Here is a 144,179-nt window from a genome sequence, read left to right on the forward strand (position 1 = left end):
TTAGGGCCTCGTCTCACCAAGTGTCAGAGCAGAAAGCAACGCCAAAAGGCGAACAGCACAAAGACAACGATTATCAGAGCACTTGTAGCTCGGGGTGAGCAGCTACAACAATAATTAAGTTGAAGCGTAGAGTGGTGGGTTACTCTACGCGATTGTGAACGTGCTTACGGGAGCAACTTCCAACATCAAACCATTCCCGAGGAACAACTTTGCTTTTGAACCAACGTCACCACCAACCACTCCACACATGCATCCCATCTTCAATAACACTGAACCCTGACCCCACGCTTCTGTTATCCTCCTCTCCCCAAAGACACTGGAGCTGGTTCTAATATCATTTTAAGCTCGGTTATCAATTCCCCAGCCATAAAAAGTGTCCCTGTGGAGTTACAGTCCCTCACGTCAACCACCCGCTGTTAATTCTGTCAGTGTTGAACAATTTAAAATAATAATGATAATCGTTCACAGCCCTTTGTCAATCATCGCGGTCAAGTACGTTCCAATTTAACCCGTGATCCGTGTGGCGTGGAGAGGGCCTCATCCAGCAGTGGTTTGACAAAAAAAGAGACTGTACATGTGCGTGCCAATCTCGTGCCAGATGAAGGCCTCATCAGGCCGCGTCGGTCGTGAGGATTGATTGACCATAACTTTACCACGCTGGTCAATGCGGGTTGGTTAATGTGGGGAAAACAGACAGCTTGTTAAGATATCACTCGCCACCGGTGTTAGCCATGGCCGAGAAGTGAACTCCGGGTTCAGAGCGCATCGCGCTAACCACTCTAACCCCTGACATCATATAAATGTAGGGCATATATATGTAAATTGATTAACTTTACAAAAATCAAGGGCATTTGGGGGGGGGGGGTCAAAAGTTTGCCGCGTTCATTTACAGCAAGCACCGTGGGCGTTTAAGGATTGTTATGAATAAAATCCATCTTCACGAGATCATTGCATCGACACCACTGGTTAATCAGATTCCTCTTTTTTTTAATTTGCGGGATCAATGCTTCCAATTGGCGTCTCCCATTTCACCTTCCTGTGGGTGTTACGTAAGCAGTTGGGGGAGTGGCGACGCAGTGGCTCACTCCCGGCGCTCTTAACCGGGCGACCGGAGTTGAATACCCAGGCCATGGCTAACATCAGTGGCGAGTGATATCTGAACCGGCCCTGATCGACCCCCTTCGTGAACCCACACACTGAGCAGTCTGGTGACGTGGGGGGGGGCAAACAATCCTCGTGACTGGCACGGTGTGGAGGGCGCCTTCAACCAGCAGCGGATTGAAAATGTAACGTGAATTTTATTATCGTCATTACTTTATACATGTTCAACCAATGTGTGTGTGTTTTTTTTTAATATATGAACTAATAAACTGTTTCGACAAATGCAGCCTATATTTATGAAACAAAAGGCCGAGGGATTATATTGCTGAAGGTGCACCACGTATACACGTGGAAATATCACCAATATATTTTTTTATATGTTCCAGTTTTATCGGAACTCCACAGCGTAAAGTGCATAGTTTACAACTCCTAAAACTCAGTCAGTGCCCCTGTCCATCATCTCTATGCAATGAAGAAGGGACATTGCCCAAAAAAGAGCAGTGTGCCATCAAAGAAATATGCGTGATAGTCCCATGAGTATCTAAAATGTTGTATCAGTTGAACACATTTTTTATTTAGGAACCAAAAAAAGACGATATCTGGGTGACCCTTGTATAAATAAACGCACCTACACAATGTAAAATATATACCCTATATTCTAACATTATTTTGCTTAGGCTTCATATATATAGTATTTAAATAAATTACTCATGCGTGTTTGAAGAGCATTGTGGGCACTAACATAAATAAATAAATACACACGCAACCCTCCACATAAATATATTTGTTCAGCTAGGATCCTTTACAGACCTATACGATCCATCAGCATTGTCTGAAAACCCCAAATGCTGAAGGGCTAAGAGAAGATGTAATTGATGTGGGGGCAGATGAACGGGATTCTATTTTGATTTAAAGCTCTCGTGACTGCAGGGATTCATTTTCTTGGTTCTTTCGGTAAAGTCACGTAGAAGGGAAACATTAAAATAATAAAAATATAAAACAATAAAATTCTCACGACGTTTCGACTGCAACACAAGCAATCATCATCAGGTGTGAAAACCACAGCAAGAAAATTTGAAAGAGTGGCGGGTTTTTATTTAACGTTAGCACCACGGAGAGCGATTTGGCAGTTATTCAGATGGACGAGTCCATCTATGTTCGAAAAAGAGGGGGGAGACGAAAATAATGGATGCGGTCTGAATGCCAATCATTGGAAGGATTTGATCAATCATTTCGGGTCTTAATTGATTGTTCACGCTTACGGTGGCTTTCAGACAGCATCCATTATTTTCGTCTCCCCCCTCCTCTTTTCCGAACATAGATGGACTCGTCCATCTGAATAACTGCCAAATCGCTCTCCGTGGTGCTAACGTTAAAAAAAACCCGCCACTTTTTTCAAATTTTCTTGCTGTGGTTTTCACACTTGATGATGATTGCTTGTGTTGCAGTCGAAACGTCGTGAGAATTTTATTGTTTTATATTTGTATAATTTTATTGTTTGCCTTCTACGTGACTTTACAGAAAGAACCAAGAATATGGGGTTATATTTATTTAATGCATGGCTCTGGAGGGCTCTAATGAACAACTGCTCAGGTTCAGACACCGACTTCATAAAATGTGATACGTGTGTAAATGTTTGTGTGTGCGTGGGGAGCGGTAGTGTAACAGTTAGTGCGCTGCGCTACGAACTCAACGACCCGAGTTCGATTCCCGCTCACGGCCAACATCGGTGACGATTATCTGAACCGGTCCTAGTCCTCCCCTAGGTCTACTCAGCCTCAAATGAGTACCTGGTGCAGTGCGTAATAAACATCGCCATTAGGAAGACAAAGGCGGCCGGGCGTGGTGCTGATCACCCACCCCCTCGTGTGCCGTTCTGGCCTTCATAGGTGCTAGCAAACAGCACTTGTCCCAACAGTCGGTTAAGCCTATACGGGGGATCTTTGTTTTTTTTCATACACATCTCGGGCCAGCCCAGCAGCATTTGTGTAGCAAAACCTGATCAATGAGACCGAGGATGTCGACATCGATCCATAGTTTTGTTGCAAACGTTGCTGCAAATATTGTGGTGGAAATGAGATAGACCGATGAACTAAAAAAAAGTCTTTATTTGTATGTGAAGATAAAGAACGGAGTTCTGATTATATATGTTAAATATTTACAAATAGGCTGGAGCAGTAGTATCGTGGTTAACGTATTGCACTACAAACCCAGCTACCCGAGTTTGACCATTACGAACATCAGTAGAATATCCGATTTGGTCCTGGGCCTCCCCTAGGTCGACTCAGCATTTAAAATCCACTGTGCCGTGTAAACATCAACACTGGGGAGACGAGGGGGCGGCCGGGCGTGTGTGGTACTGACCACACAATGCAACTCCCCTCGTGGACCGTGCCGAGTTTCATAGGCGCTCGCTAAGAGCACTTTGACCCCATACAGTCCGTTATATGTATAATGGGGCTCGTCAATAGCACCTTTTTGTAAATTAATGGCAAATAATCCTTTTGAGTAGACGAAGAAAAAAACACACAAGCCTTGTTCCTAACATTTGAGGGTAGGCTACACAAGTAAAGCTGCAATGCACTAAATGATCCTGAACATAATGGACCATTCACTGTCTATCGCTGAATCGTCAATGAACGAGTGACACGCCACGCGATCATGAGACAAATAGCCGCAGTTAAAATAAGAATATGAAACTTGAAAACAGCATTCTTTCCTTTGATAGAAACCGCGTTCTCTGCATGCGACTTACGGTCTGTGGGAATGTCAAAAATGGTTTTCAGTGGCATGTATGCATGTATGTATATCTGTGCGCTGGAAAACAGACTGCCCATTGGCGCTGCAATATAGCGAATGCAAAAACACGTACACAATATATAACATCGTACATGCGTGAAATAATGCACGTGCACCAGGGTGCATATACGCGTACAAAGATGAGCCTATATATCCACCCATTAAGGATTAAGGACGCATGAGGAGTTGGTGTGACCAGTGGCATAGCTGGCAATGCTGATGTTTACGCATCGCACCAGGTACACATTTAAGGCTGAGTCGACCTCGAAGAAGCTCAGGACCAGTTCAGATTATCACTTGTAACTGCTGTGAGAGGGCGGTGGCCAGAAATCGAACTGGGATCGCCGGGTTCGAAGTGCAGTGCGCTCATCACTACACCACCGCTCCCCAATATATATACACACTCACATGCATCCTAGCACGCACGCACCACATATATAAAGATCTAATAGATATTGGCGATCGTGACTGCCTGATTTATGTATTTATTTATATATTCTATTAACATTAAAGGGATAGAAATCTGAAACGTGACACTCATCAATAAATAGAAACATCCGAAAATCTAACATATCGAACGCGGAGACCAAAATAATCACGTCCGAAAGTAGATTGTGTGGATTTACGCGCGAGATAGCATCATGTTAAAGTTCTATATTGTGTTATGTCTTGTTTTAAACGCTTAAAGGAGATGCACTGCCTTTCGTGAGCTATTCGCCTCCCATGAAGTGCGACGCTCAAGCCGATAGAAAGCGCGCAAAGCTCGCTGCGAATAGGCATGGTCAGTCATTCAGTTTGGTGCTGTGTTACCTGGTATTAATAATAAAACAAAAATCACAGCCCTTTGTCAATCCGCTGCTGGATGGGGGCCTCCCCACGCCGTGCGGGTAGCGGTGATTATTTGATCACACTAGACCACGCTTGCGAGTGGGGGTTTGGTGAAGGAGGTACGCATAGACGTGGAGGCGCAGAAGTACAACGATGAAATCTGCTGCACTGCCCTTTGCTGCCCGCAAACGTGGCCTCGCATCAGCGTGGGTTTCTCCCGTCGTAACGCTCTTTAGGCTCAACCGCACTGAAAGCTTCCGAGATCGGACGAGATCGAGCGCATTTCGGATGATATGGCCGTGGTCGAACGCATTTATTGGACAAAATATAAATCACGTGTTGTGTGCATCTCTATCCCGGTTGCAAGTCAGACACTATATCGAAAGAACGGTTAAAGTTGTATACGTTCTACCAAACTTTCCCCCAAATAGCTTTCACTGGAGTAGAGCACAATTTATGGAGAGAAAAAAAATCACGCATACGCATGGCTTCAACATTTATTTGAATTCGTGTTAATTATCGGCATCGAACTGCCTGAATTAGCACGTGGAGGGAGGGAGAGAGAGAGAGATGCGTCAGAAAATAACGCAGAGAAACCAGCGGTCCAACCGGAGATCACATCGGAGCGCGGCACAACGGGGCAACCCCAAAACGGCGAGCAGTGGAGCAGCGCAGCGCTTTTGTAGTTCATCGTGGAGAGCAGAGGGGGCGCGTGTGGCCGTGGCAGGAGGCTGGGAGCCGTCGGGAGGGACGGGGGGTGGGAGGGAGGCGCGGTCTCAGACTGTGAGCTGCCGCGTCCAACCAAACAACCCAAACACCTACCTTCCTTGTGTGCGCACGCGTGCGTGCGTGCGTGTGTCTCTCTCCTCCCTCTACATTCTCACCTACCGCCTTCCTCCCTCCCAAACATCCCTTCTATCACCCCCCCCCCCGTCCTCCCCACCAACTCTTACCCCACCATCCCCTCCACCCCCACCTCTCCATCCTCATGTCCTCAAAACCGGCGAAAAAGGAACCGGGTCTACGACAACTGTCAAAGAGTGGCACTTTTACTCGTGAGAGTGTTGGCTCGTCAGCCCGCGCGTTAGCAGCGCGCGCATCGCGCACGCCGCTTGCCCGCGCCCCTCCTCCTCGGACACCGCGACGACGGCTGGCAAGGGCTGGAGGAGGCTCGACCCCGCTCCATGGCCCCGTGGCCACGGGCTGCTGCTGCTGCTGCAGGCATCGCCGCCGAGACCCCGAGATCGAAGAAGGGGTGCCGCGATCGGTGCGGTAACGCGGGCCCCTCGCGTCTCTGCGTTCCTGCCGCGGATTCAACCAAACTCCAGCCTCGACGCATGCGTGCATCGTCTCGCGTCTACTTCGTCGTCTTCTGCGACTCATCCGTGTAACCAACGCGCTCCGTCGTCTCATCCCGCTCCTCGTGTTCCGTCTCTCTCTCTCTGTCTCTTAAGTCGCTGCAACGCGATCAACTTTGAAACCAACAAACAAAAACGAATGCGCAGTGCCGCTGCTGCTTTGCCGAGGACGCGTGCTGTGACTGACGCCTTCGGTTCTGCTCAAGCGCCGGGAGGTCTCGGAGCTCCCGCTGCGTGCCAGCCCGCACGAGGTGAGTCGCCCCCGTTCGCGCGCAGCGGGATGAATGGGTCGTGATTTTTGTTTCATTGCGGTGGAAGAGAGAACGCGCAAGCGGCCCGTGAGTTATGAGGGTGAGCTTGAGCACGCGCTGGCGCTTGCTTGGAATACGCAAACCAAACAGACGCTCAGGGCCCCCAAACAGCTCAAGGGCCTCCGGATTAGTTCAAAAGTAAGATTGAACCAAATAACAGCTGAAATTAAAACCACAATAAACATAAAAGCGGCGAGTGAATACCTCTCGTCCCAACTCCCATCATTGTCTCTTACCATTATCTCTCAATTGACTACAACTCTGTCTCGCCCGTATCTCCCTACGCTTCTATACCTTTTGCCTCCGTTTATCTCATCTCACTCCATCTCTATCTCTTGTTCGGATATGTCATCTCAGTCGGAGGTTAGAGGGCAGAGGGGTAAACGTTTGAGTCGTCCTAACTCCCTCTCTCCCACAGTAAGCCAGCAACCACCAGCACCGCTGTCTGTTTCGCCCACTCTTCTGGGCAGCCGCGTGTGCGCTAGTCGGTGTGCTGACCACGCGTCCTACAGCGACAACCTCCAAGTGTAATTGAACAGCAGCCTATGCTCGTGAGGTGGTGCAGTTTGCGCTATTTTTATAAATGCGGATGTCAAAGCGTCCTCTGCGCTTCAGTTCAAGTCGCCGTCTCACGCTGCATGCAAACAGGCTAATGGTGAACCAAACGGCGTTTTAAAAAAAAAAAGTTTCACTCTTGTATTGGGGCAATTGCACAAATTATGTCGCGATATTCCTGCTGCGTTGCCAGTGATGCGCAAACAACAACCAACTCGACGCGTTTTGTCAATAACATCCGTGGCCTTGAAAGGATAACATGCACTGGGCGACGTTTCGGGCAGTGGCACTTCTGCATAGCAGATGGAGAAGGAAGGGCCCGTGGTGCGAAACGGCACCTGTTATCGAGTTTAGATATATAGTTTATATAACAGGCGACGTTGCTTCATTGACGAATGCGTTGGGTATTTTATTACTGTTAATTGTCTTGGTGTGGACATATTGAGAAAGTCCAAATGTGATGGTATCAATGCCACCACCACCATCGTCACGATTTCTTTACAAAATTTTACTTTTAGTGCACTTTGATCGAACGTGGTTGTTATTATTATTTACAGGAGTTTGTTTCAATGACTATACACATCAGCTCATATCATGACATGTGATTGGGATGTTTAATTCACTTGATCGAGCGATGGTTTTCATTTTTGACAGTTTCTTCCTGTCAATAAGTGGCATACTTACACCTCACCACTTGGCCAAGGTCACACAATTACACGTCATATTACTTTATAAAGAATAACGCACAATCGCTGTATATTTACTCCCGTGAATGTTAAGTGAATGTGTAAATTGATAAACCAAGACCGATTAAAGTTTGCTAACAGTGTCGACGGAACCCAAATGATTGCACAAACCAGTGCAACCTCCAACCACTATCTCAATGCAGGACCCTCCTCCTGAATAACAGTTTTAGAGACTCATGGATGGCTTTTCCTGGGTAGGGCTTTCCTTTTTTTTATTTATCGTGGGACCATAAGTTTGGCTGCAAGAGCGCCCATACTCGCTAAGGATGGGGGTGGTTTAATTTTATCCGTATGTGTTTTGGTGATTTGTTCCTGTACTTTGCACTACTATCATATTTTTCGTACTGTTTTTGGTTGTAACGTTCTGACCCCGTGGCCCCACTGGACATCTTTGAAAAAGAGCTTTATAGCTCATCGGATTTCTCCAGTATAAGTAAATATTCTGAAGTGATGAACGGGCGACCGACTCAGCAACTGACGCTTGTCGAAAATCTCATTGTGGTCGATCTGTAATAATCATTGTCAAAAAAAATCACTCCGAGCCTAACCCACGGTCGCACACCACAGTTCATTGGAGTCTGTGTGTGGCAGGATTGCGACAGCGTTTTTTTATTTACCGTTTTAGAGCTAAGGGTGAATTTCCACCTATATGTGAACCCTGTCTGTCTGTAACGGGGGGGAGGGGGGGGGCAGACGGGGTCGGGGGGATGATAGCTCTAGTAACGATCATTCGCTATCAAACAAATTATAGTATAAACTTGTGTCGCAAGTTTCACCACGGTGAAAACTGGGCAAATTAATCAGTGTTACCCAAAAGCTTGGAGATACAAACCAGAGCAAATCATTACGAACTATTAGTATGGCAAACATATTTCCCCGTATCAGCTACCTCTCTGCTTCCGTACTGCTCTTGAAGAACAGCACATCCCGGAGAAGCACGCATTTTTGTCAAGCGCTGCAGAATCAATGCGTGTGCATGACAATTCTTCTTCCTTGTGTCACCTCTCCGTTGTGTTGACGTGCAGGCGCAGACAAAGGTGAACTGCCCTGGATAAAGAGCGGCTTGCAGGCTCTGCGATGCTGGGCTGGTGCTCATGGACCAGGCGAGCGACGTTGGTCGCAGTGATCATGCTGGTCGTGTGGGTTGGGACGATGGGAGGTGCAGCACGAGGTAGGCATATCGCCATCGCCATCATCATCATAATTTTTACAGGAATCTATAAAATTGAGTACCGCTTGGCAAGTTTGTACCGCAGAGTGAGCGGTCAATCGTGGGTGTACAACGGATGCCCCTGTCATTGGAATGTGGAATTTATCCTGCAGTGTTTGTGCGACACTTACGCTTTGAAGGGGTGCAGGGGAAAGCTTCAGGGAAATGTTAGATGACTTGTAATCCACTAGACCTAATGATAGGTCAATTATTAGCTAATATGAATGGTCAACTATTAGCTAATGCGACCTTTAACTCCAAATATATTTGAGCACAGTGGATCTCGTCTTGCACTCTACATGCACACTCTGTTGAGTGTATACCGAGAACGGAAAACAAAAACTGAATTTGGAAGTTTTATTGTGTTAACTAAATTACATATTTCTTTATATTTTGACTTTTTCATGTTTTTAAATTCCTAATTCAGTTGCTATAAGACGTGTTGTCGGGTTGTACCGCGTGTCGCTCCGGATGTCCGACGTTTCAATCCACGTGCTGGGAGCTTTTTCAGCCACTGACTTTTACATTCTACTGGGCTAGGGAGAGGACATTTCCACGTGGAACCCTGGTAGCAAACAATGACAACAAAAAAAACACAACGAATATGGCTCTTTGTGCGTGAACGTTTATGCACAGTCGTCAAATTGCAGGCCCTTTAAGAATAACGGGGTCATCCCACAAAACGAATGCGGCTGGAAAAGTAAAGCGCACTGACAATGCTGTCATCACAGTAATAGCTTTTTTCCTCTGCAAGTACTTAAAACTTACATCATTTCCGTATGAATCCTCAAGAAAAATACTGGCATTCATAACAGTTACGTAAAAAAATAAACATGCAAAAACAATTATTCGGTTAGCGTAAGTATGCACCAGTGTCTGCGTGCATTAAATGAAATGCTCCATCACAAATTGAACATTGTCAGTATATCACAATACAGCTCAGACCTAGAAAGGGTGTGAATGCGACCGCATCTCAAAACGCACTGCGCTCCTGGTGGAAAAAAAAAAACGTGAGCATCTGGAACGTTTGAAGGAGAAGTGGCGGTGGGATTCAAAGATTATTTTGCTTCCTTCTTTTTTCGTAAACAAGCGGGCCAGAACGCTACAGGTCTGGGAGGGAGCTGAGACGATTTAGCAGCAGAGGTAGGGGATGAAGACAGCATAGGGGAGAGACGGTGGCAGACAGAGGAGACGTGAATATGGAATGAGTGTCTCAGTGCTCACAAGCGACCCGAGTGCAACGCTACGTATTCCACGTGATTCGCTCCAAAACAACATTGTGCACCGCAGTGCGTTTAACGATACCCAGTGGATATGCAATTGCCTCAAAAGAAAAATAAATCAACTTACAAGTCTTAATTGCCCGTCCGGTAAACAAACGGCTTCAATGCTAGAGACGAGACTGTTGCTACATTCCCCCCCCCCCCCCCATAGAGTGGTCGTGTTTAATAAGGTGAATGAGCGCTCACTGCCACTTGTGTGTGGTTTTTCGACGTCTAAAAATGACCAACGCGAATACACAACGCGCACGGGAAAACCCTGCTTAGCAGAAACATAGCGCGGATGAATAGCGCGCTCTCAATATGAGTCGTGGTGAGCAGCCGGCAGGGAACACAGCCAAACCTAATCGAAGCCCGTGGATTATCTCGATTGAAGCAAGTTCGCCTCGCTCTCAAGCGAGTGTTTTCAGGTCGCACCGCGTGTTGTTCCGCACGATGTCCAACGTTTCGCTCCACGTTCCGGGAGCTACTTCCGGAGCAACATGCGCCATCAACAGAAAACACGCCAGAGGGCTAACACAGCGCAACTGCGACAACCTCTGGAGCAAAAAACAAAATGTTATTTTACGTCCTTGAAATATAGGACAGGATATATTTTGGAATAAGTTAGAACATTTACATTGACAAAACGACCCCCATATGTCTACCAAATGGTTGGCTTTCTCTTGAGCAGGAAGAAAACAAAAGTACATAATGTCGTAATTGAAACCGGCTGCCCGTAAACACGGTTATTTAAATTGCAGAGAGCCTCCTCACTCCGTGTGACGACCACATTCACGTTGGGTACGCCTGGATCGTTACAAGCCCCTTGAGTTACACGTGCTTCCCAGCTCTCGCCATTCTTAAACAGGCGACGTCTTTCAGCCAGCACCGGGCAGTTATGAGCTCTTGATATGCGCCGTTAATGTATGGCGATGTGTGCAGTGGTCGCCCATTCAATGGTTCTATTTTGTTTCCTTAAAAGTGGAACCGTCCACCAGGGGCGGCTTTCATGCGTGGCGAGTTCAAGAGGGGTTTTTTTTTTTTCAAAGCTGGGCCTCCGCATTGGGTTATGGTTGAGTCGGCGGTCAGTCGACGATTTTGACCGTCGTAATTAAATACGCCGCGTGGCTTGTACAATCCCAGCGGGGGGGGGGGGGGGGGGAGAGAAGAGCGTTGATTGTGGTCTGTCTTGAGCTATATGGAGAAAAAAACTGCGCGGTCTAAGGTGGTTTACAACACGCCGGCGAGATTTTTTCTCTCCAAAGTTGCTGTGTTCCAAGTTGATGTTTCTTCCCAGTTGATGTTTTCCAAGTTGATGTTTTTTTCGAAGTTTACGTTTTCCAAAGCACGCTGTGCTGGGCACGACGAGTGTCGTTTAGCGAACTTTTGACCAGAAATTGTAAATATGTTTTTGTTAGCGTGCAATATTAATAGCATATAATGGGATTCAGAGTTGTAATGAGGTTACAGAGTCCATTCTTTTTTTTGCCTGTTTTTTTTTACTGTCTCGTCTGTAACGTTTCCCACTTGATCCATCTTGTCAGTAAAGTTCTGTTCATTCCATGCGCTTGAATTTAACATTCGCAAACCTTTTGGGTGCATAATTACATGATGAATAATCAAGTCTCACATGAGTAATTCAATGTTTGTATCGTTATTAACATATATAAAAAAAACAGTGCCTCTTGATTTTGCCTAATGGAAGGGGTTGAGTGCTGGTGGAAGTTGAGATTTCAGAGGGGGTGGGGCAGGTGGTAGGGGGGTTTGGGGGAAGGATTTGGGGGTTGGGGGTATAGAGGTGGGTGTGCAGGGGGCTGAGTAGGGTCAGGAGGCTGGGAGGAGGAGAGGGGAGTGTGCGGTAAGAGGGAGAGAATGAGGAGCTGGGGAAGTGGAGAGGTTGGGAATGGGCTGTGGAAGTGGGGCGCCGCCCAAACCTGTTTGCCATTGCACACACAGGAGACTGCCACATTGCTCCTTGCCATTAGCCAAAGTGGTTGGCTGGCACCCAGGTGAATTCCACGTGAAAATTCATGGGAAAAAAAACCCAAAAAGCTCCCATTTGCACACTGACTTCATCTCATATTTTACCAATTCTATTGGAACCGGTGCAAAATGTAATGACTTTTAAAAAAAAAACATTATAGTGCGATGGAAATGCCACTGTTTTCTATTATTGTTCTAAAATGTTTCATTTACGCTTCATATCGCCACTTCTGATCACTGATTTTTTTTTTGCACGTGTAATAAGCCGCGTTGCTCACACGCTTTGATGGAAATTGCTGCTTGGAAACCTAAAGATATATATGTATCAGTGAATTTAACTTCCGATTTGGTCACCTTTCTATTAAGAATAAATGTGAGGTGGGGGGGGGAAATAATCGGTGTTTACAATTGTACTCTCTCATCATTCCCTGTGCCTCGGAAGAGAGGAGACGAGAAGGTTCAAAAAGTCACGTCGTTTATTTTAAGTCAAGTGTCAAAGTGAGCGTATATCAGCAAGTAATAAAGTAACGAAACAGCCCAGGAGCAGCAGTCCCGAGTGTTATGAGGTGAAGGCTGTAATAAAGTGGGTTTTTACACACATGTACCATGGAGTGTACCGAGATTGCCAAAGACGATAGCCGACAATTATAACGACATGGAGAGCAGAGGGAGCAATTACGGTACTTGGGGAGACATTCATATTCAATAGCGGTAGGGGGTGGGGTGGAAATAGTTGGTTATTTATTTATTTGCTTTATTTAATACGATTTTTTTTACATATGCCCTACTTATGCTCCTTAGCAAGGATGTCCGGCAGTGTAGCATTTCACTGATTTTAAATGCTCGGTTTTACATGGTAGGGGTATATTGTGTGTCACTCAGGTAATGAGGCCACGGGAAAAAAAAAATGTAATATCTTACACATATATCTAATAAAGACATATTTATTAGATACACTTTGAAATACATTTCAAGTGAAGTGCTTAACACTTGTACTTGTGCACATATTTAGACCATAATGCCACCTCTTCACGTCATATTATTGTAAATGTGCACTTAAATACGTCAACTTTGAAGCTACGGTGCGTCGTAAGTGACCGTGAAAGAAAAACTTACGATTTATGCAGTAAAAAAAAACACTAAACGATCCAGAACATTGTTTATTATTCATAGTTTCCAACCTCTCTTGTTTTGTTTTATGTTTAAATATATATTTTTAAAAACGTGCATTTAAATGTATAGACGTATCATTAGACGTATCATTTTTGCACGCGAGTCTCGCTCGGTTAGCTCCGAATACAGAACCTGATGGTTATTCTGCTCAACCTCGTGCATTTTGACTTTAAATGACTCGCAAGTCTTCTGGCAAGTAAAACATGCTGATGAATATTTTTCGAGGTTTGGATTTTTTTTTGCCTCGCTATGTTTACCAAGCGCACATAATGTGGGGCAGTTGGAATTCAGTTTCTGGCATTCATCAATTAATTGGACTTTGCGTTGCCGCTCGCGTCAACGCGGGGGCGAGGGAAATTGTGCTTCGGCTCTCGACTTTCCTTCCAAATACAATAGCGGGCGTGCGTTTTCACGCCCTCCGGCTCCCCCGCCGCCGCTTCTGCAGAGGTTTTTATTTGGGCCACACAGTAGATTGGAGCAGGGTGTGGAAAAGCGCTGACGGTGTTCAACCTTCTCGCGACAAAGTGGGCATTACTCACGGGAAAAGAAAATTCACGGGCAAAAAGCCCTCGTTCAGACTATTCACGAGAACGACGATAAACCAATTCGTCACGCAATTAGAACAATCGCTATTGTTTGACCGCAGTGGCGTATGCGCTGAGGTCATCCACGTAAGGGAACCGCTGTCACCTTACCCCCGATGTACTCAGCACCTTCGGACGGTGTATGATAGATGTATGATAGATGCTGGTATATTTTGCTCTGCATTTTCACGATGCAGGTTAAAATGAACATATGCACATTATTGAGCAATGGTCTTAAGGTCTGTCTCTTAAATAACGCGACTTGAACCAGCGCTTTGTCGTTCCACCAGTCCAGATTTGACTCGCGCGCTCACTTTAGTCGTGGCCCGAAATCAAACTCAGGTGGGCGTTGTTGAATTTGCAGTGCGCCCGCTCATTGTGCCGCACCCGCATGAAGGTGGAAAGATGACGTAACCCGTAACGAAAACATTTCGGATTTGTATATAATTGCTTAGACGACGCAACTGCATCTCAAACAACTGAACAAAACAGTGAGACGTGCACATGGCTGCAGAAAAGGAGAACATATCGGTGGGTCCCCCCCGCCACCCACACAAAGAAAACCAGCCAATCATAGGGCAGGGGGAAAAGAGGACAAACTTGAGCCTGGACTTGAACGGGGGGGTGGCAGGGAGTCAAGACCTCGGATGGCCCATGGAAGGAAGTGTCAGATTATAGAGGAAGCACAGGAGAAGGAGCAACACCCCCCCCCCCCATCCACTAACCCAGTGAGGGCCCATTGAGACCAATCGTTTGGTTTTCAAAGGAGGCCTAAGGAGGTAACGCTCGCGTCAGCATGGGGATGACGAACAAACGAGTTACTTGTCTTTTGTTTGTTTATCTGCAAAGAAGACCCTGGTACATGTTTTGTATCTCGCGTGCTACAGCCCGAATCATCTAAATCCTGCGACACTGATCTCGGAGATGACACAGCAAAAAAAAAAGAATAAGTGGACAGTCATTTCCCTCGACGTGCAATTTTATTCGGGTCTCTAAAAATATAAATGTTTAAACCTTCCAAAACTGGCTTCGAGTTAATGTAGTGCAGTTCCGGTTGCGTGGCAGCTAACCTATCTACTTGTAAAATCTAACCATAAGTTCATTCTGAGCATTGGTGATAACTGATAAGACACTCCCTGTATAATTCCGGAGTAAACAGAAGTTTTTATTGCATAACATCCTTTCCCGTTGTAGCCCAGGACCTCTGTGGTTTGCAAAATGCTACGTATCTGATGTAACGGAGGAGGTGACCCTCATAATAGGCCCTGTTTTATTACTGATGAGTATCCTTTTAACAGCTTTCAATGAAACGACAAGGCCATGTGCTCTCCCTATCGCCACTTCCTATCAGGACCGTGCCGCATTCTGGCAACAAGGCTGCCTCTCTTGAGTGCATTTTTTGATTTGTGCAGCTCCAATGTTTCGTACACAAGGCATGTCCTGGAGAGGCTCAACTGCTTTGACTTTTGGTTTGAGGTTATTACCATCACGCAAGGCTCTTTAAGTGTAGAGTACTCACACGCTAACGTGTTCTGTGCAAGCCCTTGAATTAACATAATCACGGAGTACTTAGCGTGAGCAGAGCTATATCATTATTTAAATTGCACCACTCCAGCATATTTTCGAAATTGTGCCTACTTAGGAGGCAGTTATGTTGGCCGTATTTTTCTGCAGCCTCACACGGGCAGCAAGTCAGCCAGTCAGCTGATCAGCCAGCGAGCTGGCCAGTTGGCCATCATGTTAGCCTGCCAGCCAGTAAGCCAGCAAGCTTGCCAGTCAGCCAGCAAGCCACCAGCCAGACTGTCAGCGTGCCAACCAGACAGCCAAGGAGCCAGCAAAGCCAGTCTTCCAGTCAGCCAGTCAGCTGGTCAGCCGGCCAACCAGTGAGCCAGTGAGCCAGCCAACCAACCAGCTGGCCAGTCAGCCAGCTGGCCATCCAAACAGTCAGCCAGCCAAAGAAGTATTCCTGCAGGCGGCAATGCTGCAGAACCATCTACAAAGCCCAGCGTCCATCATTACAGGACAGAGGGGGCCACTGTGTCGGCGCCGTGGCTGATGACAGCAAGGGTACACTGGCTGGCCACACTTAAAAGCGAGACGGTGGGGGACACGGGCCGGGCGACGTAGAGGAGGAGGTGGAGGAAGAGGAGAGCACGGGGTTGATGTGGGTGCGCTGTTCCCTGGTACGGGCGCGCTGCGATGGGTATCTCGCACGACGCGGCGCTGCTTTGATCCCGCACCGGGGATGGCGTGACGGTCTCGTGGCAGCAAAGGAAAATAAAATATAGATTCTCCCGTGCTTCTGCGCAGGGGTTTCCACGGTTGTGCAGCTGTACAGCTGTCTGGTGTTCTTTTTGGGTTGTACCGCATGTCGCTCGGCGCAATGCCCGCCGTCGATTCGTGAAGCGAGGGTGCCAGGATCGATTCAGATATCACTTGATGTCTACGGCTGGACATCAAACTGAGGTCACTGTTTACGAGTGACATGTGTTTGACGTTTCCGCCACGCGAGCCGGGAGATGAGTTTCGTGCCGAGAAAATGTGGAGGAGTCAACAGTCGAAACACTCATGCCACACACAGCACGTGGAACAACACCAATAGACATCAGAGGGCTCTACGGCACAACCGTGAAAACCTATGCGGCAGCATTTCATTCACGTTAACCTTCGTGACATTTCGCTCCATGTGCTGGAACTTCATTCAGTTTCCGAAGACGCTCCCAGCACGCGGAGCGAATTTTCCCACCCACCAAGACGACACGCGGTAGCAACCCAAACACACATCAGAGTGCTTCTGCGACGTTTTTGCTCGAGGGGTATACGGCAGCGCGCGATGATGCCTCCCCGAACTGCATCGCCTCCGATTAGCACCGCACCTCCAAATTAGCACGGTTGGCTACGTACGGTGCCAAAGAAGTTCAACGTACACACGGACTTACTTACACATAGCCGTACACTCTGCCCCATTGCATAAGATTACTCACTGTACTTTGCCCCATCAATACACACGACACGGGTTAGGAATGACTGCACCGTGACACGAAGGCCACACACTGTACGCGATCAAGCCAGTGCATCACGAACAAAAAAAAGAGTGGAAAGTGCGCTGCGAAAATAAGGGCTCCTCGTTTGGATCGAGAACAAACCCCCCCAAAAAATCACCACTTTTGACACGTGTCGTGGTACCGAGACGTGCCAGACGCATTTTTTTTGTGTTCGATGTTCTCTCCCATGAAAAAGAATTCCAGTGCCAGAGAAATATGAGCATGTCTATTGCTACAGCTTGTTCTTTGCTAACACAATACAGTCCTCCGAAGAGTCATTGATGCATGAGAAAAAAAGAGTCATGGTAATAAATACGGAAAAAAGGATTATCCTGTCGGTTCCGGCAAATATTGTTTTTCAATTATATTTGTAAACCTTTTAAGGTGCCGTGTAACGACGTTACAATGAGGCAGCGTGCTCAATATCCCCCTAGGTGTGAATTCATCTGCAGCGCATTAACGATGGATTAAGGCCTGTTGATTTTGCAGCGGGCAACCAAATAGGAAAGAAGACGAAAAAAACCACAACAGGGCTCCATAATTCCGCCGCTTGTTGTTGCAGCTGACGGGAATTAGCTTACGGGCGGCTGAGAGCGGCGTCTTTCACGCTGGGATTCGTTGAAACCGTCGGGAGACAGAGAGAGGAGAGAGAGGAGAGAGAGAGAAAAGGATTCCGCCCGTTTACCAAAGAATTACCGGGCCGCGCCAATAGCCGCTGGAGGTGTCCGCCGATAATTTGACATCATTGTTCGATAAAGCCTCGCTACGGAGAACCCTGAATCCCCACGGTGCATGCGCATAGGTGCGGCCTCAACGTGGACCTTAAACGCTTGCAAACAATGAGTGAGTCGGGCCGAACTAAAAATGCAACTTGTTCCAACAACGCGAACCGTGCGTGTTGTGTGTGTGTGAGAGAGCTGTTGACGGCGCACGGGCGATATGACCGGTCGGGACTGGCGTCAATGGAAACATTCGTGTGCAGCGGGGGGGATGTGGAACACAAAGCTGCCACGCTCATCGGTAGCATGACATCATCATCATCATAGCTGCTCCCATCTGTGATCACCTGCCGTCTTTTTTTTTACATCCGCTGACTGCCTGCGTGGTTTACTCCTATTGTGTGCAGCCCTAACGTATCTTGCACTCACAGTGAATAGAAACCTGGCATGAATATACTGTGAACACTTGAGTGACAGAGATGGGTCGAGTGGTGTTAGCGCAGCCGTCAGCTCGCTGCACCAAGAACCCAGTAACCCGAGTTTGATTGCTGGCCACAGTTCGCATCGCCAGCGAGTGGTATCTGAACCAGTCCTGTCTTCTCCAATTCACCCAGCTCAATATGTTGAACTTCTGCCGCGCCGTACGTAGCCAACCATGCTAATCCCAAGTGCGACAGTAGCGTGGTTGTCAAGTATCGTCAAGCAACGACACAAGGGGAGACCTTTATCTTGCAGGAGAATTTGGCAAAGTTCTGCAAATATATTTTGAAAAAAATTATTAAGGAGATCAGTTGCACTAAAAAGCATGCTTTCAAGTGAGTGCAAATGTGCACTTATGGGGCAATCTTGCGCGTATATACAAAATGTTTTGCTGCATACCGTGTAACGGTGCAGACGATCGCCAGACGTTCTGATGGCTTCTCCAAGTGGCACTCCTGCGATGTCGATTTGACACAAGCTGGTGAACTGACGCAAATACTCTGCAGCCGCTTGGCTGGTTCATGTCATCACATCGGCCCTGGGTGACACTTAAGTACCAGCAATCAGCGCAAACTTGTTGACACCACAGTACTTTGGGTGTACTTTAACACGTGACCACTAAGGCAAAACAAATGGTAAAAAAAATCCCAATACTTAATCGTCTTTGAAGCTGCAATTTTCCGGACGGACATCTTTTTAATTTTATTTTGTACCGCCGCTGTGTAAGAGCAGTCTGGTTTAAACTGCGATACCCTTATGAGGCGTCCCTTCTTCAGCAGGACCCATTGTTGAGTGAAAATCGGAGGCTTGTCTCATTTACTACCTCGGTGAACACAACACAAAGCAGGCTTGGGTCTTGCCCATTCATGCTTCAATAATTAAAGGATTTTTTGGTTTTGGTTTGCACCTTACAGGTCTGACAGCGTGCGCAACTCAATGGCTTTATGACATATGTACACGTGTATGCGTGCTTGATGATTAGCCCTGTTTACGAAACAGGTACAAGAATAATAATAACTCACTCTTTTGAGATGTCCTCTGTCCGGTAATGCATTTGAGTCAGCAATTTCTCTAAGTACACTTCTATAATGTCTTTATTGGAATTTACGTTGGTAGAATACTCATTGGAGATGATTTTGAATGTTGTTTGCATTTCTTCATTTTATGCATTTGCGACAACAACAACAACAACAAAAAAACGCAGTTGAGAAAAACATTATGTTTAAAGAGAATCACACACGTCTGCGAGATAGGCTTTCATTCACGCCGTTTGTGTGGCCTCGTCCCTCTGCAAACCGAAATACGATTATAAACACACTTTATAGGTGTATTTCACTTGGTGGTAACCCCCCAGGTTTACCAGGCATTCCAGAACCTAGAAGTGGAAACGGGGTAATTTGCCTCGAGATAACAAGGTCCTTTGTTTAATCACACACGCGTAATTAAGAAAATAAAAACAAATCGCTTATTTATGCAGTTAGTTCATTGTGTGCCTGGTAACACAATACGGTCTTGGAGGATATGAGTAACCCTGTTTGGGTATATAACCTTACACATATTTTCTGTCAAATAAAAATGTTCAAAACATTGAAATTTTCAACTGCCTTTCATAAGCATAGCCACGCAGTTGCACGTGTTCGCTTGGACACGTGTTTCTGGATTAAGCTATCATTTACTATCACTATTAATGACGCCTAATCGCCTTATAAACTAGAAGGGGGGGGGGAGGTGTAACGATTCGCTCCCTCGCAATCACAAGGTGGACTTTGCTGAAATAAATTCCTTAAATTCAATTACGACTTTTAAGGTTAAAACAATATAGATGTATTGTAATTGTTGTTGTTGGGGGTGAAGCAATAGCACAGTGGTGTTAGCGCACTGCCGAAGCAGTCCTGGGTTCCCCCAACTTGTGATGTAACAACAACTCACCCAGCAGTCGACTAACAATAGACTGTAAATTATTATATTTAATCTCTATCAAGACCACACGGAAAAAAAATGAATCTGCAGACGCATTTAGGTGTGCCTGCGTAAATAACGAGCGAGTTGCGGTAAAGGTGCAGACCCGCAGTTTCTTGGTCATGCCACTGTTCGTGAAAGGGCCTCTGAGAGTCGGGAGGTCTCGAGCAGCCGTCCCCAACCTTTTTTGGCACCAGGGACCGGTTTCGTGGAAGATAATTTTTTTCACGGACCGGGGGGGGGGGGGCGGTTCATCATTGGGTCTTTCTCCCTTTTTCAAAGAAGCTCTCCAGCGATATTTGTTTTTTTACTCATTGTGGCTACTAGGGGGTTAGAGCTTGTGGGCTTACCAAACACTGTGACTGAGACAAGTTGCGCAGTGCGGGAAAAGGCGCGGACGGAAGTGGTGAATAATAAAATAATTGGCGGGCCACGCGCGGACTCACCGCCCTCACCTCCTGCTGCTGTGCGGCCCGGTTCCCGGGGGTTGGGGACCCCTGCTCTAGAGGATATGTTGGCCTTCTCTTCCAAGCTGGCCATACGTCTTAGAAGACTCAGGGGCACCGACACTTTACCCCACCGCACGCGACTTACCAAGCGACTAACTGTGGTGCACCCGTTTATACTGCTGGATGGAACAGCGGGTGATGGGAATTTCCGAAACTTACCCCCAATATTTTCAACAAAAACAACAACAACAAAAGAAATATGATTATCATTATTATTATATCCCACAAAAAGCAGCTACGCTAGTCTCTCATCGCGGCGGTGCGCGAGTTCGGGAGGGTGGAGTCGCGCCCCGTGTGAAACGGACGCACCGCGCGCTGACCCACAGAGGCCCTAATTAGACGGCGGAGGAAGGCCGGGCTAATGGGGAGGAAATGGGATGGGAGACAGCGCCGCATTAGGCGCACGGTAACGAGGAGCCCGTCGGGCATGCGGTGACCACCGATGCAACACGCACGTGCTCGTGAGCACGCACTCCCAGCGGCCACCACCCCCACCTTGCCTCCCTCGCCCCCTTTGCAGAGACACCACGGGATTTGTTTGTGCTGCTGCTGCTGTTGTTGCTTCCTCGTGGAGTTGCTCAGTGGTGCGCCGAGCTCAGAGTTGAGGGAGCACACCGACACACCGTTTGTCACGCTGGGGAAAGAGACGGGACGACGGACAACGACGCTGAACGTGTCAACCTTTTCGGTACTTGACGATGGTGGTTTGAAGTCCCCTACTCTGTGCTGCCCCTCGCAAGACTTAAGTTACCCCCCACATGTTACATGTGTGTGTGTGTGTTTTCTCTCTCTATATATCACTCTAAAGTATTGCCAATTCTGAACTGAAAACAAGAAAGGAATAGCATGCGAGCTTAGAGATGGCTAAACCCCTCCAAGATTTTAAAATGGTGAAAAAGTTTGGTCACGGTCTTCTTGACTTCGGTCAAAGGTTATACATACCACATCATCAATACCATACGTTCCTCATTCTTTCCGGTCAGAATGAGCCGTCACTCGATGCCGTGCAGCAGAATGACTCAAGTAGTGCGACACACAGACTGACACGTAGATGGACTAATCAAGTTTCTCATAATCGAGGTGTGAGCTTGATCAATGTGGTATTTACTAATGAGACACTTTATATCTAATTTAAAAAATATATATTTATTTATATGTGCATCTAAACATATATCATAAAAGAACAAAAATTCAAATACGTTAGGCACGTACGAGAGTGCCTTGATTAAATTCTAAGAAGAGAATATTTTAGTATCAGCAATTATTTATACCTATCATAATCATATAATGCCTTTGAGAGTTTAAACGTCTGAATAAAACCATTAAATGTGGCTTCATGCAGGCGACTCAACACAACACGCAATGAAACTCACAGCATTCATCTTTCACGCTGCCTTATAATCGAGAAATATAGAACAGGCTGACGTTTCGAGCAATGCCCCTTTTTCAGTGCCGGGAGGGGCTGGACAGAGAAATTAACTGACTTGTAGTTGCAGATTGCACTTTCACGCTGGCAAAAACTGGAACATTAAGAGCATTGAAATATGAACAGTTTTTAATCGACGCGTGAAGCGTTTCCAAAAGTCAATATATAGTTGCAATAGCCCGAAAAAAATCCGCATAAACTGGTTTAATATTTTAAACCAGTTTAATATTTTAAACCAGTTTATGCGTATTTCACTTTGTGCTTGTCGATCACTCCGAACGGCTTCCATGAACAAAAATTGTCACAATAAATATACGTGCTTGAGATATAGGCTTAAAAAAATGGACGGGGAATGTTCGTGGGATTATTTTCCTCGCGCAACTGTCGTGAAGTACGGCGCGAGCTCAAATGGAATGAGTTTGCTCGGTACATTGCGGTGTAATGGTCCCTCATTGATGCCATACGATACACAACAATTACGTGGGTTCTTGTTTTCAGCATTACGGTATTTGTCTCATGACTGAGCCGGCTTGGACGTTGTCCTCGGTGATGTACTTCTGCGAGGAAACTTCGATTCCTCCCCCCACCCACCCCTCCAATCCCTCCGTTGGAGCAGCAACATGAACAGCAAAACGAGAGAGGCAGGAAACTGGTCGTTTTTCAGAGTCACAACCGAACGAGTCTGGATAAAGTTCAATTTGTGTTTACGGTCAAAACCACCGAGCGCCCCAGCAGCTTCAACCCCCCCCCCCCCCCTCCAAGTCTGAAATGTCTTGTGGAGGTTTGTGGAATTTTTACCATTCTTTAACTGAGATCTCACAATTATGCAATCGCTTCGAGGCCTGGGGGGAAAGCTGCAGTTTGTGGGGGGGTTTTTTTGTTCCACTTCCAGTCTCCTTGCAGTTATTATTCTGGATAATACAGGCAGAGCTCTTCAGAACACAATTGTGATGAGAGTATGCGGTTTACATTTCATGTAATGCCGCTTGGGGAAGTTTTTTGTGTGTGTTGTTGTGGGGAGCTGTCGTGTGGCGTTAAGCACGCTACACTACGAACCCGGCGGCCCAAGTTCGACTCCCACTGACGGCCAACACCAGTGACTGGGCCATCCCCTAGGTCGACTCAGCCCCAAACAAGTATCTGGTACAGTGTGTAAATATTGCCATTCGGGATACAAAGTCGTGGTGCATGCCACCCACCGCATCGTGTGCCGCGCCGGTCTTCATTGGTGCTCGCTAACAGCACTTGCCCCAGCAGTCTATTAAGGTTATACAGGGGATCTTTGTATTTGTCTTTGTTTGTGAGTGTTGTGGGGTAGTGGTTAGCGCATTGTACTCCGAACCCAGCGTCTTCAGTTTGATTTCCCGCTGTGGCTAACGTCAGTGGTGATTATCTGAACTGGTCCTGGGCCTCCACTAGGTCAGCTCAGCCTGTAAATGTGTACCTGGTGTGGTGTGTAAACATCAGCGCTGGGGAGACAAAGGAAGCCAGGCATGGTGCGTGCTGGACATACCATCCCCTGATTCTTGCAATACATGCATTAAATCATATCTGATGATCGATCATCGTATACTGTACACAATCTAGATTTGAAGTGTTTGTGGCTGCAGAGATCCATACTCTTTGGTTCTTTCGGTAAAGTCACGTAGGTATATCTTATACCTACGTGACTGTACACTTATACACACAGTATTCAGTTCATTTGTCCCCTGCAATGTAACAAATATAGTTATTGAATTTAAGTTTGCCCCGGAATTATGAACGTATTTGAATCTTAACGGTGACGAGTCCTTACAGGCCATACAAACCCGGCTTTAACAGGTGATCAGTAACAGCACTTGCCCCAACAGCCTGTAAGGCTGTACAGGTGATCTTTGTCTTCGTTCATGTATGGGTATACACATCTGTGAGTGTATAGATTAGTGTTTGCCAACTGATACATATTACAATTTAAAATTCAAAACCTATTTAGATTAACCTTTTATCATTCCTGAGTTACATGTGAATTATCTTAAATGAATGCAAAAATAATCTATTCAATACATGCAATTGATCTCATCACTTTATCTCATCAATTTCTCACGTCACTTTATCTCTCATCACGTCGTCTCTCATCACTTTATTTAATAACGTTATCTCTCTCTCTCGATGCAGTTGTGTAGAGTTCCAGATGCGATTCGCGGATAGCCAAAATCACAGATAGCAAGTTTGTGAATAGCGAGGGAATGCTGTATATTGTACTGGATGTGTAGGGGTTTAAGATTCTGCGGGTGTGGTTGCACAGTGGTAAGAGCAGCTCGCTATGAATCTGGCAACCTGAGTTCAGTTTCTGGCTATGGCTAATATCAGTGGTGAGTAGTACCTGACCAAGCCATACAGACCAGTGTGGAAAAATGTGATAAAATAACTTCCATGACCAATGCAGCGTGGGTAGACCTTCATCCAGCAGTGGATTGACAAAGGGCTGCAATTAATTATAATAATATTAGTTCTTATATAATTTTATTTTACATGGTATGGTCATTTTGAAACTTTACAATACAGTAATGGTATGAAATTTTGATTTGAAGCAGGGATTCATATTCTTGGTTCTTTCGGTAAAGTCACGTAGAAGGGAAACAATAAAATAATAAAAATATAAAACAATTAAATTCTCACGACGTTTCGACTGCAACACAAGCAATCATCATCAGGTGTGAAAACCACAGCAAGAAAATTTGAAAAAAAATAGCGGTTTTTTTTAACGTTAGCACCAGAGTAATGGTATTGCCCATTGTGTAACACTCCTTTTATTTACAACCATTAAAATTGCGTTCGTGTTGGCGCAACCATGCGCAATAAATATTATATTATGAAATATTAAATCATAGTGTTAAGATATTTTAAAGTAACACAAAAAAAATGTTTTTGCTTTCTGGCCAAGTGTTCATAAAAGTTATTCCAAACATTGTTCCAAATGAATTTATTATTTGACATTTCAAAGCGAAAAATTAAATACAACTTCCCACCAATTTTCCATTCCCCCCCCACAGCTTCCTTCATTGCCCCGCCTACCCCCGTGTCGCACAGCAAACAATCAGGGCCTAATTCGTTAATGCAGAAAATTGATTGTGGCATCGTAATCATTTGTTTGGCGCAATCTGGCGGAATACAACCAACCATGTGTGCGCCAGCGAGCGTCGGCGCGCTGGCCTCCAGCTTGATGCCATTGACGCTAACCAGTGGCTCCGTAATGACTCCAAATGACCGGACACAATTGAGTTGGAAGTTTATAAAATTCTTCCTCAATTGATGGGCTATTTTTGCAAGCAAGTGCCGCCACCATTCTCTGTCTCCACAAGCCCTCCTCCCCTCCCGCCGCTCCACCCCCCTCACTGCGGACATCGCCACCGCATGCTAAAATTACCATCCTTCCTGCGGCGCTGAGGCACGTGTGTCTATACTAAGCTCTTCCGCCTGTAAGGAGATGCGGTAATGGTTTGGGTTGGAGGTTTTCGTGCTCACAGCAGGCCGGGGCACACATTGTTGACACGCCACGTGAGAGCCGCTTGCGCTTGTTGCTTCTTGCGAGGTCAACCCGCTCAACGTGCGGCATTAGAGGCTAAACGCTTTAAATGCACGCGCTGTTTGACTTGCTGCACCTTCGGCAGGTATGGGATTCATATTAAGCCGCGTACCGGGATTATTATAGAGCGTACCGGGGTTTTTTTTTTAGACATGTTTGCATGAGTGGGTTTGATTTCATCTTATATATATGTTTTTTTTTTCGAATATCAGCGTCGTGTCAGTGGGTGTAGAATCCAAGCGGAACTCTTGAAGAGCAGCGAAATGACCCCATGCCAGAGAACGGTCCATGGGATTCCACGACACAGAGCTACTTCTGAGATCTCTTTAAGTAACCAGTTATCCACAGTACTCACCCACATGTTCAAGTATAGAGATGTTTGTCGCATGACAGTCAAAGACAAAAAAAATGGATCCTCCAAGAGATAGATTTTGTTTCCAAGTTAAGCAATACAACTAATTTATTGTGATTGTATATTTTATTCCTGCTGTCATTCGTGACCGGACCTCGGGCATCAACTGGCTCCACTCGAAAATCCAGTTTAAGCTGTCCAAATTCAAACCCATCATCTCAGCTGCACCCGCTGATTCCTGTTCCATGAAGCCACGTTTTGCTTTAGATTATTTCGATTCGGACATAAATGTTTTCTTACTCCTCAGTCTTTCCAGCATCCTAAGACAAAACCAAACAATGCCACTTTAACATCTTTGTGAACAATGGCGTTATAAGGTGTACAATACAGAATTCCGTTACAGGCTGGAGTTGCATTGCTTCTTGTAAAAGATCCAATTTATTGTTTATGGTTGATAAATCGATGCACTAATTCCACATATTTCTCCTAAGACTTTAAAGATAGTGCTTGTATGGTGACCACCATACACAGACAGGCACTCATAGGGCTACAGGGCTTTGTGGTGAACAGCAGAGGGTAGTGCAGCAACATTCATTGTTGTGATGTACTTCTATGCTTCCCGCCTTCACCAACCTGCATGGACCAGGATGATGAAGTATGGTCAAAAAACCCCAACGACCCGCATACCATGGGATATCCTCATCCATTGGTGCCGAAAGCTCACAGCACATAAGGTGCTTGGTAGTGGGATGGAGCAAATGAGAGTGAAAGGTGTAAAGGCAGCACCCAGTCCTCGTTCCAGCTACAGCTGCACACAACCGGCTGTAGGGTCTCACGATCTCTGTCTATGCTCGGAGGTCACAGGTCAAGGGTTGCTGAGGTCGTGCAAGCGAACATGTGCAATGGGGCTGCCTCTGGGCTTGAGAAGGGCTTATGGTCTTAGAGCCAAGTGCCAGGGTGTGTTGGGCAGACTCAGAGGGAGAGTTTGACATGAAGTCTTCAAAAGGACAGGCACAATAACACAATGTTTTTCAGATGTAAAAAAATGCCATTATTGTTGGGAATTCTTTCTTAGAATTCTGCTAAATGACAGCTGTATTATAAAACTCCATACTGCTATTAGACTGTATTTGCGATTAATTTATAAAACACGTTTGCTTACTTATGCTGCGGAAAAGCGTACGCTGTATAATAGAAACAATCAGTTATCGAACGCTTACAGTTAGTGAACGTATTCGCTCACACGGCTCTTACGGAGTATCCCACCATCTACAAAAGGCAACAGAGTGCCCTTTTATATTTAATTGTACCATTCTTTCACCTGGTGCTTGTCTGCCTCAGAGAAACTTCAACATCCGCAGCTAATACACTAACTGGTGGCTCACTTGCTTGCTAACTGTCGGCATTTTAACGGAATGTTTTGTTGGAAGGAATAAAAATGGGCTTTTGCGAGCCAAGAACCTCTGCAGGTCAGTGCCAGGAGATTGTGGGAGCATTGGGTTCAGTCAGCTTGATGGACAAAGAGTGTTGTGGTCTGTGCGGGCTGCCTGCCAGAAAAAAACACAACACAGGCTACATAATTGCATTGCTCTTAGGACCAATGGTTTGTGGAGCATAGCCATTGAATGAGAAAATGCCATACTGCACACAATGAACTTGGAGAGAGAGAGAAAAACATCCCTACAATTTGCGAACAGCACAATCAAGCTCAGACCAAAATGTCGAAAAGTACAAATCACTGACATTCAGAATACAATATGGCACGTTTTGGGGGGGCAATGGTTGAGTTGTAATTTCCGATGGCCGCTGTAAATAATTTGATTTTTTTTGCATGATTTTACAGCACTGCATTTTCTTTTTTCCCAAGGTTTTATCATTCAACTGGCAAAAGAATTGACAATGGCAGCTCTGACCCCTCGAATGTGGGACCTGACATTGTAAAATCCGTCAACTGAAGGAGTTGTCTTCATCTTCTTTGGTTCTTTCGGTAAAGTCACCACGTAGAATGAGAATAAAATAATAAATTGATAAAATAAAATAACACAATAATATTCTCACGACGTTTCGGCCACAACACAAGCGGCCTTCATCAGGTGAAGGGGCGAGACTGTCTGGTAGGACAGCGCTGTGGCCGAAACGTCGTGAGAATATTATTGTGTTATTTTATTTTATCAATTTATTATTTTATTCTCATTCTACGTGACTTTACCGAAAGAACCAAAGAAGATGAATCATTGCAGTCACCAAAGCTTCAAATTGAAGGAGTTGTGTTCTCAGTCTGCACCGTGACGTGTACTGCACAGATCGCTTAATGCACTTTGTACATCACCAGTTTTGGAAGGGAATCGATCAGAAACAGCAAATTCCTCCTCGGTGATGCCTTATGTGTGGATGGGAGAGTGGCCCACACAATACTTCCTTTAGCTGCTTTGTCATCAGCCTGGGTGAATGTGATGGTTCGATGGCAGTAAAAATTGATTGCAATTGCGTATCTCAGGATATCTCTGTGTTAATGGCTTCCGTATATGTATATGTGTGTAGGTGACCAGGTTGGGCAAAGAGAGCTAATGCTAAGTCAGAGCATTGAACCTGCATCACCGAGATCCTGGTAATTAAACCGAGCTACTTTGGATAGTGAGATTGATAGTGACAACCCCAGACACCAATTACTGCATTTTTGACTTAATCGGTGCAATCGAGCTCTGAGAATTACATAGTTCAGTTGAATCTATGAACTATAAAGTATTTTTTTTTATTTTACAAGGTAAGGGCCACTGAACTATATAGGTCTCTTTCAGAAGCGACCTGGCAACAAATGGTATTTTGAAAAAGTGGCTTATCATGTGGATATTTATAGCAGCCAAATACTCGAAACGTGTGTTTCTAAATGTGAAGGGGAAAACCAGAGGACAAAGAGAAAAATCCACGCAACCACGGGCAGAACATGCAAACTCTACTGGAAATGTCCAGGTATCAGGTTTGGGATCAAACCCACGACCTGTATAACTGGCGAGGTGATTAACATCTCTCCACCGCGGCGCCCTAAATCGACTTGTGACTAACACTGCAGGACATATAAAACACGTTTTGCTCAGTGAGAATGAAGAGGCCCATTGAATGGGCCGTTAGATAACAAGTTGCGATATCGTCTTTGTCTCACACAAGATGATGCATGGCTTCCTGGGACAGTTCCAAATAAAAAAGTCTTCCTCTTGTGACACAATACCAAAAGCATAATTGCAATATTATTAGTTATCCAAATGCAAGAAGAAGGGGGGAGTGCGGGGGAGGGGGGGACCACCCCACTCTCTTTACATGTTCACCTGCTTAACCGATCGCTCGCGTGTGGGTCGTCTTATTTACGGTCATTCGGGCCAACGTCGATGAATGAGAAACCACATTGCCTGCCGTGCCCTGGCCTCCTCCATGGTCACCACCTCTTCACATGTGGCCCGTGAACAAACAAAAAAAAGATTGGCCACAGAGGGCCAGTTTTTTCGTGATACGGCACCTACATCTTCTGATGAGCTTTGAATTCTAGCCAAATGGATGCTCAATCGAGGTCCATGCTCTTAATAGGGGATTTTATAAAAAAAAAATCTGAGACTTTGCACAATATTTTTTCAATGTGGCCATAGTTTATAAGTCCCAGAGAACCTGCTTTTTTGCAAATCCTTTGGGATTACTGTAGTTGGAATTGCTTATTTTTCTTATTGTTATACTTGCGGAAGCAAATGACTCACAGAACATTTTCACGTGAGAAAACCATCAGAAACACTTGTGATTGTGTACCGAGGCCTCATTTGAGGATTATGCATTGTCCAAGGAAGGGAGTGTTGGACTATTAAGTTTAACAACAGGCCAATGCATTTTCCAGCAGCCTGTTGCTTGATAAAGTTACAAGAGGTCTGAATATAAACTGGGTCATATCCCCTTCCTCTTTTCCTCATTGAATTTCACACTTTCCCCTTCCAAAACGCCACAGAGCTGCCACGGGACACACATGAAGCATCAATTTCACGTAGCGCTGGGGGGGGGGGGGGGGACAAGCAATGGGAGTCGTAAAAAAAAGTACCCCGTCGCATCGGGGCCAGGGAAATAAAAGACCCAGCAGGTACGCAGAGTTTGGAGAAGCCCGCTCCCCTCTATAGTGAGCAGGGATTTGGCGTGGCCAACAATGGGCCGGTGTGACGGCCAGTTTTGGATGGCTCCTTTTTGTGCGGATCGTCGGGGCATTCGCGCAACGTAAAGAGGCGATTATTTTTTTTTCTCTCTCAGCCGCTGATGACAGGTCCTGCTGTGCGCTCATCTGGGAGAGGCATTCGCCCCGCCCATGGAAGTGGAAGCCAGAAGGGGCTTAGTGAGGCACAACGCTGGTCATCCAACGGTTGACTTATTTCTACCTGTCTGTTCGGCACCTGCAGTTCACATCAAGGCTCCCCTGGCCAAGAGGAGCTGTTTTATAAGCAACGTTTTTCATATTAATAACTATATATGTACTCGGCCATTCGTCTTGCTCGTTGAGAGCGCACCCAGAGAGGGCATTATGCACTCGGAACTTGTTGAATGTGTGTGTGTGTGAAGAATTCTGCGATACATTTGAGAGCTTTACTGAAAACTAATTGTTGGTGCTAAGTTCACATGAACTTTTATACTAAAAGGAGCATAAATAAGTCATTGAGATACTCATATGTTTTAATGAGGTTTGTACTTAGAGGCCACGGTGAAATGCAGACCCTAATTTTAATACTGTTATAATATTGCATTCTTAAATACATGTAACTATTGCTGGTTGTTTTTTTAACAACTCTGTCTGCACGAAACTATTATTTCTCCAACACGGTCGAACAAATGCTGGCATAATTTTCAGCATTACCAATTGTTTTGCTATAATCTTCTGGCAAGCAACGTGACCATAATAAAGCCCCGACATCCTAAAAAAAATTTAACTTCAGGAACTTGGCTGCGGGGGAATCACTTGCAAGGTCCACTTTATTAAGACAGATGAAATGTATAAACTGGAGCCACTAACCCAAACAGTTGTGTGGAGAAGAAAAGAAAAACAATATAACCTTATTTGAGAAGATAAACAGATAACACAGAGCCCCGAGCTAAAGTGGTAAAATGAAAGATTGCATTTCCTCATCTGGCAAACGAGCCACTGATTTTATTAACGGTAAAAATCCAATCTGTTAAAACAATGCGTGGAAGCTGTTAATAGTTTCCACCAACCCATTGGCCCTGGGCGGCCGCGGATCTGTCTCCCGCCGGCTTGTTTACCTGCGCCCTGTGGGGACCCTGGCTGCGTTTCTCATCACGAGCAGGGAGCGATGTTTGTGTGTTTAAGCTGGGTTTGATGGCTAAAACTTGGGCAGGGTCATAGGTCAAACATGGAGGCTGCTTGAATTTCTGGGCTTACGGAGCAGCCGCGGCAAAAATAAAAAAAACGGTCGCGAAAAAACAATCCTGACCCCCCCACCCCACCCCCCAGCACAAGGACCCTACTGTAATAAGGGATTGTGTTTTAGTTTCGACTGCTCTAAATGGGGTGCGGTAACCGAGCGTGCCGAAAGTGAGCGGGCGCGCCTACATTTTGTCGGGCGACGCCGGGGAGAGGAGGAGTGCGAGCCGGAGCCGGTCGCCCGCCGCTCTCTCCTGCGCGAACGCCCGGTCCCATCGCCGCTTTTGCACGAATCTCAGTGGCGGCGCGCAGCTGCGAGGGGTGGGGGGGGTGGAGGAATTTGCGAATACGCGGCGAAGGCTCTGCGCAGCATCTTCACGAACGTGTGCGAAGTGTCCGTCGCTCCTGCTTCTGCGCCGATTGCCCCCGTCGAGTCGTCTCGCGAAGATGACTTCGTTTGGGTCGCACGGACGCAGGAATGTCCACTAAATATCCGCGGACAATTCAGTAAATCGGCCTACTGGTTAGTGTCGTTATTGTCTGCCGAGTGTTTTGCATTTGTGAGAGCTAATAAAATGATACTTTAAATGCATTAAAGTGAGAATACGTTCGGACCGCTCTGGGGTGGAGATGTGCAAATGGTTTACACATTGTGTTCCATGAATCCGGCAACCTCTGTTCGAATCCTGGCAATGGCTAACATCAGTGGCAAGTGATATCCGAACCAATCTATACTCCGCAGCTTCATGGAATGTGGTCAAACAAACCAATTGAACGATCCATGCTTTCGGAGGCCTTCATCTAGCAGTGAATTGGCCAATGAGGGAAGAGCATTACAAATAAAACAGATTCATACGGGTGGGCAGAAAGTTCCAAACATCCTCCGCCGCAGTATTTCAAATCGCTGCGATTCGGGACAAGAAAATAAATGGACTTGAAAGCTGAATGACAAAACGCAATAAACTCATCCTTCGGAAAATAAAAAAAAGTTCGCCTCTGTGTTTATTTGCATGTATTATTCTCTAATATGTGAGCTTATTAGTCTTGAGGGCCAACTCACATGTTGAGACGTGGCCACTCTAGTTCTGCTCGCTGCAGTCTCAGCGCAATTCCTGAGGTCATTCATCAGAGACCTGCGTCGTCCAGTTTATTTTCTCAGGGATGTCAAGTGACTCTAAAGCCGCAGGGCACCAATACCAAAACCTTCTGCAGAAATAAACAATGCTCGGTTCAATAAAGTACTCCCAAGTTGGTTGTACGTTTGAGTTTTTGCTCCCTTTTTATGGGCGATTTTTTTTTGCTTTCTGAGCTTGGCAAAAACTAACCGAGAAAGGGTCTTACGGTGTATTTATATACGTGGGCGCGTAATGTATAAATAAGTAAAATGTTTAAACATTTCAAGAATACACTGTGCTCGTAAATCAACGTTCAAATCTGTTGTCCTATTTTGATTCTGCGCCCTTGACAACCCTCAGATGCAAACTTTAAGAGACCTCGTTTCAAAATGAAAATATTCAACAATGTTGACTATATGTCCAAATTGTATATTTCTATCCCTTCTAGGACATCGCTATATTTTGGCATATGAGTCCCACCCTCAGTCACTTACTCAGAAGCATGTGGCTCTTCGCAGCATATCGCGGTCCATCAAAAAGGCTCGTTTGCATTAAAGGCCATCGTGCTTGCTCCAAGGACAACATGTTGTGAGCGCAGAATTAGAATCTTCATTTAGACTGGAGGAATCCGATGAGCTGTGAAGCTCTTTGTCAAAGATGTTCAGCACAGGGGGGGGTGGGGTGGGGGGTGGGCTACACGAATGCAACAAGTGGGCTGTGGTGGGTTGCTCCTTTATTTGTGTGCCGGCTGTCCCTACAGCAGGGCACGCACGTAAATCCCAAGGCGATGTCGTTGACTAGGCAGGCCTGAGGCTCGTTGAGCGAGCTGCCTCACAATAGGATCTTTGTCCGGGCTCACCTCTTCTGCCAAATATTTGCTTTCTTGCACATTAGCTGCAGATTGGCCCAGAAATGTCAAGGGTTGAGAGTCGACATAAATACGACATGAATGGACCTTCCTGTCTGCAACCTTGTACTTACACATTCAAACTATTCGTTCTTTGAGCTGTTTTCTTTTTTTATATATAATGCTGACCTCTGCTCTGTTAATAAATATTCAGTGTTTTTTTTCTCAGATAAGTGCGTGTTAATGCACTGTTAAATGTCACACGGAATCAGGGGCTTGAGCCACGGCGAGACACGCATTTTGCCGGTGCCGCGGATTGCTTCTGATGGAGCGTGTAATTAAGAGCGGGCGCTATGGGCGTTTATTTTGGTGTGTTTTTAAAACGAGAGTTAAATCAGTCCCGACACTTTCGCCACCAGCCAGCGTTACATACATATGGTATTCATGAGGCTGGGGCTTTAATGCATATTGGTACCGTATTGCTTCCATACTAAAATATAAAAAAGATCAACGTTGCTGTAACATGTGTCTCGTACACTAATGCACAGCCTTAACAAGCCTCTTAATTTTGTATTTATTATAATGTGTATTATATTACGTTGCATTAACTTTATTATTTCACTGTGGCTATGATTGCCGTTTCATACGCACAGTGCAAAATACCTCAATTCTCTAATTCGGATTAAACTGTTAGGAAAGTGGTATAATGCAATTGGGCAACCTAATATTTCGCAAAATCAGCTTACAGATCATATCTTCACATTAAAATGATATTATTGTTTAGGCTACTGCTCTCTCTCTCTCTTCTAGCCTTCTCAGCTTCCATCAGTCAACAGCATTTGTTTAAGCAAACAAACTCTGAACCTGTTTCGACCTTCTGGGTCTCATCAGCAGTCAGACTCATAAAACAAATACTTCTGGTTTCCCAGATGTTCCTGATGAGACCTCTCCTTCTAAATCAGTGGTTATTAACCTTAACTGCACTCATACACCCTTTTGGTTCTCAATCGTAAAAAAAAAATGTACAATGTGAATAAATACCGAGGTTTCATGAAACAAAGTAGTCGTAACCTACGTGTCCGTGCTTCATCTGTTTCGATTATTCACCTTCTAAAATAATCTGCCCATGTCTCGCACCCCCAGAAAGGGCATCTCGCACCCCCTGGGGGTGCGTGCACCCCCAGGTCAAGAACCACTGCTCTAAATGATGAGCCATTGTCAGCACAAAAAGCCCCCCCCCCCCAAACAAACTGTCGTCTATACAATGTTAATACATATGTAAAAACCCCACATTGAGAGTCGTGCCAATGATTGCCATGCCTCTTAAGTTTGAACACTCACTCTACTCTACCGAGGACAATACAGGGAACACTAGGGTGAAAATGACACCTTAATGAAAGAGTCAAACCATGTTGGCATCCGAGAAAGCAGCGACAAAAAGGAGACCTCTCCAGACAGTGAAATTAACTCTGACATCGGTGACGCGACTGTCAGTGAGTTGGGCAAACACGCGGCGGTGATTTGGCCTGGGACTGCCACTACGGTCCATTTCACACCAGACCCTGGTCAGACAGGGCCAATACCACGTCAACACGCACTGCGCCAAGAGAAGCCGCGCTTTGTTGTGCGTTTAAAAAAAAAAAGAATTTCGCGGATACGAATTACACGTCAATAATTGTCCACCGTTTGTTATTTCTAAAAATACGAGCATTGTGCGTGTTTTATTTATCTTACGTCTTGCTTTTGTGGTAGGGGTGTTGGTTAAATGGGGAGCGTTTTTAAATGGGAATTTTTTTTAAGTAAAAAAAAACAGCGGGAGGAAACAAAGATTCCTTCAGAGAGCCTGTAGACCGTGAAACGAGTGTGATATTGGGAGCAGGGTCTCTGCAGTGGCCACGTGTGACTGCAGAAAAAAACACACATTCTCGAAGTCTTATCATGTCAAACGTTGAGAGGCAGCTCCATACACCGCGTATGGGAGGAACGCGGTGGAATAAGTTGTGAGGCAGGCGAGACGGGCAGAAACTGCACACGAGGCTCGCACGTGATTTTTTTTGCGAGTTTCTGCAGCTCATTACGGCATGTTGGTCGACTCACCGCGGTCTCACGTTTCAAATCCCTAATTTTTTCGGAGTAATACCCAACTCGTGTTTCACAATTGTGCACCCATCTGCTTACCATGAAATGGTGAGATATGAAATGTAACTGAAACATTTATTACCGCCGGGTATTTTTTCCTTGTTTGCAGAACCAAAATAAAAGATATGTTAACATGTGGCACTTTGGCTAGTTATAGCAACCCACAATGTTGTGGATAATTGTATCATCTGCCACGTTGGGATAACATGTCAAGAACTCTTGTGGGGCATGTTGTTCTGTCAGTATCTATTAATGCCACACCACCGTTCCAAATCCACTGCTTTAGTAAACATGATACGTATCCGCAAAATGTGGCACGCTTTTTTTAACTCCCATTTTAATTTTCTATGCCCGGTCGTAATGCATTGCTGTAGCGTATTTCAATGATATTACATTGCATGCTTAATGCTTTGCAGGTTTTTTGTGCAAAAATAGTCAAAAATTGTGGGTGTCAAATTAATCTCTTTGAAGATATCCAGCACTGTGCAGTGCGCACACTGACAGAGGCATATCCTTTTAATCGAACAGCCCTTTAAGAAATCCTACAGGAATTCGAACAAAAAAATTACGTACATTGTCAAGCTTGAACATTTTTACAAGGCCATGCAATGTACGGAATTTCTGGAATTCCGCTTCGGAGATTGATTGGGGAACATGCAACACAACACAGTGAAAGAGAAAACACTGCTTTGTACTATAGTTTCCCCTTTAGGGCTATTGAAAGGTCACGAAAATTGCTATGACAAAGAATTGTCATATTCCGCGCAATGCCCATTGCAGTGGTCAATCGACTCTGATGAGAAGCAGTCATGGGGCCCCCAGATTTGAGAGTCCCGTCATCACGAACGCCAAGTGGCTGTGGGTGTTAAATAGCTGACATTCTTCCTTCGTCTTGATGAATGTTGACATGGCACAAATGAGACAGTGCTTTAACCCGCTGGTATGTGGTTGGAAGGAAAAGGCAGAGGGGTGGGATGCAAATAAATGTTCGCAGCTTGAGCAATCACAATTCTTTCAGGATGGTGCAGCCACAAAAAGTAAGGCCATTTGTTGTTACTGTCCAGTAGCCAGGGTACTGTTACTGACCGGAGACCAGTCTGCAGTTTTACTGAGCCAGTTTTTTTTTTCTAATTTCAACAAGAGCATTCACGCTAGGGCCAGTGACCAGTTAATTTATCTCTGTACATTTTAATCATAATCCATGCTTCATGACTATTGGCAAATTATTAACAACGGCATTTGGGCTATGTTGACATAGCCCCCCTCTAGTAAATGTTACAGCAATGCAGATGCTCGTAATACAATAAAGAAAACACTTAAAGTCATATTGTCAATCTAATGATTGATTAAGTTATCCCAATGCCATGTTGTCATGGGGATTGTTTTGACCATACTTCACCACGCTGGTCAATGGGGGTTGTTCAAGGGTGTGCCTGGGAAACAGTTTCGGTGTCACCCTCAGCCGATATGAACGGAGCTGTAAATTAAACTCGGGTGGCCAGAATCATAGCGCAGTGCACCAACCGCTCTGCTACCACTCTACCCACCCCATGCTATAATAATGTCCTACAACATTTTGTTTTAAGTAACGTAATAATGTTAATAATACGAGTGAACAACAACGTACATTTTTTATGTATTTTATTACTTGGCGTACTTTATATTGTATTAATTCAGGCTGCATACTTTCGAATACATGAACCCTGCGATTCAATTGAGTTTAATCTTTGTCGGTTTGTGTATTTGCTCAACACGTAGTAAGAGCTCCCACGGGATTACATAGACAATGATTGACATAATTTATTTGGGTATTTGTTTATTAATGGTTTGCATCATATGAAAAATATCAAACGCTTGTAAAACGGCGTTCAAAAAATCTCAGTTTGTTCTGCAGATAACAAATTATTGCACAGTTTGGAATTAGATTGTTTTGCATGAATGGTGCTATTTAGTAAAAGTTAATGGTGCAATCCTGCTGATGCCAGTGCTGACAAAGAGTCTGCATTTAGAGGGCGCCCTAGATATCTGCTCGAGAGAAAATGTTTGGCCTAAATTTCCATGCCACATTTCGATTTAAAGCTTTCGTGACTGCAGGGATTCATCTTCTTAGGTTCTTTCGGTAAAGTCACGTAGAATGGAAATAAAATAATAATAAAAAACACGATAAAATAAACGTCGTGAGATTTTTATTTTATTGTTTTATTTTTATTATTCTATTTCCATACCACACGATTAGCACGGTTGGCTACGTACAGTGCAAAAGAAGTTCAACACGCATACACCCCAGCACACTCCGCCTTACCGATCGCCTAACTGTGCGACACATTTATAACGCTGGATGGACAGAGTTAGGGGGATTTAATAAACTACTGTGCCGGGAGATCGATTCGAACCGGCGACCTTTGGGTTACAAGTCCAAGCTGCTGACCGTTACACCGCAGGGCCATTTGCTATCAAGTGTAGGTCACTGAACAGACGTAGCTCCCAAAAACATCTCATAAAAAACACATGTTACTGGCTATAACTTTCAAAAGTAAAATACAGCATGTTTTATACCGTACGCATCACATTGACATTGTAAACTATTTTACAGAGATTAAAACGCATGCAGGTTAAGTGTGGAAAGCTCATGAACTCTTAAATATATTTCAAGATGAGGAAAATAATGTGGTTTACGTGCCTTCAAAGTGGTATCACTTGACTGGTATGTACGCATCACTTTGTATGTCATTGCTCCCACTAAGATCATGACTTTCAGGTTTCTGCGATTTCTAAGGCACCAAACTTTTCTAAATGCCGCCGATTCGGTTCAGAACACTCTTAAAGAGGCGTTATCGCCATAACGTCTTGCGCCAACATTACAAAACGCCCGGTAGCCTTTATGACATCGATTAAGAGAAGAAGAACCCCCCCACCCCTTAGAAAACAGCACGCAAAACAAACTGAACAAAAAAATACACGACCGAGTTGCGAGAAGTCGTGAAAAACAACGACAACACTTTACCACGACACTCTACCACGACACTCTATGACGACACTCTACCACAACACTTTACCACGACACTCTATGACGACACTCTACCACGACACTTTACCACGACACTCTATGACGACACTCTACCACGACACTCTATGACGACACTCTACCACGACACTCTACCACGACACTCTACCAAGACACTCTACCACGACACTCTACCACCACACTCTATGACGACACTCTACCACTTCACTCTACCAATACACTCTACCACGACACTCTACCAATACACTCTATGACGACACTCTACCACGACACTCTACCACGACACTCTATGACGACCCTCTACCACGACACTCTAGCACGACACTCTACCAATACACTCTATGACGACACTCTACCACGACACTCTACCACGACCCTCTACCGCGAGACTCTACCACGACACTCTACCACGACACTCTATGACGACACTCTATGACACGACACTCTATGACGACACTCTACCACGACACTCTACCACGACACTCTATGACGACACTCTACCACGACACTCTACCAATACACTCTACCACGACACTCTATGACGACTCTCTATGACGACACTCTACCACTCCTCTACCACGACACTCTACCACGACACTCTTTGACGACACTCTACCGCGACCCTCTACCGCGACACTCTACCACGACACTCTACCACGACACTCTACGCGACACTCTATGACGACACTCTACCACGACACTCTACCAAGACACTCTACCACGACACTCTATGACGACACTCTACCACGACACTCTACGACGACACTCTACCACGACACTCTACCAAGACACTCTATGACATGACACTCTATGACGACACTCTACCACGACACTCTACGCTCGTCAAAATGCCTCCGCGCATTTTATTCTCCAGCACCTGCAGTGGCTGCAGTTAAGAATGCCCAATCCGGGAGCAGCGAGTTGACACTTTTAATGTCAGAACACTTGACATCATATATTTAAGCTCACTTACTGGGTCTCTTCACTCACAGTGTGCTCCCGGCTAGGACCATTAAATTCTAAACATTTCCAATTGCTTACATTATTGAGTAGCAACCACGTGCTTTAGAAGCCAGACACACGGAGATTTGCACGAGGTGCGTTGGGTTGTACGCTTGTTTTTGTTAGACGTGTAACGTCGCGTCAATTGGTCGCTTAAAATAGTCTCACGCTTACGATGCATGGCATCGCATTGCGAGCACGATAATTGGTTATTGTTTTGCGAGCTTTGCAATATATATGCGATTGTTATCATTTGGGTGTGGAATTTACGTGCATGTTAACACATGTTCTAAGTAAAGCTTGCATGAGTAATGCAAGTTTGAGAGACATTAACTGTAGGAAAAAATAAGCGGAGGCCTTCAACTGGCAGTGGATAGATGCTGGCTGGTAATGACTACGATGATATAAATGTGGTATGCAGGTTTATGTACGTACACGATTTTTTTCCCAAATCCGGGAATGCTCACAGACACTAACACGACAAGAATATAAATTATTCACATTCTTCTCCCCCTGGCGTCTGTGCTGGTGATGTATCGTGAGTGCTGTGGGATGTTTAATACCCAGCAGCAGATGCACCGCGTCCCGAGAATGGTGGTGTGCACTTTGCGACCGGGTCCTTTGCAGCTGGGACCTGGGCCAATGGACTTTAGAGCCGATGGCAAGCACCACCGTCTGCGTCCTCCGACTTCAAGTGCCAGTGCATGCGGTTTTTAAACACAGCTCCTCCCCATGGTATACATTACAAAACAAGATATACTTATCCACAGTAAGGCCCGTCATCCGCCTGGCACATCATTTTCCTTTGGCGTGTGCGTCACTCATCTGGCTAAGGAGACATCGCAGAAGCGGTCTTTGACACCGAGCAATTGCTACAGCAAGGTGCAAATTAGGCTCAAGGTGGAAACCTGTTGTCATGTCTGGAGTGGAGCAACCAGTTCTGAACTCACTGCACGCGGTACATTTCAACGTAAAGCAGTCGCCTCCGATTAGCACGGTTGACCACATACGATGTGAGAACAGTTCAAGACGCATACCTACAATGCAGGGTGATTAATGATCTAGCCACTCAGTCACTCGCTCAGTCACCTGCTTATCACTCTTCTTCTGTCATCTCTGACCACGGCCAACGTTCCCATGTGCTTCACTCATTGATTCCTCCACCGTGGATTCGGTCTACCAGAGGCTGACTGTCTCGTCTCATCCACACGATGTTCAACCACCACCATGACCCGCTGAACGTCACAATCATCCTCTTTTTATGCCGCTTATCTCGCGCTGCTCGAAGTTGGAATTCCCGTAATTTATTTTCCCCAAGCTCTTATAACAATGCTTTATTCAAGAAACGTGTTAAGTCTCATCTATTGCATCTTCGATGGGACTATTTGTTTCTGGCCACTCGGATAATTTGGACCTTTAGGCCCTGTGCTCAGCAACTGTGTATGTATACACACACACACATATATACACACATATATACTTTATATATGTAAAAAGCATGTATGTCATCATGTTTTGTAACTGATGCAGTCACAGTGCGCCACAGAGAGAGTTTGCGGACCCATTGTGCCTCTTCAAAGAGTGCGGGCAAGTCATGGCAATGTCCCTTTGAGGCCGCTGTGTTTATAAAGAAACGTTCGCATGCAGGGCACCAGCGCGGGATACAATTCTGGGCAGATAGCTCAAAGGTCGGCTCCGGGGTAGAGGCAGATGCTCGTGAATGCGAGCAAAATCCGCGTCACTGAGCAAGTCGTGATCGTGTACCGTACCTCCACGACATTATACGGTTACTGGCATCTAAACAGTGAACGTGTATTGGTTCATGGAGCTCCGGAGAGAGTGTCGCCAGCGGGAATGTGGTCTATACCATGGGTCGGCAAACCTGTGGACCTGGAACCACACGCAGCTGTTTAGGGACTGGCCTGTCGTCATTCGCTCAGGACCACCGTACCGCATTCACATTGCATTGCGGCTCTTGAAATGGCGAGATTTATTTTTGTTGTTATCGAATTCGAAAGAAAAAAATGCTCTTCTTGTTATTTTGATTGCCGACCCCTGTCGGCAATCAAACATACACGACTCCTTCGTGTATGTAGAAACTTCTTTTGCACCGTACGTAGCCAACCGTGTTAATCGGAGGTGCGGGTGAAGGACAACAAACTACACACATGCAAAAAAAACAACCGCTGGCGAGACGTCTCGTAAAAGGTGTGAGAGTACCCCACACTTCACCTCCAGCAGACGCGACCCGCCAATCAACAACGTCAGTTCGGTTGCACCCATGTCTACTCCTGCCTGGGTGGGTGGACAGAGGCGGTGCGGTGGATTGAAGAAACTCACACCACTGCATCAACTGCAGCGAAGCGAGATCGAAGCTAAAACTAAACTCTATTTTTATTTTACCAGGTAAGGCCCACTGAGCTATTCAGTCGCTCTTTTTCAGAAGCGACCTGGCCACAAATGATAGGCGCAATGAAGTGGCTTATCGTGTGGACATTTATAACAGGCGAATATTCTGAGCGTATTTCGATTTTAAATGTGGAGGGGGAAACCAGATGCCTCGGAGGAAAAACTCACGCAACCACGGGGACAGGTTACAAACTCCAAATATACAGTAGGCGTTGGGGTCGGGATTAAACCCACGACCTCTTGGCTACCAGGCGAGGTATCTAACATCCACGCCACCACGGCACCCCCTTCTGTATTGGGCTGACCATTCAAACCGTTGACAGCATCAAACATCTTCGGCTGTAAGAGTTGTCGGGTAACAGTGAGAGCAAGTGCAACGTTCTCACCACGTCGAGCGCAACGCCAAGGGTGCCGTGACTGAACTTCAAGTCCGAGTGTTTCTAAGAGTCCGTGCATTGGGGGGGTGGGTGGGTGCACTGCTGACCAGCTCGATCTCCTTCAACGTCAGGCGAGTCCCGTGCAAACAGCCCGGAAAAGTGCGCGCGTTTGAAGCTCCCCCCCCCCGCCCCCCGTAATTACTGTCACACGTGGGGCGTGTTGGGGGGGGGTGTTTGAGCGGCTACCCCCGTTGGAATTTAGCCCGGCGTGTACGTGCACGCACTAATCCTGCTGTGGGGGGCGGGGGGTGGATAAGTTGGGGGGGTAAGTTGGGGGGGGGTAAGTTGGGGGTGGGGGGTTGGCGGGGCGGGGGGGGTGCCACGGAGATGATGGTGGGGGCAGGATGAGCCACCTAGCACTGACGTGTGATTGTCAGTAGCCGGGGGGGGGGGGGAGATTTAACCACAATGCACCCGGCAGCCAGAGTTGAGGCCGCCACCTGTGCCACTCCCCAAGCATTGAGTGGCCTCCAAGTTTGTCCTCATTAGTATCCCCAGTCGAAAGTGTGGACTCTTTTACATCCAGATTGAAAACTCGGTTCTTTAGAACTGTTTTTCGTGGTGAGTTTGTTGTCTCTTTAATGCCACGGCTGGCTACGTACGGCGCGGAAGAAGTTCAACATGCACACGTACATTCCCTGCCAGTGCGTGGCAATGAAGTTTCTTGCACTCTTAAGATAGCGCAGCTTTACGTTCACAAATAATCCCTCTTCTCCCAGGTCCCTATTCCCATAAACAGCGGTAAAACATCCCCGGGGCTGGCGTTTGACTTGTTGCTTCCAGCGCTGCCTTCTCTCTCCTCATTTGCCGTGCAATGCGTTTGCAGTCTAAGGACACATGCATCGCTGTTTGCAGTCCTCATCAATTGGCGCAGTGACAAAGTCCTTTACCCATTATGGGCACATTAAATGTCACGAATAATATTAAGAACGATGAACCAGAGTGCTCTTCGTCAATCCGCTGCTGGATGAAACCCTCTTCGTACCATGTCGATTTAAGGTGGGGGTTGTTTTTTTTTTTAAACAACATTTTTACCGCGCTAGTAAGGAGGGCAGGCTTGCTGAAGGCCCGAGGGCCATTTCAGATATCGCTCGCCACTTTTTTTGTCAGCCCTGGTTGAGAATCAAACTTGTATCGCCAGGTTGGCGGTGCAGCGCGCTGCCCGCTGCACCTTCCTGAATGGCTCCGTTCTTATCGCTCGTGGACCACCTGCAGCTAGTGTGTCCCTTTTGGCCAAGCTGGGGGCGAGAGAAGGGGAGGGGGGGCGGTTGGTACCAGGACTGCTTATAGCATCGGGCGTCATTGAACACGAGTGAACACCTCTGATTATCTTCGCAAAGTTTCGCCGTTTAAATGTGGCTTTGTGGATAATAGGTGGGTGCAAGGCCGTAATTATAATATATTATAATATATATTGGGGGGGGGGAACATCACCCCCCCCCAATATTCAAATTTGCTCAAAATGTCCCCCCCAATATATTGCTATAAAATAGATTTCTGTTTATATGATTATGGTTGTACTTTATTAATCCCTAATTTGTGCCATTACATACAATGAAACAAGAACAGGTAAAAAAGAAAAACAGAGCAATGTAATACAATACACTCTTAGACATTATTAAAAAAAAAAACTCCATTCTATGTGTTAGTGAAGTTTTTTTATATTTTAGGCAGGAAATTCGTTTTCAAATTTAGATTTTTTTTTTCTGGGGGAGGGACCCCCAGACCCCCTGGAAGATTTGGTCCCCCTCAATATTGACTCCGTGGCTACGGCCTTGGGTGGGTGTTGGTAGGGGCATACCACCAAGTGTATTTTTTGCGGTTGTGTTATATCGCTCTCAGCTGTGTTGTACCACGTGACGGTTGGCGTGACGTCTGACGTTTCACTGCACATGCTGGGATCTTCTTCAGTTTCTCAAGAAGCTCAGCATGTGGAGGATAAACGTCGGACAGAGCAGCGTGCGATACAATCGAAACACATCGAGTACTGGATTCAATTCAGCCTGGAAAAAAAGCGCTTGAAAATTATCCACTTTGTATGTATTTCAACCTCTTTGGGCACCGTACATTACCAACCATGCTAATCGGAGGCACGGTAGGGGGACAAGTGGAAACAAACATCATGGCCTGGCTGTGCGGTCAAGCTTTACGTGACGCTGCACTTTTTTTCCGTATCGTGTGAAATCGACAGAATCTCCTCTTTGTGTGTCAGGGGCTCAGAATGTGGCATCTGCACATTCGCTGTATTACAAGCGTTCTGTGGGACTTAAGTCCCAACACTGGAGTGGTTTCACTCACAGGATGAGGAGAATTAAAAAAAAAACATCGTTGCTCCTATTCGCTTTCATGGCAAACGTGTTTTTTTTTAATCTCCATATATAAAAAATGCAAAGTTGTGATTATGTGTGTCTGTTCAAAATGTTTAGCGTACTTCCTGACATGCAACAAACTTGAAATTTGCCATGTGGGTACTTTCCATACTGTATACCATGCAACAATTTAAAAAAATACACTTTTTTGGGGGGGGGGGGGAGCTCAATAATGCATTTTTTTTGCACGGCAAGTGAGCTGTGACGTCAAATCTGTCATGTGACCCGCGCATGTGGAAGCGTAACGCATTGTAGTGTAGTGGTTTGCGCGTTGCGCTATGAACCCGGCGACCCGAGTTCGATTCCCGTTCACGGTCAATACCGGTGACGATTATTTGAACCGGTCCAGGGCCTCCCCTAGGTCTACTCAGCCTCAAACGAGTAACTGGTGTGGTGTGTGAACATCGCCACTGGGGAGACAAAGGCGGCCGTGCGTGGTGAATCCACGTCCCGGGCGAAGCCGGGTAGTCGAGCTAGTAATATATATTTTTGTTAAAAATCCCTTCCTCAATCAATTCCATCAGTTTCCATAACTGACAATATTTGTTTTAGCTTACAAGGTAATTTCGTCTGAGGGAAATCCTCTTCGTCTGAAGCAGCTGCCCGCGGTCGTCTTTTTTCGCCGTCCGGTTGCTTCCCGACACAATCACGCGCCTGCCGGAGGAAGTTCTGCCCACTCACCGCAGACGACGGCACGGCCCACCTCCCCGGCTGACACGAAGCCCTTGCTCTGCACAACTTGCCGCGCGCGGTCATGGGGTGGGTGGAGGAGCGGGACGGAGGAAAAAAACGCGGCGGCGGAGCTTGCCTGTCATGACATATATAATCACCGAGGAGCCCCGGCTGTCCGCGCTGCCAAGAGATGAAATTATTTCTGATAGCATTACATTGAAACAAGGCACACGGGGTAGCGCACGCCGGATGGGATTTTGGAACAAACTTGCTTCTGAAGCATCTGTGTTAGATCACCCTGATTCATAGCTCGCTGGTCCGTTGAGGCCAGAACACAGCCTGGGTTTCATTTCCCACCCCCCCGCGCCCCCCTTTTTTTGTTACAAACATTGAAAGGCCCAAGACGCTGCTGATTAATTGGCATCCCCAAGCCTGACCAAAACCCCTGACATCAGGCTCCCTGTAGCTCCTTCCCCACAGGCCTCCATTGCCTTCCCTTCCTTTAACAATCGGACGAAACCTGACCCGACAATTTGTAGAGGTTAACTCACTCTCTTTAGGAAAGCATACTGCGACAGAGGAGGAAGCTTGCAAACTCACCGCGCGCACACACACACGGGCATGCGTGCGCAATGTGTGCCACCATTCTGGATGAGTTTCGGATTTGGAAATTTCAGACATTTATTTATTTGGGACAATTTATGGTATTTTTCAGATGTCCGGATTTTTTTGCATGATGTATTGATTGAAGATGCCTTTGTGCCAACAAAAGCGATATCATGTCGCACCTCCAATTATCACGGTTGGCCACGTACTGTGCGAAAGGCGTTCAACATACATATTTCATGAAAAATAAGAATAGGTTTTACCATTTCCGGCAATAAAACAGGTGTTAAGATGTTCAAAGATCAAATAGATACATATTTCAAGGCATCAAGTCTGCATTAGCCACACATAGCAACGTAATGTCATTTCCTGTTACGTTTTTATATATATATCTGAAAACTCAATCCAATATTTAATAGCTACCATCACGATTCACATTTTTCAGATCAGTCTGAAAATCAGGAACAAATCTCTAGCCTCTATGTGGCTGTTCATAGGAAGCATCGACATTTAAATTTTGATTTAAAGCTTTTGTGACTGCAGGAATTCATATTCTTGGTTCTTTTGGTAAAGTCACGTAGAAGGGAAACAATAAAATAATAAAAATATAAAACAATACAATTCTCACGACGTTTCGACTGCAACACAAGCAATCGTCATCAGGTGTGAAAACCACAGCAAGAAAATTAGAATTTTTTTGTATTTTTTCACAGCAAGAAAATTTGAAAAAAGTATTTTTTTTCAAAACTTCTTGCTGTGGTTTTCACACCTGATGATGATTGCTTGTGTTGCAGTCGAAACATCGTGAGAATTTTATTGTTTTATATTTTTATTATCTTATTGTTTCCCTTCTACGTGACTTTACCGAAACAACCAAGGATATATACATCGACATTTAGTCATTGTTCAGTTTGCTGTTTGAGAGAAGCCTTTTATTTAACGTCATATCTGTTAAATCTTTTTTTCAAGTTTAGTCGCTTACTGTAACCATCGTAAGTTCATCTCAGGGATTAAAATATATCTTATATATTCAGAAAAAAAAACATTTCTTACACGTCCGCAGCAATGTGCGGGGGTTAGTAAGAACATGGATTTTTTTACGTTACTTGGTATTTTTTAAAATCTAAATTTCCAACAAATTTCTTTAGAACTGCTTTTCATGTACGGTGCAAAAGAAGTTCAACATACATGCAATGTATTTGCCGTTGTCCCGAAGTTTCCCTCCTGTTTAATTACCCAGGACATATGCACAGCCTACATAAAGTGTCTTTCCATCTTGACTACGTGGGAGTGGCAACACATTGGTATCCTGCAACTCTTGGCTTTGACAGCAGGTATCTTCTTACAAAAACAAAGACTCCGTATCTTTGCCGTTACTCTTGGGAAACTTGGTATAGTGACCAAGCAAAAATGTCGTTTGGAAAAAGGGTGGCACCTTTGAACAGACTTGAAGTAGATTTTATAGGGCGAGTTTTATTTTCCTTTCTTTTGCACATTTATGGAATATATATTTAGGATAAATACAGACAAAAGGTTCCCAGATGGCACCAAATTTACGCAGGTGCTGTCATCTTAAGCTGTAAATAGTCATTGTGGCAAAGATTCGCGAGCTGGTATTTCACGAACAAGTTCTACAGCGCAGATGATAGAAACGTATGTTCCCCCCCCCCCGCCCCTATGACGAGCAGCCTGTGAGTCGCTGAAATATGACATTTGCTTAAAGGCGCGACAAAACCCCCAACTTAATCCTTTTGAATATATTATCTGTGGTGACGTAGAGATGCTCTCCTGACACCTCCTTGACAGACACATTACATCTCAAACATTGGAGCAAGTCGCCGTTTGACATTTTACAATCCCTCACAAAGAAGCAAAGTCAACATGTCTTTTTTTTATTCCTCTGGTCAGATAATGTTTTCGTGGGTTCTTTAGAAACATTATTTGTGCACACAGTTGTCGACGAACGGATGAAGCACACGGTGACACACGGTGACACACGACGACACACAGTGATACACGGCGACACACGGCGAGGCACGGTCAGACACGGCGACACACGGTGACGACGCAGGGTGACACACGGTGACGATGCAGGGTGACGACGTAGGGTGGCACACGGTGACGACGCAGTGTGACACGTGGCGACACGTGGTGACGACGCAGGACGACACGTGGTGACACACGGTGACGACGCAGGGTGACACACGGTGACACGCGGTGGCACACGGTGACGACGGAGGGTGACACGCGGTGATGACGCAGGGTGACACGTGGCGACACGTGGAGACATTCGGTGACGACGCAGGGTCACACGTGATGACACGCAGTGACGACGCAGGGTGACACGCGGTGACACACGGTGACGACGCAGGGTGACACGTGGCGACATACGGTGACGACGCAGGGTGACACGTGGTGACGACGCAGGGTGATACACGGCGACACACGGTGACGACGCAGGGTGACACGTGGCGACACGTGGCGACACACGGTGACACGCGGTGACGACACGTGGTGACACACGGTGACACGCGGTGACGACACGTGGTGACACACGGTGACACGCGGTGACGACGCAAGGTGACACGTGGCGACACACGGTGACGACACGTGGTGACACACGGTGACACGCGGTGACGACGCAAGGTGACACGTGGCGACACACGGTGACGACACGTGGTGACACACGGTGACACGCGGTGACGACACGTGGTGACACACGGTGACACACGGTGACGATGCAGGGTGACACGCGGTGACACGCGGCGCTGTACGGCGCTTGAGATACGGCCACGCGTTCACGTCACGCATCATCGTGATAAATCCAACGTGAAGACTCGCCCACTGTGCGTAAGCCTCGCATCAACATCGTGAAGCCGCTGGCACGAAAACACAAGAACGTGTCAGCATTTGTTAAGGTAACGGGGAACACCCAGAAGCACAACCCCCCAGTCGACAGCAGATGCGTGTGTCCACGCGGCGCTCTGGACTCGCACCCCACGCTGTGTGTATGCGTGCGAGCCGTGGTCGTGATGAGATAAAGATGTGAGTCCTTATGTTTTAAATCTGGCATCCGATTGTCCACAAATCAGATCGCGAAATACATATGTTTGCGACGTAAACAGGAGCATGTTTTTTCTCTTTTTTAGATTTGAAATGCTGACGTGTATTTATTTTCTTACAATTTTCTTTTTTAACATCGTAGAACGTGGGGACTTTTATGTTTTGCCAATGATCATAGCTATGTCTTTGAAAATGTGCTAATTATTTTATTATGTAGGAAGCATACATTCATTCAAGAATGTTCAAAAGGGCCGGATACTGTATTTTTTTTTTAATTCTACAATCCAGCTGCAAAAATCACTGCTCACAGCATACTCTTGTCACAATAATAAGATTGCAACTCTACATCCAAGCTGGGATTTAACTCAACCCATCATCTCTTTGGGGAGCTTATAAAAGACCACATGACGACGGTATGACCACACAACAACGGAAACGTTTCCACCTTTTGGCTCAGGCCCAACAACGGAGGTGACCAAACGACAACCCCCGACGCTCATTCCATCACGGAAAACTGCCGACTTGACATTCGACCCTCGGCAAGGGTGACCGCTTCTTGACCCCCCTCCTCCTCCTCCTCCCCTTGTTCTGCTCCTCCTCCTCCGCCGTCCCAGCTCCCCCTAAGGTGTCGGGCCGCGTGGTCGGCAGGCAGAGCGTGCGCGTGGGCCGCACCATCCGCCTGCCGTGCCCCGTCACGGGCGACCCGCCGCCGCTCACCATGTGGACCAAGGACGGACGCACGGTCCACGGCGGGTGGACGCGGCTGCGCGTGCTGCGCCACGGCCTCAAGATCGAGGAGGCGGAGGTGGACGACGCCGGCGTCTACGTGTGCAAGGCGGCCAACGGCTTTGGCAGCGTCAGCCTCAACTACACGCTCGTCGTCATCGCAGGTGGGCATCGCCCTTCACCGTGCTCGCTCACCCGCCAACCAACGGGGTCACCCACCCACTCGCGCACCACCTTACAGGGGGGTCATACACTCACCTGCCAAGCTACTGGGTAAGCCACTCAGCCAGCAACCTACTCGATCACCCGCTCGCCCATGAACCTACCAGGTTACTCACGCACCCGCCAAACAACATGCCCTAAACTGTTCATCAAGGGCCAGTCTTAGTGATTTTGATACGATTCCATGGCAGCTCAAGTTGAAGTCTTGTTTTTGTAAAGTTGACGATGTAGATATGACTTGAGGAACATTTATGCATACACGAATTCATTGATTTAAATCAATGAGTTGACATGAACTAATGAATGAATAATTATAAAAAAAGAAAATGTATATAGCTTCGTGCATGAAAAGTGCATCTCACAATCGCTGACGAACTACAGACAAGCAAAAAGGCAGCCAGGCGGTGAGCCAGCACCAACAATTTTGCCGAAGCCCTGCAGTCCTCTAGAAAGTTGGATGTTTTCAGCCATATACTGAGTGATGATGCATCATTCGGTTAGCATCTACTTTTGAATGTCATGATTTGGGAACGACCTGTTCTGTTGAGCTGCGGGCCGTTCCACTGCAAGTGGCTCCATAAACGAACAATTTAAGGTCCCACGCTCGACCTTCTGGAAAAGAAATGGGATTGCTATCTGGACAGGTTCTTATCCAGTTTTAAATAGATGAGGACTTAGGAGTGAACAGACAGGAGGATCCGTGCCAAAGAACACCACGATTTTGTGATAATACTTCCACTCACAGACACTATCAAGGGTACTGGGACTGGAGCTGTGGCTGGGTCATGGAGCCATCAAACCTTGGACTTTAGTGTGAGCACATGGAAACACGAAATCACCCAGAAATATCATCCTTGCCTACCATCAACAGCAGCACAGCAAATTACGAAGTCCTGTCTTCCTCATAACTAGAGAGCTTAATAGCAATGTCATTAAATTACATTTAATTTAAATGTAGTCATTTTGTAAGTAGGATGTGTCTGGTTACCATCTTCCAGTGCACGTCATCAATATTATATGTCATAGTATGAATGGGTGGAGTGGTGGCGCAGTCATTAGCACGCTGCACTATGAATCCATCGAGCAGAGTTCAGTTCCCGGCCACGGCTAACATCAGTGGCGAGTGTTATCGGAACCGGTCCTGGGTCCCCTCCCCCACCATTTCACCACCCGGCGCTGACCTCCGTGGTAAAGTATGGTCAAAACAACTTCCACCTCCGACACGGACTGGGAGGCCCTCATACAACAGTGGATTGAGAGTTGGTCGAAAAAATGTTTTTTATTGTAATTGTATTTAGATGTCTTCGTCTGATAGCATGACATTTTCTTGTCTGCTGCATATGAGCATATGCGCTTTACTGTGAGCCGAGCAGTTTGGTGGTGAGCTGCACCGGGGATGTTCCTTTATTCAATGTACTCTACTGCATAGTTCGCTGGGTAGTTTAACTCGCAAAGAAAATAAATAATTGTGGAGACACTGGTCTTTTTTTTCCCTTGACCTTGCAAAAACATTCATATACAAGCAGAAGCCATGACAGTAAACGGACTCTTCATCAGGATCTCTAAAACAAATGCTGACTGGGGCCGTGTGTGGGGGGGGTTTTCCTTCTGGATGGCCAGGTTTAAAAAAAAAAGGCCGCAGAAAACGCACACATGCACAAGCACACACTCAACTAGCATCAATTCCATCTTTTTTTTTCAACTTGGTATGATTGTGTGGTATTTCTTCAGTTTGTTTTATGGCACAAATACCCAAACGGAGGAAACGCATTTTTATTTTCCTCTTCTTATTTTCAGCTATATTAATACTTAATCAGATGTGAAAGAATGCAACTTTGCAATTCATGCATTGAATGTTTATTTTTAAATATATATAAATAATCCATATCTCATATCTTCAACCTTTTCACATTTGCACTCAAGCCAAAGCTGTGAATGCTAACCAACCAGAACAGACAAGTGTTGGGTTTTCTTTCGTGAACTTTAGCTTTAAAAAAAAAATTGTACTCGGGGTTTATTTATATTTTAAATGAATCTCTTCACCCATCGCTGTGCACTCATTATCAGCGGCAGACAATTTTAGTCCGTCCAGTTCGAGCCCAGCATCCACCATCACGATCCCTCATCGCCTCTCGCTAATGTACCCCCCCCCCCACAGTACTCCCCCCCCATCTCCCCCTCCCCCCTCTGAGGAATCCACACCAGCATCTGTGGGGGTCCATCACAATCACCGCGACTGTACTCACTGTTTTTCCGGGGCCATCGCCTTTATAGTCAGTGGAACGCTCCAAAGCCTAGCAGATGCACCCAACCGATTTTCCACCGCTGGTTGCGAGTGTCAGGCAGCGATGAGAACTTTAAATCCGGGCCCAGGGACCGACTTTTTTTTGTGTGCGTGCGAGCAAAGCAAAAAAAGGTCCCATCTGTCCTGATACATTTTTTCAGGCCAATTTTATCCCGAATGTGCTGTAATTGGGGTCATGTCATGAGATAAAGTATCACAATCCAGATCTCTCACAGAGCAATGCAATCCTTTGTGGTTCAGAGAATGGTCCCACGGAAGTAAAAATCACAGAGATGCCTCTGAGATCGCTTTAAGTGACATCAAGTCCGACACAGTAAAAGGCAGCATTTTCCCACACGTTCTGCATTGAACAATAGTGTTCATTGCATGATGACCATTTTTTTTTTACGACTCAGAGCTGGAACTCAGCCCAATTTAATGTGATGAACCCAATGGCATGCGATGATTTGCTTGCACAAGACACCTGACTATTAAGTAGTGAGTCAATTATCGAAGGACAGTATAGTACAGCAGATAGGCTGGGGGCCTATCTGTGGTCACCTCCAATGTGTCGGGTTTTTGCAGGGTACCGTGACTTTTATCTCATGCAGAAATACTCAAAAAATGTTTTACCGCACCACACGCACCACAGGCGGGATTCAGCCCATGCAAAGAGCCTTTAGACTCAGGGAGGCATTCCTGGGTAAGTGTCGGGAAGTGTCGGATTGGTTGTTTGAATGGGAGAAATTCGCATTTTGCACGCCCGCCACGCCATAGTATATATTTTTTCCACGGCCGCACTTAATACCGGCGAAATTAAAACATAACATAGAGCAAAGGCAACTCTCGGGGCGACTGGCCTCTGCTCTTGGCAAACGAATTTGCGGTACAGAGAGGCCACTTCGCAACAACTGCAGAGGCAGCTGCTGCCACCGCATATGCCGCGTGTAGTGTTTCAGCTTTGCATTGTGCCCCTTACCTACCGACAAAAAAGCGTTCGTAGATGAGTAGGATAACTCCGCCTCGTTCGGTAAGGTGAGCACTAGTGAATTACATCTGATAAAAATCGCACAAGACTCACAATGCTCCCTGTGTACGACAACGGGCGCCCAAAACCTTTTAGCGTGCGTTTTATGTAATCACGTGACTGAAATCTACGTCCTCGAGCGAAGGAGGGTTTGAGGGGGGGGTGGGGGTGTTTGTCGTTGCCGCATATTTTGTTGGTTGTTTACGTATATTTACGTAGCCGTGGAATGGAATGCGTTTGAGAGGACGTCCAGCAGGAAAAGATTGAGCGGTGAAATCAATGCATGTGTCGGCGCTGCTCGGTGTATTAATGCCCTGCAGCATTGTGAGAGGTGGCGAAGGCCTGGGGAGACCTTCATCCAGCAAGTGCATTGAGGTATGGCTGATGATGATGGTGATGTGTAATGACGACTTGACACACTTCTCTTGACACTTTATTGAAGACGCGTTCACTTGACATCGGGCAGAGACCCCCACCGCAACAGCCCCCAGTCTCCCGCGCATCTCCCCCTTATATACCGAACTTTCTCGCTGACTCTGGACGCTCGCTCCACCGTCAGACTCCACCGTCCTCTTCCGTCACCTGACCACGCTCCCTTCTCGATCATTCCCGCAGCCACCAGTCCCTTCGTACTCACAACTGACTCCCCTGTCATTACCTCCCGCGGCCACCAGTCCACTCACACCGCGTGTAGGCTCTCCTGTCATTACAAATGATAAGTACATTATTAAAGAATGCATTATTTACAATAAAAAATGTATTAACCCGCCTGTGATCCAGACCGAGGTTACTAGATCAATGGATCCCAACCAGTGGTCCACAATCCTGATGCATCAATCCACAAGGTTGTGGGAACTGGTCTGCATAACTTTTGCAGATACTACGAGTTAGGGTACAGGTAGAGTTTTAATGTTGAATTTTTTTTTTCATAGACGGTGGTCCGCAAGAATGCTTGAAGGCTTGCCAGTGTCCCGTGGATCCAGAAATGTTTTGAACCAATGTTCGAGATAATGGAACTTTGCGTGGCAATGCACGAACGTTAATTTGTTCAACGGTCCGAATTCTGACTGCCAACAACTGCAGGGTGCCACGGTGGTGACGTGTTAACTCCCTCGCCTAGTATACAGGAGGGCGTGGGTTCCATCCATACCCTGTATATTTGGAGTTTTCATGTTCTCCCCGTGGTCGCATGGATTTTTCTCCAGGTCCTCCGGTTTTTCCCTCCACATTTAGAAACATGCGCTTCGAGTATTTGGCTGCTCTAAATTTCCACATGATAAGCCATCTCCGTTGAGCTATCATAAGTGGCCAGGTCGCTTCTAAAAAAGAGCTATGTAGCTCAGTGGGCCTAACCTGGTAAAATAAAAACAGTTTTGCTTAGCTCGTAGCGGCATAGCCCCATGTCAGCTGTCCGCAGAGGAGGCGGTTCTGTGACTTTTGTTGGACCGCAAGCCAGCCACTCGGGTTTGTTTTACCCGGGGAAGCGATGCGCGGACACGAGATTCCGCAGCGAGCGCGGAAAATGAACACAGCGTCTAATCCAGACCACGTGACAAGATGACGTCTCAGAAACTCCTGACTGCCAGGACATGTAGAACGGTTTGCCGAGCAGCATCTGTTCCACGCGATTAATCTTCCGTGAACTAATATTGTTTTCTATCTCGGAAGGCCTGTAGTAGTGTACGCCAGCCACAGAGAGTGCGTCCAGCGGACGCGTCTGATTGCGCCGCTCTTGCACGGCAAAGTGGAAATATCCGGCCCCAATGTCACAATTCAAATTCCCCGAGTCTCAAGCCTGGAATCCAAGCGCATCTTCACTTCCAGCAAGACCCAGGCACGATAAAAAAAATGCACGGTGGGGGAATTCACCCATCTAGTATAGAAATTATCTTTACATATAAACATCTGGTATAGTTCACCAGCATTGGTTCAATTGAGCCCCGAGTTTGCGTGATGAGGCACGAAATGTCAAAACCAGTCCAGAGATTGCTTGTGTTGAACCGATGCTGCTGGGTAAGATGCTCTCCTTTAAGGCTATGTGGTCATGGGTTGAGAAGCAAAAATACTTTAACCTGTTTAATGTGGCAAAAAAACATATGGCAACGATGTATTATTTATTTTGTGGGGAAATTGTTTGCTTAGAAACCTGGAAAGTACAAAAAAAATCACGTTATATTTATTTGAAACGTATTGCCAAGATACACAGCTGAGCTGCAGTCTCTCATTTACTATTTGATGATCCAGAGCAACACATGAGCTGTTGCGTACATAAATTATAATGGTAATTGTGTTGTAGATTTATGTACTTATGCTCTGGTAATCTTTATTCCCAGAAACTCGAATACTTTTTTTTTAATAAGGTCAACTATGTTATTAAAATGCATTAGCAGACGCTTGGTTTAATTTGCTATTTAATGGCAGTCATTAAAAACCAGCCTCAAGACAAATGTGCTCAGCTAAGGGTGGGTAATTAATGGTACATTTATCTTAATTTACGTACACACATGCATATTTATTGGGTCGTTCAACCCAATACACTATAGCACGTGCATTCATATATCAAAGTCAATTCGATTTCAAACATTCACCACTCACGCCCCACAGGACAACCGCTGCTGAACTCCCAGCAACCAGCGGGCAGACCAGGTAGGTGCCGAAATTGAGTACAAAGTAGTATTTAGATTTGAATAAACTGAGACATATATTCGGTAAACAATACTAACTAATCGTTATAAATGTTATTTATTCACGCAATGTGTTAATGCTGGCAGAGTGAGTCAGGGGTAGGAGAGTCAAAGGCTGACATTTTCTTCTGCACGTATCCAATGCCTCATTTACATAAAACTATAACTAAACAATACACATTTTTTGTTTTACCAGGTCAGGCCCACTGAGCTATATATCTCATTTTTAGAAGCGACCTGGCCACAAACGATAGCTCAACGAAGTGGCTTATCATGTGGAAATGTATAGCAGCCAAATACTCTAACTGCATGTTTCTATATGTGGAGGGAAAATCCGCAGGACTCGGAGAAACATCCACAGGGAACACATGCAAACTCCAAATATGCAGGTGTCAGGGTCGGGATTGAACCCACAGCCTCCTGTGTATCAGGCGAGGTAGTTCACAACTCACCACCACGACACGCCAGTTTTCATACACAAGGTTATATACAGTGTACAGGAATAATATATATAATTTGACGAGTTCGAGTTTTTATTTGAACTAAAAATTAGGAGCTTTTATTAAGTTTCCCCGTTTTTGTCTAAAATCTATGCAAATGCAAAAGGGTTGTTGTATAGTACAACATAATTCAATGTTTAATTGATAACCATTCGGCAAAAATCAGCGTGAATGCAGTGGTTACAAACAACTATACAATAAAACTTGGTGTTGGTTTATCTGTAGGCAATGAATGGTAGTGCTTGTTAGCACATTGCCTGCAGTATTGAATGCTTAATTAACGTTTGTTAATTACACTTGAGAAAATGAATTCACGAGGACGCAAAAAATGGGGGTCTGCTGCCAAGTGTGGGTGAAATTAAGCAAAATGCACTGCAGCGGCAGTATTTATTTTTATTCCTCGCAGGAGATATTCTGCACAAATCTTTGCCGGGCGGCCAGCCCGCTCGGCCGCCGTAAATTTGCCGCGCTTCGCGAGCGCCGCAATCACGCGCATCACAACCATCGCGACCTCCCCCCCCACCACCACCACCACCCTGTCCCCCACTAACTCACTCTCCGCCTGGCAGCGTGCAAGCCCTCTCGGTGCTAGAGCCAGAACCAGACCCTGCCCCCATCCCTTCGCCCATCCCTGAAGACGCCACCGGAGTGAGTTCGCAGTTCCCGTTCCGAACCCATTTTCACGACATGCAGACGCCCCACGTAGCCTACGTAGACCGGGAGGGCAAGTGCCGTTAGCGAGCACCAACGAAGGTTGGCGCGGTATGCAAAAGAAGGCTGGTGTGCCCAGGTCACACGCCCGGCAGCCTCTGTGTCCCCAGTGCTGATGTTAAACACCCAGCGCCATATATACAGGGTTCTTCAAACAAATGTTTTAACGCTTCTGAGAATTTGTAACAACAACCACAAGAAATGCGCTGCTGCCTCCGGGCTCTGGAGACCACCTGGAGCAGATTCCAGGCCACGTGTTGACAACGATGGCGAACAAGTGGAGACTCTTTGAAGCAATTCACATACATTTGTGTACCATGTTACAGTGCATTATTCGTTCCTTTGCCATTAAAAACGATAGCCCCATGTAAAGTGTTAACATTTTTTTGAAGCACCCTGTATACAAAGTACACTTTAAGGCTGAGCTGACCAGGCATGGAACGGTTCAGATATTTGTCGCCGATGTTGACCGTGAGCATAAAATTTAACTCGGGCCACCGGGTTCGTAAGGGCAGTGCGCTAACCGCAACACCATCGCTCGGCTAGGACGCGCGCGCACGCACAAACACGTGCACACGCACGCACTGACTCGCGCGCCATCACTCACGGCTCCCAGGGGAATCGATTCAATCAACATTGCTACGGTTATGTTTATGACATAAAGCAATTTGGGTGTGCGCATTCTCGCCCGGGTTTATGTAATGCCGGCTGCCCGGGACCGTGGCCCAGCAGAGCGCGGTGGCATTTTCCCTCCCTCCTCCCTGGGGAAGATGCCAGGGAATGTTACGAGCAGCCGCTCGGCCAGGCGCTTGGGGTTCAGGGGGTGGTGGTGGGGGGGGGGGCAGCCGTGGTGGTGGTGGTGGGGGGCGGTGCTGTCTGTAAACTGCCGACACCATCTGACCTTATTTTGAGCATGCAGCTGCGCTTGGGCGAGTGTTGTGAGTGGGCAGGGGCTTGGTGGAGGCGGGAATGGGTTGAGGTCTAGGGAGGTTACGCTCAGGATCACAGTGCACACACAATGCGAAATCGATCGCGTGCAATGTTTGTGATGTTAAATTAACGCGCGCATAAATAAACGCATCTTTGGATGGCTTTGGGCAATCCAGCAGTGTTGCTTAAAGGAGGCTCGCTCCCGCTGATGAGCTCGTTAGGTCTAAACCGGCCCAGCGTTTGCCTGCTAACACAAATTCTCCTGGAGCACTGAAGTTCGGAGTGCCGCTTGGCTGATAAGCTAACAAATGTGGTGTGTGCAGAAACACAGAGACGTAGTTATTGTTTTATAACCCCGCAGAAATCCTCCACAACAGCACTTTGCGAGTTTGTATGCATGTATAATATATTGGGTGGACTAGTGGCACGGTGTTAAAGTGCCGCTACACTGTGAACCTGGCTTAATAAACTAAATTCCCAGCCATTGCCAACATAGCGTCAGTAAGCATTGGATTTTAAATGTCATAACCATGCAACTACCACCAAGCATAACATGCAAATTATGGAAGTATTAAGCCATGTGCAGTGGTGAATTCACCTTGCTATGAACCCAGAATTGTATTTCTGTCTGTGACTAACTTTCGTGGTGAGTGATATGTGGTCACCCCCTCCCTCACTCTTCATCAACCCGCAATGACCAGAAGTTTGTTCAGAATTACTCTTTGGTTATTTCGCTAAAGTCACGTAGAAAGAAAATAAATTTAATAATAATAGAATACGAAGTTTCTATTGCAACGCAAGCAACCATCATCAGGTAAGAATGCGTGAGAAAACAAACCTAGTAAACTTAGATATATAATGCAATGCAACAGCTGGCTAACACAACAGTCAACACCCTACCTGGTTGATTACGTTCTTCCAAAGATTGCTAAATTTGAGAGAGAGACAAAGCACAGACACGGAGACACATAGACAGACACACAAGCAGAGAGAGAGACATACACAGAGACAACAACAACCGCCATTCACCACTAAGTGGCGGTGACGTCACCACGACGCTTGTGCCAGGCTATGTGCACCCTGAGGCCACGTGAAGTGTCGAAAGTCCGCTGGCAGGAGGTCACAGGGCAGACCCAGGTGCCACGGGTCGACTGACTGAGATGACTGGCTGATGCACCACCTGTGCCCCCTACTGTGCCAACTCGCTGTGCTTCAGCCACCCGGCGCTCCGCTCGTTGTTGTGAGCGTCGTTCCTCTGCCCTCCGTTGTTGTTGGAGGGCGACTACCTCCAACTGCCCAGTAGCGTCCTTCACGAGCCTCCTCCACAGAGGCCGATCTTGACACCGCTGGTACCAGTCATCGGAAAGTCCACTCAGCTCCACGTCCTCCTGTACCACATCACTCCATCTCTTCTCTTGCCCGTGCCACGCCCGTTTAGCCCCCTCAATCCGGCCGAACAAAAGCTGTTTCGGCATGCAGTGGCTGGGCATGCGGGCTACATGACCCAGCCATCGCAGCCTTGCCCACCGGAGGAGCTCACCGATGGGACCTTGCCCAGATCTTTCAAGGATTTGTGAGCTCCTCACACAATCCAGTCTGGTTAAACCCAGGATGGATCGTAGGCAGGCCAGCCTAAATGTTTCTAACCGGCGAAGATGTTCCATTAGGGGGGTCCACGTTTCGCAAGCGTAGAGAAGGGAGGGCATGACCGTGGCCGAGAAGACCTGAAGCTTAGTGCGGAGCGACAGACCAGGTAGCTTCCACAAAGCGTTACGCAACTGATGAAAAGATATTGCCGCTCGACTGATTCAGAGTGAGACCTCTGCTGTTAAACTGGAGCCGGTCATAAGCACACTGCCCAGGTATGGGAAACTCTCCACTCTCTCCACAACTGCCCCATCACTGATTGGGAGTTGTGGGGGTGGAGTGTCCGATGGTACAAAATACCCAGGCAGGTGCTTAGTTTTGGTGGGGCTGATGGTAAGGCCCCACCACTTAGTGGCACGCTCCAGTCTCAGCAGCAGCATCTCCAACTCCTCCTCTGAATGAGCAGCTATTACCAAATCATCAGCATACATAACATGGTTGAGCAATAGGGAGCCATCCCTTGACCGCACCCGGGCATCGATCAGCCTCCCATTATATCTGTACCATATGGAGATTCCCCTGGTACAGCTATTGAAGGCTTCACGAACTACGCGGTCAAAATAGATGTTAAATAATGTGGTAGCCAGAGGACATCCCTGTCGCACCCCAAGGTGTACAGGGAATGGCTCTGACTCCCGGCCGCGTAGTTTTACCCGGGCCCGCTCACCATCATGAAGGTCCTTAATGATCGTGAGCAGAGGGTCAGGTACTCCAAAAGCACGAAGAACAACCCAGAGCCCAGGCCTACTGATGGTATCATAGGCCTTGACCAGGTCAATAAAGCAGAGATGTAGGTCTTGTTGGAATTCCCTACACCTCTGCTGTAGCAGACGGACAGAAAATATGGCATCTGTGCAGGACCGCCCTTTCCTGAAACCGCATTGGGGCTCCGCAAGCCTCTCCTCAGCGTGCCTGGCAAGGCGATGTTGAATAATCCTTGCCAGGACCTTTCCCGGCACACTGAGGAGTGAGATGCCCCTGTAGTTGTTACAGTCTGTGCGGTCCCCCTTCTTAAAAAGGGAGACCACCAGGGCATCCTTCCAATCCTGCGGAACCCGTCCAGTGGTCCAGACTGTTGTTATGATGTCATATAGGGCAGTCTGTGCACAAACACCACCCTCCCTCAGCATTTCGCTTGGGAGATCATCTCTGCCCGCTGCCTTTCCTGGTCTCAGACTCCGGATCACCTTCAGTACTTCCTCAACAGATGGCACCTCAGCCAGCCACTCACAGGGGGTGACTTCTTCCAATATTTGAGGCACCACAGCCTCAGCAGGGTCATCCTCACTTTGTGCCACGATGTTTTCCTGGCTGAGGGATTTTCCCTCCCCCAGGACCTCACAGAAATGCTCAGCAAATCTGCAAACCTGTTCCTGGGGGTCGGAGATTGGATCACCGTTTTTCCCCTAATGATGGTAATAGGTGTGGCGCTGCAGGTTACTTTTTTGATGGAGTTAGACACATAGACAGACACATAGACACATAGACAGACACACAAGCAGAGAGAGAGACATACACAGAGACACAGAGAGAGACACACACATAGACACACAGATAGAGACATACACAGAGACACCCAGAGAGAGACTCACACATAGACACACAGAGAGAAACTCACACATAGACACACAGAGAGAGACACACACAGAGACACAGAGAGAGAGAGACTCACACAGAGACACACAGAGAGAGACTCACACAGAGACTCACACATAGACACACAGAGAGAGACTCACACAGAGACACACAGAGAGAGACTCACACAGAGACACAGAGAGAGAGACTCACACAGAGACACAGAGAGAGAGAGACACAGAGAGAGAGACACACACAGAGAGACTCACACAGAGACACAGAGAGAGACTTACACAGAGACACACAGAGAGATAGAGACACACAGAGACACACAGAGAGAGACATACACATAGACACACAGAGAGAGACATACACAGAGAGAGACTCACACATAGACACACTGAGAGAGACTCACACATAGACACACAGAGAGAGACACACACAGAGACACAGAGAGAGAGACTCACACAGAGACACACAGAGAGAGACTCACACAGAGACACACAGAGACTCACACATAGACACACAGAGAGAGACTCACACAGAGACACACAGAGAGAGACTCACACAGAGACACAGAGAGAGAGACTCACACAGAGACACAGAGAGACTCACACATAGACACACAGAGAGAGACATACACAGAGACACAGAGAGAGACTCACACATATACAAACAGAGAGAGACACACACAGAGACACACATAGAGAGAGTCACACACAGGCACACAGAGCGAGGGACTCAGACATAGACACACAGAGAGACACAGAGAGAGAGAGACATACACAGAGACACACAGAGAGAGACATACACAGAGACACACAGAGAGACATACACAGAGACACACAGAGAAAGACATACACAGAGACACAGAGAGAGATTCACACACAGACACACAGAGAGGGACTCACACATAGACGCAGAGAGAGACTCAGACATAGACACACAGAGAGAGACTCAGAGAGAGACATACACAGAGACACACAGAGAGAATCATACACAGAGACACACAGAGAGAGACATACACAGAGACACACAGAGAAAGACATACACAGAGACACAGAGAGAGAGAGAGATTCACACACAGACACACAGAGAGAGACTCACACATAGATACACAGAGAGAGACTCACACACAAACACACAGAGAGAGACTCACACACAGATACACAGAGAGAGAAACTCACACATAGACACACAGAGAGAGAGACTCACACATAGACACACAGAGAGAGACACACAGAGACACACAGAGAGAGAGACACACACAGAGACACACAGAGAGAGACACAGAGACAAACAGAGAGAGACTCACACACAGGCACACAGAGAGAGAGACTCACACATAGACACACAGAGAGAGACACACACACACAGAGACCAGAGAGAGACACAGAGAGAGACTCACACAGAGACACACAGAGAGAGACTCACACACAGACACACAGAGAGAGACTCACACAGAGAGAGAGAGAGACTCACACATAGACCCACAGAGAGAGAGACACACACACATAGACACACAGAGAGAGACACAGAGAGAGAGACACACAGAGAGAGAGACTCACACAGAGACACAGAGAGAGAGACTCACACAGAGACACACAGAGAGAGACTCACACAGAGACACAGAGAGAGAGACTCACACACAGACACGCAGAGAGAGACTCACACAGAGACACACAGAGAGAGAGACTCACACAGAGACACACAGAGAGAGACTCACACATAGACACACAGACAGACACACAAGCAGAGAGAGACACATACAGAGACACAGAGAGAGAGAGACACGCACATAAACACACAGAAAACGAGTTTATTATCCGAGTAAATTACCCATTGAGCTATACAGCAAATTTTTCAAGGGTGACTCGTGTCGTGAAGTATCGTCAAACAATCCCTACAAGTGACAGGGGGATGGGATAGTCTTTATCCGGCAATAGATTTAAAATGAGATGCAAATTAGTGCAGCCTATTTTACGGTTATCGGTTTGTAAAGAGCTTACAGGATAGTTTGTAATATGTATAGTTTGTACTGCATAAAGTGTTCCATATTGAACCACATCAGAACATCGCACGGCAGACTGAGGCTATCTACAACACCGATGAACAATTAATAATAGCTCGCAGTGCGATTTCTGTCACTAAGCTCAACCCGTGCACCACACAGTAACACGACTGCCCACTGTATATCACGTAATTCCTGACGTGATAACAGTGTTTTATACTATGAGTTTTGTCATTTGGGTGATGCAGGTACATCTTACAAATGAGAATATCCTGGTTTCCTTAGTTGCCGCTTGGTTAAACGAAATAAACGTCCGTCGGTTAAGTCCGTGGGTCGCTATGCAAGTCAAAGAATCTCCACGTGAGTCTCCATTAAAACCATGGACCGCATAGTAACCACAGCTGCTGGCCATAATTCACCGGCAGCGTTTCAGAAATTTACTATGGGGCCAACTCCCAAAAACCATCCACTGGCTCACTCACCAAACCTCGACATGAACATGTAAACATTGCTCATCGACCCAGCGCCATGCATAAGAAAAACAAGCGGTGTACAGTGTTTGTTCCAACTCCATGGAGCTTCCGCACATTTCTATGGGCCCTGGGAGCCGGGTTCCCAAATGCGACTTTCTTGGGCAGGATGGTGAGAAACTCGATCGCTTGCCGAAAGATACAGCGCAGCGTCGCAGAGCCCCGCACTCATTCACCGGCCAGAACACACTAATCCACGTCATTTGTGGATTAAAGTGTTTTTTGTTTCCTTTTACCACCTCCAAATTGGGTGTTCTTCTTACCCCAGCTTTGTCACTGCAAGTGTACGGCAGCACCATTGCTCCTGACCCACTGGGAATAAATAGCATTTAGAGAAGGTAAATAATTTAACGTTCATTTAAAAATTAACAACCCAACCTCCACGCGCAACTTTCAAAACCTGACAAGCGTTTCAGACGTATTTATTTCCTTGTTTTAGTCTTCTTTTCATTGAGTTTTTTTTTTCACTTGCGCCCATTCGCTGCATTGGGGAGCGGAAAAGAATCATAATTGCAGGGGAGAGCTTTGCGAGCCGGTGATGGACGGTAATTGCTGTGAGGCTGTCTGCTTCTTGTTGTGGCGGTGCCGCGTGCCGTGAGATGCGAGTGCCTTGTATTGTCGGGGCTTATGGCTTCTTGAGCCACTGTTCTTTTCACGTGGCTCTATTTTTCACATTCACCCACCCCCCCTCCCCTATACGCCCCCCCACCCCACTACCACCACGCTGCCCATAAAAGTCTGGTCCGTGCTGCGGACACGACGGAGAGCTTTCTTAAAGCCCCATAAACGACACCACAGTGAATCTTCTCTGTTTTCCACAGCCTTTCCAAACAAACCGAGTTAAACTGCTTAGCACCGGGCCTTTAATGATTTGCCACCCACATAGATTTGATTAATTGTAGCAATTTGGAGGGAGGGGGAGGGTTAAAAATGTAACTCAAGAATTGATAAATGTTTTACCTTATTTGTGACATCTCATATGCATTGTTTTTTCATGTATTAATTTCTTGTTTCTAAAATTGTCATTGCACCTTTAACTAACAGTAGCTTTACAAATATATATTGGGATGATAGTTGTCTGCATAAATTATAAATAACCAGCAGGTTCATAGTTTAGAGCCCTTAGTCAATCCCAATGCTGTATGTATGCCTCATGCCATGTTGGTCAATGTTTTTTTTACCATATTATAATACCATTTCATTCGCTAACGTGTGATTCAATGCACGTATCATGAGGGTAACAGATTACTTTAAACAATGAATCGATGCATCGTTACTTTGCACAACTGCTGTGTGTATATTTGGATCTGATCTTTAAAAAAAAAACACAAAGTTTGTGTGACCTTTCAAGTCACGTCTTTTTTTTCCCTAAACATTTTAACGTTTTAATCCGTAACAGACAGCGGGAGAGGATGATGGAATTAGTTGTTTAAACAAACCTGCAGATAAATTAATAAATAACTTGTTGGGGAGGGGGAGGATTGGTGTGCGGGTCAGCGCCACCGTTCTGACCTGTCAGGGGCTCGCCAATCCCAGGATCTCCCCAAAAACCCTACGCTCTACCAGGGTGGAATTATGCGTAAAAGGACACCAGCCTCTGCCAATGATCCAGAAATAACCTAAATCTTGAGAGAATTCCTCTCCCACCGTGAATCCTGCTCGCCGCACCCTTCACCCAACCCCCTTGCACCACCATCACCACACCTACTCTCCTCTGCCCCATCAACTACCTTTCTTAGGTGGTATCTTCTCTGTCTGACAGTCGACTTTTTTAAACTGCATTAACTTTAGTCTTGTTTTTGCCTGAGATGTGGTAACCCCCCCCCCCCCCACTTTGTACAACTCTGCAAATAAAAACAGACAATTGTTATTATCTTAAAAAAACATAATAACTACTGTCAGCATAAGTCACAACAATAATGCACTTTGAGGTGGTTCAGGATAACCTGATGAATTGGCCTGTTACTTCCTAATACCGTAGCTGTAATCGTACATTTGAAATTACCATAGATTGAATGGTAATTCATGAAAATAATAATAATAAAGTTCCGTATGATTTCTGCATAATAATAATAATAACCTTTGGCTCATTGCCATTACAGAGGCCTCTCCGCAGTGTGTTGATTGTGAGGGTTGTTTAACCATACTTCACCACACCGCCCAGCTCTACGTGTTGTTGAGGAGGAAGCCCTGGACCGGTTCAGATATCACTCACCACTGATGTTGGCCATGGTGAGCACTCAAACTCAGGTCACTGCATTCAGAGTGCTCCGTGCAAACCACTGTGCCAACGCTACCACACATCTCTTATAGTTGTAGAATGCATTATGTTTGGGCAGCAGATCGTGCGTTGCAATGGGCTCTCAGTTAAATACAGAACACATTTAAACTATCTTTACGGATTCCTTCCCGGCGTCACCTGGTTGAAATACTGGGATGCAATTTTTATAATTTGCCTTAATGGATCAAAAGGGTCTGATTTTATACTTGTTATAATTCATAACATAATAACGCTATAGTTGTGGGGGTACTGCTTTAATTTTAGAACATTATTTGTGTGTTAGCTTCGGTTTAATAATCAGTCGAATTGGTAGGCAGCAGTCACCTTGCCCACGTGTAACGTGTGCCCATTTAGGAGAACCCATGAGAATCACCACAATGTCTTAATGGCCTGGTAATACCAGGCGAGCTTAGCAGCCTGCGTATGCGACGTCAGCAGGTCTCCCTCTCCAGATAAGTGACCTTGAGTGGCTGTGGATTTATGTGCACCACTCACTCTGCACTGCGGGCTATGGGACGGCCTGGAGAAGGGAAGAAGGGGGCCCTCTGTCTGTCTGAGCAGTACAAAAAAGCAATGCATTTTTGTGCCTTTGTGTTTTTGAGTGGAACTACCCCTCCGTGCCCTCTGTGTCGCTTCCCATCCAAACGCTCCCTCGCTCGCTCGCTCAACCAACCAAAACCTTACAGGAATTAGTCGAAGTCTCCCTTGTAATTCCTTGACGTTGCATTCCCTCTCCACGTGACCTCTCTCTTCCACCGCCACCTCCTACCCTCTTCACCCGCAAAGCACCCACCCTGGCTTTCGCACTGTCAGTGACGCCCGCTCGCTTGTGCCTGGGAGCGTTGGTTAGCCAGCTGCTTTCCATGCATGTCTACATACATAACCCCTTTTGGACCTTGTCTGGCATGGAGCCAATCTCAGCAAACATATTTCTAATTAACAGACAAAGCCCTTGTTTATGCCTTATTTCCTCGGTGAGAGATGGAACACAGATAAAATACTGTCGACCACTTGCTGGAACTACGTTGGGACCCTAAACGTATTTCCTTCCTCTGGGTCTTCACGCTGGCTGGTTGAATGACATGCTTGTGAGTAGAGCACCAGTCAAGACACACACAGAAAATCTGTGCTCATTAAGATTTCCAACGCTGTTGCCATTCCTTAAACATTCAGGTCATAGGGAGGTGACCGGGTGGCTCAGAGGTCAGAGCACTCAGCCAACACTGCTGAGAGCCTAGGTTCGAATCTAGGTTTCAGCAACCCATTATGAAACCCGGGCTGTATACGAATTGTTAGTGTCAGCCCATTCAGCAATAAACTGCCCAAAACACCCGATCACAATATCATATAATTTATGGCCCACGTGTTAAGTGTATCATACTATATTTAGTTTTTCACTCAATTCGTCTAAATTACAATTTGAGATCTATTACATGTTTGACTGTCATGTGACAAACCTCAACCTCATAGCAGAGAGTATTGAAATTGTCACCCCTTGCTGTGTCAATGATAACAAACAAAAATGGCCACCGCCTTAAGGATTTTGCAGAAAAAATTCTGCAACCAAAATGTGTGGGCCTTTCTAGACACACTAGGTCATATTGCTCCGTGCTCAGTCCAAAAACGGACTTGCTTGTCGCACAACGTACTGCCGACAGTGCACCAGAAAAATAATTGTGGGGGGGGGGGAATGTTTGGTTGCACTGCCATGTAATGCACAGTTGTCTGCAGCAGTTCTCTGTAGCAGGGTGTGCGCACAAGTTCACCGGCTCGTGTGTGAATGAGAAAAAAAGGGTCACTTTAAGGGATTTTAAAGTGGTTCTGCGAGGACTACATTGCTTCAAGCATTCCAAACGGACACGCCTCACGGCATGATGCCGAAAGCACAGATGGAATACCAAAAAATAGGACAAATATCACGTACAATAATAAACAAGTTTTAAGTCACTTATAATTAAATTTTGCAACTTTTTAAAAAATGAAAAGATTCACACACAACGCTTCCCAACATACAGCAGTGTATATTTCTTAAATATTCAAGGTGCATTCTTAGCTGGCTCAGGCCAATGTAAGCCGCCAGGGTTTGGCAGACTCCTAAACATAACTTGATCATGTTTGTGCGGAAGGGTTTTGTTGCCCAAAAATGTCAAATCGTAAGCCACGAAAATACTTATCTGCAGCATCAACAATATTTTAATGACAAATCTCCGTACTGTCAATTTTTACACGACTTATTAATCTCATTAATCTGTTGGGTGGGAGCTCCAGTGCAGCGATGACCCAGGTTTGATTCCCTGTCAGGGCTAACAGAACAACCCCCACCGTGACCAACACGGCGTGGAGAGGCCTTAATTCAGCAGTGGATTTACAAAGGACGATACATATTTAATTTTCACCATATTTATCTTCGTTCTCTTAATCCACATATTTTTCATGGTTTTGTAACGGAGCTGTAGAAAAACGCACCTTTTGCAAGGTATTTTGTTTTGCATAAATGTAATAGTTTACAGTCTATTATCAATCCACTAATGGGCAAAGTTGTCCCTACAAGCGTGCCAGCCGTGATGGCTGTTTGAGCCCTCTACTTCACGACTCTGATCAGTGGCGTTTGATCAAAAGGGGCGAGAGGGGGGCAACTCAAAACTGGTTCAGATTTCACTCGCCTGTGATGTTAGCAACGGCCAGGAAAAAACTGAGATAGAAAAGCTCATAAACCACTGGATATAGCAAAAGTGTTTCGTAATTTGCATTTCACGATCGGGTGAGGTTGCGTGGCGAGAACGTTTCAAATCCAATGTCAGATTCCCTGATAATGTGTTGGATCAATAGTGATATAACATGTTTGCCACAGGCCTGCATGCAGACACTAAAGCATCCTATTATGTTTTTTTCTAAAAAAAGAGAGTCGTGTATTTCGCTTGATTTGGCCGTTTAAAATAAGCTGGGAAATGTTTCGTTGAAATGGAAGGTCCTACTTACAAACAAGCTCATTGTAGGCTGAACTGTTGTTTTAAAAGATCTGCAAAAGAATACATGAGTTGATTAATAATTCATTCATCATACAAATGAGCTCCTACTGTACAGCTTGTTCTGAGCTTTGGCTAACAAGTGCCCAGCATTCTCCGGCAACAAATGAAAAAAAACCCCAAAAACTTGAACCATTTGCCCTCCTCCCAACTCTTTTCCCCATCCCACTCCGAGCCAAAGCTCCCTTCGCTCCCCCGTGAATTTATTGGCGCTAAACAACGCGGCAACGGCGGCAACCGCGATGATGCCTGAGCTACGAGTGTGGTTGGAGCGGGGTGGGGTGGTGGTGGTGGTGCCGGTGGGGGTTCTCGCCCTGTTGTTGTGTTGTGCTGCCCCGAATTCACGCACGCGCGAGCCGTATCAGCAGCTGCCAGGACAGCGCAACCGCCCGCTCACTTCCTAATGCACGCCGACGTCCAGATCGTGGCTTTTCTTTCATTCCTTTTCACTCCCACCCCGGAGAGCTTAAGCTTGAGCGTTAATGCACGGTCCACAGACTACCGCAAGAGAGCAAAACAACTAAAAAAAAGTTAAACAATGACAATCGTTTTTTTTTTTGGGGGGGGGGGGTGGGACTAAAGCACACACAAAGCTCAGCTCTATTGTCTTAATGGGTTTGTTTTGGTTGAAATCTAATGCTAAAGACGTAACGTGGCTCACTAATGAAAGGGGCTTTGCAGGGACTCAAATGGCCTCACGTGGCCCAGGAGTGCTGGTTCTGTGATCCGTCACTCCGCCACACTTGCTCATTCTTCCTAATCAGAGCCCAGGTACTGTTATCTTCCCATGGCAGTTCTTCTTCGGCAAAGTGTTCTCATCACGGGACATAATAATTTATTTCTTTTTTTCTCTCTGTCAGATATATTTTTGGTGTTATGTTCCATGTATCCTGATAGGCAGGAGGTACACTTGTAATCAAAACATCGTTTTAAAATGTGTAATGCATGCAAAGGAGAAAATGTTAAAGGGGATTAGAAATCAGAGACCCAGACTGTGATGACAGCCTTCTTATTGAAGAGGTGATTATGGTCCCACATGTCTCACCCTGTCTCCTCTCCAGCAGACGCGTCACAACAGGCCACATGACACACGGCTTCGACATGTACAATGGCCCTCCAAGAAAAGTGTACATGTACGTCTGAAGTCTTCACTGAAGCTGGACGATGCCTGATCAGGACGCACACTTTGTCAAGCTCAATGACCGTGGTTGTACCGTACGGCTGTCCAATTTGTTGTATACACCACGTGGTACAACCCCGAGAACACGTTGAGACATCTATTGAGGATTTAACTTAATGGGAGAGGAAATCAAAGCAGCTGGAGAAAACACACAAGACAAAGATCCCCTGTATAGCCTTAACAGACTGTTAGGGCAAGTGCTCACCCATGAAGGACAGCAGATTTAAAGCTCCCCAGTGACGATGTTTTACCCACCGCAACAGGTACTCTTTTGAGGCTGATTCGACCGAGGAAAGGCCCCAGTACCGGTTCAGATAATCGTCACTGGTGTTGGCCGTGAGCGGGAATCGAACCCGGGTCGCCAGGTTCGTAGCACAACACGCTCACCGCCACACCACCGCTCCCCACAGCACCCAACGCTGCCATCTTCTGGCCACCTTAGAGCCCCCACACCTACAGCACCTGGTATTCCCTTACAGTCTCCCATCCAAGTACGAACCAGGCTCAACCACCTGCAGCATAGCTTGCAAGATTCGACAAGATCGGGGCACATTCACAATTGCTGCAGATCATTTACCAATAGCTCAAGCACATCATGCGAGCAAACAAACACGAGAGAGAGAGAGAGAGCGAGCGCGCAGCGCGTGGAACATTCAGCAGCCAAAAACACAATATTAACTCGATAACACAATATTAACCTCCTGCTTACAATGCGTCCCATTGAGGTGTGTTTGCCCACGTGAATGTCGCTCTGGGGCCACAGCAGGCCCCGCCACGGGTTGTGTGGCTCCGTGTTTACTGAGCGTGCCGTAGATTAGCCACGGCGGCGACAGCCGCGACGGGGATGGAGTTTTGAGAGAGAGGGGAGAGGAGAAACAAAAAGGAAATGCTCGGGTGGTAGCTCGCTGTTGGTTTTAGGATTTAAGCGCCATTGCCTCCGCTTTGTTTTTCTAACGCTTTTTTTTAAACTCCCTCTCTATGCACACCCCACCGCCCCGCTACACCACCAAACACACAAAATAAAAAAAACCCTCCACAGCCTCCTTCCTCGCCGCCGCCGCCGCCTCCTCCTCCTCCTTCTTCTTCGTCCTGCAATTAAAGCGCCCGTCCCAGCTGAGTGGAGCTCAGCCGCTTTGTTTGCCGGAGTGTCCAGTGGCTGGCGCGCGTCGCCCCGGTCGCCCCCACACCCCGCAGCCCTCGCTGGGGACGGCGCACTCTCTGAGGCTGCTCCCCACCGTCCCTCTGCATGACTGACTCTCTATTCCACCCGTCTCTCTCTCGCGCTCCTTTTGTGTAACAAAAAAAACCACATTTTTTGGGGGGGGTAAAAGTTAAAGTAAAGGAGGAGGAGGAGGAGGAAAAAAAACACAGGCTAATGCATTTTCTTTCAGGCGTATGACATTCATTACCTCGACCGCCGCATCCAAAGGGAAGAGTACAGATGGGGAAACTGATGTTTTTGTTTGTTGGTTTCTGTGTCATTAAGCAAACATCTGGCTTGACCACCTGAGTGTGAAATTGTTGTTGTTTGCTGCTCTGCGTCTACACCATCCGTACGAGGGAAGAATAAGAGGAGAAGGAAGAGGCAGCACACAATGGCCAACATTGGATGTGTCGTCTCTCCTTCTGTTTCGCGGCTCGGCGTCTTTCGTGAACGCCGATCGCAGCCGCGTGCAGTGGCACATCGCGTTTGTGTTGCCCAGCTTGTACCTGTTTCAGGGATAATTTTGACGGGGCATAATTATAACCCCGCACAGACGGATGAACGTAGACAGAGTGCCTCACATTTCAGCCAAAACCTAAACGAGTGCGCGCATGCATTTTGTGTCTCCCGTGGCTGGGCTTTTACCACAACATTAGAATAGTGCATCACTTATGAAGCAACACTTAATTGCTTCATCAGTTAGAGTTCAAATCAAGCGATAAAACAACCTTTTGAAAAAACATCACCATCTTAAACATGTGTTTTGTTTCATGTAATAACCCCTCTCATGCATGAATTGTTAAAAGCAAAAAGCCAACCATTTTTACGTTAAATTTGAATGTAGGAGTCAAAGGAATCCCTAAATATGTTCATTTTCTGTTTCCATATAATTCCACGGCAGTCGTAGAAATCATAGCAGTCCACCACAGTGGACATGATGTATTAGGAGGTTTAAAACATAGCATGGAAGTTGGGGTGGGGGGGTAGAGGATTGGTTGAGTTTGTTAAAGAGGAAAAAAATCATTCTGCACAGACACATTGTTACAAGACTGCAGTGCAGGCACAATGGATCTGGACTCTGGCTTGGGCTTGTGTGCGTCAAAAGGAGACTAATTGACCTATTCTCTGTCTGTCAGGTCCCATTCAGTGCCTGGCCACTGATTGATAAACTGGTGCGTGAGAAAGGAGATGCGGCCTGCATCATCGTGTCGGGCCATGGGTTAGCGATGTGAATTGCTTGGGGAGGCAGGGGGGGGGGGGAAATGCGTAAAAAGGGAGACAATATAAATTCCGATTAATGAAAAAAAAGGCGCGTGGACTTCTTTGTCTGCAGTTATGCGAATTGATTCATTTGGCAGATTTTTTTGTTACTTGTTGACCCTTCGCTGGCCTATATTTGACCTTTCGGAGAAGTGCCATACACTTTTGTATCGCCATATGTGCCACATGAATATCGAGGGACAACAATTAGCCCTTTTATGCCTTTGCACAGGGACACATTTTATCCGCTGATACTTTTAATGCCCGAGGATAGCTGGCTAAAAAGAAAGGCTCTTTTTCACTTTAAATTTAGTTTCACCATCACCACTTCTCCACTTTGGTTATAATTTATTACTTTGTTTATACATACCTTCGCGGGATTACGCTTACAGCAAATGGAAGGAGAGAAAAAAACCGTGACCAAATCCTGCGCAAAGCTTTAGCGATGCTTAACGTAATTAAAACTGATTCCCATTACACACAAATGATGAGTAACAATGACCACAGCAGGAAGGAATGCTCACGCTTTCTGTGTGTACGATAAAAAAAAAACGTTCAGCTGGCAGACCGTCCTTCGCTCTAGCAAGCGTAAAGAAACGGACAACCAAACTGTACCATTGGCAAGTTTTCTAAAATAAAAAAATGCTTACACAGTTTAATGAAGTAGATTTTGTGCAGTCATGCATTGTGCCCGTTTAGCCACGAAACAAAGCTCACGAAGTCACATTAACTCCGAGGGCTGCTTTATAGAAAACGATCTAGCGTGCTGTTAGTGCTCAGAGTTTGTTTAAACATTTCATGAAGATTGTTTGTGAAATTATTTTATTTAAAAAAATTATCCCGTGTGTACGTATATTCATATTAAACAGGATTGTTTATTCTCCAGTAGGGTTCATTATTGTGACATTGAAACACTCTCGACCAGTGGTTATTAACCTTTATTGCAGCCTTGCACTCCTTTAGTTCTCAATAGTAAAAAAAAATGTATAATGTAAATAAATACCTAGGTTTGATGAAACAAAGTAGTTGTATTCTTGGTTCTTTCGGTAAAGTCACGTAGAAGGGAAACAATAAAATATATAAAACAATACAATTCTCACGACGTTTTGACTGCAACACAAGCAATCATCATCAGGTGTGAAAACCGCAGCAAGAAAAATTGAAGAAAGTGGCGGGTTTTTATTTAACGTTAGCACCACGTGAACAATCAATTAAGACCCGAAATGGTTTATCAAATCCTTCCATTTCGGGTCTTAATTGATTGTTCACGCTTACGGTGGCTTTCAGACCGCATCCATTATTTCGTCTCCCCCCTCCTCTTTTCCGAACATAGATGGACTCGTCCATCTGAACAAACCGTCAAATCGCTCTCCGTGGTGCTAACGTTAAAAAAACCGCCACTTTTTTCAAATTTTCTTGCTGTGGTTTTCACACCTGATGACGATTGCTTGTGTTGCAGTCGAAACGTCGTGAGAATTTTTTTTAATATTTTTATTATTTTATTATTATTTCCTTTCTACGTGACTTTACCGAAAGAACCAAGAATATCAATCCCTGCAGTCACGAAAGCTTTAAATCAAAAGTAGTTGTACTTACATGTACGTGCCCGTGCTTAATTTGTGTTTCGATTATTTATCTTCTACAAAAGAAAAATGGCCATGTCTCGCACCCCCAGAAAGGGCATCTCGCACCCCCGGTGAAGAACCACTGCTCTAGACCATCATCCCTCTGGGGGTCTATTGAATAGGGAACCACTTTGTGGGGGCAGTCAACTGTGATTGTCCTATGGATAGAATTGCACCCATTTTAGGAATGTTGAATTCCCATCACTGGCTCAGGGCTGTAAACGTGAGATGAGGACTACTTCAATGTTCATTTGAGCCAAAGGAGATCATTTTAAGACATATTTTGTAATACTCTGTAACATCATTCTAACATATTCATGGTCTAATGTAATCAGTTGGGAAAAAATAACGGAGCTGAGACGCACATTTCCTTGACAAGCAAAAATAACATTAGATTGACAATTTCAAACGACAAAGAAAACAGGGTGTGATAACTGAACCTTAATAATTATCTATCTCGTGAGGAATATAATTCTGAGGCTGTAAACATTTCCAAAACATGGCAGATAAAAATAAATTTGGAGAAAATGTGCTTACTTGCAAAATATAGATCCTATGACCTCTCATCGACTTGATTATCAAGAAAAAGTAATGAATTCATAGACATTATGATCAAGACGAGCCAAACTAAACAAAAACATGTTTTGTTAAGAATACTCATAAAAGAAATGCAGTTTTGTAGCTTCAGTTTATTGCCGTTTATTTTTGACACAATGAAAACTCAGCAAAATATCTCTGAGATAAGAAAATAACTTTCTTGAAATGTTGCATTTACTGGTAATTTATTCGCTTGCTTCTTCATTTTATTTATTCCAGTCGTTTTGTTGTTTACGCACCGTCTAAAAAGAATTACAGGCCCTGTTCGGATCAGCGCAAGTCTTTGGCATGCAGGGCCCACCATGACAATGCAGATTCATTCCGCAAAGGCCTCGTGTTTTCAAGAAGTTGGCGATAACTTGAAAAAATGTTCACCATCCATTAAGTCGCATTACATGAACAAACTCAACGTATCTTTTAATGGACCACTGCTGTCCAACTTGCTGCCTGTCCTCACCCTGAGCTGTGTGAATAATGAGGACCCAGCCTTGCTATTTTGTTTCGTGTCTACTCGGGTTGCCGCGACATTGATATGGATGCGATGTCAAATTTCACAATATGATGATCATGGCTATATCGGTTTCCAATAACTTTATAATTTAATTTCATATATTTTTGATGTTTTTGTGCTTTGCTGTAAGTCAAGTAAAGGTAAGGATTACTTAACAATTCAACTGAAGTCTACTCAACATAAGATTGCTCAGAGTTTTCTGTTTATTGCAACCATATAATATAGAATTCTTACAGTATACATGCTCTTAGCTCTTTCGGTAAAGTCACGTTGAAAGAGCTAAGAATATGAATTACTGCAGTCACGAAAGCTTTAAATCAAAAGTATACATGCTGTCATTTACACGCAAAAATTAACGGAGTTTCTACTATAGTCTGGGATTATTTGTAATGCAGGAAAACAAGCAAATATAATGGGTAATATATCTATATTATTTAAAGTTAGAATTGTTACTATTATTGTTATTTTCAATATATGATCAGGAAATTTGAAAATGATAAAAAAAAACATATAAGCAACAATAATCACGATATAATAATATTTAGCAAAACAGACGATATGATCTTATTTCGTTCCCTCAAGTGGGGCTGTCTAGAGCTCCCTCTACTGGAGGCCCTTCCACCAGCAGTGGCACGAGCGAGCAATTCGCACTTCACTTATCAGGTACACATCCGAAATATCAGTGGCGTACACTGGACCACAGGCATACATGCATTTCTAAACCACCCATGAAACCATTTGTTTTTTTCTATCAACCTGATGAAGCGCTACCCGTATATTAGTTTGTTTTCTTCATGCACACACGCGTGTGTGTGTGTGCATGTGTGTGGGCTTAGACTTTAGACCTCATTATTTACTTGGTAGCAAAAAAAACACGATAACAATTTCCCAACGCTCGTGTTTTTTTTCCGTTACATTTCGATAATACTATTTTGGCACCAGTGGAAAAATAAAAAAAAGGTCTTCGTCAGTCCCCGTTTGCCCGCGCCTCCTCTCGCGGTCGAGATAACGAGGGGGGCCACCTATGAATGAATGAATTAATGCATACAGAGTAACGCACTGGTTTCACTTTGTTGTCTTTTTAAGCGAAAGCAACCAAACGATGCACATGTTCACACAAAGATCCCCCGTATAACAGGCTGCTGACTGTCGGGGCGTAAGTGCTGTTAGCGAGCACCTATTAAGGCAGACGTGGCACACCAGGGGGTGTGGATGGGTAGCCGAACACCTTTGTCTCCCCATTACTGATGTTTGCACACTGCACCGGATACTCATTTAAGGCTAAGTCGACCCAAGGGCGATTCAGGAATAGTTAAAATATTCGCCACTGTTATTGGCATTGAGCGAGACTTGAACTCCAGTCGCCGAGTTTGCAGCGCAGTGCTCTAACTACTGCGCCACCGCTCCCCGTGTACACGCGTACGGACACAAACATTAACGTACACACCTTTACATGAATAAATAACAAAAGCCATCATTCGCCACAAAGTGACGGTGATGTCAACGCAGCAGTTGTGCCAGGGTAGGTGCACTTTGAGGCCGTGTAAAGTGTTCATGGCTCATTGACAGGTCACCGGACAGACCCGGGTGTTGTGGACGAACAGACTGAGATGACTGGCACATGCACCCCACCTGTGCGCCCCACACTGCCATAATTACTGACGAAAGCATGCACACACACAGAGCATGACGTAAATACATGCACAGATTATCAATGTACTGTTATAGAATTTTGGAACAAGTACTGTTAGCACGTAACTATTTAGTATAGTGTAGCACACGATGGTATATTGTACCTGGCATCACCTATGTCCACATTTGTCTCCGAAGATCTGATGTTAGCATGTTGCACTAGGTACTCATTTAAGGCTGAGTGGACCTAGTGGAGGCCCAGAACTGGATCAGATATCACTTGCCACTGGTGTTAGCCAAGGGCAGGATTCAAATTCAAGTCACCAAGTTCATAGAGAAGCATGCTAACCATTACTCCCCACACACACATAATCACGTACATAAAAACATACCACCAGATACATAAATAAAAATACAAAGATTCCCTGTATAGCCTTTAACAGACTGTTAGGGCAAGTAATGTTGGCACCGATGAAGGACGGCATGGCATACGAAGTGGTGGGTGTCCAACACCACGCCCGGCCGCCTTTGTTTCCCTAGTGCTGATGTTTACTTAGATGCGCACACACAATCACACGTGTAAACACACTCACAGCGTCATATATACAAACACACAACATGACACACACAAAAAAAAACACACACACAATGTTAAAAATAACCGTCTCTCTCTCTCGCTGCGTTGACAAGTGATGCATGGCTGTTAGTGTTTGCACATTTGGCGAAAAATAAACAAATTAAAAACAAATCATCGTGGTGCCATCCGCAAGCGCATTTCTGCCTACATTTGGAAATGTCAGCTCGTGGGAAGATTATTTATTTATTTCCATTATTTTTTCTCGAGTGACTCCGTCTCTCGCCGCAGTCGGTCTCATTTCCCCTTTAATTAGGAGACATCTGGTGGCCTTGGCAAACATCCATTTGGACAGCAGACTTTAATTTTCACGTTGAGAGGCATTTACATTGTCACGCCTTTCAAGCACGATTACCACGACGCCACGTGGGTTTACACAGCGTGCGAATGACCGGGGCTCTCACCGGCTACTGCCGGCAGAGTGGCTGTGTTGTTATGAACCCAGCAACCTGCGTTCGATTTCCGCTCGCGATCAACACCAGTGACGATAATCTGAACCGGTCCTGGGCCTCCCCCTAGGTCAAATCAGCCTTAAATGAGTACCTGGTGCGGTGTGCAAATATTGCCGCTGGGGAGAGACAAAGGCGGTCGGGCGTGGCGCTGGCCACCCACCCCCTCGTGTACTGTGCCGGTCTTCATCGGTGCTCGCTACATGGGGAACATTTGTGTTTGTGTTGTAACGCAGCACAGCAAAGAGTGGAGTTCGTACCTGTGCTGACCGCTTATTATTAGCTGACCATGCTATATTTAATAGACCATGGTATATATACATTTTTTCCATTATAAAGTACGTATTAACAAGAATACGCTTTAATTATCTGGTAGAGCTGTGTCAGAGTGGTTAGCATGCTCGGCGATGAATCCAGCCACCTGAGTTTAATTCCTGGCCATGGCTGGTGATATTGAAACTGGTCGCTAACTTACACTGACCAGCGTGGTGAAGTATAGTCAAACAACAATTCATACGACTGGCATGGCATGGAGAAGCGGTCATCCAGAAGTGGATTGAAAAGAGACCGTAAACTATCATTGTTATTCTAATTTTATTTATCCAGGAAATTTCGCTGAGTCTTATGACTCTTTTTCAAGAGGGTCCTACATTGGGATGTTTGACAATTTCCACCGATGTGCATTAAGGCATGAGAGAGGAAACCGGAGTGGCAAAAAAAACCACGTGAATTAAGCATTAACAATCAAAGCTCCGCACAACTGGATTCAACCCATTTCTGGACTGCCATCTCCTGGCCTCCTCACAGTCGATTTCCCACAACGAATGGTATTCCCTGCCAGTCACTGATTCACGTAGTAGCCAGGCTCAAGCCTGCTGCTTTATCTTCTGACATCTGACAAGAATGGGTGCATTCCGCGAGATTTAGTCACAGGCAATATGGAGGTGTTACAAATCCAAAGGTCAGTTGAATAAACTTAGCCTCATAGCACCTTAACCGCTGATAGGGGTAACCGACGAACCGCTGATAGGGGTAACCGACGAGCCACTGATTGTGCAAACAGTAGCCATGTCATTGCGAGACTTGTCGTCACCAGTATAGCATGGCTGTGGGGTATTCAGGCAGTGCAACTGCAACGGGACCCATCGGTCAGAGGGGGCCCTAGTGGTTCAGAGGGGGGGGGGGGAATTAAACAGGGGGCCCCATTCCATCCCTTACTTCCGGACCTAATGCCAACCAGGGCTTCGCCACTCGCCCACGCCATTAGAATGTGGAATTTCCACCGCCGGCTCAGCCCTACTAACATAGATGAGCGCTGATCAAATGTTCTCTTGAGCATGGGTGGCACTGTAACTTCACTTTGAAAGGAGAAAACTCACCGAATGACATTGGTTGCCTTCAGCGGGCTTTTAGGAAGGTTAAATCCCTGATAGCTATTTAAGTCAATATTCTCCTTGTTGGGGAGCAATCAGTGATCTACCAGAGCTATGGTTATATTTATAGTCTTGCAATGAGCAAGCTGAGCAAAATATGCATGTATAATCAAAATTTAATTGATCATTATATATTGTAGCTCACTAATGATAATAATATCTTTAAGTCATCTGTCTACTATCTAAAACACATCGGTATTTATCGAGGTATATTGCAGGCTCTCTATTAGATTGACTTCAATAGGCAATACAACATTTTAACGTTCCAAATATTAGGTGGCTGGGTAGCTCAGAGGTGAAAGAGATGCATTGGAATAGTTTGGAATCTGACTTTACCGAAAGAACCAAGAACAGGTAGAAATACTCTTTGTTTTTTTTCGCTGAAGTCACGTGACTTTACCGAAAAAAACCAAGGAGTATGAATCCTTGCAGTCACGAAAGCTTCAAATCTAGAACAGGCAGAATCCACGATAAAAGAGGGTTTACAAGTGTGGCGAGCCGATCGTCTCAGCCTGGTCTAAATGACTGTACAAACAAAACTGCGATATTAAAGTTGGCTTTGAACTTGGTTTTTAAACTTTTGCACGTGGTCAAATTCCAGCTTTGACATTTTTAAATAATGGTTGGATTATCATGCAACAAACAATCCCGTGGCAAAATCACACACCTGCGCACGGTAGAGTATATTGTCTCTACCGCTGATGCAATATCTCGTGACAAATTCTGAAATGCCATTTAATTTATTTGAATCATTTACAGCCCATTGGCAATCCCTTCTGGATGAACCCTTCCCCATGCCGTGTTACTTGTGGGGGTTTGTTTAACCATAATTAACCACGTTTCCCAGTGCGGGTTGCTGGAGAAAGCAAGCCCAGGAATGGTTCAGATATCACTCGCCAACTGATGTGAGCCCTGGCCAGGAATTTAAATTCAGGTTGCCGGGTTCATAGCACGTTGCGCTAACCACTAGGCCACCATTCCACCACGCATTAATTGCAACTAGATATGTACGATGTGTTGTTGACAGTGTCTGATAGACAGCGGCGAGATGGAATGACAAACGCCACTTGTGGTGAAGGCATTTAAAGGGTGGATTCGCTATTGGGAGGCGGTATTTTTTCTGTTATTCTTTTTTGGCATTCATTCATTGGTTTGGAAGGAACATGATTGATGTGAATTCAGCAGAATGGGCCCATCTATTCAAAGGGAAACCCCCTATTAAGGGAATTGCAGAGCCATATGCTTGAAAGTGTCTAAGCCCGGTGACACATGCAATCATCATTACCTCTCACTTTTACTTTCGGCGATAGGAGCAATTTTTGCAATAATTTATTTTCTTCACGACGTCATCAGAATCTGTTGAGATGTTTTATTTCCCAAAATTTGGGGGAGGCCAATTAATGTAACGCACAGCTGCGGGCGATTGTGCGGCGCCGCGTTTGAACTGGGTTTCAGTGAAATAACTAAAAACACCGAAATAGCCACACACACGCACACATGCATATGCACTCGCATGCACACACACAAAATAGAGAAAGACCGGGTGGGGGGGGGGGGAGCAAAGCAAGCGAGAAAGAAGTGGTGGAAGGCAAAGAAGAAAAAAAAGGCAGAGTGCTTCATCACACACCACCGTCTTGCCGGCCACAGACGGACGGGGCAAGTCGCACACAAAGGCTGTCGTGTCCCGAATGGGCGCTGGGAACCCCAGCACCCACCCAGTCTCAAGGCGGGCCCGGCCACTCGGTAGGGCCTCACATTGTTCACAGCTTGAATGGGCCCCCCACCCCACCCCCTACCGCCAGCCCTCCGACCGTTCAGCCACAGCCGTAACCCCTCCCCCTCCGCCAACCCGCCAGCTCTCCCTCTTGTCTCTCTCTCGCTCTCCCTCCGCCGTAACCTCTCGATCTCGGCTCCCTCCTGCCAACGGCTCCGCTTCAGCGAGGCTTTGCCTACCACCATTAAGGTACAAACGGCGCAGAGACGTTATCACTTGTGGCGTACATCATGAGTCGCCTTGGGTAGGACATGTTGCTGGAAGGGATGATGGCAAATGCTCACGAATAGAGATTAAGTGGCAGCCAAGCAATGGAACACTTTCGCGAGGTTTCGTCCACCGAGGAGACGGAGCGATGAAATCAGCTTGTGTGCAGGTGCTGGGTGGATCAATACATCGAAGGATCATGAGAAATGGTGACGCATTGGGGAGGCATTTATCCAACAGTGGATTGATCAAGACTGATGATGATGATGATCGTCATGGGAAGAAGAATATCTCACGACTGGAAGAGCGTCGAACTATATTTCAAGCGCCTTGAGTGAAGGTGCTCTGTAAATATAAATTAGATTAAATGTAAATGCAATGTGTTGAGTTGTCTTATTATTAACATAAATGGCAAAAGCAGGGCACAATTAATGTCCCGGGGAGACGCACACATTTCGCAGGGCAATTTCCTCAAAAGGAGAATGATCCTGGGAAAACCAGGACAGGTGACAGCCCTACGAATGATTATCATTATCAACCTCTGTACCTGATTGCATCTTATTTATACTGGAGAAATAAATAACAACATGTAATTACTGACCCTGACATTTTGCCAAAGTAAAATATAATAACGCTGCGTTAAATACAAAATTTTTTTTATCAACATTTAAAAAAAATTCAAGACACCCACCCATCTCAACAAAAGGACGATCCTGGGAAAATCAGGACAGGTGGCAACCCTCAATTCACCCTTTTCATAGGATCACCAGCCAGTGTCTTCTCCCTGTCGGTCCTCCATCCTCCACTACCGCACCCCCCATGCCCCCCCCCCACCACCACCGCCCAAACATCACTCTGTGCCTCTGTGCACCACCTCGGCCCGACCCTCCAGGCCAGCGTGGGGCCTCACACCCCGGCACAGCGGGTTCGTTCTGCGTCGCCGGAGTCTTTGAAGTCGCCCTCGCTCCCTCTCGTGCGCGCGCGCCGCAAACTCCTCCCGTTCACCATTCGGGGGGCTGACACTTATCTTTGCGATTCTTTTTTGTGTGCTCCCTCTGTTGCCTCCTCTTTCTCTTTGCATTCCAAATCTATTAATTACAGATAAAAAGGTGCCTCTTTTGATGTGGCATGGGCTTTCATTGCCAATGTAGTTTTTTTTTTACAACTATTTATGAATATGTATGAGATATCTTTTTTCATTTCTCCCTTGGCGTCAGTTTGCAGTGAACGTGGTGTGCAAAACGAATTCCTTGCACATTCGTTTCAGCTACCAGCATTGGGAACAGACATTTCCATAGATTCTACTCCAGAGATAAACACCAAAGACCATTTAACTTGGTGTTTCACGTCCTCCGAGCAAGAGAGAAATGTTGAATTTCTTATATATTGATTTTCATTGTAACTTTGTTCTCCAGCTTTTTACAGCCCGTTCGTTATTACAGCCCGTTATTAATACGAATATAATACAAAGATGTATATCCATCATATATAGATATATCCTTTCAAAGCAAGTGTCATTAGCGAGCACCTATTAAGGCTGATACAGTGTACATGGAGGTGTGATGAGCATCTTACCCATTTTTTCTGCCTAGGGACGATATGATATGTATACACTGCGTCAGCTAATCATTTAAAGACTGAGTCAACTTAGGGGAAGCCTGGGATTGGTTCAGATCATATTTGTCACTGACATTAAACATGGCCAGGAATTGAACTCAGGTTACCGGGTTCGTGTAGGAAGTGTATTAACGACCACCCACAAATGCGCATACACACACACACACAAATGCACACATACATGCGTCATTGCACCCTCAGCCAGCTCACGTCCCCAGCCCAATAGCAGACAAGGTAGTGGATAAAGTAGGTTATGAGTGCAACGGTCAGGTACATTCCAGCTCACAGCTGAGAGACTGTCGGTTATAGCCTCTTCAACTCCACACCTATCCCTACCCTCTCGATCACCGTCCCCTCGCAGTCTTGCGCTTTTACAGCCGTGCACAGTAGCCGTGCCGCATTTATCTACGTTCACGTTTACGAGCCAATCTTTAGGACAATTGTGGCCTTTAGCCCTCAAGTCATCTGCCCCATAGTGGCCGATCGGTACCACCGAGGGGGTGACGAATGCTAACGATGATTTTCTCGAATATTTTTACCTTTAAAACACAAATGAATATGGCAACAAGGTCACTGTGGTACAGGTGTATGAGAAGAGTGTGCTTAACTAATGATCCTAGAGCATATTTGACAGGCGATATAATTTTTTTTTTTTGGGGGGGGGGGTGTAATTTTGAAATGTCTTGTAGAATATGAAAGTAAAAAAAAAACGGGGTATCGCTAACACAGACGGAATATGCTCGAAGATGTCTTGCCCGTGGTGGACGCCGCTCATGGTGGACACGAGTAGCATTTTCCTGCCACAAGTGCTACCAACCTGCCGCCCCCTTAGCACTTGGGCCACTTGGTGAAAGAAGAGGAAGGAGGGAAGGAGGGAAGGAGGGAAGGAGGTTGACCTTAACCGACAGACCGAGACGATGCGAGGGGCTCCATGCACACGGCTTCGCCGTGGAATCCACTCGCCCTCATTGTCCGCGCGCGATGCAGCGTTGCTCGAGAATGGGGCGGCAGACGCAGGTTTATCCAGGTGCTTGAACCGTTTTTTTTTTGCGGCGTACAGGAGGCGTCTGTTTTCCTCACGTCTGCAGAGGGATGCCTGTAAAATAGTTTCTGTGGCATTCCTCCCGCAGCTGCAAATCAACACACCGCCGGTACTGGACTCGGCACAGGTCACCGCAATCAGTGGGTCCACCAACAGTCCAAATTAATGTGAAAAAGCGTATATGGACCCCTGTGAATTGATTCAACGGGGTGGCGGTGCAGTGGTTTGGTAATCGCACTGTGCTGTGAACCCAACGACCAGAGTTCATGTCCCTGCGACGGCTAAACAACAGTGACGGGCGATGAATGAAGTGGTCATTGGCCCCCTACCCATCACTAACCCACCTTGACCGGCATAGCGAAGGATAATGAATACTTCTTATTGAAACAACAACAACCCTCATGACTGCCACGGCATGGGTAGCCCTTCATCCAGCAGTGGAATAACAGAGGGTGGAAAGTTATGAACTGACGTTGCTTATTGTAAAAGTCCCCCACCGTATCCCCCGACACCAGAATCCGGTTTGGCACGCCCAGTGTTGCCACTCCTTCAAAGTGACACGATGAGTGGAGAAATAAATCACATTTATTTCAAGGTCCGACAAACTACTCTGAGAAGGGTTGCAGGCAGGTCAACAGGTGGGTCCACCTGCAGGTCAACAGGTGGGTCCACCTGTTGACCTGCCCCATTCACCGCATTCCGTATGAAGAAGACGAAGACATAAAAAAAATAAGATGTTTTTTTTTTAAGAAAAATGAAACTCAAGAGAAGATGCACGTTTTCCAGGTGTGCATCGGAGCCGGGAACGGCAGAAACGGACGCGTCAGCTCCGTCTGCAGCAGCACCACCTTGGTTCTTGAGTTACGGGGATCAAGGGGGGGGGGGCCGCGGGGGCAGGGGGGGGGGGGATCGTGAAAAAACATTGCGCCGTGGCGGCGCATCAAAGGCCCTCGTGTGCACGGGCAAGGGTCAGGGTGACACGGTGCCGTTTCAGGATCTCGTTTTTGTTCGCCCTTCCGCACAATAAATTGTGACAGATCAAACGGAACGACTGCCTCCCCAAACTCGTGCCCCCCCCCCCCCGGCCCAACCACCCCGCACCCCCAAACCCCCCCCCACCCCTACCCAACATCCCCCCCCCCTCCATTTTTCTCTCCCCTCTTTTCGCAGAAAAATAAATAGATGAAAAGCGGATGGGGCATGCAAAGCAGGGCATTCCGTTAAAGAATTGCGTTTTACATCAAAGGAGGTGCAGTGAGACTTTTTTCTTCCACCAGCTCCGTGTTGTGGACTTGTTTGGACTCGGATCAAATATCTTTCCTCATTATTACATTAGGCACACACACGGTTTTTATTTTTTATTTTATAGTTTTGCAAAAAAAAGTATGCTGGACCCATTTCTGTGAAAACAGAGTGCCAGCTGAAATCGTTTTTTTGTTGTTAATATAACTGCGCATATAAATTGAAACGCAAAATAATGGCGAGATTATGGGCAAAGCTGTCCTTTCCCGATGACAAACTTGAATCACAGGGGGATTAAATGTACGAAAGTGACCTTTCAATATCACTTCCTCCACTCCACCAACGTAACACAGGACATATCCCTGCATATTGATCTCACAACCAGGGATTCAAGTTGCTCCTCTCTGCTCCAAATTAGGTGGCGTTGCATTAATCCTGCTGTCCAGGGGAATCGCAAGTTTAGTCATAGTCACCGTCATCATTAACGATCCTTTAGCATCGTGTGGGTTTTGGCAGCTTGGCCGAAGGGACCCGGCTGGTTTTCTGAGGTCGAACAAGTTTCTGTAAGCTGAACACAAATGGTGCACACTTTGAGCGACTCTATTCGGTTGGTTGTCCGTGGTTATTTTATATCCAGCAATCACACGGAACTTGCTCCGAGGGACCAAGAGCCACAGCAGGTTGAGTGTTCGCCGCATAAGATGCGTTTACTCGCCGGGTGAATTACTCAGTGTCCAGTTCAGTGTTTGTGCGTGTGACCCAAACCCACGCAATATGAACTGGGTTAAAAATCCCTTGATACGCGGCTTCGTTAAAACCAAAAATATGCGCAGCAGTCGCCTACAAAAATTGCACGTGTACTTTTGTACGACCAATTTGTAACTGCATTTTTTAAAAGTAATGCCAACGTTTCCGTCACCTGCAGCGCACTCTGGTGTGTGTTTAAATTCCATTTTAGGTTTAATGTGAGACGTCCAAATTTTGGATCGTTTTCAGGGTTCTGGGGCAGCAGCACTGGGCCCTCTTGTCTGACAGTCCGGGCAGTGGTGCGTGAATGATCGTGCGAGCTGATGACATCACGACATCCGAGCCCCCGTTGCTTATCGCGGCACGGTAGAGTGAAGGACGCATGGTATGCCGAGTTAGCATGGCCAGTGGTGACGGTGCTGGCCCATTAATAACAATAATAATTTCGTTCTTTTGGTATTCACAATATTCTTAGAGCACAAGGCTATCACGAAGGTGCTATGTTTCACAGATGAGTATAGCGTGCAGTAGTTTTCAATGGGGGCCCTAAGCAGAAATTAGTTCTGGGGTACTCCCCTTTCAATCTGTAAAGTCTTAGAGATATGGACAAGAAATCGCGAAGTAGTGAGATGAGAGAAATGTTGAAGAAAATAGGGATTCAGTGAGATGAGAGAAATGTTGAAGAAAATAGAGATTAAGTGAGATGAGAGAAGTGAGATGCAAACGAGATGGGCGCGAGAGAATTGCTTGTTTATGTTTATTAGATCGTTATGTTTTTTAGGATTTTAATTTGAACTGATATTCGATGCAATGTCAATTGACACCCTGGCCACCCTTGCAAACGAGACGTTCGATCAAAGGATTACCCTGGCGAAATTTGTTTTGCTAAAACCAAAACGAGCTTGCTTGGGGTCTTAAGCTTTTACTTAGTTTATTTATTCCTCGTGTCTCCAGTGAGATGGGGCTTTGCTCGGTTAGGACATCTGCAGGGAACCAGGAAGCAGTGAAATGCCCTCGCATCACTCTGCAGCGTAGTCGGCTTCATCCGTGCAGCTGCGCATTCGGGTTCACCTTGGAACAAAAATGTTGCCTTCGCGATCGTTAAAACAAAAAAAATCACCCACAATGAAACTAATATCATCAGATCTCGAGATTTAGTTTGGTTAGTACTTGGATGGAGAATACCACGTTATGTAGGCTTAAAGTGGCAGGAGATGGATTACGTGGATCGATTATTGAATCAATCTGTGTGGATGTCCATGTGTTACCCCCACATTTGCGGGAGTATCCTTTGGACACTTCAGTCGCCCCACAGATGAATACAAGCACACCCCTTTACAGAAATGGTCAAACATCCCAAAGCAGGAATACCATGAGCATGCACTTGAGACTGAGGTTTTCCTGAGTAAAGATTATTATTCATCTTGTCATTATTATTATAAGGAATGAGAGCTTGATGCAGGCATTGGATTGACACCTTTAGGATTGTGCATGTTAATATTGTGGGTTCATGTTAGCTTCATATCAAGATGGGAAGCCTCAAAGCTTTAGTGACATTAATGAAGAGCCCGATGTCAACAAAAATCACTGCCTGGTATAGTCAGTTTTATATAGAACATGAATGAAGAACAAATATTGGTGAAATATTACTCTTATTTTTATTTGAAATTTGAAGGATTAAGTCAAATATGATGATGGTCATTCTCGTAAGAAATATGAGAGCCTGATATCCGCATCGCCATGATCACCTTTGGGTTTATGAATTATAACATTGTCGGTTCTTTTCAACTTAATATAGAATTCAAACGTGAAAGCTGCAGTGACGATAGTTAAAGGCCCCATATGTAGGTAAAGGTGACCTGCAATTGCTTACCGACACTTTTGATCGTGGAAAAACCTCCAATTTTACACGCTGGCCAGACAACTTTGAAGAAGTTGGAATTACCCACAACAGTGCTATATATATATTTCTGTGTGTGTGTGTGTGCTATGGTTAGTGCGCTACGCTACAAACCCGGCGACCCGAGTTTGATTCCTGTTCGTGGTCAGCATCAGTGACGATTATCTGAACTGGTTCTAGGCCTCCCCTAGGCTTACTCAGCCTCAAATGAGCACCTGGTGCGGTGTGTAAGCATCGCCACTGGGGAGACAAAGGCGGTCGAGTGTGCTCCTCGCCACCCACCTCTCTGTGTGTGCCGTGCCGGCCTTCGTAGGCACTGCTAGCGAACAGCGCTTGTCCCAAGAGTCTGTTTTTATCGCTACACGGGGGGGGGATCGTTGTCTTTCCTTCCCCAACAGACGAGAGCGAGACGGCGAAAACCGAGGCCTCGCAGGCAGAAAATGGGGACAGGGCAGCAGCAGCAGCAGCGGAGCGAGAAGCCGAACTCAAGCTGGGAAGTGAGTGCCGTTGGCGACGCTGGTGATAAGCACTTTCCCACCCAGCAGTCGACGAGCTCTTCACCTGTCACGCAGACAAACCACGGTTTGAACTGTACTCTCCTAATGCGACTGCATACTTTGAGGTTTTTGGGAGGTTTTTTTACGTTTTTTTTCTTTCTCAAAAGAAGGTAAAAACCAGCCCCGCTGTTCAAAGTACGTGAACTGACAGCGAATGCATTCGCGGTGTCAAAAAGGCGTCTGACGGTTGTACTTTTGCGCATGAAGAAACATTGTCATAACACTAATGTGAACAAGGAAACAAATGCGTAACAAAGTTGTAAAGATTTTGATTTAAAGCTTTCGTGACTGCAGGGATTCATATTCTTCGTAAAAAAATATATTTGTATTATTTTATTGTTTCCCTTCTACGTGACTTTACCGAAAGAACCAATAATATAAAGTTGTAAAGGTTAGAGGAGTAATTTGTCAAGTTTCAACAAAGACGTCTGCTGTTCGTCTGCCGCCAGATACAACAAAAGTCTGGGGAACTTTGGCTAAAAATACGAGTTCGATATTGCCAAAACACAATTTGCTTGGAATCTGTTTTTATTGTTATATGAAAAAACACAAAGTCTTTTTTTCTTTACCAAATGTAACATTTCGTAAAGAAAAACTGACCACAGTTTCCATATTAAACACATTTCAAAATGTGTAAGCGGGACTTCAAAACAAAATCAAAGTAATCTTGCCTACCCAGGCGTGTACCCCTAAAGTACACACCCACCCGCCTTCCCATTATGACTGTCCCACTTCCAATTACTTAGGTGAATTGTTCACACATGTTCAGAAAATGTGCACGTATCAAATCGAGCCAACGAGCAAATACATTCCCAACGCAGATTTTTTTTTGCATGAACAAAAGTTGACTCACTTGCAGATTTTTTTTTTGCATTGTACTTCCATGATTCCGCATCTATGCTTCCTGGACCTCATCCAGCAGTGGATTGACAAAAGAGCCGTACATGTACACATGCAGTATGCAATTAGTTCACGTAAAAACATAGCAACCACCATAGCGTCTACATAAATTCCAAAATGCTGCGGAACATAAGGGATTGTGTAAAAGCACCTACACGAATTTAACATGTTTACACAGCCGCTTGTCATCCAGGCGCGATCTTCCGGGCTGGTATGCATGCGTGTTTAGCACTTTCACCACACACTGCTGGAAGCACCTTCAGGAGTTGACTCGAGTTGATTCACCCCACGGTACTGCATGGCAACCCCTCGAGAGAATAACGAGCTCAACAAGCAAACCAACCTGTCAAAGCCACACTTGGGTTGTTGAAGCGACCGCGCCAACAAGGACAGCCATGGCTGGGTGCCAGCGCTTCCTCTGTCTTCAGTGGCCAACGCTCCCCGTGTGTGTGTCCCCGCCCTCCCCCCCACCACTACGCAGCCAAGCCCCGCTTCACGCAGCCGTCGCGCATGCGGCGCCGCGTGCTCGCCCGCCCCGCGGGAAGCTCCGTGCGACTCAAGTGCAGCGCCAGCGGTGAGCCGCGGCCCGACGTCGTGTGGCTCAAGGACGACCGGCCCATCGCGAGGCCCACCCCAGCGGCGTCGTCTCACATGGCAGGTGGGAGCGGCGACGGCGCCCGTCGTCGGCACCCACACCGACCAGCGCCGGATGAAGCTTGTGCGGGGCCTGTAGCATGATGTTATGAAGGGGGCACTCAATAAATAAAAACACGTAAATATTCAAGCACATAAATGTTTAACTCGCACGGTAAAGTAATTGTATTTTTTTCATTTGCTATACAGCCAGATAATACGACAAATCGCTAACCTTAAACACCCAGTCGTTCGTAAAAGTTTAAGGCAGTATAGTACTATAGTAATAGAGCAAGTGCAGAATCACTGAATCGGAATTGATAGCTTGAAAGCATTTAGCGCGGGGCCCTTGAAAGTGCGGGGCCCGTAGCTACTACTACATATGTAGTAGCTACTTGTGCTACTGGGATAAGCCGGCACGGACACCGACACCAGCACCACCCAAAAACACCACCCCATGACGTGCAGCACACAACCACCAGTACGAACACCAATCACCACCAACAACCGGTATGAGTGATCCCACCGTTTGCGGAAATGTTTCCGTAGCTCGTGACATTTTGTTTAATGTCCGCTACACAATTCAATTAATTCAATGAACTGACGATTCAATGCAGGGATCAATACATTGAAAGTCTACTTATCCACTTATGAATACTCAGGGTGTTTCACGACCAATATGATGATGACGATTATTATTCACAATTGATTTATTTTGGTCGAGATCGTGTCGTCAGTTTTCAAACATTACTCTCCACCACCCCACAGAGACAATCAAATCACGGGGACAAATATGCAGTTGGATTTGGGTTTTTTCGGCATCATGGCATGTTGCAAAGCAAGCTACATTCCGACACTGATAATGAATCACCGCGGTGATGTTGGTGAGTACTTTGAGTGGTTCCTATTGTCGATGTTTATCCTCACAAATGTACTCCTGATATCCGCACATGTTGAGACGATGATGAATTTACTAACACTTCTGGATAATTCCTCTTATCCCTGTAAATATATCCATAACAAGTAAAAATGAGCTTTTCCAGAAAGTTATATATCGGTGGATATATCCTTCACAAGGATGAATGCAGCAGGTAGGAGCATGAGTTGGCCATCAATTTCAGGTGACGCCTCCGATCTTCTCCAGAGCAAAGATAAAGCAGAATTTGTTAATCACGATGGTGCAGTATTTTCTCTTCATCTGCAACACAGATTTTAATATTATAAAGCGGCGTTTGTCAAACGCCAGTCCTCACGGGCTCCCATTGTGCAGATTACCGACCATTGGATGGGTGCAATGTGTCGCGGCTTGATTTGCCTCCGAAAGGAACAGATAAGATTTGTTGAAATATGCACCATCGGGGCTGGAGGGGTGTCGTAAAAACCGGAGTGTAACAAACAATGTTTATTATTATTATGAGATCGGCACGGCTAGCGGGCTGTTCTCGACTGTTTTGTCAATGCACTGTGCGTGTGTGTTGCATGTGCCCGTGTGCGTGTGTGTTGCGTGTGCCCGTGTGCGTGCCTGTGCTGTGTGTGTGTGGAGCGGCAGTGTAGCGGTTAGCGCGCTGCGCTACAAACCTGGCGACCCTGGTTCGATTCCCGCTCACGGCCAACACCCAGTGACGATTATCTGAACCGGTCCTAGGCCTCCTCTAGGACCGGTACTCAGCCTCAAATGAGTACCTGGTGCAATGTGTAAACATCGTCACTAGGGAGACAAAGGCGGCCGGGCGTGGTGTTGGCCACCCACCCCCTCGTGTGCCGTGCCGGCCTTTATAGGTGCTCGCTAACAGCACTTGCCCCTACAGTCTGTTACAGGCTATACGGGGGATCTTTGTCTTTGTGTGTGTGTGTGGCGAAAATTAAAACTGCTCCTCGGCCTCCCCTAGATCGACTCAGCCTTAAACGAGTAACTGGTGTGGTGTGTAAACATCAGCATCGTGGTGGCTGGGCATGGTTGCTGGCCATCGCGAACAGCACCTAGGTGCTCGCGAACAGCACCTAGGTGCTCGCGAACAGCACCTAGGTGCTCGCGAACAGCACCTGCACCCAGACAGTCTGTTGTAGGCTACACCGGGAGATCTTTGTGTGAACGTGTGCATTGTTTTAGTTGCCTTCACTTAACAGAAAGTGAAACAACGTGCGTACTCTGCACACATTCATGCGCCTTCTCTCGCTCGCCGTGCAAAACGAGGACAAGCAACAAACGGGGACTGCCGGAGACATTTTTGCGCTGGCGGCAAATAGTATTATCGAAATGTAATGGACATAACATGAGCGTTTGGGAAGTTGTTATCGTGGTTTTTTTTTTGCTACCGAGTAAATAATGAGGTCTAAAGTCTAAGCCCCCGCGCGCGCACACACGCGCACACGCACATAAACCAAACTAATTTGAGGGCCTTCATTCGGTGCTCACTAACAGCACCCGTGCCCTGACAGTCTGCTAAAGGCTATACAAGGGGGGTCAGGGGGGGTATTATGTATATATATGTGTGTGTGTATGGAGAGCGGTGGTGCAGCGGTTAGCGCGCTGCGCTCCGATCCCTGCGAATCGAGTTTCATCCCCGCTCACGGCCAACACCCAGTGACGATTATCTGAGCCGGTCCCGGGCCTCCGCTAGGTCGACTCAGCCTCAAATGAGTACCCGGTGCGCTGTGTAAAAACATCGTCACTGGGGAGACAAAGGCGGCCGGGGCGTGGTGTTGGCCACCCACCCCCTCTCGTGTGCCGTGCCGGCCTTCAAAGGTGCTCGCTAACAGCACTTGCCCACGATTTTGGACGATTTTTAACCCCCTCCCCCCCCCTCGTCACACAGCGTCACAAAAAGTCAGACCCCCCCCCTCAAATATGACGTCACAAAGCTCTGCCCCCCCCCCCAAAAAACACTTTAAACTATTGTCATTTTAGTACGTATTTAATGTGCCGCTGCACTCTGATGTTGTAGGGGAGAAAACATTTATATAATAAAAAGTCTATTTAATTAACTAGAACGCGTTGTCTATATCTATTTAAAGTTGCGCATTTTGATGTGACGTCACATTTCTCAAACACCCCCCCCCCCACCACCACCTCGTCACACATCGTCACAAATATCTGACCCCCCCCCCCCTCACCCAGGTGCGTGACGTCATTCATGGACGGCCCCCTTTGTCTTTGTGTGCTCAGCATCCGGCCGGGGCGGCAGACGGCAGCAGTGGACGCTCACGCTGAAGAGCCTGCGAGCCGAGGACAGCGGCCGCTACACGTGCCGCGTGTTCAACACCGCAGGAGAGATCAACGCCACGTACCGCGTCGACGTCGTGCGTGAGTGACTCCGCCACCCCAACCCCGCCGCCTGCCTCAGGGCCGCTGGATGACCCAGCTTGACTGGAGCATGTGCGGTGGGGTTTCAGAGGAGGGGCCATTCCGGTGACTGCCAACAGCGTTTGTGAGAAGTTTGAAAAAAAAATTGGGAGATTGGGATTTGGGGATTTTGTTCCCCGTTTTGTTGGCCTCCTCGTGCTTGAGTCGTGATATTTGGTAAAGGGGTGGGGGGGGTGGGTGGGGGGGGGGCTACCTGACCAGTGGGAGGGGTTGGCAGAGGAGTTGGCAGGGCCTATGGGCAGTTAGGTGGGGCCAATGTCAAGGGAAGCGAGGCCACTTGGGCGCTTGGTCGAGTGGCTGTGTCTGGCAGAGGGAGGAGCTGCGAGCTCGCTGTGTGCCAGGGTGAGCCTCCCAGAAATGCTGCGTGGCTTCCGTAGACACCGACACGACACGTGGCGGCACATGATTATTCGACTGTCAACTAAATATTGATTCCCACGCTCATGGTGCGTGCATCAAAATCACTCGTGTAAGGATGACTGAAATGTGTGCAAATAAGTTGATACAATCAAATACGATTTTACAAACGAGACGGAACAAATAGCAAACAAAGCACACGAGATGGCAAGTATGAGACCATTCCTTCATTGAATTGCAATACAATGCATGGATTTGTCGGAGGGAGTGAATTGACGCATTGCTAACACTGGCACTGCGTGAGAGGCCAGGTAAATTTAATCCACAGTGTGTTTTTTTTTTGCCAAGGGAGACATGGTACGGTGGAAATAATCCGAGAAATATGACTAGTGCAGACAAAATAAAAGGACAAACCGCACGAATAAGGTGGATTATTACAATACAGAAACCGTATCCATGGAAACAAGCATGCACCAACTTCTTGCGCTACTGAACGTGTATGCGACCTCTCTGTGCCAACAAAATATAACAAGGAATCGTCTCGCACGCAGTAGTGCTGATAGGGAGCTATGCTAATGCTACAACAGCAGATGACGAGGGTAGGAATTGTTCTGCCAGATGTGTTTTTTTTTACACAACTGTGGCAATTGTGACCAGAGGGCACAGATTGCTGGAGATTACAGTTTAGGCACCAAAGATAACTTGCAGAAACTATCGCTGTAATTACCACAGCTGATATGCAACTGCGGGGAGCTCTGGATGTGAACAGTGGTGCCCTGTCTCGTCATAGGGTTTTGAGGGGGTGTGGGGGGGGGGTCACATTAAAGGGGTCATGGCCTCAACAATTACGGGGCATGTTCCCTTCAGGCCTGTCAATTTTTTTTTCTCTCCGCGTATATGTCACTTGTCTCCACAATCAATCACTATCCGTCATCTTCCGTGATCGTAATTAGTCATAGAAGGGTGTTGTGATAAAGGTACTTACTCGTCACCGTTTCTTTCTTTAGAACAATGGCATCACGCGCTCACTCTCTCTCTCTCTCTCACACACACACACACTGCACGTGGTTCTTGCTAGAAGGTGTCTCAAGGTTGTAACAGGTGATGGGGGTGGGAGAAGGGGAGGATTTTTCCGGGGCGGTGTTTATGAAACTGTCGGGCTCAGCGGCCTGTGTACGCGCGTTTGTTGTTGGGTGCAGCACAACGCACGCGTTTCGCTTGCAGTCGCACAAACAATGCAGTCAATTGATCCGACTGAAAATCTTTAGCCAATGCTCACGAAACGCCCATCGAATTGCGCGTGTGAGAATCGATGGTTTACAATCTATGCAAATTGCATGGACGTTATATGCCGAGACTGCGTTTAGGCTAATTGAGCGAACAAGGTCTCGCGACAAGGTCTCGCGACAAAGGTGGTTTGACATACAACGGCCGTGAAAAAACTAAGCAAACCAAATTGGATGCTCTAAGAGATTTGTATTTTTTGTTAATATATATTGCATCGAATATCGGTCCCAAATAACGAAGAGTGACAATTCACGGAAGTTCAAGGAGATGAGGGTGGAAAGAATGCATTTCCCACATGCCTCTTTGCTTTCATTCAAACGCATTCCTATTGGATTGTCACAATTAAACGTACAAACAAGGTAGAAAGTGCCAGAAACGATACACATTGGGGAGAGTGCAAATGAGAGAGAAAATGTTAATTCTTGCACGGGTCTGTGACTAATAACAATTAACGTAATGTCATTTCATAGTGCCAATTCATCAAATCACTGGGGTAGGAGGCGAGTCATTACATAGATGAAAATCACTCTCATTTGACTGCAAGTACGGTGCATTGGACCCATTGAGCTTACTAGTCTTACACGTACTATGAGCGCACACGCACATGCACACACGCAAAACAACTAAGACAAAGATCCACCGCATAGCCTTGAAGAGATTGTTAGGGCGAGTCCTGTCAGCGAGTAGCACCGATGAAGGCCGGCACGTCACACGAGGGGGTGGGTCGCCAACACCACGCCCAGTGGCGATGTTTTCACACTGCACCAGGTACTCATTTGAGGCTGAGTCGACCTCAGAGAGGCCCAGGACCGGTTCAAATCACTGTCACCGGTGTTGGCCGTGAGCGTAAATCAAACTCGGGTTGCCGCGTTCATATCGCAGCACGCTAACCACTACACTACCGCTTCCCCAGATGCACGTGCACGTGCACACACGTGCGTGTTGGGAAGCGAGAGTCGAGTTTAAGTAATTCCGCGGCGCTCCCAGCTGCTGGGCACAGCCGCCTGCACAGCTGCCGCCACGGGCCAAGCTGGGGGGATTTTGCCGCCAGGAAGGGGCTTGTGGGAACGCGGCACCGCAATACGGACGCCCGGCCCTCAGCAGAACAAGACTCCATTTGTCAGCGCTGACCTCGCACCCACCACCACGACCAGCAGCAGCAGCAGCAGCAGCCCTTCACGGCACCCAATTCCAACCAAAACCCCCCCTCCACAGCACACTCGGCACTACCCAGTGGCACTCAGCAACCACCCAGGACCACATGGAACCACCCAGTATCACCCAACACGATCTCAGAGCCACTCCACACCGCCTAGCACCACACAAGAGGACCCAGCACCGCGCAGGACCCTCCATAACTGCCCAGCACCACTCCTCAATACCCAGCCAGCACTACCAAAGCAGCACTGCTCACCAGCCAACACCATCCACCACCACCCACGACCCTAATCGCGTGCCCAATAACTGTTTTTTTGTGTAGGGAAAGTCGTTTTGGGGGGAGAATCGAGAACGGACATTCCTTGTAGTGTGTGATTTCCCAAAAGATTACCAACAGGACATTCTTGGGCCAATGTATCTCAAATAAGAGGGCATTAATAATGTTCATGTATATGCTTTTAGTTATAAATTAGAACCAGGCTTAATCTCACTTCATAATCACCATACTTCCACCATTTCAGCTATTTATGGACAAGTATTTTACTTTAATATTGGACCACTTGTGTGCCAAAATCATAGCTCGAGTTGCTAATTTGAAAATAACTCACAGATACATTCTAACAAAATACCGTAATAACTATGTATGCACAAATATGTTTTCATTTATCAGCATATGGTATTTTCAGACGAATATTATCCAGCGTAGATTGTTGAAACAAGTAAATACGCAAGCGGTTTTGACATTTTGGGTCTCATCAACAGTAAGGCTAGTGAAGCAAACATTCCTGGCTAACCAGATGTTATTCGCAAGAGCTCTCCCATTGCAGGATTCGGACCCTGTATGTATTCATATATGTCATATGTAATGGGTACACGTGATGCCTGCAGCGACTAGATGCCGCTATCTTGACTCGTATTAAACAAACAAACAAAACATGATCGGTTCTTGAATCAAATCACGACCATGACTTGCGATTATTCACTACATGGGGAGAAACAGTGAATCATTACACCCCTCCCCCCCCCCCCCCCAAGAGAAAACGTTTGGAGAGGACACCACGCTTGTAAGCTGGCTCTCATCTTGCTCGTTAGAATGGCGCACGATGCTCAGTTTCGCGAAAGTTCTTCCTAATTAACACAGCGGTACACGTGGCCTTGATTGGTGGCAAAGTGGTTGGCGCATTGTGCTACAAACCAGGTGACCCCGAGTTTCCATTGCTGGCCACGGCTAGCATCAGTGGTTTGTGATATTTCAGCGGTCCTGCCCCCACCCCTCACCTACCTGCACTAACCAGCATGGTGAAATATGGTCAAACAACCCTCATTACTAACATGGCAGCAGGCGGGGGGAGGCCTTCATACAGTAGTGGACTGACTAAGAGCTGCACATATACATAATCTAGTACTTGAATGCATAGTTCGCAGTACGGAGTGTATAATCTGCAGTTCAGTCCATCGCGTCTTCTGGATGTCCATAAAACGGCGCGCAACGAAAGGATAATTGATTTGTCTGTTGAGTCGTTTATTGCACCCCTTAATCTCTCCCCCACAACTTACCAGCCTCCACATTCTCTCTCTCACTCGCTCTCTCTTTGCCCAGAAAAATAATACAAATGGAACGCCAAAATGTATCCAACTGTGCTGGGTGTAACAGAGGATATGGAAAATAATGAAATATAACTTTTTTTTATATATATGAACACAACATTCCTTAGGTAACTTTACAGTAAAGTTATCTAAATGTTAAGATGTAATATTTCATATATAGAGCACATACATATGAAATTGCCACAGCAATTTGACTTTTTTTGTGTGTGCCCATTTCACTGCTGGATGATGCTTTCTCATTGCCATCGCATCATTCACCCGAGCTGATCCCCCATCGCTTTAGCTCCACGGTGTTCATCCGCGAGTGTTCCTTCCTCTCCTTAGTCTACCATTCAGTCTACCATCCGTCCGCCATCGTCCCTGATAGTAATGACAATGTGCCCTGCCCAAGATCACTCGCTTACATTTTCGTGACGGTCAACACAATGCCCCCGAGATGTTTACGAGATCGTAAAAAAATGGACGGTGATGGGGAGGGGCGGGAGCTTATTGCTCTCACCGAGGCAATTAAAGTTATGGTTAAGGACATCGTTGCAGCACTCGAATCGGTATCTTAAAACAACATCGACATAGTGATGATGTCACCAGAGTACCGTCATGGAATGCATGGGTGCGATTTCCAAGTCTTTTCTAATAATAAACGAAGCCTCTGACTCGTGTCAGAAAGCCTGGAACACACATCACTGGCACTAGGCCTGTAACAGAAGGCAGTGCTGGTATTGTCAGGGGTAACAGAAGGCAGTGCTGGTATTGTCAGGGGTAACAGAAGGCAGTGCTGATAAATCCGGAAAGTGCATCAATTTAACCCATTCCCAGCGTTACTGTTCCCTCACTCGTTCATTTCTGCACCCATGTTGACGGCCCGGTGTACCAGACTGCGTGTTTCGACTCATCCACAACACGGTGTTCCACCTCCAACGCTGCAGGTCGCAACGCTTCTCATTCCGCTTTGTTTTACTTGCACAGCACCACTTTGGAATTCACTCCAGTCATCTCTTTGCTTCCCCCAAAGCTCGTATAACATCGCTCAATTGAAAGCAACGTGCTAACTCTATACTCTTTGGTTCTATTCGGTAAAGTCACGCAGGTAAAAAATAAAACACAAAATCACGACATTTTCGGCCACAACACAAGCGGCCTTCATCACCCACGTGACTTTACCGAATAGAACCAAAGAGTATGGATCCTTGCAGTCACGAAAGCTTCAAATCTAGAAGTGTTAACTCTAATCTATTACTACTTTATGGGACCTTTTTGCCAGTATCAAAATGATGGAAAATATATAATAATTTACTTTACCCTTTCGGGAAATAAAACAGACGTTTCGATTTTTAAATAGAAATCTTTTGCAAGGCATCAAGTCTGCATTAACCATGCGAACTTGTGGCAAAACATGCACACAAACAAACGTGCTCTAATAATAAATGCATTGTATTGGAAACTGATTGGCCTACACCAGAGACAGCCTTCTTCATGACCGTGTCACCACCAGTCTTAGACAAAAGGCGAACAGCACAAAGACAATGCAAATATCAGAGCATGTACAGCTCGGGTTGAAGTTATACATGCTTTAGTGCTAGCAAGGGTAAAGCCGAATCTTTTTTTTATGACTACTTTGATAGTGTGTCCTGTTTGTTGCTGGTGGTGAAACGTTTCTGCCTATGTTTGGAAATAATATACAGTACATATATTTAAAAAAATGACTGGTAAACGTGACAATATAATCTGTTAGGCTGTTGGTTGGTGAAATAGTTTCACGACGACAAAAATGGCTAGCTTATTGCATGGCCTAAACAAAAAATCTATTATTAATTGCACACATACGCACACACATTTATACACTAAAATCTTATATGCACACACTTTTATAACGGGTACCTAGACGTTGACTCAATTATTATGTTATAATTTATCCTTTCCCATTGTTCGCACCTATAAAGGCTGGCACACCATACGAGGGAGTGGGTGGCCAGGAACCACGCCCGGCCGCCTTTGTCTCCCTAGTGGTGATGATTAGACATCGCACCAGTTTAGTAATTTGCGGCTGAGTCGACCTAGAGGAGGCCCAGAACCGATTCAGATAATCGTCACTGGTGTTGGCCGTGAGCGGGAGTCGAACTCGGCCCGCCGGGTTCGTAGCGCAGCGTTAGCGCTAACCGTTGCACTTCCACAAACGGGCACCTCGACGTTGACTACTCAATTATCCTTTCATAATTTTTCCTTTCCCGTTGTTCGCACCACCACCACCACCGCCCCACGCATCCAAATCCGACACATTATCCGCAGAGCGCCTGCGCTCCAAGCCAGTGCTGACGGGCACTCACCCGGTGAACACCACGGTGGAGATGGGCGGCACCACCTCGCTGCAGTGCAAGGTGCGCAGCGACGTGCGGCCCGTCGTGCAGTGGCTCAAGCGCGTCGAGCCCGGGTCGGAGCGCCACCACAACGCCACGCTCGACGTGGGCGGACAGCGCTTCGTGGTGCTGCCCGCGGGAGACGTGTGGTCGCGCCCCGACGGCTCCTTCCTCAACAAGCTGGTGATCGCGCGGGCCCGCGCGGAGGACGCCGGCATGTACATCTGCCTGGGCGCCAACACCATGGGATACAGCTTCCGCAGCGCCTTCCTCACCGTGCAGCCCGGTACGTCGACCTCGGCAATACCGCCGCTGCCGCTACTGCCATTGCCAACAACGGCCAATGCCGCCGCCACACCCCGACCACCAACCAAAACAATCACCGGTGATCCGGCCAGGTGGCCAGCTGGCTCAGCGTTGACAGAGCGAGCGGCGTCCGCGATTAAAAGGTTGCTAGTTTCAAATCCGGGTTGGAGGGGTTGACTCAGAACATCATCCCTCTTGGGGTCGATAAAGTTGGTACCGCTTAGTGAGGGAAGTCAACATTTCATTGTCCTATGGGAGAGACGCACCCCAGCCATAGGAATGTGGAATTGTCGCCACTGACTCGGGGCTGTAAAGAGGTGAGCACCGCCTCAGTGCTCAATTGAGCAGGAGATGAATTTCACTTGGAGTGGAGCACCCAGCTTAAGATTTCAGATGGGGTCATTTATTGTATGCTAAATCGATGGCATGTAAGGAACATTTTCATTATATGTATGAAATGTATCTGCATTAAATCTAGATCCAGAGTTATTGTTCATCAGATTACAAACATTTGGAGGGGGCAATTTCCCGTTTTGCATATCTTCTATCCTTCATCACCACACTATCCCTTGCCTTTTGCTCCTATCACTACACCTACCTCACATCTCCATCTTACTTCTCTTACCTGACTACATTTTTTGTTCTTGCCCTGTCTATCACGAGCATAACAATCAATTTTAAAGCAATAATTAGCACGCGCAAAAGCGCATTACGATTTTCTTTCTCACAGCACGCGTGTGCGCCTGTGTCTGTGTGTCCGTCCGTGTCCGTCCCCATCAGACCCAAGCCGGCACCCCGCCCCACCGAGCCCACGCCCGGGAGGCTCGCTGCCGTGGCCAGTGATCGTGGGGATCCCCGCCGGCGCCTTCTTCATCGTGGGCTCCGTGCTCCTGTGGCTCTGCCAGAGCCGCAAGCCCAAGGCCTACGGAGCGGACGCGGAGGACGGCGCGGCCGGCGGCGGCGGCGGCGGCGGCGGCAACGCCGGCGCCGCGTCATCCGCCACGGCGTCCGGGCGCTTCCAGCGCGATCGCGCGCCCGAGAAGAAAGCGGCCGCGGCGGCTGCGGCGCACGAAGACCTCGCCAAGCTTGCCCCTCCGTCGCCCTGCCTGCCGCCGGCGCCCGGCTCCCTGCAGCCCCTCGGCCTGGGGCTGCACACGGCGCCGCTCGTGCCGCCGCCGCCGCACCACCAGCACTACCACCACGTGCTGGTGCCCGCGCACTCGAGCAAGGCCCACACGCTGGGCCGGGGCGGATACGGCAAGGCGGCCGGGGGTGGCGGGGGTGGCGGCGTAGGGGCAGACGTGCTGCACACGCATACGCACACGCACGTGGAAGGGAAGGTGCACCAGCACCACTACACCTACTACCAGTGTTAGTGCTGCGTGGAAGGAGCCAGCTGACGACTGCCATGGACTGAGAATTGGGTTCAAGGGCACCCGCGCAAACACAGGATACATTAAAATAACAATAATAACAGCAACAGCGGAGATCCTCCCCCAATCTTCTCGGCACGTATTGACAGCTGGGGAAAGTGTTATTAGCGATCGTCGATTACGGCCAGGGTGACGAACGAGGCGTGGTCAGCACACCTCGTTCAGAGTGGTGCCGCTAGCACCGATGGTACACCGTCCCTTTTCCTCCCCCACCTGTGCACACGGTTCTGTGTTCATTCTCACATAAAGTGCCAATGATTTATGTTGAGGTTTTTCAATCGGGTGGTACGGTGAGCTGACCACCTTAGCATCACTTGCCATGCACACGCACGGGCGCACGCACAAACGCGTGTACGCTCAGACAAAGAGCCTCATTTTAGACTGTTTGAATTGTCGGGGCAAGAGCTGCAAGCGAGCGCCTATTATGGCAAAGAAGGCGATGCTGGCAAGAGCACCACGTGTGGCTACTAGGGTTGTCATTATTAGGCTGAGTTGACCTAGGGGAGGGTCGTGCCAGGAAAGGAATCAGTTTCCACTGAGGTGCACAGCCATAGACAGTGTGCTTACACACTTGCTAACTTAGACGGACAATCACCTGTCCTCATTTAAACCCAGAACTAATGTCAACAGAGCGTGTACAAGTACAGCTCTTGTGTCAGTCCACTGCTGGAAGAGTGCCTCCCCACAGCATGTGGTTTGTGGGGGTTATTTGACTATACTTTACCACGCTGGTCAGTGCAGCCTGTTGAAGGTGATGAGCATGGAAATTCGTGGATATTACAGTTCAGTACAAAGGATTTCCCGGCTGGTTCAAAATAAAACAATTGCATCCCTGATTCAACACTTGTCCTACCCACACGGCAACTTGATCTGGCTTAGAACGGTTTTTTTTGGTCCTACAAACGTGGCACAAAAAGAAACAAAATCGTCAAAAACAAATTGTTCTGCTGTACCGATATTTAAACAAAGAACGAGTTCCTAAAACAACACTTTTGACCCGCACGCTCGCGCGGTATCACTATTCGCACCTCGCAAGACGACAGAGTAAATCGGCACTTGTTTATTTTTTGGGAACAGTTGCGCTAATTGCAGACATGCGGAGGGGCTTGGGGGACCGTGTCTCGTGGTGCCGTTTCGAGAGCGATCGCGTAAACACTCGCTCCGCACCAACTCACGGGCAAAATTTAACCGCTCGCCAGTACGGACAGCTGTTAGGAAAATAATACGGCTCGCTAGAGTAAATGGGTCAACACACGCGCGCGCGCGCACAGACACACATGGGCATGCATTAGCACGCCTATTATATACACAGCAGTGGAATGGTGTTCACTTAATTGACTTAGAGAAAATATATAGCTGTTGATATATTAACTTTTCTCAGCTTCATTTCAAAAGCGTTTTCAGACAAATGAAAACACAGCTATAGATCACGGATTCTGATTAATGGCATAAAATAACAGAAACGCATATGAAGGGTAAAAAAAGAAATCGTAGCAACTGGCACTTATCATGGCGTGTGAAAGTTTTTTTTTCCAGCAATTCATCATACGAAGCAATTTTACTACTTTCAAGCAAGAGATGGATAAAACAAATGTAGGTTTTTTTCTGCTTCTAACGTGAACTAACAAGCATCACCTGCATTATGGACAACGTCGCTCTTGTTCGACTCATGGTTTTGGACACGAAGAGAGTCTGCTGATGACAATCCGATTCAAAGCATTTCAAATGTTTTGCGAGACAAGGAGACTGTGGATTTTGCCTCTCACTGCCATTTGCCTTTAAAAATACAAGACTTCCTTCACTCAGCAGCCAATGCCTTTGAGTGTCGCCGCCCTGGCTGAGTCAGGTAAATAAAAACCTCTACCCAAAAAAGGGAATTCAACACTGACGATGCCAACAAAGCAAAAAAAAGAAAGCAAAAAAAAGCCCCGCATTTTCTCAACCTCACTCTGCTTCTCTCTTTCATTCTAAGAAGAATGCCCTAGTCTTTAGCCCGTGGTCGTTGGGATCACAATTCTAGACATTGCCCTTTCAAGAGTTCTGGGGCATAGAAATTCCTGCCCCCCCCCCCTCTTTAATATATTTATTTATCCGCTCCTTTTCTCGCCATGAGACACAAAAGGGAGCGGGCAGCCGTCTTGGTGTTCAGATGGTCCCCCCCCCCCCCCCCCCGATATGAAGCATCAATGCCACTGCTTGTGAGAAGTGCACACTGGCAAAACGCACTTGACTCCGAGTCCCCCGTGGAAATAGGGGACCCGGGGATTAAGTGAGAGAGGGCAGCGGGCGAGTAGGAGCGACCAGAATTCTGGAAAGGGCCACGCATGTGTAATTGGGGGCTCGCGCGTTCACTCGCTTGCTCGCCCATAAAAAGCAGCGAAGGAGTGCTTTGAAGGAACGTGGCGTCGCATACCTCGGACTGCGTCGTAATTTGCTCGCTCGTTCCCCCGAGTGGAAGGCACTTCTGAGCCGCGCTGCTGGGAAATGTGTTGAGGTTTCAGAGCGCAGATTGAGAAGTGTTGCGCTTAAAACTGGATTTGTAAAAATGGCAACAGAGGATTTACAATAAAAAGAAAGCACCTGCAGAAGTTGTCTTACATTCGTGTGTGTCTTAAATCTTAGGCTCAGGCATAGCTGTGTCAACGACATCATTTCAAAGGCTATAAAAAGTTGATTTTGTACAGAGAAGTATTTACTATGAATTGGTTTATATGTTTTGAGAGCAAAAGGGGTATCTGAGCCACCCTACTTACATTTCTTATTGAAAACGTGCTATGTGTTATCTTCCAAAGTAATCACACTTGTAGAGCATTTGATTATAATGAAATTGGTGCATGTTTATTCTTCTCAATACAGTGCTGAATCAGATTTATTTGTTAAAATGCTTTATAAATATGTATGCTGGTGGTTTAAGGTTAACCTGCACTTTTTGTTGTGGATAATTGTGAAAGAATGACAGATCATCACTAAAAATTTTAGAGTGGTACAGGTAATATCTGGTAACTTCTCCGTGAAGTGACATCACAGCTGTGCAAAGGAGTCTGGGTGTTTTCAAGATGGCAGCGACCAGTGTACCATGGGCTGTGGAACGGCATTGCATAATGTTGTTTCTCGTGAACAAGGCTGTAAAAAGAGCTGAAATGTGCAGCAGTAGGTTTGCCCTACAGTTCGGTGATGCGTGTCTCTCACGCAACACCGCGTTTGAGCGGTACAAAAAGGTTTAATATGGATGAGAGTCTGCACAAAATGGAAAATATGTGAAAGCACATGTCCTGAAATGGCTGCATGTCTGACCTAAATGATTCTATGCTTCTGGCATGAAGGCATTATAACACCGGTGGGACAAATACGTGTGTGTATCAGGGGATTGCTTTGAAATATAGGACAAGCGTCAGACTTCACTTTACTTTTAAACTTTCTAAAACTTAAGTTCAGTTTCACCTTGAACCACCCTTGTATGTTGCAAAAATCCCCTTTCAAATTTGTATTATTATACCAAGCTTGCAAAATCCTACAGGACCATAAATATACAAAAAAAATCCCACGTGTTATTCTCAGAACTCAACGTTTTGTTCCACTTTCGTAAAGAATAAAATAATCTTTTAAAAGTTAATTTAATGAGGATTCCTGTAGCATTTTACAAGCTGTTGTGAGCGAAAGCAAACCAAATGGGGCCGAGGATTAATAACACCGCCGCTTATATATTATATTTCACAAGTTGCCGATGTGCTGTTGGGTTATACGGCACGACGTCCGATGTTTCGCTCCACGTTCTGGGAGCTTCTTCAGCAGCTTAATCCCATTGCTGGGATGCTTGTTCCAAAACAATTACCTTGTTGCTGTCAGTGCCAGCATTTCAGTGGGGTCTTTTTTGTTTTTTGTTTTAAGCGCTGGGGGGGCGGGGGGGGAAATCAGCCTACGTTTTAACGTCACTGAAATATGGAGAGTCGTTCGTAAAACGACAAGCCCAGGGCTCACTGACAGCCGCACAAGCTTTGGTTCCTGAATAAGCTGCCCGTAACGTGGACAGAAACGTCGGACGTGCCGAACAACACATCGGAGAGAGATGCACAAGCACAGCCGCGAAATCCCACGCGGGAATTATACATTTTACAAACGTCCACAGTTCCCCATGGAGCATGTGTGTGGGCAGAAGCACCTGAGGTGTCTGTCGTGGAGACTGAGCATCAACAGCTCCCAAATCCTCAACATAGATTCTCCTCGAATGTGTTTTATTGGCAAATTAGTGCACTAATGTTGGCATGCCGACAATCAAGCCAGGGCCAATCTTGCCCCTTCAGCTATGTTTCAATATCTTGAAGCATAGCTCTGATATCCCTGTGCCCCCGACGCGCGTGTACAAAATAATAATATACGACTTGTAATTCTATACAGATGTTTAATGTTTATAGCTATATCTGTATTTATTTTCATAAAGCGAGATATATTAAGATATTGCATTTTCTGGAAAAGCAAGGAAGAAATATGTCAATAGTGTCCTTTTTGTGTGCATTTGTTTAACTGAAGTATTTTGCTTAGGCAATTTGAAGGATTATTTCATAACTCGTGGGTGTTGTTAAAGATGTTGTAAACCTCATACACGATGTATTAACTGCTAAGCACAAGATAATTTCCTAGAAGGGGGCTTTTCTAGATTTCCCTCTGGTTGGAGGCCCTTCTGCCAGCAGTGGCGTGAGCAAGTCATTGCAGGGCTGCCCCTTTATATGTGTACACACCAAAAGACGCCACACTCCGTGGTGTACTAAACATCGTGAACATATTTCTAAGCAGGCATCCAAAATTGTGGCCTTTATGAATAATTGAAAACGAGCAATAAAACCAGCAATATTAAAATGCATATTACCATGAAACCACTTTTATACTATAAAATAGTATATATTATACAGTATATCAAGCAAAAAACACATCTTACTGAAAATGCCTTTACTGCATTGCATCAGAATACCGAGTGGTTTATTTAGACCACTGATGAGAAATGATCTTTACTTTTTGAAAAATGATTTTAAATGTAAGCAGTATCTCTGAACCAGATGGATAATTACGTCTGTTTCATTTGCAGCTAAGTTACATTTGTAAATAAATTATGTGCCAAGATGATCATTTTCAATGTTTTTCTGTGTTGTGTTTGGTGAGTGGGGGGCTAGGGGGGGGGTGGTCCTCACTGTGTGACATTGGCGAATTCGTGACATTTAAAACAATATCTTGAAACATAGTTATGGTATCTTCATGATATCTCCGTCAATGACAACCTTCATCCAGTATCCACAACGTTGTCAACGTCTTGCTGTTTAAGTGTAAACTGTGTCGATCCATTCAATGGTTTACTTCACTTTCAACATTCACCTTGCCAGATGTGTCAAACAATCCCACACGAGCGATACGATACCATCTCGTCTTTTCTTTTAGTCCGCAAATTTTACCGGAAAAATCTCATTGCGTAGCTGCGACATCACAACATAACAATAATCTGCAATTCTATTTCCCCAGACAGAGCGGCTGGGTTTTCGATGGGGTAGGGGCAGAGGGACCCCATTATAATTTTATAATGTTCGCCAATCCCAGAAGCCTCAGTTTAACAAACAAAAAAAACGTTTAAAATGTAAGAATAGGCTTCTGTCAATAAAACAGGCGTTAAGGTGTGCAAACATCACATAGATATACTTCTGCAAGGTATCAAGTCTGCATTTACTTGCGGGAAAAAACCGCGTAGACAAACATGCCCTGATAATGCGTGCATTCACATGCGTGGTTAATGCAGACGCATCGTAACAGGTATCGATGTGGTGCTTGAACAACTTTAACACCTCCTGCTTTAGGTCCAGAAAGGGTGAAAGCAGCCTATCATTGTTTTTCTTCCTCATTTTGATGCTGGCAACAACAACTAAAAGGCCCCATAGATACGTTTATTGTTTTTTTACAAATGTGAATAAGATTGACTCTGGGTGCCATCTCTTTGAGTTGTCTGCCCTGAAAGCCACTGGGCGAGATGCCCACCCCCCCCTCCCCCCCTTCTTTTTTGTCGAGGATCACTGCCGAACCAGTCAGAGGTTGCGGGAAATTCTTCGTCGTGTTTGCTTAGCGTTGACTGCGAGGATCTGTGGATTTAACGGCTTTGAAAGGTCGAGTGACTACGAGGACAGACGCGATTTCGTTTTTCTTAATGCATCGATGCTACTGCATGTGCGCGGCGTTCAAGCATTCCTGCGCGATTTGGTTAAACAAACTTCTACTTTGTCGCTGTCAGTGACCAGAGTTTCAGTGGATTCGGAGGGGCGGTTGAGGGGAGGGGGGTTGTTGTTTAAGCTCTGAAAGGTTGTCCGGCTACGTTTAAACTTTGCTGGGGTACGGAGTCGTCAAGCAAGAACGCGCAGGGATCTCACTTGCAATTGAACTGCCTACCGCAAACGACCGTGGCAAGACGCGCAAAGGCGTTGCATAACCGTTCACTAACGCAACCTGTTTGCCTTGCAGGGAATGAGTTCAGTAAATGTGACGGCTGTGTGTGGAGCACAAATTGAAGACGCTAAACATTTTTGTCTTTTTTTTTCAAGCAAATATTTACGATGGTTTTGTTGTGTGTCTGACTACAAATGCTTCTGCAACGTCGCCAAATAGAGAAGAGTTTACTGTTAAGCCTTTCTCATCTGCGGCTCTATTATCCGCGATTACTATTTTCCGAAGGGACACACGAAGTCCGATTATTCGCACGCCGCTATTCTTCCTCTTATCTGCAATTATCCGCGATTTTGTTTTGCGCCATGTGGAGTCAATTCGCAGATAACATCATGGATAATAGGATCCTTGCTGTTCAATCCTAAGATGACTGCAATCAAGAGGAGTTCCACCACACTCACAAAACTGCAACAGTTCCAAATAAGCATTATATCAGAAATGAGTTGTTCTCGAATTTTTAGATTCGAACCAATTTGGGATCCAACCCATGTACTTCCCGTTGAGTTACATTCCCAGTATGTCTGCAAAGGAACATTAATTACTTGCGGGATTTGCCTTTCACGATGTTTTGCAGGATGTTTTGGTAGAGGCAGTGGCACAAAACCATCACACCTCTCCCTTCAGCCATTACAAAATCCATATAGGGTTTCAAAACACACCACTCGGAGTTCCTGAACGATTCATTTTCATTTACGAGTGGCGGTGCCCTGCCAGGACATCTTTGCTTCATACCGAGCCACATTTTCCCTTTTGTCGAGGTCATATTTCAAAGTAACAATTACATTTGCATAGCACACGTGACACAGTTGAAAGAATCGCACATTTTCTGCACCGGCGTTTGATCGATACGTGTTCCGGATTTTCCACGCGACGGTGCCGCGGGGTGTGTAAATGGTCAGCGCACTCGACGTTTCATTGCAAGTTCGCCGGTGCAATGCGATCTCATGGCAGCGCGATAGTCGAACCATCATTGCGCACATTTATTAAATGCCCCTCCCACCCCGGGCCCTGTCTGGCCAGCGGTATCAATGTGGACACCGCAGTCGATCTGCAGGTCGCGTGCGGCGAGGTGAAACGTTTGGGTACCCACCCCCCCCCACCCCCCCTTACCTGGCGAGCGTGGGAGAGGAGGCTAAACATACCTGGAGCTCCTTCTAGTGGAAGCCCTTCCATCAGCAGCGGCTGGGGCAATACCATTCAGCGCTGCGCCTTTACCTTGTACTTGATTTCAAGTTAGGAGGGTAGTTTTGCTTTGCTTCGATCTGCACACTGCTCCCACTTGATGTTTCTTGGAAGCAAGCGCTATGGTTTTCTCCCGTTGGGGCTGCAGCTTGCAGTGCAGGCTGCTATCTGGGAGCTCGGCTTCATGGAATGTAAAGGAGAGCCAGCAGGGGATGTTGCTGGAGGAGGAGGCAACTGCCTTTATGCCCGAGAGGCTGTACATTCAACCCTTGTGATCTCACAGACACATCAGACCAATACATGCGTGATGATGGAGTGTGCTTCTGGGTGCTTCAGAAGCAGAATGTGCTAGCGTAAGGCTTGCTCATTATCGTCTAGTTTTATTTGCAGGGTTTTCATCATTGCCATCTTCACGTGCAGCCAATCAATAATTTGCTTGATGATGGACTCCTGACAGAGTCGGAACATCTCTCATGCTCCTGCGATGCCACGATCCATCTCGGCTCTTCGCATGACCTGATCTCATCACTCCATCCCCATGGTGTGTGTGTATAGAGAGAGAGAGATGCACCATGGTTTAAGAGCTGGTCGGACATCATCCGTTTCCACTGAACTAAGTATATTTTAATAAAGGAAACAAAGCATGAACGGTATTTTATATTCCTTTGTTTTGTTTTTTAATCCGACTTGTGGTATGTATGTGGGCAATGGTAGAACATATTCTTGGTTCTTTCGGTAAAGTCACGTAGAAAGGAAACAATAAAATAATAAAATAATAAAAATATACAACAATAAAATTCTCACGAGGTTTCGACTGCAACACAAGCAATCATCATCATGATGATTGCTTATTATTTTATTGTTTCCCTTCTACGTGACTTTACCGAAAGAACCAATAATATGAATCCCTGCAGTCACGAAAGCTTTAAATAAAAATGGTAGAACACTTTTTTATTCTGAATCCCGCTTGCTAGTGGTTGGTTGGCCTCATAATTGTCCAATTATTTGGTTATCTGTGATCTCCGTGAACAATTAGGAGATGTTTGCTAAAAAAAACGAACATTGAGAGTCTGATGATTGTGAAATTATTCAAATCAGTTTTGTCTCCTTTTTGAACAGAAGAATGATTGAGGTATCAATCCATTGCAGGATTTTACACTTTGCCAACTTAGTCGTGGGCTAGATTCTACACCATACTCTTTGGTTCTATTCGGTAAAGTCACGTAAAAGTATAAAACAACAACAAAAATTCACGACGTTTCGGCCACAACACAAGTGGCCTTTGTCAGGTGAAGGGACCAGACTGTCTCGAGAACAGCGCTGGAGTGAACACAGCCAAGCTCAGACCGCGACCTTTAAGCTGTGTGAGAGGAAGCAGAGCGCCTTGACCAAGGAATTAGCATAAAAATAGCATTTAATTGGCGGACTTAGCATGATGAACGGTGTAGAGAGGGGGAACATGTGTAGACCGGCGAGGGGGGGGAGGGGGAGTTTACATATTGATGGTGTGAAAAGGGAATTTAAGCAGCTGCGAAAGTTTGGGATACCACTACTTGAAAAAATATACTGTACCATTGAAAATTAGTTTAATGTTTGGTTCGATTTAGAACATCTTTCCAATGGTTGCTTAATTTAAAACCATCTTCTCGGTTGAAATTGTGTCTGTGTTTGTAAATCTGAATTGCCTTGTGAACAAATCTCTGATAAAAACCCGTGGGTTTGCAAAGAACCTTGGTATCGGAGAAAATTATATCGTGATCACCCACAGCGTTGTAACAGTGATCAGCTACGGCAGAAGAATTCGTTCTGCCGTGTTTCAAATCTGATTTGTGCTCGCGAATTCGGTCAGAGACATGTCGTTTCGTCTCCCCGATATAGCAGTCACCACAGGTGCAGATCAATCTGTAAACTCCGGGGTACTGCACGAAAACTTCAAATCTAGAATAGATTCTACACCCTTCAGCGTGTCAGTGGTCTGTACATACATCTATATCATCATCACGATCCATGGACAAATAGCCTGTCGGTGTCCACTGCACATGTTGTAATTTGTTTCCACTTCCCTCTGTCTTGTGCCAATATGCTCAAGTGGTGCCTCATCTTTCTGGCACCAACCTCTTCTTGCGCCATCGTTAAGCCATTCCCTGTGAGGCCTTCCTCGCTCTCCGGTTGCTTCCACGTTCCCGAACGACCACACGCTTTTAATGTCCCTGTTGTTGTCCATCCTACACGTGTGTCCAAATTGTTCCAGTGTCCTTCTCATCACTGCCTGCATCAGGTCTTCTTCTATGTGCAACCTTTTTTCTTACTTCTCCATTGGCCACACTTTGGGAGCATGCTTCTGTAGCAATGCATATCAATGTATGCTCTATATAGTTTATGGATAATCTATTAAGGTATGCGGTATGCACACGCACACATATATATTGGGTCCACTGAGGTGGCAAAGGTGCAGCCCTGCAAATGCTTATGCCACTGCTGGCGGAAGGGTCTCCCCACTCGAGGGTATTTGACCTTAATCCTCCTTGCCAGCCAGATGTCTTGGAAGAGGTGGGAGTCAGGGAGTACCCAAAATTTAGCCAACCTCACCATACCCGATTCAAGAAACGTTCCCCCATTTTAACGGCCGCACTGGGAAAGTAAATCGGCGACCTCTCGATCGCGAGTGCGGCGTGGTAAACCATTGCACCAAACGGGAGCATCGCTATTTAACAAATAAATTGCGTACAATGTCAATAATCTATTTTGACGACGAACTCCCTGGAGGGCATTGTGTAGACGTAAGAATGCATTTAATTGATAGGGAGCTAATATATGTATACATTGGCATGTGGCATCATTTATCTTTTTGCCTCTATTGTAAATATGCTCGGGGTTATTTATTGCTTCGTTTGTTATTTTTGTAACATCTCACCGATCACTTTCCGCGCACACTTAAAGTGCACTAAGGCCCACGTTTCGCGGCTACACCAAAACCGTTCCATCTTTGCACGCCAGGCATGTTTTAGCTGGTGTCCATAACTACCTTCTTACATTTCCTACAATATTAGTTTCAATGTCATGGGGCTGTCATAGGATTTTGGATTATTTTTCATGAGAATTTCAGTCGCGTGGCGTGTTTTCAAGGGCGCGCTCTTCACCACACACACACACAGCTGACAATGCGTTTTGACACGAGGTTATGTAAAGCTGCGTTTTGTTAACTCAGCCCCGGGACTGTTCTATCCAAATAACTGCCTTGCTGGAATTTCGCATGAATAATTCACTCAACACAGATGATCCCCCCCCCTACCCCCATTTCTGATAACAATTCATAAAAAAGTAACGTCAAAGTCTTAAACACCGAAACGGTCGGTTATCCAAACGTGCCCGTCAAAATGTGAACAAATTGCCCTTTACGTAAGCGTACATTTTGACTTACTCTAATCAGACGTGCCTTTCATTTCACATGACACGAGTACAGAAGTTAAAATGTACTGAGGCCTGCTCCCAATCACTACGGAGCCACTTTGCATCAGTTTAGATTTTTTTTCAGCAGCTTGGTAATACCTGCATGGATTTACCAAAAATGTGACCCAACATCAAATGACATCGGAACAATAGGCCCCCTTGAGGGTCCGTGTCATAGCCCTTTGTTAAATCACAACTAAACTAAAACTATTTTAGAAATTAAATAACTATATATTGTATAGCTATTGTTGCCCGTGACGCTTGCAAAAAAACCCCAAAAAATCCTCTCCAAAGGAGTCCCATCTGGATAAATAATAACAATGCAAAGGCGCAGCCCTGCAATTGCTTGCGATCGCCACCTCTGGAAGAAGAGCCTCCACTCGAGAAAGCTCTAGATACCAACTTGAGTGTACCTGTGGCCTGCTCTTTCAAGCTCATCATTTATCTTCGAAGGTAGCCACGCTGGGAGAACGAACTGAGAACCTCTGGATTCCAGGGTTACACCACGACACCATAAATAATGCTTTTCAATATTTGATCATTTCACAATCATTTAAATTTAACTGCTGGAATTTTAACTACCTGAGGGGCAGCTACAAGGCATCACCTGTAATTAAGCGAGAGTTCTTTTTTTTCTGTTTGCGGTCAGTTTTCTGACAAAGCGAAGAGCTCCCATAGCAGGGCTTCCAGGAGTTCGGAACCATCACAAAAGGGTCATTCATCTTGACCATGACCATTTATAGCACGTTTATGGTGCCCCCGCTCCTCATAAAGCTCACAAGCCCAGGGGTTTTTTGAAGATAAGATAAAGCAAGATTGTTTAAGGCATGTGCGGTTTTCATGCGGCAAGCACGATTTCACGGCGGTTGTGTCTACAGAGGCCCGACACTGGGATGACTGACTCTCCTCTGATGTCCACCACATGGGGCTTTGCAAAAGCAAAGTCTGTGCTACAGTGGATTAAAGTATACATCAAACTCTAATACGCCAAGGTGCATTCCCCCTTTACACCCTCTCTGTGCACGAAGGGTAAAAACAGATCACCACCGGACCATTCAAAGACAAGATTTGTAAGACACTGTAACTGTGTCTACTTCATTGAATACCGTAACCCTTCGCCTTGAGATAAACGCTTGCTGAACCATTTCCAAAACAACAACAACCGAGGAGCACAATATAAATACTATCCCCTTGGTGGCGAAAGTGTGTACTGCAGCTAATGTAGTTCATAAAGACTGGCCATGGGAATTCCTTTCAGACTTACAAACTAAATACCTGGAGGGAAGGAAAAAAAAACATGCAGTGACATGGAAAATTCGAATCCTTTTCCGATCGCAAAAAAAAATCACTTGCTGAACTCTGCCAAAATTGACCCCAACAGAATGGTAGAAATATCCCATAGTCTCATAGATCGCCAAATAATTCGGAAAGTCAAATCACATCCTATTAAGCTCCTTTATGATTACTGAATTTGATGTGGATTCGTCAAAACAAACTTGTGGTTTGACATGTGACAATGATAAACTTTTTTTAAAAAAAATATTTTTCCTCACAGTATAAACATTGGAAAATTATTCATTGTTATATGACACAAAAGTATTTTATAACATTTATATTGCAACGTCCATAACAAACTAGTGTGCCCTGGCGAGCCAAGTGCGATTACCGGCCATGGATAACATTCATTGCGAGCGCTATTTGGTCCTCACGTTCACCAACCCACACCATCCAGCGTGGTGAGCAACCCTGATCACCGACACATCATGGTAAGGCATCCGTCCAGCATTGGATAGCTACAAGGCCGTAAATGATAATAATTTGTATTATTGTTATACCATACAGATGTTATTATTAATAATAAAATAATTTCACACGTGTATTACATTATTTTCAAAAGTTCGGGGTTTTTTTCCATGAATGCACGATGCTCTTATTGTTTACTTAACTTTGCTTTATCGCCAGCCTCATTCGTAATACGATACAAGCCTGTCCTGTCCCTAATTCCAGTTAATGAAATCAGCTTATCTCGGAACATGATTTATAACAACGCAGAACAGAGCAAAGAAACCAATTTGTGCCGAGAAATCAAAACAAACTCATTTCCGATGGAAGATGCTTAGCTGAAAACAAAGCAGTTTATTTTGTCAAGCACATATTTATTGTGTCTTCTTCCGAAAATATTTGTCCAACTCAAGATTCTAAATAAAGTCCCAAGTTATGCAATGGCGACCAAAGTGTTAAAAAAAAACCGAGAGACCAGGGTAAGAACTATGGGAAAGAAAACAAAAGGGTAGGACGCCTTGAGTATGTTTATTTGAACGAGTGTTTTGGTGACCACGTGCTGATGTCTGCATTAACAACAATGGGGTACAATGCTCTTTGGCCCAAAGTGATGTCTATCTCACCCAAAGTACGAAGCTAACCTTCAAGGTGACGCCCAGCTGACCAGAATTCTCTGTCCATCAGCACACATTTTGTTCAGCAACTATTTGCAATGGCTTTTGTTTTACAATTCATCATCATCATCATCAATCACGATCTATCCAGTGCTGGATGAACGCATCCCCAAGCCATCGCCATCCTTAATTATCCAGCAATGCCACAATTCATCCAGCATCTGCATAGAAGCTGATCTCATGGTTCCATTTTCTCCGTGGATGCCCCCTTGACAGGCTCCTCTGGCAACGAGTCCATTGTTAGTCTCGGCCACCATCCCTTCCAGAGACACATCCTGCACAAGCCCACTTTACTTTTATTAATAGTCAAAAGTCTGCTCTCCTATGACGCGTGTTTTCATAACGCGGAATTGGATATGACGCGATTGAGTGAACATAACTGCGTCACGCGAGGAGGAGGAGGAGTAAGCGGTTGTGCGGCTGCCTCGACGCAGCATCGCACAAGGCAGCGCGGCATGCTGTGGGATGCTTCTAGATGCTACCCACGCGCCCTCAGTCTCTGTTCAGCCTGCATGCGTAGCTTACGTGTTATTGCGGAATGTGACTTACCCTATATGATATATAATTGATCATAACGCGATGTTTCCATAATGCGGTGTTCTTCAGCAATGCAACTACCGCGTTATAGAAGAAGAGACTGGATAATGCCTTTAAACTTGCGTATATTCTCTGATCCAGACGTTTCTCTTTCACAGTGAAATTCCAAGCATGCTTCTTACCCTTCCTGAACAAATGGTCAAACTGTTGATGAAAATGCCCTCAAATACAGAAGGGACCAACATCTTTAGAGCCAAATAAAGGCCGGATGATAAGTCATTTCAAAACACACTTTACATCACCCTGATGACGATCACCAGGGCTTAAACTTTGACTTGAGACATTTGCACAGCAGTGATGCACTGAGCGTAAGTACCGTCTGCTTATTTCTCAATGGAGGATTTTAAAATGTCAGTTAAAAAGGTTTGTAGAATGAAGCTCAACAAGGAATGATGATGTTTGGGAAAAGGCAAAGTGGTAGAAAAGGGAAGGAGCTGCTCAATGATTTGAAGATGGACAATCTTGCCAAACAAAGAGCTTGCATAGGATGGAGGGAAACCTGAGCCAAAAATATGCCCTTGACAGAGAAGTCAAGGATTATAAATGACAAAGTTTTAGGAAAAATGTACCTGGTACTCTTCCACAGACCAGACAACTTCTGTAGTGCCCCTCGTCGACATTTCCGCGACGAAATCATTTATTACAAAACAATATTTCGAAAAATCAGATAGTTTCAATTGCATGGATTTTTTTATCATGACCGTATACGATCGTGAAACATTGGAGAAACCATATTTCACATAGAGGCGAGACAATTTTAATTATCACTCCCTAAAGGATCACTGGATGACAAAAAAATATATACAAACTGGGCCCTCGTCCAAGTGCCCTCCACACGTGACGACGTGAGAGCAGAACGTCTGATTGGGATAGTCCCCCAACGACGAAATCTGCCCCTCGCTTGTGCCGGTGAATTTTTACGCACGACAGCATGACACCAGTTTCAGGCTAGATTTCCCCCAGCAATAAACTAAACTATGTTTTTGTTTTACCAGGTAAGGCCCACCGAGCTTTATATAATCGGGCTCTTTTTCAGAAGCGACCTGGCCACAAAGGAAAGCTCAACGAAGTGGCTTACGTGATGTGGAAATTTAAAGCAGCCAAATGCGATGGACGCATTTTGATTCGAAAAAACGTGGAGTGAAAAACCGGAGGAGCCGGCGACAAATCCACGCAACCACATGGAGAAAACATGCACGCTCCAACCATGCAGGCGCCAGGTTCCGAATTGAACCCACGACCTCCTGCGTACCAGGCAAGGGAATTAGCATCTGGTAACCGTGGCACCCTTGAAGCAAAAAATAAGTCAGAATGCACTCAAAAGCACCGAGGTCCATGGAATACATGCTTGCGTTTTCAATTAATATTTAAACGGCAACACCGCAAATATATCCCAAAAAACAACCAATGCCAAAAAGCTGTTTTACCGCATTACGTTGCAGCAGACTCCAAAACACAATCGAAAGATTCAGCATGCACTTACGTCGTGCCAAAAAATCTAATCTGGACACGCACGCGTAAAAAAATAACATTCGTGGCGGCCTAAATGTCGTTTTGATTAACTTCCCCCATGGTTCACAGCCACGGGGACGCTGACCGTCTCAGCACACAGGCCACAACTCGACCCGGTCCCGTATGCGCAATGTGAGCGTGTACATATTGTAGACACATTATATGCGCACAGAGGCGCGGTATATTTGTAGCCGCAGGAGTTATGAATTCAATATCCACGTTATGAACTTCACTCCTTGCCAAAAAAGGGCCTCTCATTTAGAATCCAGCAGTTCAGGCCTCTGGTGAGAATTCGTCATGCTAGAAGCGGAAACGCAGTTTCAAAAGGTTGCGCGCCTTAATTTTGTCCAGATGCAATTTCGCTGCCTTGGACAATATGGACCATAAATGAGCATCATGAACAATTAACAAACAATGCTTTCTGGGGCAGCACAAACCTCTATTACTACTACTACTTTCGCGTTCTATACTAGAAGGTGGGGGGGGGGCGTTAGAGCAGAGGCGAGATTGACCGTGCTGAATTGTTGTAGCGTTGAGCGATAGCGTTAAGAGCCGCTCGCGTTTGCTTTAGGCTGTTGCCCGTGAGTCAAGGGGCCTGGTCGGTATTACCTGTGGTGACAAATGCTACCAGTGTGCGCCGCCACAAAAAGCTGTGTCCACCATAAGTATAAAGCTCAGGGTCCATACACGCACTTCATATGTATTGTCATATTCTATTTCACAAAGGATGTCCACTCTTAAACATACGACAGTATCCCTTCTTTAATGGCATATTCTCGTAAAAAGCTGCAACTCTTGCGATCACACTTATTTCTCATTGAGGTAAAATGTTTCAAGAAAAGTCAGCAATATTCCACCGACAAAAAAAATGTTTATTGAAACTGTTTATTTTACCAGGTAAGGCCCACTGAGCTGTATAGCTCCTTCTCAGAAGCGACCTGGCCACAGTGATAGCTCAGCGATGTAACTTATCACGTGGAAATGTATAGCAGCCAAATACTCATGATGCACGCTTCTACATGCGGAGGGGAAACCCGGAGGACCCGAAGAAACATCCACGCGACCACAAGGGGAGAGAGATGCAAACTCCAAATATACAGCAGTCGTCAGGGTCGGAATCTAACCCACGACCTCCTGTATCGCGGGCAAGGTCGTTAACATCTCGCCACCGTGACGCACATGGCACTCAGCGAGGTGGCATCGCAAAGACGCGGTGGCTCAGCGGCAGAGAGAGAGAGTGGCTCCAGACAGAAAGGATGCGCTTTTAAATGCCTGTATGGGGATCGACGCAGCCCATCGTTCCTTTTGGAGTTGACAACTTTATGAAATTCTTTGTGAGTTTAACACGTAGGCTTTCGCGAACCAATATCGTCCATAATATAGGTATTTTGGGTGAGTGAATGTGTCGCTAAAATGTGTCGTTGTGGCTTGGCCCTCCAACACACCGGTGTGCTGTACTCGTGACGAATTGGCACGTTATGTTTACGTGACAACCCTTACTGATTGGCTGCGTCGGGTGGTGGCGGGTTTTAACGACACATGTATATATTTACGCGATCTAACCCAAAAAAACCTCTATTATGGAAGTCGGCAGTGCTTGTGCTATGGATAGGATGCCCCCCACCACGTATGTATGTCGAAGTTTCGCACCGTACGTAGCCAACCGTGCCAATCGGAGGTGCGAAATAAAGCATCGGCGGAACGCGGATTTTGAACCCACGGCTTCGCGCTTTACAGCACAAACTGCTGATCACCACAGAGCCGCGCTACCAAAGCGGTAGAATTTCCACCACTGGCTAAGAGGGCTGTAGTAAGCATGACACAACGCACTGCGCCGATGCTCACTTGAGCAGGAAATCATGTTGACCGCGGGACTCTCGTCCTGCTCATCCCGCCTCACGGGCACGCTGGTACCACCCTCTGGCCCACTACGCTACCACCAAAGCCGAGCCGGACACATGGAAACGATGAAGGCGCGTTGCTTCAGCGGCAGGACGCACTTTAAAAGAACCTCGTGCGGTCGAGCTGTCTGTTTTTCATTTCCTGGCCTGTGATCGTAGCACCGCGGGAACATCCACCGACGCGAGTTTTTTTTTCTCCGGGCGCTTGTCGCAAACGACGCCAGCCTCCACTGTGGGCACGATCCACAGCGCGTCGCTCCGACAGGAACGTTGGTTTTTAGCCGCAGGGCTACTCTCGATCTGCCGAATAATTATCAGGGTGTGCCACCACCGAGAAGCAAAAAAAAAACCAACCCCATGACACTTCACATCATTGCAACTGTTAAGAAAACGGTTATGAAAGTGGGCTGTGGCAGGACGTCACGAGGAGGGATAATGGGCCGATGGTCAATAGTGGTAATGGAGCGGCAGCCACCACAAGGAATGTAACGCGTTTGAGACCCCCCGTCCATGGAGGAGATGGAGCGATTAAATCAGGTTGCGTGGGTGCTTGTGACATTGTTACGGCCACAGTTCGGGGAGTTTTTCATGCAGCAGGGGATTGATCTTGGCTGATGGTAATGATGATGATTTTGGGATGTAAAATGTCTCACAATGTTGGACGAGGAGACATGTAAATGTATTGTCTTGAGAATTGTATTATTACGCAGCTGACAAAACCTGGGACTTTAATGGTCCCGAGAAGACTCGCAGGTTTCCCAAGACAGCTTCCTCAACGAGAGGACATTCCTGGGAAAAATCAAGAGGGGTGACAACCCTACCTAATATGATCATTATTAACCTCCGTACCTAATTACATCTGATTTATGCTGGCGAAATAGATCGTGAAATGCACTTGCTGACCCCGACATTTTTGCCAAAGTAAACTTTAATAACAGTTTGTTAAATTAAAATATTTAAGAAATACATGAAGCTGGGAAAATACATTTTTTTTTATTCATTGCAAAGAAAAACGGTGTCCATGCCAAGATTTTGCGGGGAATCAATCCCGACTGCGACGTTGTACCGTGAAATAATTCACCGTTGATATTTTTTTAGAGTTAGGTGAGAACGAAACCGTGAAATTGAAATTACTTTATTTTATAACTCTCGCTCACACTCACCACACACACTGTATATTGTATGGCTGCTCGACCAGTGGTTACTATGATTTCTACTGGACCACTTTGCAAGAGTCCTACAGTTCAAATTTCCGCTCCAAGCTTGCATTCATGTAAACATCTTTGTGTAAGTTATGTGTTTACTCTGCGATGGTCCACGTCTCGAAAACGTTTTAATCAAATGTAAGTACAATCTAAATAATCAAAATTGTAAATCCTGCTTTAAAATTAAGCATTCCTTTACTGGGCAATGCTGCAGTATATTTGATATATGCGTGTTGATATACTGTGCGTGTTATAGGCGCGCGCGCGCGCGCGTGTGTGTTTGTTATGACTACACGGGTACATAACATTTATTTTCACACTTCAATATATTTTGACTAATGACACATCAGAGCACAGTTTCCCGTCTGTGTGGAGCTACGGCACTCGGGAGGGATTGTGTGCCGTGGCGCAAGCTTCCCGGACCATGCTTAGTTAATTTGATGTTGTTATATTGATTATTTTGTCTGCACGTGCCGTCTGGCTGTGTTGAGATGCTTAGGTATTTTAATGGTGTCGTCATCAGCAGCCATGACATAACCACTGCTGGATGAAGGCCTTCCTCCCCATCCCCGCTCCCTCAAGCCTCAAGCCGTCACCATCTCTGTCCTGTGATGCAATAATCCATACAGCTCCTGCACACGAGCGGATGTTCATCGCTTCATCTCCACGGTGGATGTCCTCTCGCAAGTGCGTTCTACATCGTGGTCCAGATGCCTTGTTACCCCTCCCCCCAATTTATTTACCTCGAGCATTATTTTCCTTTGCATATTCATTTGTTTAAAACAACCCTTACTTAAAAGACGTATAACATTTTATTGAATGCAATGGGGGGGGGGGGGGGTCATAATACATCTGGACCACTCTGTACTTTGGCTGCTACTCTGTACTTTGGCTGCTATTTCGTTGGTTCTAACACTGGCCGACTCAAGGATACTTTATTTTATAAGCATCGCACACTTTCAGATGCTCTTCTGCGGCCGTCTGGAACGCTCTTCCTCTCGATATTAAGAAGCCACTGGAGCTGTGCACTTTTAAATCTAGCTCGAAAACTAATTTTTTAAAACTGCTTTTTGTGTTGAGATTGTTGTCCTTCCGTCCCCACACCTCCGATGAGCACGGTTGGCCACGTACGGTGCGAAATAATTTCAACACACATGTACATAAACAGTGAATGATGTCTCGTTTTTGTCCATGTTCTGCCATCCACGTGTCCCTCTTGCAGTCTCAGGATGTTGTGCAAAGGCACAACATAAACAGCATTGCACACTTTCCAGCTTTTGTTCCGTCTGCTACTCCAAATGTTCACGTTGCTAGCACGTATATGTCAGATGCGGCAATGGTACACTTGAATAAATGCGCTACTACTTTTGGGACATTTGGTACGCTTTTTTTAATATAAACAGAATTTTTTTTTTTAATAATCCAAGATAACACACAGCATCTGCTTATTTGTATGGATCTTAAGTAGCTGATGGTGTTCAACCCATCACGTGACTAGCAAGCGTTGTTTGAAACGAATGATGGGCTTATCAGTGCCAAAAAAAAAAACCCAGCTCGAGTGTAATTACCCCCATAGCCGGGGCAGGTGTTCAACCATTACTCATTATCCCAGAAAACACTTTATCTCGTACGCGTTATCCTGTTACCGCCAACAGGTGCTGGGAGTCTTATCGCAGGCGCGGATCACTTTACAGGAAAAGCAGTGTGAATCATATTCTGGTAATTACAAGGAATTTCCAAATTCTTTACCCCCTTTTTGTGCTCACGCAATTATAGATTTCGTGAAACAAGACGAACACGTTTTCTACTCCACCCGTGTGTGTTCTCTATTACAATGCCATTTTCTTGGTATTCTCATGGTTATTGCAATTCTTGGCATTGAATTGGCGCGGCGGCTTTGTACACCGAATCTATACATTTGATGACCCGAATTGAATTTCTAGACACGGCTTAACATCATTGGCGAGGGGATATTTGAACCATTTCTGGTCACCCCCCCCCCCCCCATCCATCATAACAATACGTAGAGGCCTTCTTAAACCAGCAGAGGAATAACAGAGCTGTACATCATTATTATAGTATTCTTTAAGTATTGTGCAACCAATATTTCTAATTTAAAACACTGCAAAGGCACAACACATTACTTCAGTCAAAATCTCGTGGTATGTTTCTGACGTGTTTGCGAACTTAAACGTGTGTACTGCTGCACAATCTGTACCACGAAAACCAAAAATACGAACAATCCCCACCCATTAAAAAAAAATACATTAAAAAAACATCTGAAATAAAACAGCATTGTGCGAACATTGGCAAAATAACTGCATCCAAACAGTTTATACGTTTCAGTTTGATTTGCAATGCACGTGCAAAGACGATAGCACAAAAGTGTGCTTCATATGGAACAAATGCCTCTCGATCAGCATCAAAATTTGTCTTTTTCAGTTATGGTTTATATATTTTTTTATAATTATGGTAATCGTAACAAAAACAGGATGTACAGTTTGTGAACAGAACACATTCAACCCCTTCGAAAGTTTCCAGAAAATGCAGAGAAGGAGCATTGGAGAGAGCAAACATTCATATCTGCAAAAAGCATCTGATATTTTTTTCCAGCACCCAGCATCTGCAAAAGATTAATTCTTTCACAAATTAGTAATTACTTGGCCACCCATGAACACGTTGCATTTTGCTCACTCCATGACATGCTTATAAAATGATACATAAACCTTACATAGACAGCACATTAACGAAAATGTATTTATTCTAATTTAACTCAATTTAACCTACACAGTGGCATATGGCTGCTTAAGAATTGAACCCATTTTATGGGGCTGCACACAGGTAAGTTTCAAGACCGCAGAAACGAATTAAGAAGCCTCTTGTTCAATCACCTCTAAATTAAATAAGGCCAATAGTGTACGTTTCAGCAACCCTCCCAGTAGCCAGTGGGGTGTATTGTCTATACACATCGGTCGACCGCTGTATGTGTGGTCTCAAGGAGCACCCACGTTGACGCTAAGCCTAGCTGTGTATTTACCGTGACATAGCACAGCCTGCTAGACCAACAACTCGTTCTTATTCTAAATCTCCCTGCGGACGACACCCTAGCAGAAATTCGAATATAAAAAAACACAACTGATGATTCATTTGTGTTTTCATTTGAATTACTATATTGGATAGCGAACCTTGCCAAACCCCCCCCCCCCCATATGCCAAATATTCATAATAAAGGTTTTTGGGTTAGATCGCGTTATTTATAAATGTGTCGTAACCCTCCACCACCCGACACGGCCAATCAGCAAAAAAAGGGTCACGTTGACAAAAGACAAATAGTTCACTACTTTAGCCCACCGGTGTGTTGAAGAGTGAATCCACAACATTTACAGTTTGAGTACGACGTTTCGCTGGTAATTACATCCAGAATTCTGGCGAATTGCCCGATGATGCTGGCGAATTGCCCGATGATGCTGGATGTAATTACCAGCGAAACGTCGTACTCAAACTGTAAATGTTGTGGATTCACTCTTCAACACATCGGTGGGCTAAAGTAGTGAACTATTTGTCTTTTGTCAACGTGACACTTTTTTTGCTGATTGGCCGTGTCGGGTGGTGGAGGGTTACGACACATTTATAAATAAACGCGATCTAACCCAAAAACCTTTATTATGAATAATATTAGTCGCGAAAGCCTACGTGTTAAAATGCCAAATATTATTTTTAATTACCATTTTTCTCTCACGGCAATCACGCACGGCGGATCTCACGACTTGCCCGCTGCCCGATTTTCTTGGCGTCGCCACCGTTCGCGACTTCCTCTCCAAGTTTGCATCGTGTGCAAGGCCGTGGTGGTTCTTCAGCAGCCGCCGGAGCGGCATCGGCCACGCAGGGACAACGGTCGTGGCTCTGCATGCAATGGGCACACACAGTTCTGTGCGCAATCACGCAGCGTCTGTGATCAACGGCGTTTGGCTCGGCAGCGGAGGGAATCTGGAGCTTGAGAGCTGCAAAAATTGTCTTTTTCAAAATTCCCATGGCTTGTGCTCTGAGAATGTAATGTGTGTGCGCGTATGTGTACACACACACACCGTCGTGTTTATTTTGCCATATTCAAAGGTACGAGTGAAAGTCCATTGGCTGTCTCCCACACCAGCGCACAATTAAGAGTATAGCCCGCGGGGCTGTCTGCAGTCACCAACCTCAAACTGTGCAGCCACACAGTAACACCACCGCCCCGCTTCTACCATTCACCCACACCATTTACAATATTCATATGGCTGCTTCTGAAGCCGCGCACGAGACAAGCCACTCACCTCTCCATGGAGCAGATACACATTGATGTCAGACCACCCCCCTCCTCCCACCCAACATACAAATCTAGTAGTTCGGCGTCCACCTGTGTGAGAGTGGTGGACTCCCCGTTAGGTCGGTGTCTTCGCCAACCTTCACGGACCAGCCTGGCGACGATCGCACGTTGTGCGCCCCATTGTATGTGCAGCCTCAACACTGTGGGCCCCTCAGTTACCTGCGGCTCTGATGTCAGAAAACATGGCATCGGTTGGAAATGTGAAGGAGTAGGCGGGTGCTAAGAATCGCTGGGTACGAACAGGACATCTTGGTCTGACTACCCTCTTGAATCAAACCTTTTTTGCACTGGATAATACAATTACAATGAGTTGGCACAAATATGGATTGGATGAGGTGAGAAGAAAAGAAGAGAACGCCATATATTAAAAAAACCTTTTCTATCATAGGGGAAAAGTTGACAGTTGTGATGGAGGCATGGGCTTCCGAGTCTCCCCAGGGATCACGTGTAGCGTTTTTGGATTCAAGCGACCTTTAGATAAAGTTGGAAATGGATTTGGAGGAGCCCAAATAATATGGACTTCATTCATAGAATATTAGCAACGTCTTTATTCTCAGAGAATTCAACACAGGAAATGATCACGTGATCGAACTCAAGGTATGATACAAGTTATACAAAAAGCCAATGAGAGGACACAGGCTAGGTTATGAGGTATGATAAATTAAACTAATTCTAAGCAACATATTCTAAGGCCTTGAGAAGCAAACACGTGAATACACTCCTCAAAATGGTCATGGACGGCACTGAACGTGAGTGGCAAGCTTAAAAATCAGAGATCCAAGCCACAACATGAAGAAATGTACAGTTAGGAAAAGGGTTGAAAATTCCAAACAATAGATAGAATAACACAGAAGTCTGTAAACCGATGAGGAAAATAATTTAAAAAAACAGAAAATTAAATGAAGATAACATCACAAGAGAAGGGAGTGTGGAAGCATGATGTTTAAGAATTCACAAATAGCAGAGGCCCTTGGAGAGAACGATCAACCCTAGCCCATAAAAAAATACATCTTAACCATAGTGGAGGAATTTAATGCAGATCTGGAAAGCAAAACAATCACACTACCTCCAGCAATCAAATCATTTTTCAGTTTAAGAGGAGGAGGTTCCAAAAGGGAGAAGTAAAACACCGCCCTCTTCACAGTAAGAAAATAACGGGGGGGGGGGGGTGGAGAGGGAGGACGTCTGAGGTGAACTCGGCAATAAATAAAAAAGGGGGGAAAAGCCCACGCGAGTATCCAGCACAGCGCACGTTGCAGGGCGAGTGGGTGACCTGAGCATGGTGCCGCCGTTGGGATCAGCAGAGTACAATGGTGTCATGGTGCGACGATGATGATAACCATGCCAGCCCACCTTGCATGGAAAATAACAAAACGTGTTTCGACAAGTCGTCACCAGGACGTGGCGAATACCAAAAAAAAATCGCCCTACGGATTCCCCGGTTTGATGAGGGGAATGTTATTGGGTAGAGCCGATCGGCCGCTGGTGTTGCACCCTTCAAATATTTATTTGAACTTCTCGCAGTGCTGTGATTTACTGCGGCATTTACTGCGACTTCCGTCAACAGCGCGACAATTTATTTTTTGTGACCGATATTCCGCTCAACCTACGGGCACACCCCCACCCCCCCCCCCCAAAAAAAAAATGGCCACCCTATTTAGGCCTTCAATATTTGCACTGCTAAAACGCGTTGTTTTTCATTTTGAAAAATGAATGTTTATAACGACGGCCCATCTTGGGGCAGGCAGTAAGGCATACTTGGCAGAAAACCCATCTCAATAAAAAGACCATTCTTGGTTACCTTGAACTTGCATCTGACCTCCATGTGCAGACAAACGGAGCGCGTAAATAACACAACTTGAGGTTTATCGTTCGGTTTAGAGGCGATGAATTATTGGGCATTTTATTCCAGCATTAACCCAGCCGCATATCACCACACTTCCCAGACTGCCGGTAGCGGGCAAGCCAAGAATGCACATGTGGCCAGATTGGTCTCTGTGGAGAAGATGTGCCAGGCAGGCACACAAACATAATTCATAGCAACGTGGAAACTGCGACGCACTGGAGAATTTAACAGCTCGGCTTGCGTGCAATAAAATTAATGCTTTTCAATACTCCTCTTACAGGGGACGCATTATGCAGTTGTGAAAGAAAAAATCGAATTTTGTACAATGTTTCAAAAATGCACTGCATAGGAATTGCAATTACTTTACGGAGCGAGAAAGCAAAATCTTGACATTTTGGTTGAGTGGCTCTCTTTAGAAATAGGCAAGTTGGCTAAAACATCAAGATCTTTCACAACGAAAACTTTGAAATCTTGTTATTATTTTTTATGAACCTCTTGTCATGTTATGTACAAGTCAACGAAATAAGTATTTTGATCGTTTAGACAGGATACTATCCAGAAATACGTCACACGTGCATGTAAATAGGGCGTGCATGTACATCAATAAGTATTCATGAATTGGTTTCAATTAAATACTCATTAAAATCTAAAATAATTGGTCTATGATATACAACGGCCATCTAAATGTTGGAGGGGCAATGGGCCCCCGTTGCCCCCCCCCTCTCGTCACTCCCCCACCCCCCCCCGTTACTCCCCCCACCTCCCTGGATGCAACACTGAACACATACACTGTGGTAGGCCATATATATTCAGTAGAAGCTACCGTTTAATACGATGCCAGAGAGTAGCTGTGTGGTCTAGAAGTTCAGTATGTTGACCTCTGAATGTGAAGTGCAATTGATTCCAGCTTCTAAAGGTGCGCGGTATACTTAACGTCTAACTCGAAAGCGCTAAAAACCCAGAATCCGTTTTCTGGAGGAAGGCATTGCAAGAGCTGTGTGGTATAATAGCCAAAACTTCTAATCGCAAGGGAAAGAAAATATGTTACAAACCAGACAAAATTTTCTCTAAACAATAATTTACACCCACTCATACAGCAATCCCACACAGTTTTACAACATAACTTCATGAAAACACACTTTTCACGGAACCCAGCATACATTTTTAAACATCAGAATGTGACACGACATTCAAAGGACGCAAAAGATTAAGTATTTTGACTCTGTATCGCAACCGAGCACAGCGTTAACTATTCACTGTTGGCTGACACATGCATGCACATTGAGATTCAAGTGGGTCAATATGAAGATTTATTTACAGATAAAAATCACTGCAGAAAGCCCAGTGGATGCCTGCCAGAATATTTCACTGGCCTAGCATGGTCAGTACTTAATGAGGCCCAGGAGGCCTCGTCTCCCACGCATACACAGCAGAAAACATACTTCATGCTTCCGTTGGTCTCCTGATAACTCTCCCATAGATTGGCCTCCCAGCAAAAGCTAAAAACAATACAAATGAAAATGCAACGCGCTTTCATCAGCGGGTGGCATATTGCTTTTTCACGCCTTGCCTGACATGCTCGGCTTGTATTTCGTTCTGTCCCACAAAGACTTGCCGCGGAGTGACCATATTACTCCATGTGTGTGTGCGTGTACAGCCCGTGTGTCAATCTACCGCTGAAAATAAATATTTTCCCACGCCTTGAGAGCCGTGAGGGATATTTGACCATACTTCACCACGTTGGTTGTGAAGGTGGGTCACCAGTCCCAGCACCATCCAGACTCAAGCCTGCTTAGCTTCCGAGCTTTCACGAGACCAGGGATATTCCGAGTTATTCAATCATAGGACGTGTTGCTCCACTACGCACAGATGCCAGGACACCGCTCCACTGCTGCCAGTCATTGGGGGGGGGGGGGGGGGGGTTTCATCTCTTCTACTTTTTTTTTACAGCACAGTATACACAATAGTGAATTGGATTGACATAGTTGCCATTGCTTTTTTTTGCCCGGGAGGTCATTTCAAGGCATTTGGTCACCAGAGTAATGACATCTGTTGGGTTTTACCACGTAAAGGGAAGACCACGTGAAGGTTGTCATTTTTCCTTAAGCCAATTTTTTTTTACGAAATAACAAATATAATCGTTGTTTTTTTTCTAATACCATAATAAAAAAATGGGTACATTGGATTATAATTATTCATTAAATATCAGTTGTACAAAATCACATCAGGGAATGACTCTGGAAGATGATACTCTTGGCATAATTCTGCGTGTATTACATAGCCCACCGATATCAGCAACCACAAACGCATAATCTCTACAGAATGGCTCGCAAAAAAATATATCAGCAGGAAACACAGAAGTGCCTTTTGTATGCGTTTTAGATTTGTATTCTTGGGAAATGCCAAAATCGTGTAACAATGAACTTGAAATTGTACAGACTTTACTAATGTAATTTACCCAGTTTGAATAATGTAATAAACCCAACAGAAGACCACCCTCCAAAAAAGTATTGTTTTCTAGAAACTCCCAGTAGATTCTGAATAAAAAAAAAGCTTTAAATTGTCACAGGACCCAGAGGAATTCCTTCGTGTAGTCTGTTTTTTTTTTAAAGGGCGTCAGTTTTTGTCAACACATGTAACATGTCACCCCATGTTACCAGTGGATATCTTTAGACACTCATTGAATTTGGTGGCACACAAGTGCCAAATAACGGCGAGTTTTGTCACCAAAATAAACCTCAGCAGAAAACTTCCACACGAGTACGAAAATATTTCATAAGCTTTCATAAACGTCTTTCCTGATACTAGAATTACTTAATGACCGAAGTACAGCTTTATAAATGCTGTTTAATGTTCTTCATAATAGTTTCTGGAAATAATTACTCTCTTGAATAGAACACATAGGCCTCCCTCTAAATTGCACAAATACTGCTATTTTAACGCACGAATTAATTCATTTCAAAACTCATTTGGAGGGTTAAAACGTTTTAGAAGTGAATTGCATGCATTCATCGGGCAATGCTATACTTTTCAAACAAAGGGTACTTTTCTATATTTTTCTCTCCTTTAAATTATCGCTACACCCTAGCTGCTACTAATCAGGAAGGCAGTTAGCGGTAACATGATGTTGAAGTGTATTGGTTTTCAACCGAATGCCGACCAAGAGCGCAGGCATTTTCAGATATTGAGTTAGGGGCCATCCATTTAGTACGTACGCATGGAGGGTGGGGGGGTTAACCCAAATGCGTACGCTTGCGTATGGGGGGTTGACTGACAATGTACGTACACAAAATAAACGGTTGGTGGGGGTGAAGCCTCGATGACAATTTGTCTACATTGGCCTTCAAATAAGCCACAGTTCAGTTTCTTCAGCTGTCAGCCAAGTACTACCGGGAGAAGTGTCACTATGGGAGAGGTGTCACTTGTATGCCACCGTACAAATCTAGATCAAATCTAGATTGCCACCGTACCCCTGACTGCGAGCTATCACGCAGCTCAGCAGTGAGTCTGACATAGTCTGGGGGCCTGCCGCATGGATGATTACACATCCTTCAATCTGGCCTCACTGCAGACTGCCGCTGGCTCAGGATTTTAGCTGCCGCGGTGTTCGTGCTGCTGCTGCTGCTGCCGCCCGGACTTCAGTACTAACACTCGTCTGTACATCGGTCTACTGCTACAGCAGATGCTCAGTCGACGAACTTTATATAGAGACTAGTTCACCGAGTTTTAATTGTGTGTTTAAGATCATCATAGACCTGTTTTTGAATAACCAGTCAGGATGGATAACACGGTCAAGTATAACTGTTTGTACAAAGCTGTGCGTAAAACTAGGCCGCAAACTAGTAAACAAGAGCAAAACGAAACTAATCGGTTATGGGAGAAAGTAAAGCGGGATGACACTAAGTATGAATATGTTACTGCTGATCTAGCAAGTAAAGCGTTGGCGAGCAGAAGCGATCTTCTAACTTTCTGGTCACGCGCGCAAGCAGTGGCGTCCGTCTCGAAGCCTCTCCCTGCTGACGTTGACGCTTTAGCACCTACAATCGTGATTTCACACGTTAATATATTGATTCATCCTCGATCGTTTCTGCGTGGATTAAATATCGGCCGTTCTATAGGATTCGAGGTGGGGGGGGGGGTGTAAAAAGTCCGCGTGCGTACAGGGAGGGGGAGGGTCAAGTTTTGACAGATTTTTGCGTACCCACTCAATGGATGACCCCTTAGCTGCTTTTCGTCAAGCACAAAGAGAGAGTGTATAATTGATTTATAGCAGAATGCATCAAAAGAGAGAGAGAGAGAGCCATGTTATCTCTGTTAGTGATACTGTAATGGGCATATGCAATGAAAGGCAGCAAAAAGTGCAGAAGAATAATGTTTTTTTTTAACAGTGCAGATCTGTCTGGCACGATGTCAGACGTTTCGCTCCACACCTTTCCCCGAAGAACCTCCAAAGCAGCAGGTGGAGCGAAACATCGGACATCACGCCGAACGACAACGCGGCAACAGCATCTGAGAGCAACAAAACATTTCCGGAGATTTTGATTTGTACCGTCGGATGAGAGGGGTTTAAAAAAAAACTGCCAAAAACCAAGTAACGAAAACCTCGTCGACACTAAATGATCATTATCGACAACCTGGTGCCTCGATCGTGGTAAAGTACGTTTCAAATTGAAAAAAAAAACTCATTTCTTTAGAACTGCTAATGCACGATGGGCCACGTACGCACGTACGACACACGTTGACTCTTACTCTTTGGTTCTTGCGGTAAAGTCACGTAGGGTAGAAATAAAACAAAAATAATTCGCGACGTTTCGAACGCAACACAAGCTGGCCCGTCTTCAGGTGAAAATCACGACAGCTGCGATGTCTGCTCCCTTGAAAATCGCGATTTCCACCTGAAGACGGGCCGCTTGTGTTGCGTTCGAAACGTCGTGATTTATTTTTGTTTTATTTCTACCCTACGTGACTTTACCGCAAGAACCGAAGAGTATGGATTCCTGCAGTCACGAAAGCTTCAAATCACGTGGACTCTTGGTTGCGGCTACCATCTCGCCCTTTGGCCGCACCACGTCCCCCCCCTGCCACCACTGTACACGCAGCAGCAGCAGCAGCAAGTCCTTGGGTGTCGCCGACACTTATCTGTCACCAGGAACGTGGCGAGAGAGAGGGGGGGGGGGATTTGCGCTATTTTTGGGGACGGCGACAGCACACCCTGGGTGGCGACGAGGTGTCACCCCCGGAACAGCGGCCACATTGGGGGAGCTGGCCAAATGACAGCGCCGGTGGAAGGGGGGCGTAGAGGCAGACCCCCCCCCCCCCCCCGCAGGGAGCTCACAGGGCCCTGTAATCTGCTCCCCCCGCTTGTCCCAAACACGTCCGTCACGCATCCCTGCACCTCGCGTTCTCTACATTTCTCGCATCCTATTTTGCCACCGTGATGCCGCCACCACCACCACCGTGATGCCGTCACCACCACCACCGTAATGCCACCACCACCGTGATGCCGCCACCGTGATGCCATCACCACCATCACCGTGATGCCACCACCACCGTGATGCCACCACCGTGATGCCGCCACCACCACCACCACCACCGTGATTCCGTCACCACCACCACCTTGATGCACCACCACCCTGATGCCACCACCACCACCGTGATGCCGCCACCACCACCCTGATGCCACCACCACCACCGTGATGCCGCCACCACCACCCTGATGCCACCACCACCCTGATGCCACCACCACCACCCTAATGCCACCACCGTGATGTCACCACCGTGATGCCACCACCACCACCGTGATGCCACCACCACCACCGTGATGCCACCACCACCGTGATGCCACCACCACCACCACCGTGATGCCACCACCACCATGATGCCACCACCGCCGTGATGCCACCACCACCACCGTGATGCCGCCACCGTGATGCCGTCACCACCGTGATGCTGCCACCACCGCCGTGATGCCACCACCGTGATGCCACCACCACCACCACTGCCACCCCACACGAGCTGCTCGTGTAATCTGGCACGTGTGTGCAATGCGTTTGTGCACCTAGCCCGGCACAAGTACCACTTAGTGGCGAGCGGAAGCTGTAGTTTTTGTTGCTGCAGAAACATTACAACATTCGAAAAATGTGACAACATTCTTCTTAAATCATTATCGTAATCATCATCCGCGGTTAAACCACTGCTGGATGAAGGTCTTTCCCGCGCGATTTTATTAATAATCTACCCAGCACCTACCTACACACGAGCGGATTTCATCGTTCTATCGCCCCCTCGGTGGACGTCCACACGAAAACGTTCCCATACCTTGGCTGCCACTCCGTTACTATTTTTGACCATTGGCCACCATCCCCTCCAAACGACACGTTTTGCCCGAACGCACTGAACAGTTTGAATTCTCTTCGTAACCTGCCGTGTGCGTTCTCCGATCCACGTGTTCCTCTTTCTGCCCTCTCAACGGAATTCCAAGCCTGCTTCTATCCACGCTTCTTTGCACAATGTTCAGATTAATAACTTTTGTCCATTTCGTTTCGAAGGTGTAAAAGGAAAATAAAAATGCGTACAACGTACATTTAAAAGGTCACCCATGTATGCCGTATGAAATATATTTCAGAACGTATCTTGTGTGTGTTGTAGCCGGCTGTGTGCTCCCATACATTTATGTCATGCCAATTGTATCTCCATTTATGTTCTGTCCACATATTTGAAGTACCGTAATCATATATGTACAATACAGGACGTTTTGTTAATTCTAAAGAAGAGTCACTGTGGATTTGCTAGCCCAGCATTAGAACTGGGTACTTAATCCTACCCAAGTAAAAAGCCTGTAATGCAACAGGGTGTGTAATCTGATTGCATAAACACCTCCTATTAGCATAGTTTGGCTACGTAGGGTGCGAAAGAAGTTCAACATACATACAGAGATGCATGTATTCCTCTTCTATATTAAAACCACGTGCCACCTTCATTATTAAAAACACACATCCCTTCGTCAATCCACGCTGGATAAAGTTCTGTCCACTCCGTGGCAACAGAGGTTGATTCGATCACTCTGGTCAGTGCACGTTGGATACTCACTCGCCACTTGTGTTAGCCACGGAGGGGAATCAAACTCAGACTGCCATGTTCAGAGTGCAGTGTGGCTAACCACTGTGCCACCAACCACCCCCACCCCCATTGTAGTGCGACCATTACACATTTGTTGGAAAATTCCTCTGGTTTTTTTTGTTAAGTTGAACAAGTCGTCTAAAGCAGATTCAGACCTAATGTGTCTTCAGAGTTAGGGTTTTTCTGCAGCTTTGTTTAAGGTTAGAATATTAATTGCATTCACCGATACCTGAAGTAAAAATGAAATGTTTTTCTTGCTCAAGTAAACATTTACATGTCAGAATCCGTCCCAAATGCACCATGAATAAACACTCCCCTCGCGGTACACATTTCACCATGAACGTTACTAATGTGATACGAATATCCGTGGTGGCATCACTAATTTAGAAACAGGTTCGGAGGATCTTATTGTTTAAATACGACGTCTTCGTTTATTTATTTCCTGCTAATCATTGCCCCGGTGCGGACTACCGACGGGTTAGAAAATGAATACGTCCATTAACGCCTGGTTGCTCCTCTAACAAAGCTTCACAGATTTGGCGTTTGCGACATCTCCCAGTTGAGAATTTAAGCATTCAAGGCAAGGCGCCACGCTTCGGCTCGCTGGGACCGGCGTACTGAGTCTCGCGTTCCCCCCCCCCCGAGCCCTCTAATATTTCCTCCTGCACAACACACATTTCTGAAACCACTCTGGCTGCCCTCTTCCCAGCACCTCGTCCCCAGTACACCGCGTGCCCCCAAAGCAACCCAACCATGGCACGCAACACTTACAACCTAACCCACCCCACCACCCCTCCCCGAGCACGAACGCCACTGCAAAAAAAAAAAACCGCGCACCAAGGATAAACGTGTGGAGGAGTTGAGCTGTTGGAATGAAGGAGGGCTCTCGGTTTTTTCTTCTTCTGCCACGCACGGACTGCACCGAAACGGAGACCGAACGTGGTTCATGAAAAACGACCCGGCGCAGGTGCACGCACTGGGAAGGCGGCCGACGGAGCTCCGCGACATCGTGACCTATCGGCAACAAACAACAAAAAAACTCGGATCTTTCTGGCCTCTCTCGCACTCTTTCCCAACCACCTCCCCCCCCGCCGCCGCCTCCCTCTCCTCCACCACCAAGACTGCCCCGACCCACCGCCATCCCCACCCCATCACGAGGAGTCTCCGAGGAGACGCTAAGCAGGTCTGATCGCAGTGACAGGTGTCCAAACAGCCAGCCAGCGAGGAGGACCTTTTCGCCAGCGCTAGGAGGGGGGGGGGGAGGTGGACGGGAAGAAATTGAGCGCGCTGATTTGGAAGGGCGGTCTCCGAGGGGGGAGGCGAAACGCGACCGGCAACACGTGCTCGGCGCTGGAGTGCGGCCAGACGCGGGCGGACCGTCGCCCCCACCAGGCTGGCCCGCCGCTCTTATTTTGGCTGCGTTTCCCGACAAACGCTCGCAGCTTAGGGGAATCGTCAATATTTAGGTCCTCGCGCGCCTTGTTGTACGATCGCAACAAATCGCGGACGAGCGAAGGAGAGGCGGCAGCAAATTTTTGGGAGGGGGTGGGGGGGGAAAGCCCCTCGCGCTTTTGCCGCGCGAGCGGCGTTCGCTTGCGTCGCACACCCAACCGGTGTTGCGTGAAAAGTGAAAAAAAACTTTTGTTCGAGATGTAGGGGGAAGGAAAAAAAAGGCAATGATTTGGCAATTTTTTTAAAAATATATTTATTTGAATGCGACTGCTGTTTAGCTTTCTGCAATGCTTCTCTGGGAACGAAATCCATTTCTTTAAAGCGCTCGGAACGCGTCGGATAAGTTGGGCTTGAAAGTTGCAAAACATGCATTCGTCTTTCTCACGTATGTACCGCATATTATGCGAACAAGCGACGTCAGTTATCCTCAACATGTGCTTGAATAAGGGAGCATTCACGATACAGTATATTGTAATGTGAGATAAGTTTTTAAAAAAAAAACTTGGCCGAAATGCATTTACTCGCTGTAATCTTTGTCCGCGAGTGGTAATTGACACACACAAAAAAAAACATCACAAGACTATACTTTTTCCCCATTATTCAATACACAAAGAATTTTAATTGCGGTAACTTAATCACGCCACAATTATCCATCCATCTCGGCTGGAACTGTTGAGCCTGTTTTCATCGAATATAAATGCCAAATGCGCTTGCTCAAAACAACAGGACAGTGCCTTGGCCACAATGGTATGTACGCCGGAGCCCTGCGTGCATTAAATGTGCCCCACTATGGATGAACGCTTCAGAGTGAAAACAAAAGGGCTTGTGTGGAACTTGGTCAAATGTTAAGTGTGGAGTACCCTTACACGCTGGGCAGCTCCGGCTGCCAATCAGGCAGGCACTCATGAGTGTCACAGCTTTGAGCTTCTGCGTATCAACAGCGCAATTGTGCTTGGTGCGCTTTTCTTGCGGGCAGCGGCGTGAAGGCGAACTCGTGGAGTACGTCCCTAACGTTACAGATATTTGTGCCTGACATTTTATTTGGATCAGTTCGGGGCCACTCAGAGGTAAGGGCGATTTGGAGCGATTTGCCCCAGACTTCACATAAGGCCTGTTTTTGTTTCGCTAATGAATAAGAGGGCCCACCCCACGTGACATTCTGCCCAGGGCCTCCAGCCCTAGGCCTCCAGGATCCAGGAGACAGCCCTGAGAATCATATCGCACACATTTTAAAAAGGTAAAATAAAACGAAGTAAAAGGTACCATCATAAAACGTATTGTTTCATCGCCACCCCAAGGCAGAAAGAGCCTTGCCAATGGAGGAGGCTCTCGAGAGAGCCCATCGCAGGAGTATTTTGCCTACTCTTCCGTATTGACCAGAAGTCTTGTAAGAAATGACGGTACCCACACTTGACGACACCAACCATGACCCAGGGACAGATTCCGATATCACTCGTCACTGATATTAGATGTCACTTTTGTTAACCGTGGCCATCAATCAAATTCAGGTCGCCAGGTTCAAAGTGCGGTGCACTAACCACTGTGCCATCAGTGTAACCACACCTATATATTTTGTTTTAAACAAGTAGTCACTATATTTGTGAATTTGTCGTATAAGAAGTCTTCTATGAAGTGTATGAACTTACCACAAGGTTTGGGAGGGGTGGGGCGGGGGATTTGTGTTTCCCCCCCCCGACAGAAAATAATGAAATAAGCGGTGATTCAACGGTGACCTGCCGTCAGGACGGGTCATTATTGGCGAGAAAAGCAAACACCGCATTCCCCGACACTGACAAATAGCTCGCCGGGGCCAAACGTGAGCGAGGAAAACATTCTCAAACGGTAGTGAAAAATGGAAGAAGCCCTCGTTTTGCTTTGTTCGACAAGAAGCCGCCGCTCTTCTTGACACTCGGTAAAAGACGTCCTCCCGTCTGGGAGCGGCTGTCTCGCGGGGTCACAGCAGCCCGGATTGTGCACGTTCTCATTAGTTCGCCTCAGCAGATTCTGTCACGGTGCTAATCCACTCCTTCCTGGCCCTCTTCACAGGTAAGTATATGGCTCGTGTCCATCCTCCCCCCCGACCACAAATACGGCAGTTTCCACACGCATATAAAAGACAAAGATCCCCCGTGTAGCCTTAACAGACTGTTGAGGCAAGTGCTGTTAGCGAGGGCCTCATGAAGGCTGGCACGGCACACGAAGGGGTAGGTGGTCAAGACCCTTCCCGGCCGCCTTTGTCTCCCTAATGGGGATTATTACTCCACACCGCACCAGGTACTCAATTGATGCCGAGTCGACGTCGGGGAGGTCCAGGACCGGTTCAGATAATCGTCACAAGAGGGAATCAATCTCGGGTCGCTGGGTTCGTAGCGCAGAGTGCTAACCGCTACACTATCCGCTCCACACACATATATACATATACACACGGAGAAGATGAAAATGTATCAGTTTGCAAGTGAATGTGATCATTCAATATGCTCAAGGGAGATGTTAAGCACTACATATATGTACACCATATGCATATATACGGTACACATTATTCTACATATCAAGTACACAAACTCTCTCCTGAAGCACTCTCATGACTAGCAGACCTGGGCATTGGCATATAGCTCCTGGATATACAACTATAGCCATATGCAAGAATAGAAGGACATAGTCTTCAAACTGAAAGTTATATTCAATTGCCCCATTAAAGAATATAAATATAATAATATAGTTGTCCCAGTGTACTAAGTTTGGAACACCAGGATAAACCAACCATTGGGTGAAAATGTTTCAAAGTCACATGTCCCGACGTCCAAGTGCCATTTTTGGCAGACGTTGAAAGGGCTTTCTCTGGTTCCATTTTAAAGTCCGAGACAAAGGGAAAACATGGGTCAGAAAAGAAAGTTATATACGACGTATTGACTGTTAAGAAAGGTAAGTAATCAAACTTGAGCAGCACACTTCGCTAGAAGGGATGATGGCCGTTGCTCAAGACTAACAAGGAAGAAGCAGTGAGGGGAGGGGACAAAGACAAAGATCCCCCGTGTAGCCTTAACAGATTGTAGGGGCAAGTGCTGTTAGCGAGCATCTATGAAGGCCGGAACGGCACACGAGGGGGTAGGTGGCCAGCACCACGCCCGACCGCCTTTGTCTCCCCATTGGCTATGTTTTACACACTGCACCAGGTATTCATTTGAGGCAGAGTTGATCTGAGTCGACATAGGGGAGGCCTAGGATCGGTTCAAATACTCTTCACTGGTGATGGCCATGAACGGGGATCGAACTCGGGTCGCCGGTTTTGTAGCGTAGCGCGCTAACCGCTACACTACCTAAGGAACACACTTAAGGTGACATCCACTGCAGAGATGGAGTAATGAAATAAGCTCATTCAGAAGCTAAATAGATCGTTGCTTTGTAAGCGCGCAAGAGATAGCGACGACCTTGCAAGGGATTCCTCCTGCAGTGTATTATGGTATAGATACTGCTTCACGTATGAAAGCCTTCTATGAGCCTCGCAAGACGTTTATAGGAGGAAGCAGCTCACCTTTTTGAAAACAAATCTTCAGAGTATGTTTTGCATGTGGAAGGAGTGTCCAAAGAAAATCTATACCCGCAGGCGGCTTACACAACTATTTTTTTTTTTACACAGGTGTGTCAACGAATCGACTTGCAAAACTGCCTTCTGCAGGTGCTTTTCATAGTCACGCTGTTTCATAGTCACGCATGTGACAATAACGCACAACGATTTCTGAACGATTCGCCAACTCAGCCTCGAAAGGGTTTAGAATTACACCCCTTGTGCGAAAAAAAATCTGTATTTGACCATGGTTATATTCACAATGGTTGCATGCGTTTCTGCACCATTGTCATGAAATGTCAAAAATAAATCAGTGCCATTTTGTGTTAAGTGGGTAGTGCCACGGTGGAGAGATGTTACCTACCTCCGCTTGGTTTGCAGGAGATAATGGGAGTTCGATCCCGACCCTGACGCCTGTATATTTGGAGTTTGCATGTCTCTCTCCCCATGGGTCGCGTGGATTTTTAATTCGGGTCCTCCGATTTTCCCTCCAAATTTAGAAAATATGCGTTTAGAGTATTTGGCTCCAATCAAATTTCACATGATGATAAGCCACTTTGTTGAGCTCTCATTTTGATCACCAAGTCGCTTCTGAAAAAGAGCTATATAGCTCAGTGGGCCTTGCCTGATTAAAAAATAATAAAAGCTTGGTAGGTACGTGTCGCTATTAGATGTGATCGCTCGGCCCGAGACTAGGAGCGGAGTGGCAGTCAAAGGAAGGAACAAGCCTGAGAGCAAATCGGCCACACAGTTGGAACGAGGCAATCAGCTCCCGTACAAGAGTAAGATGGCTTGTTGCATCGCAAGGCTGTGGGAAGTGGTGATGGTTTGGGGAGGCCTTCATCCAGCAGTGGATGGATTACGAATGGTAAATGAGGATGAAAAGAACCCATTGAGACGTCGAGTCTCTTTAGTGAGCAAGAAAAGGTTACAAAAGTACAAGCATAACGAAGCAATTGCACAACGAGACAATTCAGTGTAAATATCACAAACCATGAAAAGTTATAACTCATATTGGGGGGGGGGGGGAAATAACACCAAGTGAATAAAGATTACGTACAGACGAGACAAAAGTGTTCCCGCTCAAGCTCTGCAGTGCTCCTACGCACAAATTGTTGCACAGGTGCATTCAACGTCAAACGGTGTTGAAATGTTTGTGATGGTCGAACAAGAGGGGTTGGCCGTCCGGAATAACAGCCATTGTCTTCCCCGTGCTGCTGGGTGCAGGCTGCGACCTCGAGGTCAACTAATGCACCGGTCACGAACACACAAGGTCGCTGGCTCAACAGGTCACGCTCGCGTGATCCCGCCGAACCAGAAGCAATTGCCCGCGAAACCCCTAAGAGGTCTCCCGTATCTTCCTCGCCGCCTAACGCCACACCACACTTGTGCTGCGGTGAGGGCTACATTTCTCCGCCAATATTTTCGGGTACGTTGCGAGGCTGGCTAGAGAGCACAGGTAATTGGCGCAAAGCATCATCACAAGAGTAGAGTACAAGGTGCATCTATCCACGATGCTCTTCCTGTATATTGTTATGCCCTATATTCCTAAGAGTATTTTTGTGACAAAATCAGGCAAGATGGATGTGATGGGCCAAAATAATTCCCGGAATGGTGTTCTGGACTGTTCAGGACAAAATTAAATTAATGGAGTTGCCCAAATCTCCACACGCGCATCCTTGGACCTTATCGGACACATGTAGAGCCCTTCTTAATCTACTGCTGCACGAGGGCCTTCCCACATAGGGTCGCCACATGCCTTGGTTTTCCTCTCTTTGAGGTAACTATCCTAGGATGTTTGTAAGTCTTCTCAAGGTGTCAAAAGTACTGGGTCTTTGTTGCACAATAAGACACAACTCAAGACAATGCATTTATATGTCGTCCTGGCCCACTTATGGCATTGGTGAGATATTCTTCTTCCAATGACATGTCCAGGTTTTAGTTTTTTGTGGCGCAGAGGTGACAACCCTATCCACATGCTGTGTAGGCCATGGCGGTTGCCTGACGAAACTTGAACCACGTTTGTCATTGTGGGTCAGTGCGGGCAGGGAGCACACAGACGTGGGGTCATAGAAGTGCAGCGCACAAATTACATTTTGCCGCGCTGCCCTCTGCCGCCTACACAACGTAGCCTCTAAAAAGCGTTTCACTGTACTTTAATTTAATCAATTAGAAGCTCACGAGCTGCATTTGCCATTAAAGTTTGGCCTAAATGGCCTGTCAAGGAGCCAAATTTGGGGCAAGCAGCTGGCAATTACGTAAAAAAATAATCCAGACCGCATCAGTGCGGGGGCCAGACGTCGATTACACCACTGGTGCCACGTAACTGTTTGTATATTTGGGTTTGATGTAAAAAAAAAGAACCCAGAAAGAATGTCCCTCAACCTATATTTATTAGCTTAAAGTGAAACAGAGCAGTAGACTAAGGGGATCACGACATGGTTGGTACATTAAGAGCAGTTCATTTAAAAAAAAAATCAAGGATGCTGAGCACACGCCAAAAAATTTAAAGCGACCAGCGCAGCATCACGACTATTAACGGTGCCAGATCTAATAAATTATTTAGCGATACTGCATTGGCAAGGGGTGCACAACCACAAATAACAAATAAAACAGCGTGTACCAATAGAACAGCCCGAAAGGGGAACAATTATATAATAGGTGACATTTGGGGCAACGGCACTTTTCATAACATCAGCAATGTGCCATGGAGGAGGCAATTCTAATGATCACTGTGCGAGTTTGAATGTATGTTGAACTTCTTTTGCACCGTACACAGCTAACCGTGCTAATCGGAGGTGCGGAGGAAGGACAACAAAGTAAACACAAAAATCAGTTCTAAATAAATTATTTTTCAATCTAAACATAAAAGCGCATAGATTTAGTGGTTTGATCATTTCGAAAGGAAGAGCATTCCAGACGGCTTCAGAATGCGCGCGATGCAGTGACCGTCTTTGTTCGATGGCTAGCCAACAGCCGCCGAAATAGATATGAGTTAATCCGTTTCTTGAATTAGCAAGGTGAGAAAACCTTGGGGGGAATGGGATGAATTTAGAGAATTCCAAAGAAGCAGAAATAAGTGTGGTGACCTGCAGTATGGTGGTTGAACACAATGTGGGAGAAACGGTCTGGTAGACCCGAGTCCTCAACATGAATCTGACCCAAAGTATTACAAATTATCCTTCAAGTTGACTCTGAGCCAACCAGGGGGATACACTCACTACATTTGAAGGCCTTTTGTTAATCAAATACTCAAATGTGTATCGGCTTTACAACTCACAATTCACCACGTTCGAGCCTCTTTTTAAACGAAGGCCCTCCACGAAGCCATCGCCGTCCCTCGAGCTTCCTGCGATTCCACAATCCGTACAAGCTCCCGTAAAACGAGCCGATCGCATTTCACTCCCACCTCCTTGGTGGACGACTTCTCGGGGCATGTTCCATCCTTTTGGCTGCCACTCCATCACTACCCTTGACCATCGGCCACCATTCCTTCTCGCGGCGTGACCATGTCGGCAACGCGGTTTTCCCCTCGTTGTGCCCAATGCTCGTCTTATCTCTGCGCTCCCCCCCACCCCCCCGCAATGAGCTGCGGGATTAGAGGCGAGCGTGCGCACGTGCGCGAGCGATTGCCTCCCTTGCCTTTACCGGAGCGTCGCAGCCGCATAGCAGAACACGACGGGGGTCCATTAATAACGGTGACCCAAAAACAATGCAGCGAGTGTTCGACTTAACGCAACGCGAACGTGAAGGGGACAGCGCTGCTTGACGCGTACAGGTGGCACATGCACACCCCCTTTGTCAACCCACTGCGGGATGAGGGCCGCGTTGAAGATGTCCCGAGTCGTCGGGGTTATTTCACCATAACTTCGCCGTGCTGGAGAGTGCAGGTTGGTCAAGGTGGAGGTGCATAGATGGAGCACAGTACAACTGTAGATTTTGCTACACAGCCCCCTGATGACGACAAAGTACCGCAGGCCTGGGTCACGCACAAGGTACACACCCCGTTTGAGCACTATCCAAGCTCAATCCTCCTTGGTTTTCCGAAAGTCGACAAGATTGGGCGCATTGCGAGTGATTCGGTCAAAGGCTAATGACATCTTCACAGTCAGTGTAGCTACTTTTTCCTCGTAGAAAAAGTAGCTACATATGCTACAGGCCCCGCACTTTCAAGGGCCCCGTGATAAACGCTTTCAAGCTATCAATTCCGGTTCAGTGATTCTGCACTTGCTCTATTACTATAGTACTATACTGCCTTCAACATTTATGAACGACTGGGTGTTTAAGGTTAGCGATTTGTCGTATTATCTGGCTGCATAGAACATGAAAAAATACAATAACTTTACGATGCAAGTAAATGTTTTTATGTATTTTAATTTTTACGTCTTTTTTTAGGGCCCCTTTATAACATATGCTACAGGCCCCGCACTAGCTTAATCCGCCACTGGACAGAGTCAAATAATAATTAACAGTCCTTTGTCTATCCACTGCTGGATCACGGCATCCCCGCATGCTGTGTCGGTCGTGAGAGTTGGTTGACCATATTGCCCCATGGCTATGCAGTGCGGGTGGCTGGTGCAGGGTGGGCCGCTAAGAACTGGTTCAGACAACACTTGGCTCTCTGACACCACCGCAAAACCCAGATTCAAACCGAGGGATTGTTTAGGCGGTTCCTGCTCAGCCGCTTTGACTTCCGAACAACTTCTCATCGCCGCGATTTTATTTTTCACATTTCACATTTCAGGCTTCCCTTTTCCAGGCTGCTCGCCGTGAAGGATACGACAGGACGTGTGTGGTGCGTGCTTTGATGTGTATTTATAGCACGTATACGTGGGCACGTGCT

General features: G+C 46.2%; 1 protein-coding gene across 1 annotated transcript; it reads left to right on the forward strand.

The window, feature by feature from the left end:
- Positions 1-4,701: 4,701 nt before the first annotated feature.
- On the forward strand, positions 4,702-107,332 carry LOC116941292 (fibroblast growth factor receptor-like 1). Its single transcript, XM_076066339.1, has 8 exons — positions 4,702-6,337; positions 8,724-8,869; positions 49,664-49,939; positions 88,656-88,754; positions 90,196-90,372; positions 93,514-93,651; positions 100,408-100,761; positions 101,562-107,332. The coding sequence occupies exons 2-8, from the start codon at positions 8,776-8,778 to the stop codon at positions 102,155-102,157; spliced, it is 1,734 nt and encodes a 577-aa protein (XP_075922454.1). The 5' UTR covers positions 4,702-6,337; positions 8,724-8,775; the 3' UTR covers positions 102,158-107,332.
- Positions 107,333-144,179: the final 36,847 nt, after the last annotated feature.

The sequence above is a fragment of the Petromyzon marinus genome, chromosome 11, assembly GCF_048934315.1.
Source record: "Petromyzon marinus isolate PM22_M1 ecotype Great Lakes invasive population chromosome 11, UKy_Petmar_22M1.pri1.0, whole genome shotgun sequence".
NCBI lineage: Eukaryota > Metazoa > Chordata > Hyperoartia > Petromyzontiformes > Petromyzontidae > Petromyzon > Petromyzon marinus.

What these genes read in the sequence shown, in the direction of transcription:
- LOC116941292 (XM_076066339.1), top strand. Translation starts at nt 8,776, where the DNA reads ATGCTGGGCTGGTGCTCATGGACCAGGCGAGCGACGTTGGTCGCAGTG. An exon ending in CACGCTCGTCGTCATCGCAG is followed by an intron (nt 49,940 to 88,655) that starts GTGGGCATCGCC and finishes CTTCCCCAACAG; the next exon opens with ACGAGAGCGAGACGGCGAAA. An exon ending in GTACCGCGTCGACGTCGTGC is followed by an intron (nt 93,652 to 100,407) that starts GTGAGTGACTCC and finishes CATTATCCGCAG; the next exon opens with AGCGCCTGCGCTCCAAGCCA.